Genomic DNA, 113,870 nt, shown 5'->3' with positions numbered 1-113,870 from the left:
GTAATGAGAAGGGGTGTGGTCTAATGACATCAACACCCTATATCAGGTGTGCGTAATTATTAGGCAATGTCCTTTCCTTTGGCAAAATGGGTCAAAAGAAGAACTTGACAGGCTCAGAAAAGTCAAAAATAGTGAGATATCTTGCAGAGGGATGCAGCAGTCTCAAAATTACAAAGCTTCTGAAGCGTGATCATCGAACAATCAAGCGTTTCATTCAAAATAGTCAACAGGTTCGCAAGAAGCATGTGGAAAAACCAAGGCGCAAAATAACTGCCCATGAACTGAGAAAAGTCAAGCGTGCAGCTGCCAAGATGCCACTTGCCACCAGTTTGGCCATATTTCAGAGCTGCAACATCACTGGAGTGCCCAAAAGCACAAGGTGTGCAATACTCAGAGACATGGCCAAGGTAAGAAAGGCTGAAGGACGACCACCACTGAACAAGACACACAAGCTGAAACGTCAAGACTGGGCCAAGAAATATCTCAAGACTGGTTTTTCTAAGGTTTTATGGACTGATGAAATGAGAGTGAGTCTTGATGGGCCAGATGGATGGGCCCGTGGCTGGATTGGTAAAGGGCAGAGAGCTCCAGTCCGACTCAGACGCCAGCAAGGTGGAGGTGGAGTACTGGTTTGGGCTGGTATCATCAAAGATGAGCTTGTGGGGCCTTTTCGGGTTGAGGATGGAGTCAAGCTCAACTCCCAGTCCTACTGCCAGTTTCTGGAAGACACCTTCTTCAAGCAGTGGTACAGGAAGAAGTCTGCATCCTTCAAGAAAAACATGATTTTCATGCAGGACAATGCTCCATCACACGCGTCCAAGTACTCCACAGCGTGGCTGGCAAGAAAGGGTATAAAAGAAGAAAAACTAATGACATGGCCTCCTTGTTCACCTGATCTGAACCCCATTGAGAACCTGTGGTCCATCATCAAATGTGAGATTTACAAGGAGGGAAAACAGTACACCTCTCTGAACAGTGTCTGGGAGGCTGTGGTTGCTGCTGCACGCAATGTTGATGGTGAACAGATCAAGACACTGACAGAATCCATGGATGGCAGGCTTTTGAGTGTCCTTGCAAAGAAAGGTGGCTATATTGGTCGCTGATTTGTTTTTGTTTTGTTTTTGAATGTCAGAAATGTATATTTGTGAATGTGGAGATGTTATATTGGTTTCACTGGTAAAAATAAGTAATTGAAATGGGTATATATTTGTTTTTTGTTAAGTTGCCTAATAATTATGCACAGTAATAGTCACCTGCACACACAGATATCCCCCTAAAATAGCTAAAACTAAAAACAAACTAAAAACTACTTCCAAAAACATTCAGCTTTGATATTAATGAGTTTTTTGGGTTCATTGAAAACATGGTTGTTGTTCAATAATAAAATTATTTCTCAATAATACAACTTGCCTAATAATTCTGCACCCCCTGTAAAAGAACTTACCATCAGTTAAGATAAGACCTTTATGTAATCATGATGATTACTCTCCTTACACCGACTTCATGCAAAGTTACATACTTTGTTTGACAGTCAGGGGAGCAACACCGCATTCCGGCATACAGAAGATTCCTCCATATGCGTGTGACTGATTAGGAACAGAGACCATTAGTGTGACAGACAAAACCCAGATCTTTTCACCTCATAAGTCAAAGCAATCAATCTTTGATGTTTGAATGTAGCGTGTATGCAACTTCACATGCAGCTTTTCACGGAAATGTGCCTGATATCCAAAGAGATTTGCATGTGCAGCATCTGTAGTAACCCATCTGGATTTATGAGGTCTGATGAAGAAATCGAGGAGAATTTCTGAAGTCAGCGCTGACCTTTACGCTCTGTGAGGCAGCTGTGAGGCAGCTGTGATACTTTAAAGTCTTTTCTGAAGCTAGTGCATCCACTGGGAAACATTTGTTGTACTGTTTCTGTTTTTAATCTGTTTCATGGTAAGAGCAGCGCTGCAGGTCAGTTCTGCCTGTAAAACCCAGAATACCAAAAAACTGGAAGGTAAAAATATTACATTGAATAAAAAGAACAGTTTGTCTGTAAATGTAGCTGAAGCAGGTAAATGAAAGCTGCAATCTATTAGTGACAAGGACACTGGGTGATTACAATTTCTAGCTTATATTAGGAATAGTGTAATAAGAATGCAGATCTAGAGAAGACAGTGTTCAGAGTTAAGGAACATTATCAAATGGTTGCTTTGAAGACTAGGACCAGATCTACAAGCTCACATGACTGTTGCTGTCTTTAAAGTGATTTTGGTGCGCCAAGAGTATGACTGCTATCGGTATGTAATTGAATGGGGCCATGCTGGAAATGAGATGCAATCTGTTTGTGATAATATAACAGTTAATTGTGATAAATCAGCAAAAATCACAAATGTGCTGGCATCTGTTACAAATCTGTCACTACTCAGAAATTTACATTAAACTGAAATTTCCTTAGATTCATAATGTATTAAAATCCTGTGCAGTGAGTTATTTTAAAAGAACTCGTATTCCAAAAGCAAAAAGTGTTTCAGTGTTGCAGTCCTGCTCTACATATGTCATTAGGTCTATATGCAACCACAGCCTTTTAATGGGACAACAGTAGCAGGGGGTACTGTGTCAAAGAAGAGGTCCACTTCAGACACTCAGTGAGTGTCTATTCAAGTTAAAGATGAGAGGAGAGAGGATCTGGTCTCCTCTTATTTCAAAGACCTAAAAAGAGAAATATTCTGTACTCCTTACGGTTCATTTTAAAATAACTGCTTTCCTAGGCGATGAGATCATTTCACTTGTTTAAAAAAAGCATTTGAACCAGCTGTTAGAATTGAGTTAGTGTCTTTATGCTTTTATTGTATTTTCTTTGACTGTTCAGATTTTGAAAAGTTTTTATTTCCAACTAGAGACTCTGACTTCAATAAATTACGAGGTATATTTAGTGATACAACAAAGCCCGGGCAACCTGCTAGCAACCAAAGCAATCACTAGGAGGTTTAAAAAACGGTAAAAAAACTGCCATCCTTAATCCTGCCTACAATTTTCTGACACTTTACTGTAGTGAAATATCCTGACAAACATCACTGTCCTTCTGCACCATTACCTCCACCGAAGTCCTTGGTCTCACCAGATAATTTCTAACATTATTTAAGGGAGATAGCGTGGATGCTCATTCTCTCCATCTCGAGCTACTTTTTCACCACAGTCCCCTGTCTGCACCCCACTGCTCGTTTCCTGTGGCTAGAGCTGAGAAACAGTTGTACGCCCTGATAAGCCCACTTGGAGGGAAGCCTGTTCAGGCGGGTAATCAGCATGTTGGATGCTAGCAATCAAGGACAATCATAAACTCTCATCATGTTTATGTTGTGGTGGCACTTAATGTTATTTAAGTAAAGAGCAGTTATGGGCTTCATAGCATCTCGGTAGTGTAGGGTGAATTTATAACCCGGAGGACCAAAGTGAGGTCAGACAGAAACTATAGCATGGGGCCAAAATGGCTTTTCAGATAAGAGCTTGATAAGAAAAAATACTTTGATGTCAATCAGTTCTGGCCTCTTCATAGTAATTAAAGTACAGTACTTCAAAATCTTTACAGACAACTGCAGATGATGATAGCTGCATCGCTCAGTTTGAATGTTTAACAGGTGTGGGCAGGATTTGGTACCATGTGTGCTTATCATGTTACCATGGGAAGCAAAGCAGGCATCAGTCCCAAGAGAGTGCGGACAGACGAGCGAATATACTGAATTTATGCCGATGGACCTAACCACATGTGCAAAATGCGATAGAGGGAAACGGCACTTGGAAAGATGAACAGCAACTTAACCTCTCAAGGCAGTTTTAAAGAGGCACGGCTGTTCAAGAGGGGTCAGCATTTTTAAACCCAGAAGGCTCATAGAAATTTCACTTTCAATGTAAGCACATTGCAGATCAGTTTGATTTTTAGCTTTATCTTGAATGCAAATAAAGATTATTTTTAAATGTGCAAGTTTATCAGTGACCAGAAGAAAGCAGGTGTACTCTATAGTAAGTTTGACTTCATTATTTCCACAAAGTTTTTTCAAGCCATGTGTACTGTTTGCACACACAGTACGCGGTCTATTCGAGGGAGTATGTGTAACAGGCCAGCTGCAGAAAGCCAGCAGAGGGGTGGGGGTTGCTTTGCAGTGCCGTGGGACTTCTTCTGTTTGCTCACATACATAGATAAATCTTTGCTTTGCTTTCTAGTTTCCTCAATTACAAAGATAACACCAGCAGCATCTGATAATAGGCCAGTGCAAGCATTAAATATATGTTAAAACTCTATTAAAGTTTGACATTTCTTCTGGTGCAGAAAACGATGAGAAATGCATTCAAACGGAGCGACGGGTGACATGTCAGGAGCCAGGCTTGTTCTCGTAAAGTCGGTGCTAAGCCACATTCTTCTTTTTGCCTTTTAAATGTCAAGCTAATTGCATGCATAGCAGAGACAGCAGCAAGTGGAGATGCGTCAAAGGGCATTCAATATCACCCCTGTTCTATTCTTCCACGCTGATTATCCTTATATATAAACTGCCCAGCTTGAAAGGAATTGCTGCGATATTATTGTTGGATGAAATACTTTGATAGCTAGAGCTTCCTCTGCAGTACATCCCAATGTACTATGGCCTCCCTACAGTGATGTGGTAATTGCTTTATCTAGCACGGGTTTCTTTAAATGATGCCTAATTACAGGCCTTTGCCGCACCCTTTCCTCATGCATCTCCATGCGGGCAATCAACCTGCCAGACTATCACCACATCTTAATAAAAACTAAAATGATTGGGCCACAACCCAGGACGTCCCATAGAAATAGCAAGAATGGAAGGGGGGGGTGCAAAATGAGAAAACATCCCAGCCCAAACAACATGGGGAGTGGAGGAAAACAGAGAAAAGGACTTGTCACGCAAACAGCACCACAGACTACACAGCTGAGAGGACCTATGATGTAACCAGCAACTTAATTATTAAAACTCAGAATCAATGAAAACATTTACAGTTTGCAGAATTGTTTGGCAGCCGGTGAAAACAGAGGAACGTTACATCAGTTTCCCTTTAATTAATCTTCTAGGACATGTGTTAAATATATACCAAATGTGTCCACATGTGTACTCATCACAGTTTGTGTCACACGCCTTGTGTCAAAGCAGTGAAAGCCAGTCACAGTTTATTCCAAATCTAACAAGCTGTGTTTGAGTTGTACACACTGCTCGATGTGCAAATACTTTGCTTTTTCTTAGAATGTTCTATTTATATGTATGTGTGCGTACAATGATGATTTATGTGTAAGATAGCCAAGAGGCTGTGGTTGTGGGTATAGTAACAGCCAGTTATTCTCAGCCAGTGGGCAACGTTAAAACTGTGGCATTTTTAATGTTGAATACTTGCAATGCTACGGACAGTTTCTCGTGAGGGTTGTTTGCGACTATTTGTCATGGGACTAGTTATTCAAAGAAGCGCATCACGAAAAGTAAGGAAATTTGTGTTTAGTCGATTGTTTCTTTTGTTGTAACGGTGCTTCTTGGCACCAAATCTTAAACTGCTGGACAGTTTTTTTTATTTCCTCCTAAATTTGTAAGGAAAATGCATTTGTGGGCCAAGCAGCAGAGTTGAGTATGGGGGTTGCCCCCATGAAACACTCGGCAAATCTTTTCTTCCACACGACCTATTCTGCTCTTGACTCTTGTTTGGTGTCCTTTATTGAATTGGAGGATTGAAATCTAAAGTAACAAACCACATTAGCAGTTTAATAATTTATTCATTTAACAAGCAGGGGCTTCAGCAGCATGTTGAGGAACCATACACCACCACAACAACCTGGAACCTCATCCTTGTGCCGGTCGCCAGCTTGGTCATACACCTGCTGTGGGATGGCATTCAACCAGTATTGGTTGCAAGTTAGCCAATCTGGTTGCGCTGGTCAGTCTGGCATGAACAGTCCAAGCTGACCTCATTGGGGTAGAGATCATGACTGCAGGCAGCCCGCTCCATCCTCTCCACTCCCAAATGTTCTTAGAAGTCTCTGATTGTTTCCATGTGTTGTCATCTTGGAGTTCGATCACAGAGTGTGGAGATTTTGCATTGTGACTCATTGCAGAATTTCAACTCAATTGCTCTGCATTGAGATTGCTAGTGAGGGAGATACTGCTCGGGGGCTGGGGTGGAGGGAGCCTATCCCAGGTGTTTTGGACCATGGGAGGAATCTGGAGTGCCCAGAGAGAGCATGGAAACACCACATACAACCAGTACCACTGCTGCAGTAAGAGAATAGTGTTTTATGTTTTTCATGTTAAGTAATATAACTAAACTGTGCTTTAAATTGTCATCATATATCTGTAGAGGACAATGAGAATGCTTCACATGCCTGTGGTGAAATACATGCTGTTTTAAAAGCTGTAGCTGGTTGTGAGAGAACAATAAATTTGAAATTTATGATGACACTTGGCAGTAGTTTTTAGTGTAGAGTACTCAGCGGTGAGAGGAGGGCTCTGATTATGCAACTATAGAAATAATTACCTGCTATGAATCTTTCTCCATCTTGTCATTTATATTCCCTATGAGATTTAGACTGTCACAGTAAATACATATATATTTTCTCCTTCAGCACGATACAGCCACAGAATATAATCTGAAACATATGAGGAATTTCTTCTGGCTCGTGATGTTTTTTTATCGACTGCAACACTCAGTCTGTCTTTGCTTCTTTTTCTAGTTTATCGCCAAGCTTCCTCCAGATCATCTTCTGCAATATTGTAATCTGGAACGTAGACGCAACCTGGAATTTTGAAATCTCGTCTGAGATCCTGGAGCTTGTTGAAGTAGTAGTTCCTGAATTAACTTTTTATGTTTAAAAATTAAATAAAATGCAGAATTTAACATAAGTTGAACCAAACTGTGTGTGAGCGGTGTTGATTTTTAGTGTTGTGCGAAGGAGTAAGGACATCGGCAATAATAAGCAACTGTTGCTGCTCATCGATCTGGAAAGGGTTATTAGACCGTTTATGAACAATTTGAAGTCCATCGTTCTGCAGTGAGAAAGAATATTTACAAGTGGAAACACTCGACACAGTTGCCAGTCTTTCCAGGAAGACTTGACCTTTCAAACTCTCACATCACACAACTGCTGTACTAGGAATGCATCTGCTGCTCACTGAAATAATGAACCGTGAGTGATCGACCCCATGCACGAACAAGCCATTCCTGAGCGAAGCTTATGGATTTCGGCAGTGCATCTGTCTGACACCAGCTAATACCAAGCAGATTCCCAGGTTTCTCTGTAAATGTCAGGCCCGGCAAATGTCTGTGTCAGATTATTGTGGCAGCAGAGATAAGCAGATGTAAAGACCTGTGAGGCTTATTTATTATTAAGGCCAAGAGCCGAGTGGGTGGGGGGTACCCAGAGTGCTGCAGTGAGACTGGTGCTCTGGAGAAAATGTTGCTCTCATGCAGTTTTTGTCAGGGTGTTATACTTTATGGATACACACCAGGACAGGTAAATGGTTCTGTCACAGTTCTCAAATATCAGTTGTCTATAATTTCGTGCAGGAATATATTTCAGGAAATGTGTAATGTTATGCAGAAACTAATGTTTGGTGAGGCACAAGTGCCACAGAGAGGGTGTGAGAACCATAAGACAGACAGCCACCCTCTGTTTTGTGAAGTGCTGTGTTGAAATCATGACTTTAGCTTTATAATAATAGCCATATAGTAGCAATATGTGCTACTATTTAGCACCACTCAGCAACCACTACTTAGCACTAGAATAAAATAGTAGAATTTCCCTCACCAAAACTGCAACAAAGACTTCTCATATGTTTTGTTAATAAAAATAACGCCTCAGCAGTCCAAAGTATGACTGGATAACACAAGGCCAAAAGGTGCAGTTACCACAAACACAATGGTTCATTTCAGTCACTTGAATTAGTGGAGGTGAAGCCCAGCAGACCCACGCCTGCATTTCATTTCAAACAGTCCTGCCTGTAATAATACATATCTGCAAGCCTTAACAATTCAAAATGAGTTACAGAAAAATAACACTCGGTATGAAGGAAAAATGTAAGATAAGAAAAGGCATACTTTATTCGGGAAATTCTTGTTAATAAGAGAACAAAACTGTTTTTGCACGAGCATGTGCATTTCCATTCTAAAGTTGGACGTTAAACATTACAGCCTGTGGAGACTGAGCTGCTCTTGGAGGAGTCACACTTGATTGGTACTTCAAATAGCAAAACTACAGGGGTTTTTTTTTCACTTCTAAGCTGAGTAATTTTTCAGACTCTCGCACAAAAATCTGATAACATCATTTAATAAGATTTCTTTGAAGTCCTGCAACACTTCTTGGCATGGTACACTGTGATAAATGAACATATGGCTTTTCAGTGACTTTGAAAGAGAAAATTGATTTTGATCTGACAATTCTGTCTTATGTTTTTTTTATAGTCCACAAATCCCACAAAGACTCTCACACGAGGAATCAGATGATCATACTAAGAAATAAGATGTCTGTGAAGGTTCTCAGTCATCCAGGTCATCGTAGTCAAAGGAGCTTGCAAAGAAAAGCGTCTGGACTTCTTTAAGTTGCTTGAAGACGTTTCATCTCTCATCCGAGAAGCTTCTTCAGTTCTAAGGTCAAATGGTGGAGAGTCCCAGATATAACCTAGTGGGAGTAACCCCCCACAGAGGGACAAAAGGACCCCCTGATGATCCTCTAATCGCCTGAGCCAAGGTGTGAAACTGGGTGTGGGTCCCAATCAGCCAGAGTTTCGGGTGTGTTCATTGTGAAACCTGGCCCCACCTCATCATGCGAATTCCTGAGATCAGATGGCATTAAGGCGTCTTGCCCAAGGACACAACAGCCAGGACAGAGAGCCCAGGGATTGAACCGGCGACCTTCCGGTTACAGATGCGAGTCCCAACCCCCTGAGCCACGGTCGCCCAAGATTATAGATTATAGACACACACACACACACACACACAACATCACCATGTGTTCTCATCATTCTCCTTTTCAGAATCTCAGTCATGCAACACACTTCCTCCCCACCTCCACCTAACCCCAGTCAGTCAGAGCTCCATCCAAGCCTCAGGTTTCATCTTCTCCACCATCAGTGTCTAGACTCCACATTGTACTATATATTTGTATGCATGCGTGTGCATATTGTGTTCTACTACTTCCTGCAAATTCCCCACTCTGCTCTAACCTTTTTTACATAATCAGCACCAGATGAAGGAAATGTTAAGAAAATGAAACAGAAAAACAGAAGATTTAAAAATATTATAAACACACCAAACCCTGAAAAGATGTGCAGGCACATGTGTTGCTCTTAATAATGAATTTAAACTGTTAAAATAATGAACACAAAATGGATATTTTATAATGCCTCAATGAAGGTGCCTCATTGGAGAGCTCTACGTTTTTATTCTACAACTATAAACACATTTTATTTAAAATGCTATGACCACATCATCGATATGTTGTGTATTTTTCTCGCTCTTGATTTTATTTTTGCAGCTTTGCGTGTTTTGCCCTGTATTCTGTTTGGGATACACCCATGTTTAACCCTTTCCTCTGCAGCTTGTTTGGATCTCTTCTCCAAGTGTTTGCTTAATGTACATCTAATGTACTCATTGGCGTGAGTATGGCTATCAGTGAGAACGAACACCACCCGCCTGCTAATTTATCAAATGAACCAGGCCTGTTATATTTAATAGGGTGGAGCTCAGTTTTTGCACTCATCATAAAACAACAGTTTTTGAACCTTTCAGGACAATAAAGGGAAGTTAGTGCAGCACCCACTACTGCATACAGATTAGAAATACAGTGTTTACCATGCTATAGCGCTCCTTCTTTCAAGTATTTATCGATAAAAGTGATCTGTCAGTGATCTGGCATGTGACAGAGGAGAGCTGTTCTCAGAGAGCTTTGCTTCAGATCTCCTCTTGTTTTCTGTGTTGAAAGCTTAAGAGCAAGGTCAGGAGCTTGCCAGCAAGCTTTGTTGTTCCGCATCTAATGGCACTCAGTGAAAGGAAGGAAGTGGCACAATTCGAGTGCTCTGCTTTCATTAGAGGCCTTCCTAACTGTTCGTGTAGCGGGAGCTCACTTCCTACAGGTGATACTTGAGCGTGGTGTGCTGTGCGTTTGAGGCCTTTGCTGAAAAGGTCATGGAGGGAAAATAGTTCTCAACACAAAGCTGCTCTTCAAGTAAGAGATGTGAATATAAGTACATAAAATAGTGATGCTACGTGAATGAAGAGGAGTGACTTGGATTAATGTCTGCACTGAGTTCCTTCAGCCAAGCACCTGACATCACAGCTCAGACAAAGATGCCTGTCCCAGAAGTTCAGTTAATGCATTAACTGCATTTTTAATGCTACTAATACTGCTACAAGTGATGCATAATACTAAAGTACACTTTAAATGTCCAATTCTTGAAATGAAAACTTTTCATTTACTGGAGATGTTTAATTTTCAGCCCAATTTGAGATAAACTCAAGGAACATACTGGGGAAAAAACCTTTTATTTCATATATTTTTGTCTTTTTAAACAACATGAATAACGAACATGAACAATAACCACTTCATGGTTTCGACAGTAATGACAGACACGCAGTAAAGCGTTTAACTTTTGGATGTTACTTTCTCTCTGCATGCACTCAAAGAATATGATCATATTGTGTAAATTTTCCAAGTCACTTTGCTACACAAGTACAGAGAAAAATGTTAAATTTGGTCAAACGTTCAGTTTATAGCAAGCATATTTTCCTCACTGATTAAGTATTGAAATGAATAAACCTTTAATTTGAAATATTTCATTTTCATTTTAATAATATTATTGCTTCATGTCTGTGAGGGAAAAGTATTAATTTTTTGTGTGTGTATTGTTTAATCTTAGTTTTCAAGTAAGTTGGAGGAATGCAATACTAATTTGTTGCACTGAATCTCGAGATCTTTTGTCAGGTTCAGATGCACTCGGTTCTTTTTTAGGCATCCTGTTTCTAATCCAAAGGGACTGTATTTGATGTGGCGAGATAAGGGCTGGACAGTCTCTGGACAGACTGATGTATGTCTTCCTGCCTATTAAAATGTCTCTTCTGTGCTTCCGTCAACTTATTCCCCTCCCATCACTGGTTTATTAAAAGAAATAACAAGGGAAATGTAACCTTTCTTGTTTGCTACACATGCAGCAAAGCTGTCTGTTGGAGCAGATGTAGCAAGCTATTTTAGCTGTGTTAACATAAGCTGTCTGATTTTAACTCAGCCCATGCAAGTTTAGATAAAATGACTATAGAGAATGAATTTATCTTATGCAGCAAAATCCACCATGGCTAATTATAGATATGAATAAACTCAACAACAAACATGCTTTAACAAACATGTAATTATTTCTGTTTTACACAATCTGCATTTCAGGAAGACAAACCGACGCCAAAGCTGTAAACATTTTCTGGCTGTGGGACTAACTGTTGAGACTCGCTGCTGCAGCTGATAAGCCCCACAGGATGGCAAGACAGGGCTTATCGAGTCCGACCAAACCAGAAGACCTCTGCTATCGTTGCACCCGCTGGCAGAGGAAAAACTCATCCCCTTATCACCCCTCTGCTGGGGGAATAGAAACTCCTTGCAGCTCCCCCGTTTGCTCACTTCAGGTAGTTCACTCATCTGTCTTACAGCTTTTGGTTTGAATCCCATATGCTGTGATGTGAGCAGAGAGGACTTTTTGGCTTACGCTCAGTGTTATAAAAGTGCAGTCCAATTGTTTATTTTCAATGAAAGAAGTTTGTTATTGCATGGAAAGGGAACTAATTTCCAAACAATGGCAGTCCGTGCGACAAGGCAGCAATAGGAAATCTAATGTGTAAGTTGGATTGGACTATTTTATGAGCTGGAATAAACACACCCGCCACTTAGTGAAAAGTGGAAACTCAAGGCAAGAAAAAAAGGATCCAGTTGGGATGAATTCCAACCAGACGAGCCTGTAGATCTATCTGTGCTCCTCATTGGTAGACTGCATGAGCCTGCCTCACACAGACACAACCTTATGTGAACCAGGAACCTGCTGTGTAGCTGGGACATGTGGAGTTGACCCCTGAGGAGAAGCACTCTCTCTCAGCCTTGCATGTGGGAAAGTAAGAGCATTTCTTTTTCAAATGAGCAGTTAAAGTAAAAGCATGCAATCTGAAAGAAAATGATGGTATCCAACTGGTCATGGAGGGATAAGTCTGTATTGACAATTTAATCCCGCCTTCTCTGGATGTGATGCTATTTTCAGGGCCAATACAGCGGGGAAGTTGTCATTTAAAACTAAGCTATACCTATATCTTGCTAATGATGAACATGTGTATGCTTTCATAATTCAGAGCCAGATAGACTTCTGTTGCTTTAGACTAGATCAGCCACAACAAACACAGAGACGCATCAGAGCCAAAGTAGCACTTTTTTCAAAATACATTTTAGCTCATTTGCCTGAAGGATGTCATCTGTTGTCCATCCATCCACAATTCACAGGAATCCCCACTTCTCCCAGAGTAGTGGTCAACTTTTATTAAAACTTGCACACAATGATCACCCAAATGGTCTTTAAATAAACTATGCTTGAGGTCAAGGTCATATCTGTTGTTTTGCGCTACTCCTGAATATGCCAGTTTGGATTATTATGTTTAGAAAATGAGTGTTTGTGTGCTCCTTTCTGCCATCTATACGTAAGTTGGATTACAGCATAATTATGTCTTAAGCTAGGTTAGGTCTGGTCAAAAGCTAGTACCATGGCACTGGGTCTTGATTGGCAATGACAGGCCAGAAATCCGGTTCACCAACATGATCAGCATAACATTCTGTATTTATGAGTGAAAAACCTGAAGGATGCTTTTCAACATTCACAATCCTATATCTGCTATTCCCACCCTGTTGATATATTTTTGACGAGTCTCTTCTTTTCAATGATAATTCTAGATGGAAGCTACAAGCCAATAAAATAATGCTCGGTGTCAATCGGATAACATCAAGAAATGCTTTGGTGGCATATCATGAAGGTTTTGGTTCTAAAGATGCTTAGTGGCCGACAGCATCTTTTGTTATGTGCTAAAATGGAAACTTAGAATTGAAAGAAACCCGGCCCGCTCTCACATCATTCTCTCTCTTTAATTCTTACAAAGACTCCAGCCCTACCACCTGCTAGATGGTGATGATTATTATTTTGCTGGTCTTGATCATGGACAAAGTGGTACTTTTGGGATGATATGGATGAGGTCTTCCTTTTGCCATTATGCTAATACCAGTAAGATAATTGACATGGCTGTGGTTAGTACTCAGTCTTTATCCATGCTCCTGAATTTAAACACTTTAATCTGGTGGTGAATGAGACCTTTTTCTGTACTCCTCAAAGAAAAATGTGTGATAGATTGTAAGCTGTATGAGCTATTACATCATTAGCGTACTATTTTATTGATTATATCAGTTGGGCGACCTTTAAAACTTTTAAAGTCATATGTAAATGCACAATACTGTCACAGTCTGTCAGTAATGGAGTTTTAGACCCAAAATGCGAAAAAGGGGAAAAAGGCGAGCTGTAACAAAAAGTGACGAGTTTATTTTGGCTGTTAAAAAAATGTCCAGAGAAAATAACATAAAGGGCAAGGGAGAAATGTGAAACAAAGTTTGAAAGGAAAAAGTAAACTACGTACAAAGTTAAAGGACCACACGAAATCAGGAAACACTGAGTGCATGCAAACAAAAGCTCTGACAAACGACTAATGGGAGGACAGCACTATTTATCTGTACCCACACAGAAGAGCAAGCAGGGAGGTGGAGACAAAAGGGGAAAGCAAGACACAGCTGAACTAAATCATGGCGGATGAGAAAAGGGAAGTAAGACCAAGAGCAAGACTCAAGGGACGACTAACTATCACAATAAAGTGGGACGTGAGAAGAGATAACTAAACAGGGAAACACAGACACATGGATGACCCTAATACAGAAGTACTGGGACAAGAGGAAGGAACAATAACCTCTAATGCAACCAGGAACTCAGAAGAACACTCAAGAATCAAAAAGAATAATTAAAACCACAAAAACAAAACTTGAAAGTCAAAAATACTTGAAAGATCCTGCGACAAATGGCCCATTATTTTGTATTTGATAAATACAAAATAATCTAATTATAATCTAACCACTTAAATCAAGGCACTTAAATATAAAAGAAAAAAATCTAAAATTCTACTTGTGGTGTATATCATAATTAATCACTGCTATCAGATGCGGTCTCAAACTGTGGATGTTTCTTGGCTCAAGTTTGTGTTGGTTTTTTTTTGTATTTCCTCCTAACCTCTGCCAAATCCACCCTGCTCCTCTTCCTCTCTGTGAGTTTACACCTCACGTAAAGTCAAAGGGCATCTGCTCCTGCCGGCAGTGTTTTTCCTCAGAAATAGTGTGCCAAAGTAAATTTCCTTTTTAATCTCTGCTAATTACTGACCCAGTCAAACAGACCATTTATTCACTAACAGCATATGGTGGTTAGATAGGTAAGAAGAACTGGAATTTATGACAGTATGTTTGCACTGAAGCACCGCAGCAATTTCCTAATGTTGTAAACCTGCTCAACATTTGGCAATAAAACCCTTTCTGATTTCTGATTCTGAATGCACATCACAAACGCAGGTTTTTGTTATGCATATCTTTATTGAAGCTGACCAATCAGTACACATTTGGACATGGGGCATTTAGATAATCTGATTGGTGCATTTACAGGAGGCGGGGCACCAAGAGGCAACAGTTGGGTTGTTGCAGCCCCACTGCTGCTTCAGCTGGGGACAGTTACTGTACTTATCAGAGAAGGGACAGGGGTTGGCTGCGAGAGAGAGAAAAGCATAAAGAACATAATAAGCATTAAGTTGGTGAGGAGACAACAGTTTTAGGTTAGCTTTGTTTATCAGCTAAAATAAATTTAGCTATAAGATGATCCATTAAATTTGGTGCTTAGTTCAGATAAAATAATTGTTGTGGATGATTTTAACATCCATTTAGATACCCGAAAATGACAGCTCCAACACTACATTCACTCCAATATTAGACTCAATTTGCTTTTCTCAGAATGTAAAAGATTACTTTAATCACACTCTGGATCTTGTTCTCACATAAAAAGCATAAGAGCTGAACATTTAACACTAATCCCTGAAAACCCTCTTCTGTCTGATCATTTATTGATAACATTGGTTAATACATTTAATTAAAGTGGATGCCATTCTGAAAGTGCTGTAACAAAATTTATGCATATAATCCCCACTGTATTATTGTAGTGTCTTTAACCTACAATATAAAGTGCCTTAAGCTGACTGTTGTTGCGTGCAACTTTATTGTATGTGGTGCACACAGAACCAATGTAACTTCATCTTTACACAATATATTACTTTATCAAAGGCTTACATTGAAATGTCCCTAAAGGTCTGCAAAACAGAAACATGTATATCTCACCTTGTTTACAACTATTATATTCCTATAGGATATTTCTACTTACTGCACAGGTTGTTTTCACAGGCGTTGGGACAGTCACCGCAGGAGGGTCCTTTCTTGTAGGGTTGGGTTAACTGGTAGTTTCCACTGTAATTGTAGGTCAGACCATCAAATATTAAAAATCACAGCAAACACTAACGCTGGATGTCATCCCAAACATGTCACAGTTATCCTATGAGAACTCAAAGCAACTCTGAAATACAATTTAATGACAAATTATATGCAAATTTCTGTGCATTAAATGAATGACAAAATCCACATATTCTTCTTGAAGGAATTGCAATTCAATCACTGCTCCTAGTGATCATTTCATCATTGTATATTAGAATCACTAATGACTTAGCTTATGAGGGTCTAAAATGTACAAATAATACTGATACAGGTTGCAGACAAAAGAGGACGTTCAAAAGATTAAAATATGCCATTTTATACAACACATCATTATGGTAAGATGCTATATACGTACGGTGGGCAGTAATGGCAGACGTAGAAGTACTTGTAAGCAGAGTTGGGACAGTAGGCCATAGCACAGCCGATCTGATTAGACCTGTACCAAACAACCTGCACAGAGAGACAAAATACAAATGTTTTTAAAGCCAGGGTTTGGGCTTAAGAATCACTTTTAGTTAAGTGCATGTATATGTATCACTGTACCTGTGTGTAGTGTCCCACCACTCCTCCATTGATAGATCCCACGCCATAGCTGAAGTCCTTCACCTCGTCATACCAGGACTGGATTGCGTTGCTCCAGGTGTTCTGAAAGCTGGACATGTACAGATTTTCCCCACAGCCGCTGGCTAAGAGGAGGAGTGAGATAGTTTAATCAGGTTGGTGAGACTTTTTAAATCCCAAAACAAATGAATGCTCAGTTCGAGATCACTCATCAAAGAAAATTCATCATCATCATCATCTTGTGAAATCAAAGGACTTGAGAAAAGCATCTTTGCAAAATATTGCCCAATAAATGAAAGATGATGATGGCAGTTCAGAAAAATAACACTTTCTAAAACTTAGAGAAACAAACAGAAAAGAATTACAAAATGTTAACAAACCAAACTGTTAAGATAGTGATTCATAATGTGCTGTTATATGCATCTTTCCCTGTTTTTCCGTATTGCACTGCCGTGCCACTCTCAATCTGACATTTCTTACCTTCGGGACAAAAGCAAACACAAATACAACTGAGTTAATTAAACCGCGCTGCCATAAATATATCTAAAATGTACTTCCACATCACTTTATAAACTTAAAAGTAAAAAAACAAAACAGTTAAACATGTAAAAAACAAACACAAAAGTGCTTTTTTTTCTGTGCTTTTGTGGTGTTTTTTTGTAAGGCGCGAGGAGTAATGAGGAACTTACTGCTGATCACTCTGTCGCTGGCAGGACTATGCTTCATGGAGCAGGTGTTAGCCCATCTCTGAGCAGTGGCTTCAGCCTCATTGTTCCAGTTCTGCAGGGAGCAGAGGACAAGACGGCCCGTTAAATCAGAACATGTAGATAAAAACAAATGTGTACACAAAAAAGTGCTGTGTGCTTTCATTATTAAGCTGAACATGACACAACAGTATAATGTTAGTTGTGCAAAGCATTAACATTATAACTTCTGAGTTTTACCATCTTCAACATGTTGCTCGCAGTAGGCTGAACATTCCCCCTCAGAGTATTGTGCTTGTTCACAATCTCATTCTTCTCAGTCGTAGTGGTCACTAAATGAAAGCATTAAAAGCAAATTAACACCTTGAATGAGAGATTAAATATAGTTCATATCAGTCAAGATTTATGTATGAATAACTGCCACACTCACCCTGCTTCAGATGTGATTTTCAGAGATGAGAGAAAAAATAATGGTAAAAAAATTATTGCTCAAAAACGAAGAAATAACCAAATGAAAACAACTTTAAAGAGGATATATGACTTTACTTACCCCCAAGGTGCCAGGCACCTGAAGGACTGCAGTGAGGCCCAGAGCGCACAGCAGAAGAAAAGTGTAAAACGTCATTGTTTAATCTAAGACTGTCAATGACTGCAAGAGCCCGCAGGTCTCATTTATAGAGCCAGTACCACTCAGACATGTGTGAACCAGTAACACGTCACAACAATGACATTAAGCAATAATAAGGCATTAGTAAATGCTTAATCCATCATTGGTAAAGCATTACTCATCCTTAGTACATAATATGTGGCGAGGGAAATACATGTTTCTTTTTCATTAATGAGCTCATAAATAATGTGTTCATGTTCATTATTTATAAAGAAAGTGATTAGCAAAGTGTTTAAATGCACATTTATTTATATATTTAATCATTAACTCATTGTGAGTGTGTTAGCGGAGGTTTTATAAAAACTTATTTGATATCGTAATTTATGGTTTATTCAGCCAGTTATTATTTTAAACAAGTTTTTTTTTTTAAATATAGAAGGCTAATTAGAAATACTAGTACTGGTCAAACTATGAATTTTTCTTATTGAATTCTTTTTGTGATCACTCTTAAGAAATGCACCCTATTGGGTCTGCTCCTCTTACTCTCTGCAAGTTTAACCCTGCTATAAAGTTAAATGCTAACGGCCCTTGGGCTAACAGCAGTGCTTGTCCTCAGAGTTGACCACCAAAGTAAGTTTCTTCTTTAATCTCTGCTAATTACACATCAAGCAAACAATTTACTCTCCTAGAGCATAAAAATTTTACATTTTTCATATGGCGGTTTAAGGGAACAAAGCTGGGAAGACACAACACGAATGCATGTTTTTAATAAGCATATGTTTGTTGAAGCTGACCAGTCAGCACGTTTGTGGGATTTAGATAATCTGATTGGCGCACTTGCAAGAAGTGGGAAACCACAAAGTCACAGTTGGGTAGTTGGAGCTCCACTGTTGCTTCAGTTTGGGACAGTTACTGTGATAAAGAAGCATAAAACAAAAGCATAAAAATATTTTTTTATCCAAAAAAACAAGGGGTTTAGAGATAAAGTTGGACATGTGCAGGGGAAGGATACAAGGTATACTGGACAAAGGGTTTTGAAGATGGAGCTGCCTGACAGGAGGAAAAGAGGAAGACCTCAGAGAAGGTTCATGGGTGTAGTGAAGAAGGAAGAAGGGTTGGTGTGACAGAAGAGGATGGAATTGATAGGACGAGATGGAGGCAGATGATCTACTGTGGCGACTCCTAAAGGGAGCAGCCCAGAGAAGAAGGTGGAGAAGAACCTGTGTTTAGTGTCCCACCACTCCTCCATTGATAGATCCCACTCCATAGCTGAAGTCCTTCACCTCGTCGTTCTAAGTCTGGATTACGTTGCTCCAGGTGTTCTGAAAGCTGGACCTGTACGATAGTTTAATCAGTGTGGTGACACTTTTTAAATCCCAAAACAAATGAATGCTCAGTTCGAGATCACTCATCAAAGAAAATTCATCTTCATCGTCTTCGTGAAGTCAAGTGTGAGTGCTCACATTAAGAACTCGAAGGAAATTTGCTGTCTTGCCTCGTGAAATCTAGGAAAGTGATGACGACGAAGGGCCCCTTCATAAAACAATAAAGGAAACATGATTACATCGGTACAGAAAAAAGACAAACATAAAATACCAGTTAAACCTAGACCAACAAAACGAGAAATAAGGATTTTTTTTTTCTGTCCAACATGTAAGGATTCATTATGTGCTGCTATTTGCATGCTTCTGTGTTTTTTCCATGCATGGTTGTACTACTGATTCAAAATGACTCATTCCTTGTGGTTACTGGATTAAAGCAGTCAAAGAAACAGGAACTTACTGCTGATCGTTCCGTTACTGGCAGGACTGTGACTCATGGAGCAGGTATTGGCCCATTTCTCAGCATTTGCCTGTTTTACCATCTTCTACATGTTGCAGGAGCTTCCATGTGGTACTGAGGCAGGTTATTGGCCAGTCGTTAGATGGTGAGGGTCTCTTCTGGGGATCCTTAGGGATCTGGACAGTCCAACCTTCAGTTAGCCATTCTGCCATACACTCAAGGAGTGCAGTCAGCTTCTTCAACCAGTAGGCATGAATCATGGCGGGACCTGGTGCTGTCCAACTCTTCATACCGGAGACCTTTCCTGGGATGTTTGTCAATGTGATGGTTACTGGACCCTGTTAGGGAGATTCCTGTGTTCTGCTCTTACATCCACTAGCCACTGAGCATCGCGATTATGGATTGTGTCCTTCTCCTATATGCTATTTCAGTTTTGCTCCATCTCCAACATTGGTGAGGCTGTTCTCATATTGTTCTCCTGCTACTGGGAGTACACCTTAGATGGTTCTGTGGGGTAGAGCTGGTTTGTTCTTCTGGGCTCTATCTCTCTGGTATACCTCTTCAAGCGCCTGGGTGTGAGTCTTTGTTTGGCAGTTTCCAAGGCCTCGGGTACCAAGGCACCTTCTTCATTGCACCTTTCTGCAACTGTGATAGTTGGTTAACTTCCCTCTGTGCTACCTTGATCTTGGCCTCTAGTCTCCTTCTCCATGGAGGGTACTGCTCCTTGTGGCTGTTCATCTTGTAGCCAAGCATCTCACGGATCACTGTTACTGTGGTGTAGATCAGCTGACTAGTTTCTGTGCAGTAGGGTTTGTCCTTAGTGCTGTATTCACATCTTCTAGTAGACCTTCAGAGGGTACTTCACGCAATATTGGTAGCCGGTTGCGGAGGGTCCAGATTGAAACCTTCGCCATGATCCTATCTTTTAGGTTAGTTACTCTCCCACTTAATGTTGTTTCTTCCATCGTACTTGGGCCGTGTTACCCAATGTTGGGTGGGGGTGATCATATCTGCCCATGACCTGTCGTCCTGACTCCCCCTTGCGGTAACATTTGTGTGGTACCTCATTGATCTCAAGCTATGAAAACAGTTACTTCTACCAAATGTTGGAACACTGAGCTACTAGTTGTTTTGCCATCCATCTGGATGATGGGTATCGAAGATCATATTAAACTCCTCATTAAGTGCATACTTACTGCTTCCACTAGAAGTAAGAGGATAATTAGCTAGGTGCTGCTAATCAAATACAGTCTAAGTCAACTTTAACAAACGTGACCAACCATATAAAAGCAGAGGTTTTGTCAGTTTATATTTTTTCTCTATTGTTTTTCTCCAATCAGGAACTGTCACGGCTGGGCAACCGCTGAGTTTAAGGTACGGACCCAAAAAGCAGACACGGGAGAACTGAACTGAAGTTAAACAAGAAGCGAACCTTTATTTGGGCTGTGACAAGAATCAAAACCAAAATCAAGAGGAGGACTACACAAACATGAACCTCATGAATAAAGAAAAACTAAACCCGACAAGTAAGACAAGACTATAACTTTGACTATGACTTTGACTATGACTAACATGGGGAAATATAGGCAGACAACCTGACAATGAACAGTAAGAGACAAAAGACTTAAATACACACATGAGGTGATCAGGGGAAGTGGAGACATATGAGGAAACAGCTGACTAGAATGAACATTATGACGCCACAGGGGAAGTGAGCCAAAACACAATGAACATGGAAGCAAGACTTTCAAAATAAACAGTAAACATGACGAGATGCAGACATGACAACATAAAGGGCAAGGGAGACCAAAACACAAGGGTGAAGACACAAGGGGAATCTACTAAACAACGAACAATAACAGCAACCTAGGCATAATAAATATTAACTAAATAAGCTAAAATGAAACTAGAACATGAATGAATAATAAAATACAGTGAAACTCAAAACACTGTGTCCCATGACCCAGGACCATGACAAGGAACATCATTCTCACCACTCTCAATGCAGTTCTCGAAACAGTAAAGGCTGTTCTCATAACGCAAACTCACCTGTGCAAAAGATGCTCAGATCACCGTTTTCAAAATATGCCAAATCAGTCAATCACTTCAGCTCTGTGATTCACAAATGGAAACTCTTTCACCTACTTTTTAAGACTTAGACATCAAATTGATTTCTATCAAAACCTTAGTGACTTTGAAAAGAGCTCTGCAAAAATGTTGGTCTAATGTAGAGTAACAGTGGAGAGGCAGGGCAAGCAGGTGAGTAACTGGTGTTTTTTCAGTAGCAGTAGGGCGGCTGGAGGATACAAGTGGAGATGTTAAACCATAGTTCAAATCGTTCCCAAAAGGTTGATTTTGTTCATCTGGACGTGACATTTTCAGTGGGAGAAGTGTTTCGTCACTCATCCAAGTGACTTCTTCAGTCTTAGCTGACTGCAGGTTTCCCCAGCCCTGCAGTTCATTGATCATTATTAATGATCAATGAACTGACCTTCAGGCCCATTATTCATTCAGTGGTGCTAGTTTCAATCATTGTGCAATGTACTGTTTATAAGGTTGGGGATGAGCATAGAGGCTTTTTTTGGCATGCGCTCAAGGTTACAGAAATGTGGTCCAAGTGTTTATTTTCAATAAAACAAGTTTGTTATCGTATGGAAAGGGAACTAATTTTCACACAATGGCAGTCCGTGCGACAATGCGGGCAATAGGAAATCTAATGTTTAAGTTGGAATGGAAAGTTTGATGGGCTGAAACGAAAACACCCGCCACTTAGTGAAAAGTGGAAACTCAAGGCAAGAAAAAAAGGATCCAGTTGGGATGAATTCCAACCATATGAGTCTGTAGCTCTATCTGTGCTCCTCATTGGTAGACTGCATGAGCCTGCCTCACACAGACACAACCTTATGTGAACCAGGAACCCGCTGTGTAGCTGGGACATGTGGGGTTGACCCCTGAGGAGAAGCACTCTCAGCCTCAGATGCAGAAAAGTAGGAGCATAGACCAAAGTAAATTTCCTCTTCAATCTCTGCTAATTACTGAACACATCAAATAGACAATTTACTCTATAAAAGCATAACAAGTTGACTTTTTTGTATGTAGCAATTTTAGGTGACCAAGCTAAGAGACACAACACAAATGCAAGTTTTTAATAAGCATATCTTTATTGAAGCTGACCAATCAGCAGATATTTGGCATTTAGATGATCTGATTGGTGCACTCGCAAGAAGCGGGAAACCACAAAGTCACAGTTGGGTGATTGTAGCGCCACTGTTGCTTCACTTCGCAACAGTCAATGTACTCATCAGACTGATACAGAAGCATTAAACAGTAGCATAAACCATATAATATATTTTGTAACCTTCCTCACCATTTAAGAATATTTATTTTGTCATTGTTTAGCAACTGCTCAAAGTAGAGCTAATCTGTGATCATGAATAAATTGTACAAATTATATTCTGATTGGATGCTACTTACTGCATAGTTTGTTTTTACAGCCGTTGGGGCAGTCACCGCAGGAAGGTCCCTTCTTCTAGGGACCTTGTAGGTCAGACCATCAAATACTAAACATTACAGCAAACACTTGATATCAGCCCAAAGTTGTCACTATTTTCCTCAAGCCGTGTTTGAAGTAGATGCAAGTTGCTCGCATTTCACCCATCACCTTTGCTTCTAATGATAATTTCATTATTGTGTGTATAAGAAAGCACTCAGTAGAGTAGCTGAACAGGTTTCACAATACAAAGATAATAACGAAAGAGAAAATGAATGCATTCAGGGTAAAATAAAGGAAATTATATTTTACTTTTGCTTCCAAATTCATTTTGTATTGCATGATGCTCCAAAGCATTTGGATCCATTTACTGCAAATTACTCTTCAACAATCATTTGAAGTGAATAAAATTTTAAGAAACATCATCACTACAGGAAGCTTTATACTCATGGTGGGCAGCATTGGCAGACATAGAAGTACTTGTATTTGGAGTTGGGACAGCAGGCCATAGCACAGCTGATCTGATTGGACTTGTGCCAAACCACCTGTGGAAGGACACATATATCCAGTGGCATTACCTCAAGTAAGGGTGCCTGAGTTATACTATATATACTATATGTCTCTATATTTATATAAAACAGTACCTGTGGAGGATAGTAGCAAGACTAAAAAAGAAATTTTACAAGTTGGTAGTGAGACCTGATACGATGTATGGTTTAGTGATGGTGGCTTGGACAAAAAGACAGGAGGTGTTAAGATTTTCATTTGGAGTGACCAGGATGGACATGATTAGAAATCAATGCATCAGGGGGATATGTCTGTTTCAGGGTTTTAGAGATAAAGTTAGAGAGGTGAGACTGAGATGACTTGGACATGTGCAGGGGAAGGATGCAGGATATACTTGACAAAGGGTTTTGAAGATGGAGCTGCCTGACAGGAAGAAAAGAGGAAGACCTCAGAGAAAGTTCATGGGTGTAGTGAAGAAGGAAGAAGGGTTGGTGTGACAGAAGAGGATGGAATTGATAGGACGAGATGGAGGCAGATGATCTACTGTGGCGATTCCTAAAGGGAGCAGCCCAAAGAAGAAGGTGGAGAAGAACCTGTGTTTAGTGTCCCATCACTCCTCCATTGATAGATCCCACTCCATAGCTGAAGTCCTTCACCTCGTCGTTCTAAGTCTGGATTACGTTGCTCCAGGTGTTCTGAAAGCTGGACATGTACAGATTTTCCCCACAGCCGCTGGCTAAGAGGAGGAGTGAGATAGTTTAATCAGTGTGGTGACACTTTTTAAATCCCAAAATGAATGAGTGCTCACATTAAGAACCCAAAGGAAATTTGCTGTCTTGCCTTGTGAAATCTAAGAAATTGATGACGACGACACGCCCCTTCAGAAAACGGTCAAATAAATGAAACATGATTACAGTACAGAAAAAAAGACTAAATGAAATAACACTAAAACTTAGGCCAACAAAATGTCACAAGAAACAAGGTTAATTTTTTTTTTTATTTGTCCAACTATAAGGATTTTATAATGTGCTGCTATTTGCATGCTTCTGTGATTTTCTGTATGTGCCCTTCGACTACTTAAAAAAATGACTGATTCCTAGTTACTACATTAAAACAGTCAAAGAAACAGGAACTTACTGGCTGGCCTGTGACTAATGGATCAAGTATCGTCCTATTTCTCAGCACTGGCCCCAGCCTTGTTCCATCTCTTTGGAGAGCAGAGCAGAAGAATGGCCATTTAATCTTTAATGTTTAAATAACACATTGTTGTCTGCAAAACTCTTTTGTTTATGCTTATTGCAAGCTCTGTTAAAGCTGTAATAAGCAGGTTTTTCAGAGGAAACGTTATTAACTCATGTCAATCGCATATTTGAAATTATTACACGAATACTCCAGAGCGCACAGCAGGGTAGAGCTGTACATCATCGCGGTTACCTGTCACCCTCCAAGACCCCCACATGTGTGATTTATACAGGCAGGACCACTTAGACATGAGTGAAACAAACAGACAAATTCAAGGACTAATGAGAGAATAACCACACCTGCTTCGATTCGCACATGGGACAAGTCCTTGGTCATGTGGGGCGATCGTGGCGCAAGAGTTGGCAGTTTGTCTTGTAATCAGAAAGTTGCTGGTTCAAGCCCCGGCTCCGACAGTCTCGGTTGTTGTGTCCTTGGGCAAGACACTTCACCTGGTTGCCTACTGGTGGTGGTCAGAGGGCCCGGTAGCGCCAGTGTCCGGCAGCCTCGCCTCTGTCAGGGTGGCTGTGGCTACAATGTGGCTGCCATCACCAGTGTGTGAATGGGTGGATGACTGAATGTCGTGTAAAGCTCTTTGGGGTCCTTAGGGACTAAGTAAAGCGCTATACAAATACAGGCCATTTACCATGTCTGTGGATCGCATGTGTGTGTTTTCACTGCACCCCTGTGTTTATTTTCTTTTTCTATGCATAGTTTCCTTTTGCTGTAATTTTGAATATCAAACAGAAGATTGCATTAAAGTCCTCTTTAAGTGCATCCTTACTGCTTCCACGGGAAATAAAAGGATAATTAGCCAGGTGCTGCTAATCAAATGAATTCTAACTGAACTTTAACAAATGTGACCATCCATGTAAAAGCAGAGGTTTTGGCAGTTTGTCTAGTCTGAAACATGCAGCTCTGTGTTAGAATTTTTCTCCATATGTTTCGATGCTTTGAAAAAGACTTTTTTCATAGCGCAATCTCATCCGCGCAAAAGACACTCATATCACCTTTTTCAAAACAGTCAATCACTTCACGTCTGTGAGTCACAAATAAAAACCCTTTCACCATAATTTTAAACCTTAGACGCCAAATTGTTTGACTTTTATCGAAACCTTACTGACTTTGGAAAGAGCTCTGAAAAAATTGGGGACATGTGACAGGACAGTGATCTCAATCACAGCAGCAAATCTACAACAGAACAGCTGGACAAGAAAACAATCAATGTGATGTGATGGTTTAGTCAAAGTCCAAATGCTGTGGTGGGACCTAAAGAGAGCTATGCATAAATCAATGTCTCCAAATGTCAATGAAGCAAATCATAATTATCAACATTATCAAAGGCCAAAATTCCTCTGCAATGATGTAACTGATAAAGTCATACAGGAAACTATTGCTCCAATTTACTGCTGTAAAATACTGAATCATGATATCTATTTAGTTTTCCACAGAACTGCATGAAATCCCGTGAAGACCTTTTTAACATGACTATAAATGGTATTACAAAATTCAAATGCGATTAAGAGCATTGATAATATTTCTCCTCTCTATATCCTTGTCAGCTTATGGAGAACTGGTCAGATCCGCAAACTTCTCCTTTGAAGCAAAAACACACAATTCATACAATAAAATATGAAGAAATTGTAATAACAATACTGCAAGCTAATGATATATCAAACACAGGGTGTTGGTCAAAGTATGGCAAATTACATCTGTGGTATATCCAGTCATCATGATTCAATTCACAACCATTTAGGGGGAGTCTTTCTCTTTTATTTCCTCTACTTTCTGCATTTCTTTCCACAAAAGTAATCTTATCTTACTTGAGAAAACAGGTTTATTTCTGTTGAGGAAAAATAAATCTACTCCCTTGCAGTGTAAACACTTGTTTCATAACATTTCAGTGGAGCACAAAATGTGTTCCTGTATTCAGACTTATGAATAAAAACTAGCTGTAAAGACCATTCACTACAAAACATGCTCTACATGGTCAGATTTTCTACTGTTTAAATGGTTTCTGTGTCATTTATTTGCATCTCCCTGTTTTGTTTGTGTATTGTTTTTTTTTAATTACAAAATCTCCAAACATTACATTTAAATGAAGTTAAAGTATTTCTTTCTCACAGAGGTAACAAGAAAGAAAACTTCCCAAAGCAGAAATGGTTTAGCAGTCACTTTACTCCATTTCCCTGCTGACAGATTGCTGACCATTCCTAGCACCAGGTCAACCGGATAGCATGGCAAAGTGTGTAATAAACATGCAGGTCCACTGTGTCCATTTCACGGTTTGCCTCTACAGTGCACTTGTTGTCACTTTCATTCACATCCACGCAGGTGAAACAAATTCACATTGTTTTATATTTCCTTACTAGACTGAGTGATTTCCTGAAGTTTAACTGACTTGATGTTCACGTTTTCAGATCAGGCGAGGAGTGTATTTAAGTTACTTAGTCTAAGGAGTTTTGAAAGAAAAGCGTCTGGACTTCTTTAAGTTGCTTGAAGATGTTTCACCTCTCATCCGAGAAGCTTCTTCAGTTTTAAAGGTCAAATGGTGGAGAGTCCCAGATTTAAACCCAGTGGGAGTATCCCCCCAAAGAGGGACAAAGGACCCCTTGATGATCCTCTACCTAATCACATTAGGTAGAGGATCAGACAGGCAGACAGATACAAACACACCCTATCGTGTGATAGGGTGTGTTTGTATCTGTCTGCCATCTATAATCCAGTTTTGAGATCCCTTCCCAGACGCCTTAACGCCCACTCACACCCTGGGCCATCTGACCTCAGGAAATCACACGATAGGGTGGGTCCAGGTTTCACAATGAGCTCTGTGAGAACCTTCACAGACATTTAAGTTACTTGCGTTTAACTTAATGTTGCTATAACAAATTAACGTCTCACCTGTCAACTCATTTAACATCAGTTTTATATTAAGTAGACCAGACCAGTGAAAACAGCAAAAATCAGTGTAGACTCCACATTTAATCCTTCAGATATTTTAATATAAAAAGGTAATGCAGTCTCAACCGTATTTTCTACATGACAAAGACATGCTGCTGTAGTAAATGAAAATCATCTTCCAGCACAACTTTTGGAGCTTTCATTGTAAGATACTGTATACAATTACAAAAAAAGTTGTAATAGCTTATTGCCCAGCCTGTCCTGTAGCTAATTAAAAAACGGAAGTTTTTGTTAATTGGCAGAAAATCTCGTGCTTTTATTTCAATAAGGTCCCGTTCCCCCCCCCCAAAATAAAAAAAACAACAAAAACAAAACAAAACAAACTAAACAAAAAAGCAATTTCTATAGTAGACGGTGTTTATCTCTCACTTAATTACTGCAGGGGGAGTTCCTGAAAGCTATAATACAGTTAGAAGTCCCTCCATCACATTTTCTCAAACTGTCCAGTGGGCTGCACAGGAGTCTTTGCCGGGTCCCCGGACCTGATGTTTGACACGCTTTGGATTGAAACAGTAAAGTTATGCAGTTTAAAGCCAAATCAAGGAACTGAAAGAGACTAAAAAACTGAGAGTTGAATGATAATCACCTTTATTATCGAACTTATAATGAGCCCGGTTAGTATTTTTGTGCAGTGTGTGTCATAATTAACAGAACACATGTGTACAGTGTGTTGATTTGCTCCCCTTCTGCGATAAACGCTTGTAGGTACAACCTCCACTGAGCATGCGCAGAAGTGTCGGTCCTCTACATTTGCTCGCAGACATCATCACAGGTTGAAGTGAGCATCCTCATCCACAAAGAGGGAGCCGGGCTGTTTTGTCTTTCCTCTCGGCTCTGTCGTTTATCCCCCGTCGCTGTCGCCTCTGCTGCAGTGTGTCCAACGTCAGCACGCGGGGAGCAGAAGCCATAAGATGAAGAAACGTTATGTGGACGCGAACAGGCTACGGAAGATGAAAAAGCTGAAAATCACGGAGAAGCTGTCTGAAAGGTAGCGAGCCGCGGCGCCCGGCGGCTGCTTTTGTTGTGGTGGCCGTCTTTGTGTAGATTTCAGCCGTCGTCATCCCGCTCACCTGTCTGACTCGCATCCCATCACCTCCATCCGCCCCTCACATCCTAAATGAGCCAGCGTGGCGCTTTGATTAGCCTCAGTGCGGCGGAATTAAGGCGCAAATGTTGCACCGGGTTACTTCAGCCCGCCTTGTTTACAGAATAAAAACAGAAGCTGTGCAAGTTGACGTCGGCCTACTTTCGTCTCATCTGCGTTCTCACTGCCTGCTCTATCCCCCACTCTTAATCGCGCGTGAAATTAACACGGCCACATTGCGTTTTGTTTATTTATTTCCATTCGTCCTTTGGAAAAATAGAAACAAACGCGCATTCCTCTTTGGCTTATTTGGCACACAAAATCTGGAAGCGTCTAGACTGAGTCCAGACAAGAAAAGACACGCAAATAAGAACGGAACACCACTTTTTCTGTTCATTGTGCACCTTTCTTTCTTTCTTTCTTTCTTTCTTTCTTTCTTTCTTTCTTTCTTTCTTTCTTTCTTTCTTTCCACAAAAAACAACACATGCAAGAGATTGTGTTTATTTTTGAGATTTAGACGTCCTATTTTATTTTGTGTGCCAGTCACATATTATATTTCTTGCTCTTTGTGTGCAGTGATTTCACACAAACACAAACACATATAATTGAATTACACTACTGGAAATACTACAAAGCAGATAAGAACTTGATTGGAGAATTAAAGACGCTGTGGTGATTCCTTTACACTTCACTAGCTTGTTTGGTAATTATATTTAGTGATAGTGCTAAATACAATAAAGGGCGCTATTTCAATAACATCATATAGAGAACTAAAGTTACATCAGCTCTGCTTGGGAGTTTTATTAGGCCAATTAAGCATGCTACTCAAGGAGAATAAGATAATAAAAAAGACTATATTGGGCTTCTAGGATGGATTTAATATGCTGTTTAAAAGCCCTCTCCCAGCTGATTCTAATTTATTTTTTAATTTTTTGTAGAACAACCTGCACAGTTAGCAGTTAGTTATAATATAAATACAAGTGAGATTAATTGAAATGCATTCTTTATAAGTAAAATTAAAAGGCTGTTGTCGACTTGCAGAAGGATGCTGTGGTGCTCCCTCTCTCCTCCAGATGAAATATTGCCATGGTTACCAAACAAAGAAGGGGTGATGTGATAGCAGCCTATGGATGAGCAGAACAAAGGAGGAAAACCACAGCTCCTGTTTGGCTTGCGGCTGCCTAATAAAATGAGGGAACAGTCATTGTTCTTGTTATAGTGGCCCTGCTTAAAAGGAAGGACTGTATTTTTAAGACACAGCTGGCTCAATTAGAGGTTAATGCCGTTTTTGCAGTTTGGTCTCATACTGGGCTGTGTGTGAGTATCTGGTGCTTTATCTGACAGCCTTTATTTACTGGATTCAGAGGAAGAGGCACGTTTGTTTGCCATGAGCTCAAAGTGAAATAATAATAATGAAGGAGGATTGATTTTTTCCTTCTTCTTTTTAATAATGTCTGCATGTCTTTATAGCGCGTACACCTTCCTGAAGTTTATGGTGATGTGGACACTGGTGCTGCTGGCAGACTTCATCCTTGAATTCAGACTGGAGTACCTGTGGCCGTGCTGGCTCTTCTTTGGGAGCGTGTACACCACTTTCCACTGCCATGGGCTGGTGAGGACTCCTGCTGTGTGTGATTTCATATTCTGTGCACTGGCCCTGATGATGATAAGCCAGCCAGTGATGCGTAGTAGGCTTCACGCAGTGAACAAGAACATGGCTTTTCTTCTATTTTCAGTGAATTACTCACATTTTACTTTCCTGTTGTTGTTGTTTTTCTTTCTTTCCCTTTTTGTTTGCAGGTTATTTGTGTTGTTTTTGTTTGCGCTGCCTTCACTCTGGACATCTTTTGTTTAATTTTTGTTCCTTTGCACTGGCTGTTCTTTGTGGCGAGCACCTATGTGTTATTCAATTACATATGGCACACAGGTGAGTATGACAATTATCATCCACTTGGCAAAATCTGCCCAACTTTCTTCATCTCATAAAATAAAAAATATTCTCTTATTTAAATTTATTAGTAATTTTCTTCTCATCTGATTATTTTTCCTCAGAGAAGGGCATCTGTATATCAACTGTGTCTCTGTGGATCCTGCTCGTGTACACAGAGGCTTCACTTCGACTCAAAGACCTTAAAACCTCACATGCCAACCTGTCCCATCTTTTTGCCGCTCACTGGTATGTTTATTTGATACAAAATGTATAAAGTTTAGATTTAGTATTTAATATTTCATCACTGAAATATTATATACTGACTACTTTCTAATATTTATAATTTATTCCGGCACAGTTAATGTGGAGCACCCACAATTTCCTTGTACATGTACAATGACAATAAAGGGCTGTTCTATTCTATTCTAACTGCCTTGTATTCACTTTCAGTATTGGATATCCTGTAGTTTATCTGGGGTTTGATGCCACCTGCTACTTCACCAACATCTTTAAGCTGCGCATACAGAAAGCAGTGCAGAGTGAGAATGACTTCCACATGCACCTCCTTCAGCACTCGCTCCCCCCAGGCCTGCAGGTTTATCCCAAGACAGGCACAGATGGCAGCAGCAGTGAGTCTGTGCACCTGCACCATCTACCTACCATTCTTACTATCTGGAGGGTTTTTCACTCTTCTTTTGGTTTCGGTCGTTCTTGTTTTCAAGCTGACAGTTTATTACAATCTCCACTTATGGAGCCACTCAGTCAGGTGATTACAACATACATTTGTGAGTCAGTTCGCTGAGAAGACGGAGACAGTAAAAGTCCCAAGCTGAAACTGTATTTAATAACCTCCTAGAACATGATGTGTTGCTGCTGGCACAACAAAGTAAGCAATCTTCTTGTTACTGCAACTGTTTGACGCTTTGTGCTATCAAAATATTTCAGAGTGCTTCTGAAAATAGATAAGTGCTGCATACCGATGTATAAATGTATCGTTTAATATGGTAATTACATGATAGGGGGAGAAACTAACATGGACAGAGATGAAGGGAAAGGAATAAGAAGCAAAGGTGCAAAAATTGACATTTTTAAAACAATTTTGACAAAAAAAATTTTCAATACGTGCATTATAAAAAATACATTTGACATTTTAAGTTGTAGATTTTGTTTGCTTTTTTTTTTTTTTTAAACAGTCATGTCTCCCCATGTTTTCATTTTCTGGCTATTTGACTAATTACAAACTCGGCACACATTACTAGTCAGTACTGGTGAGATTTGGACTGTATATAAAAGATGCAAGTCGAAACCACTGTGGTTCAAAATCCTGTGGTGGCCAAAGTAAGTCTAAATAAGAATCTTAATTTATAACCCCACACTTTACAGAGCAAATTATTTCTTTCGTGTCTTACTGAAAACAACATAATGCTAATATGAAAAAATGTGGTCCCCGTCATAAATCCACCCATTTTCTCAACCAGCTTATGCTGGACTTTTAAAAAGTTTTACAGCTTTCCCTATGGATAAAGACCTCCCCCACTGGCATTCATTAGAATGATTTCTGTAATTTCACACATGTTTTTCTTACAATTTAAGCTCAAAGAGTTGTCAAGTGACTTTTTTTCACTATAGCAACATTTCTTTATCATATAGAAGAACTGAGATTTTCTTAATATAAGAAAAACACAGTTTTTCTTATATTAAGGTATCTGAGGGATTAAATGTGTATTTAAACTTCTTTACACTGACAGAAAGGGGTGTTTCGGGTGCACTTAAGATCAAAGTGGGCTGTGTGTGCCCCATGATGTAAAATGGATTTGACACATCCCTGGTGTAAACTGTGCAAAGCAGTGGAGAACCTATTTATCACTCCATAGGATCAGTGAAAGGACTGCAGGCAAATATTTTGGTTGGGTTAAGTCAGTGAGAATTCATTGTGATTAATAAGTAATTCTAGTGACTGATGCTGGCCCTGTTTAAAGTTTTAAATGTTAGTTCATACCAAAGTGAGGATAGCCATAAATGTTTACTCATCCTAGATGTTTCTGGGCTCCATAGTAGACTCCTAAAACTGACCTGTTTTGATTTTACAGCCTCCAAATGGAAAGTCAAGCCTGAGTCGAGTCAGTATCAGTGTCAGAACGGTGCTGTGCTGGCCCAAGATGAGGCACACACTGTGGACTGCCTCCAGATCCGCAGTGAGGAGAGAGCAACAGAGAAAGGGTCACAGGAGGTGAGGTCAGCCGAACCAAACCGCCGGCCACCATCGTCATCGTCGTCATCATCCAAACCCAGTGTGGGTGAGTCCAAAGATCTGCTGCACAGCAGCACAGGAGGACCGGAATCATCAACAACTCCAGAAAATCTACCTCAAGAGGAGCACGGCAGCAAAGCAACGCGAGCAGCTAAGAACTCCTCACCAAAAGTCAGAAGAAGCAGCTCAAATACTCCTTCACCTCCTGCGGGAAGGACTGAGAAGAAACACAGGTCTAGCTCCAAAACAGTCAGCCCCAACAGGGATGCAGCAGAAAAGAGTGCCACAGCAGCTCAGAGTTACCACACTGAACAGACAAGCAAGTAAGTATTTAGCTAAGCTTGACTCGGGTGATGCTTACAGCAGTGCTAAAATGTTGTTTTTTATCTTGAAGGCTGGAGCAGGAGCTGAGGAGGCTGAAGAGTGAGCTGCAGTCGAGCAGGCAGACCGAACAGGAGCTTCGAAGTCACATCTGCAACCTGACCAACAGCGAGAGGAGCCTTAGACCAGAGGTTTCCCTGCTCAGACAGTCCAACATGCTTCTCCAGAGCAAGTGAGTGTCCAGTTGTTATCACACAAAACCGGATTTTATAGTACTTAAAATACTGTAGCTACTGTCAGTAAATATGAAAAAATGTTTATCCCATCTTATCCAAACCTAAAGTGACAATGAAATTGTTTCTTCTGTCCATGAAACAAAGCAAAAGATTTGAACTTAACTGTCACTGTAGAATTAAAAACCTGCACAAGAAAAAGAAAAGGTTTGTGTGTAAAGCTACAATATCAGATCAGGTGAATGTGCTGTATGAATGAAGTATAGTATATCACTATATAAAAGAGAATATGATGAGATCACTGACTTTGCTGATCAGCTGCACTGCTGCAGACCTGCTTTGTCACACAAACCATTTTTATTACCTGTACGTTGCCACAGTATCTACTTTTTTATGTTTTTTTATGCAAATTATGTTTCCACTCCTCCTTTTCCTCCAATATGTGACTCAGATTATCACTCTAAGCACATTTAGAGCTAAAAAAAAATGGGGGGAGGGAGGCTCAGTTAGTTATTTTATCCCACTACAGAGGTACTCCTAACACATTTACCACATCAAAGCCATGTCCAGCAGCCAAAGGCTATAAAATCGCATTTGAGAAGAGCATGTTATGCAGTTTTGATCAGCACCACCAGCTTTGATAAGCCATGCTCCAGTTTTTTTAAAGGAAGGTGCTCTCCAGTGACTACAACAACTACAAGGATGATAAGAAACCTGTTTAACATTTATGTCTGTTTTTGAAGTATGCTTGACGCTGATCTCAAACGAGTCCATTTGCATGTGGCAGTAACCCACATATTGCTGCTCTTTTTCTGCAACTTATTTAAAACCACTTTAATGTCATCCCTTCAGGATTCTGTGCCTAACTAAAAACAAGCAGAGGGACAAGCAGACTTGTGTGATGCTGGAGAAGAAGACCAGAGCAGAGGCAGAGGCCAGACTCTCTGCTGAGAAGCAGTTGGCTGAGCTTCAGGCTCAAAAACTGGAGGAGGCGGCGAGCACAGCACGGAGTCTAACAAACAGGTAACCCACACTTTTAAATTCCCTCTTATATTTCCTGAAACATGCTCTGAGTTAAATGTTGCTGTAAGCATGCGGCCAAACATTTGGTTTAAATGATGTTTACTTGCTTTCTTGTTGAGAGTTAGATGAGGAGATTAACATTATTTTGAGTAGCCTTCCTTAGCCAGTTAGCCTTGCGTTGTTCAGAGGTTAAGAAGGCTGCCAGTCATCACTTAGACCTTAAGCCTCAGTCACGCAGGCCCAGAGACCAGCCGGTGGCCCTCTGGCAACCAGCACTTGCTAAGTAAAAATGTGTATTCCTTAACTGCTCAGCATGAAGTTGCTGGGAGTCGGTCAGTGAAATCGGTTGCAAAGAGAGTGCTACAAAGAAAACTACCTTGCAGCTGCTTTGGTTGCTCACAGATTGCCACGGTCATCCTTACAGCAAGAATTATGATTCAGCAGGACGTCTGTGCCATAGGTATGTCGTAACTGCAACCTCCACTGAAATCTTATACTGCAGCCTATGGTGTAACCTCCCTAGAAACATAAATACATGTTGGGTCAACATATGTTGTTACAACATTTTCTTAGAAAGTCACTGAACTCCATTTCTGGGTTATGTCGCAGTTTTTGAAGTTCCACTACAGCACAGTAAATAGTTATCCAGCATTTGCAGGCAAGTCAGCGACTTCCATGTAAACTAGGGGCGACCATGGCAACCTGCTAGTAATCAAAGCAATTGAAAGAGGTTTTCAGTGCAGCATCCTTTGTGAACAGCTTTACAACCACTCACCAACTGGTTGGGAATACATTTACCAGTCTTGAAACCTGTGGGACCAAAACCATGCTAACCGACACTTTACCGTTTAATTTGGCATTCTTTCGCTAAAGGTTAGCCAAGAAATAGTCCAATACAGGGTTGACACGTTTTAAAAAACAAGTGCCACTGACTGGATATTTTCTCTTCTTGATAGTCTCTGTAAACCCTAGAGATGGTTGTGTGGGAAAATTCCAGTAGATCATCACTTTCTGAAATACAGGCACCATTCGCTGTGCTATAAACAAAGTGACTTTGATTGCTTTTATTCTTCATTCTGATCTCTTTGAATGTATCTGCCAGCTTGAATGAACTGAGTTGCTTCCATGTGATTGGCTGATGAGATATTTGCGCTAATGAGCTGTTGAACAGGCGTACTTGAGTGGCCAAAGAGCGTATGCTATCTTCGAACAAAGCCGAGCTAGCTGCTTTTCCCGCGTTCCTGTCTTAGCTCTAAGCTAACCAAGAGTGACATTGATCTTTTCCTCTAATTCTCTGCAAGAAAACAGATGATTCTTTAATTTACCATAAGCAGTTACTTCTTTTAAAGAAATCTCTCGTGTGTGTGTTCAAAATAATTGAAAGAGAAAACAGCAGTGTTTATAATGCAAATCAAATGTTCTGTTTCTTTCTGTGGAAACTGGTCTTCAGTTCCCGCCAAAGCCTCTCTGTCACTGCTCAAACGCTCTCATTTTCTCCGTTTCCCACACCAGGCAGGAACACTGTGAAACCCAAATGTTAAGGAAAAAGGTTAAAGAGCTAGAGACAGAGTACAAACAACTACAACTGGAGTATCAAGTGAAAGACAGTCGTGTGGTAGATCTAGAGAGTGATGTTGAGGTATCTTTTTACTCTATTTGGGAATGAACTTGTGCATTTAAGTGTCTGTGAGTCTCAAGTGATCCAGTGCTCGGTTGTCCTCAGTTTGGTCATGAAGTCCTTCTTTTGCCGTTTGATTTGCTGTTTCTGATTTTTGTGTGTTTAACTCCCTAAGAAAACAGAATGGTTTTCAATGAGGAACTTGAGCATTTTTTTTGTAATCCATTTTATTTTGGCCTGCAGTCACCATAATGCACTCTGTCATCACATCAGTATGCAGCATTACTGTATGGGTGTTTTTGTGTGACATTAGGTGTGTAAATTGTGGTTCTGTGTGGTATTTGATGTCATTTTAGTGGCATACTTTCCATGGAGCATGCTGTACTAGAAGCCAGGTCTTTCATAAAAACATTACACTTTTTTTATCACCTTTCACAAAAGGCAAATTGTTAACCTAGAAAGAGTCATCTTTCAAAATATCTTAATGATAATGTGCTGCAGATTTTATGTTTTTTGAATGGCTGGCTGGCCGTCATCACTGTTTGGAAGTAATTATGTGTGCGGTGCATTGGTTTTCTGAGCGTAAACTGTGCCTGTCTGAAATACAAAAAAAAGAAAAAGATACTCAGGAAACCAAAGCACCAACTCCCACAGGTGGTCGCTGCAGGAATTACTACTGGCATTTTGATGTTTTGCACTTATTCTTACCGCTAATGTGTTCTCTGGACTCAGGCTTTGGGAAAGTACCGCTGTGTGGAAAAAGAGACAGATATGCTGCTGTCCACTTTGTCAGCCATGCAGGAAAAGGCTCAACATCTGGAGTACAACCTGAGCGCTGAGACTCGCATCAAACTGGACCTCTTCTCTGCGCTGGGAGATGCCCGCAGACAGCTAGAAATCGCCCAAGGTTGATATACTTATTTCTGATATTAATTTAGATCAGGGGTGTCAAACCCACCTGACAGCTTTGGAAAATGTGAAGGATACTATGACATAAATTTGGGACTTTTATTGTATTTTCAGAGGTTTTACAGGTTTTTCATATAGATAAAGACCTCCCCCACTGGCATTCATACGACACCAAAGTACTTAAGTGATAGATAAACTATTAAATGACAGAAAGGGGTCCACATTAATGTAAAACCAAAAGAAAATATATTTTCTGTGACTTAGCAAAACCTATTTTATAATTACAGGACAGTCTGGACAGTGACTAACCAGAATTTCTTCTGTAATTTTATACATTTATTTCTTACAGTTTATGCTCAAAGAGTCGTCAGATGACTTTCAGCAATTTCTTTATCATGTAGAAGATCTACCGTTTTTCTTATATTAAGATCTCTGAGGGATTCGGTGTCTAGTTAAAATTATTCACACTTAATCCGTTAAATCCTGAACCATGACATAAATGCCAGAAAATTCAATTTGTTTGAAAATGAAGTGTTTAGTCAACCCTCTGGGGAAAAATGTTATATATTAATTAGTTAAAAATCATACTGATGATGTAAAAGTCTCAAAAACGCATGTATCAAATATGATATGCTTTAAACGGACTGTAAAATCAGTTTGACATCCCTGATTTACATCACTGTGTTTTTTCCCCTTCTTCAGTTTGATCTGCAAACTGCCATTAGATTAGAAATTACTGTCAAGGAAAAGTAAACTATGATATGTGGGGCAAATTGTGAGTCGGATTGAACAGCACCACCGTGTGACTGCTGGGATTTTTAAAAATTGTTTATTTAATGTTTTTCTTTTAGCATTGTCGTGGTTCCCTCAAAAAAAAAAAAAAAGAAGCCAAATTGATTACTTTTGGGTTATCACTAAATACAGAAAAACATATTTGGAAACAAATTCTTCACAAATTGATGCCAGTTATGATAAATTACATAGACAATAGTATTGGGCCACACCTCATAATCTTTGAGTTCAGTTTTTGTTCAGTGACATTGCCTTTACAAGCAATTGTAAAAGAAAGAATGAGCTGTTCTAAAGAGCTTAGTGATAGTGGGAGCTTCATGGCATGGGTTTCCATTGCTGAGCAGTTCCTGTAGGTGTAGTGTGTAGTTGCTCCAGTACTTTTGTTTATATGTTGTATTTTGGAAGCTTGAATCCAATTGGCAGTAGTAAAAAGCTAATGTTAAGTAATATACAAACTACTAGACCATGCTTACATGGCTTCATCAGTGCCACTGCGTATGATTAGGATAATACGATGAGGCGTATTATCCCCAAGAACTTCTGTAATCTTCCTTTAAGCCACTTGTCAGTAGCATAGAAAGTATAAAAGATGGATGCAGCCATGATGTTACCGATTGGTTAATGAAGTCCCGATTTGAAGCAGTTTTGGCATTTCAGCTTTTTACCCATCAGTCGTAAAAGGCTGATGGGGTATTGTTGTCAGCATAGACGTCCAAGATACAGTAGGTGTTCAAATCCCTGTTACCTTAACCTCAAGGTTGATCTGCCTGAAAAACTGAGGGTACCAGATGGTCAAGCCTCTGAGCGTACCATGGATGATGCTGCTGTCTGACTCTAACATGGACCTTTATTTACAAAGTGAACTTCTTGTTTCATCAGTACGACCTGAAACTATCAGTTGAGACTGCATATACATCAGAAAGTGTGTGCTGAGGTGACAGAGCGAGGCTGCTGAGAGCTGTTCACCGTGCATTCCCCTCCTGGCCATTAGAAAGAAAAAGTTTTGCACTAGCTTAATTTTTTCCTTTGTATTGTCTTTGGCAAATGCTTTTAATGGTTAGTGAGAGACTATGAAAGTGGCTCTGTGGTGTAGTGGTTAACACATTCACTTAACATGTGAAATGTTCCCAGTTTGAGAGCAGGTGGAGACATAACCCTAGCCTCTAGAGGTGACAGGCTACTGTAATCCTACTGCCAGTCTCAGGGCTGGAGAAATGTCAGAGCTGTGCTAAACTGCAGATCTGATTTCAGGCATTCGACCAAAAATCCATTAAATTAAACCCAATGATTTTGTGGTTTAATAGAGGGTGTTTTAACATTTCAGTTGTCAGACCTCACACGACCACTTCTCCTCCTTGTGGGGAATTTCAGCCAAATGTAGATAACACCCTTGATACCACAAATCTTAGCGATGAGTTTAGACTACTTCTGCTCAGATAAAGTCTTCTTTGAATAATCCATCTAGCTTATTACCTCGATTTGAGTTTAAGGTTAAGATTAAGGGGATTTTGCACCGACAGAGAAAATCTTGCTCAGCTTACATTCGAGTGCAGAAATAACAGAAATCCTATGCGTTGCAGCTCATTCAGTATCTATCTCCTTACATCTACACCTTCCTCTGACAGATAAGGTGATGAAGCAGGACAGGGAGATAAGTGAGATGAAGAAGAAGATTGCCGAGGTGATGGCGGTGAGCCCCGGCATGTCCTACATGGCGCCCCGGCCCCACGTGCCACAGAATCTCACCAAGTTGCTCAACTCCGAGCGCTACGTGTTGAATCCACGAGCATTGATGTACCAGTGTTTGAAGAAATAGGGGACGTCCCAGAGCTTTCACACCTCATCAGAACTCGTCAGATCCGGACGAGTTTATCACAGAGCTAAACAACACCGCGAAGTCCTCTACTTCCAGCCATGAGTGGAACCAGGCCAAGCCTCCACGAGTCGAATGCCTTTTGCTGCACTGGTGGTGCTAACTTGATATTATTCTGTATATTTCCTGTTTTCTGCCACATCACAGGTCGAAGAGTTTCACTCCAAAATGAGGTATCTAATATGCAGAGCTGGTCATTTTTTTGAAGGAAAACAAAAAAGGTTTACTTATCCCGATTAAATACAAATACAGGTGTCAGCAGAGATACAAACCAAGTAGATTTATCTGAATGAAGACCTGGTGCCCGATGTGGACATGCCCAGAGGAAGATGGCACTGACAGGTTCTCTGCTGCAGCTGTAAAATATTTAATTAAACCGCTCTTTACAGTTTAACTCCTGGCATGAAAGTAAAACTAACCGAACAACATTATTTAAGTCCGTTCATGTGTTAAACTTACAGATGTGTAAGAATTCAGAGTTTTCTTGATCTGCTGCAATACTGACAAGAAGATTCAAAGTAATATCTTTTTTAAGCCCTATTTGTCAGTATTTATTAGAACAAAATGATCACTGAGGTCCAGCAGTACAGGTACTGATCATAAAATTAAGAAAACAGTGGCTGACTTCTGTTCCGGTGTCTCAGTCAGTCGTGACAGTCAAACCACGTGACTCTGAAACTGGAAATCAGCCATCACGCTTTTTTCATCGTCTCGGCTTTTCTTTGAAAAAGAGGCCATATTTTAGACTTAAATCTTTAACGGATTTTGGGCAAATATTGGAGTTGTGAACATTATTTACATTCATGTCTAAACATGATTATAGAAAGATGAGAAATTCGTATACAGACTTTTGTCAAAGCCTCAGTGGTTATGATAATGAACTTGTTTCTCTAAATGTCTCTATTGGAGAAAAAAATTTTGAATAATAAATTTGGTATATATGCACACATTTATATAACCTGGTCAGCTACATCATTAAAACCACCAGCTGAATAATGTGCACGACCCTCTTGAGCCATGAAAACCTTCACGGATCTGCCCTGCTGCAGGTCCTCGGATTGCTGCATGTTTTCTGTAGGTTTTGAGTTGGGCTCGATTTGGATTGAGAGTTCGGATTGAGACCCTTTAAGAGGAGGGACTACTCTTCTATGGTCTCTTCAGGTGTCTGTTGTCCCAAACTGAGTACCGTTGGTTGTTTTCTGCGCTTCTTCATATGCTTATGAGCACTTTTTGTGGGAGAACGCGGCCATCGGGAAACGCCATTACCATGTAGCGGGTCAGAGCTTCCTGGAATTGCTAGAAGCTCTGACCCGGACCCGAAAACAGATGAGTGGGTGGGTTTCAAAGTAAATTTAAAATCTTCCTGCTGAAAATTATAACAAGATGATCAATGTTGTTCACTTCACCTGTCTGGTTTTAATGTTGTGGCCGATCCTCGTACCATTCTATCAAAGTGTAAATGTGACTATTTAATATACCCCAAATGTTTAAAACAAGTATGCACCAAGATGTTCTTGTGTGTGCCTGTAAATAGAGATTTAGGAGTATCTTAATTGTGCTGAAATTCAGACAAAATATGTGCGTTCAACACAGAGCTTTGGAATGAAACCCTTCAGAGTTGGAATATTCCTGCATAACAGGCGGCATCTTTGTATGAATATTCCTGGTTGCCATCCGGGAGACTCTTGAGAATAGTTAAGTGATGTTTTATTGTCTTACTGACCTGATAATTTTTTTAAAAGAAAGCTCACTTCAGCTGCGACTGAGAACCCGCTATTTTTTTGATGTTTGGCAGCTCGTGGCTCCACAGTGGCATCTGGAAAAGAGAGACCGCGACCTTGTCCGAGAAGTAAAGCAGAGCCGGGAAGGACAAGGGGGACGGTGTTGACGAAACATGGCTCACGGATGAAATTACTGTGCCTATATACTTTCAAACTCGGAAGTAAAACACAAATTTTAATGTGAAAGAGTAATGTGTTTAAATTGAAGTGCTATGTACTGTTTTTGTAGTTTTTGCTTCATTTCTTTCTTAATTTTTTTTTTTTACTCAGTGTACAGAATTGAAAAATTACCCACGCAGCTGAAAAACACTCATGAACTGGATGTCGCCATTTTGGTAGCTTTTTATTTAGAGCGTGTTTCTAGGGTGTTTTATATCAAAAAAATTTTTTAGTCTTGCTGTTCTTCTTATACTGCTGTCATTTTGTACGGCACTGTGTTTGTCAGCATGAAATGTGTTTTATTCAACCGTTATTTGAGCACACATTGTGACTTTATGTACCTGGATGTACTTGTACAAGGGCTACAGTTTCTTAACGTTTTTGGACGAACAATTGTTAATTCAAACGATGATGCTCTGAGGCTGGAGATCACACTCCTGATACACCAGGACCCCGTTTTGTATAAATTATTTGAGTTATCAAATGAGTCTAATTTGTGCAGACATGTGCATGTTCCTTCACTCAGGAGCCATTTATGGTGTCATTTTCTGACTTTGAAGGTAAAACGAGCAAAATTGACTTCTTCTGCAAATGGAAGTGCTTTCTGAAAACTTTAGTGTAATGGCTAATAAAGATCATCTTCATAAACATTTTGGCCTCACAACAGATCAACAAGAGACACTGAGATTATTTAAGATGATCTCCTTTTCTGATCTGTAGATTCATGCTGAACTAAGTTACAGAGTGCCTTTGGGGCATGGGTTTGAAGACATTTTGAACTCGGTTACTTACTCGTTACTTTCAGAGTAACTAGTTACTAGGGAAAGTAACTTTGGTTTTACTCAGAATTCTCTTATTAATGTGTTGCTCGACTAACTGAATACCCAGCAAGGATGCCAGCTTGCTTACATGTTAGCACTATCCTGCCACAAGTGCACTGTGCCACCCAATGGCCTGAACCTAAAATGGCAGTGTAGTAGTGTGAGTGCAAGTTAATGATGAAAGGAATGAAACTAAATTAGAAATGAACAATGTTTGTTTTATGTGTCACTTTTTATCGTTCTCTTTTAATCTATTTCTATTGTTTCAAACGTCTATAAATGCAAACACATCATTTTGGGGTTGATGCAGCAGTACTATCATCGTACGTAGTATCACTAGGAAGCAGCAGTGGATCGCAAAACACGACATACAGTGTGTTGAAACTTTTGAAAGGTATATTTATTTTTGCCATTGAAATGGGTAGAAAGTATACTTTTAGCAGTGCCAACATTAAACTATGCCTCAGACCATTTACGAGCTGTAAGTATCAAAATAGTGCAAAAATGGTTCAACATAAACACAGTTAGTCACACAGTTTGTCCATTCTTTGTAAACTTAACTGAAAACAGCTGAACTGCATCAACTGTGCAAGTTTGCCCGTCAGTTCAGTATTGACGGGCAAACTTAAAAGGATTTTCAGCCTCACAAAGAGAAATAAAATAAATAACAAGTATTTTCAGCCTCACAAATAGTCAATATTTAACCAAAATAATATTTCCTCCAGTCGGGCCATGTAGATAAGTAAAATATGATGGTAGATTAAGTGCTTCAGTGGTCTAAGATTCTAGCCTACGTCATAGCGTCACGTGCGCTTTTTACGTCCAACACGGAAACTGCAGTCGTGGTGCTTTCGATTGTGCTCTGAACTCGGAAATTCTGCCTTCCGACTAGGAAGATGTAGGTAAATCCAGACTGCAGATGAGCTGAATATGTGTTTAGTAGTAATTTGTTTTTGTAGAGGGCTAGAAAAACAACCGTTTTCGAAGGCGTCGCCATATTGAAATCCCGGCTTCTCTGACGAGACTAACCAGAACGCCGTTTACTCGAGTGTGACATCATTCCCAGGTTCGTATTCCGATTTCCGAGGTAAAACGAACGCAACACACGAATAACGACCCTATATCCCAGTAACGATAAACGCGTTATTGATTTTGGCATAATAACTAGTTATCGTGCTCGTTACCACAATAATAACGTAGTTACTGTAGTTACTTAATAACGCGTCTCTACACTGCATGAGACAAACCTGACAAGCAGAGACGCACAAACAAGCAGCAACCGAAGGTGGCTGCAGTAAAGGCCTGGGAAGGACGGGGAAACAGCTTTCGGTGAGGGTTTTTTTTTTTTAATTATTATTATTATTATTATCATTTAAATCATCTCTGTTGTGTACATGCTTAAAGTTGATCACAGAATAAAAATCTTTTTAAAAAGACAAGCAAAAAAAAAACCCTACTGGACTGGAGATTGTGACCCTTGGAGTGGTTGTAAAATTGATTCAGTGGGAGTTTTTAAACAGAGCTGATTTTTAGTTCTCTGGGAATGTAGAAGTAATGAGAGTTCAAAAATGCAGAAAAAAACCAAGGCGATTTATAAAGTATTACATTCCATCCATCTATCATATACTTCAAGGGCCTGTAACTTGGAATAGTGTGATAGGACTTCATGAGATATGCCAAAATTATGCAAATAAACCAGATTTTAAGGAGGTTGGGTAGGAAGCACTGTTGAGTCCCCATGGAAAGACCAAGGCAGATAACTTTAACTCTGGTCTGAGCACAAATAAGAATGATGATTTTTCTATTATTTGCTTATTAGTTGATCTGTTTGTTATTGATAAAAAGAAGATGCCACACAACAATATCATTAAGTGCTGACAGTGTAATTTTTTTTAATTTCAGGAAGTGAAAAAAGAGGGTAATGCAGAGACAGAGCAGTGTCCAGCATACAGTGCACAAGATGTTTACAAGCATGCCAGGCAGCGCCACACTCGTCTCTCACAGTAACAGGCCCTGTCACAGCATGGAGACACCGAGACTGGATCACCGACTGAATTTCAATCTCTAAATCTTAACTTCCGGTTGGTGTACACGAGAAACAAGCCACAGGACATCTCCCAACAGGATACAGAAATGTGCAAACTAGCAGAGAGATCCCCAGACACTTAACAGATAAAGAGCGGTCTGAGCCAATTAGCTGAACTTCTCAAAAGATTTTAGCTCCGGTATCCATGAAGGAAACCTATGTCAGAGCTACTCGAGCTAAAGGTTGATAGGCCTAAGCTGACACAAGTCTCTACATGGTACATTATCAGAGTAAATCTTAAAAAAAACCAAAAAAAAAACCTAAAACTCCAGAAGCAAGTCTACCGCATGCATCGGTTTCCATTTAGGCATGGAAAAGCATACATGCATTCACCAACCTCAATGATGATCATCCATCACATGCTTAAAACACTAGAGGAAGCCCACATGGAGCGAACAAACACCCTGTTTGTAAAATGTCACCTATAGACTTTTCATTAACCTAACCCCGACTCATAAGTGCTGCAATTCCCTACTTATAGTAGCTGGACCGCAGTGAAGCGGTGCCACCTTTTTGTTGTGATAAATAAGTGTGTGATTTTAAAGAAAAAGGGCAAGTAAAAGCATACATTCAAACACCCACCGGCCTTAGTGCTGGAATTGAAGTACAATACACACTGAGAAAAAGATGTAACACAAATAAATAGTTTGATCTTTTGAATATTTTTTTATCTGTAGCTCTTTCGATTGTTTTTCAGCTGCATTTCATGAATATGTTGCACAATTTCAGATCTGTAAAGTAAAACTGATACTCGCTTGATGCGATTCAGCCTTCCAGAAGTGATACAAGATACGATGATTCCTCACTCACTGCTCAGGACACAGTTTAAAGGACCAGACAACCAGATTTAACCCTACATTACCATCTCTCACACACACACACACACACACTCACACACAAGACAAAGTTTTTCCATACAGACAACTATTAAACAGTGTAAAGTGAAAAAATGTTTAAAATACAATTTTAACACTGACTTAAGGAAAATACTTTTACCACCCCCTTTTTTATTTTCTTGCTTACCTCTAACATTTCTTCACTACTTCAGAACTGAAAGAAATAGGCCAAACTGTGAAAACATTTGTATTTTCCATTGCAACTAGGATTTCCTCTTAATAGAGAAGCAGATGGCTGTATTTGGTGGGAAAACAAAGTGATCTAAAGCAACAACCACTTAGTGGCAGCTTTTCCCACTAGAAGATACAAGAACAGGCTGTGGGATCTGCAGTCAGACCAAGGCTTCCTCCTCTGTCCTCGCAAAGGCTTTCCTGCAACTCGGAGGTGAAGCAAAAGCTAGTCCCGCTGTAAATGGATGAGGAAGGCTGAAAGAAGGCCTGGCGACTCCTCGGCTATGAGGAAACAGTCACCGGATTGAGCGAACCATTCCGGCTGTAAAACTTAGAGAAGGCCTCTTCGAGAACAGATGCGAGTCGAGGCTGATCGCCCTGAAATGAAAAGGCAGTGAAGTCAAAGTAATCTTTCTAATTGTTCTCTGATAGCAGTATGTGGTAACTTCACGGATAAAACCTCACCTCACTGATAAACCCCAGCTGAACGAGCTCCACAGCTAGCTCCTGCACGTTCTCATCTGAACAAAAACACAATATTTAAATAGTGATAGGGTTACAAAGCATTTAGATGCCTACTTTGTCCTGTCCTATCGTTTGTAACAGTTGCATCACCTGAGAAATGATCAGTGCCAAAGTCACAGGTTACAGCACTCAAATTAGATATTTAGTTACTTTTTCAAATAAGCATTTCATCGCTTAAGAGGTACCTATGTGCAGCTTAAAATAGTCCACCTGCACTACCTACAAAGCCCACAAGGGGGCCACGGCCCACACTAAGAAGTGAATGCAGAGCAGGCCGAACAGACTGGACAACATAACCAACTTGCGCAAGCTAACTGAAAAGGGGTGTTTATTTTTAGTGGGCAACACTGTAACATATCGGATGACTTTTAATAGTGTGACGTATAAAGTTACTTTTAAAAGCAACATTACCCAGCACTGCTTATGAGTGCAATGTAAGGGTAGCAATGCAACAAATATCAGCAGCAGATCGTAGCAATATTCTTTGAGATAGTGTGTATTTAAGTATTTTTTTGGGGGGAGGGGGTTTCTAAATCGTAGTATCATTAGTATATCTTTAAGTTCTCTGCTTTGAGTTAAACCTCTACAGCAAACCTGTGCTCCCTTGAAAAAGCATTTAAAACCATTTTCTCACTTGTGAAAGGCATGCAAAAATGAAAGCATGGTGAAATATTATTCTCAAAACAAGACACTCACTTGGTAACAAATCACAGCTCAAGTGCCTGTTCAGTTTGTCCTCAAGTTTCAACAGCAAGGTCAGCTGAAAGTAGAATGAAAGCAGTCCATTCAGAGTTCTAACAAAGCACGTTCACATGTAGTACAGATGTCGTTACTTCATCACTCAGCAGGTTGGCAGAGCTGTGACTTACGTGATGTTTCGTGCCCTCGTCAACAGGCTCAATATTACACTGCATCTGAAGGACCTTCAAGGACCAAAAGGAAAACTGTTTAATGCATTGACAGGTTGGGATTAAAATGATTTCAAGTTTTTATTATTATTATTTATAAAGGAAAATGCTGATAAAGACAACAGCCGTGCATTATCATTTTATTTTTATGGTATTAAAATCTATGTAGAGTAGTGCTTTCTGCTCTTACCTTCCTTGTCTCAAGCTCTGCGGGTTCAGGGGTCGGGGTTTTGACCGATGGGGGAACTATGGGTGACTTCACAGCCTCCTGCTGGGGTTGCTGAGGACAGGGGACCCCAAATGCAGTCAGAGGGTAGATTCCATTCCTGTTAAATCAACGTCAAATGTAAGCCACCACAGCTTTAGTTAAAATGTGGCAGTTGCACATTGCTCAATGCATTGATTTCAGTGCAGCGGAAACAACTCTCATTTCACTTTCCTTAGCCGATTTTGCCAACTGATCCAAGCTTTAAAGTGAGAAAATTTATAACCAACTGCAAATGTGTTAAAAACTGCATTTGCATTTCCAGCTGTTCTCTTACCTTACATCTTCCAGAAATTTGTCCAGCTCAAGAGCAGGAAACTGGGAAAGCCTGGAGCAAAAGAAAGACTATTATTTCCACTCCAGTAATTAAACAGTCAGAAAACTTTAGACATAGTAGGACTTAATGAAAGGCAATGATGATAAACTAAAGATGATCAAATCACAGAAATCATCAAATCTCCACAATTTACATTTCCTACATTTACACTCAGACTTACTTCATCTGAATCCCCTCTTTGCCCTCAACGATAACCAGGTTAGGGTCCATGTTCTTTGTCATCTCTTCTAAAGCATTTTCAGGAATCATGTCTGAGGTAAACAGAGAAGATCACTATTAAAGAAAAACACCGATCAATGATAGTTAGTTTTCCAAAATAAGAACAACATTACAGGCAATTTGTGTGACTGTGCTTAAGTCTTCAAGTCTTTGTGCCTGCAGATTGCATAACAAAGTATTTTGGCATACGATGGAAGAGTCATAATGACTGTAACTGCTAACCTGTTCCATCTCACTTATTTATGGTTTTAAAAAATATTGACTATTTGTCCTTTAAAAGCTGCGGACATTATTTCAAACTGCTTATGTTACTGCAATAAAGTCTAAGTATAGATATTTGGTAGGTGTGTTAGTGTTTTATTGGGGCTCTGCTGAGCAGAATGCCCAGTCGATGCTGCCAAAACAGCAAGCTTGAAGAACAGGGAATCAAGTGCATTATTAAAGTGAAAGTATGTGTTTATAAAGGATCAGATTTTCCGTCCGTCCGTCCGTGCGTGCGTGCGTGTGCGCGTGCTTTGACTCACGCTGGTGGCTGACAATGCAGTGTGCAGCCAGCAGCTTCAGTAAGGGCACCTCAAACAAGGCCTGGTGAAACAGCAGCTCCTTGGCTGTGGGTCGCTTACTGGGGTCGACCTCCAGACACTTCTGGATAAACTCCTGAAACACACGCAGGTTATAAATCTCTCTTCCAAACAGCCACGAGAACTTTAGATGCTTGCTTGCTCCTCGCTCACCCGTTGCAGCGGGTCCTCTAAGGACTGAATGGCACTGTTTATGGCTTCTTGGGACACATAGGACGAATCTCCGTTACTTTGGATTTCCAACACAGCCATCTGAGCAAGTGAATGGACAAAGGAGAGATTCATGAAATAAACAGGAGCCTTCAGTCAACAACAGTCGCTGTTATGGTACAAAAGAAGGATTTTTAAGACAGAAATAACAGGTTGAGCATTCACTGCTTTTGGTCTTCAGGCAAACTGCGCTCATATTACCACAGTAACAACAGAGCAGGTGACTAACAGCTAGGAGCAGAAAAAGGCATCGCCTCACCTCTAAGGCGCACATTCCAAAGGAATAGATATCCACAGCTGTGGTAACATTGGCAACAGCTGAAAGCAGACGGAAGCCTAATCAGTATCACAGAAACACAACTGCACACCTCAGCAGCATAAAACGATACACCCGGAGGACCTCACCTCCATATTCTGGAGCAAAAAAGTGAAGGCTCTTCTGCTCTTCTCGGCAGGTTTTCACATGGTTATTGATAGTGTCAGGAGCAACTGAAGAAAAAAAGAAAATAACAGTGAACATCTTCAACACAGAAACCAAACCAAACTGCTTTAAACGATCCGTGGAACCCACCTGAGCCAATTTTGATGAGGCCATTGTGCTGGATGAAGATGGTGTCACAGGTGAGGTTGCCATGAATGATGGGAGGTTCACATGAGTGCAGGTAACTGGAGAATAGCAAACAGTGGTCAAAAATAAAAACCAGGACCTTTGTACCATAGCTAACCTAATAAAGCTGTAATAAATGTATCTCATATTAGTGTAGCAGTGAATCATGTCAGTGCCACACCACACAAATACTGTGACAGAGAACACCAACCTGAGAGCAGAGAGGATCTGTGTGCACCAGCGCTTCCAGGCCTGTCAGATAAGAACAACAAACAGAGAAGTTAATATCTTTAAACATGATTTTTAATTAACTGTGTTTGATCTCTCAAATGTATCAACATTTCAAAATCCACCCACCTTTTCATTCATTGTCTTGTGGTTCTTTTTTGTCTTCTTCAAAAACTGTTTGAGGCTTCCTGAGGACATGTATTCAGTGATGAAAATAACCTGCAGACAAAAGACAATGTTGAATTCAAATAAGAATCCAGGCCATTGTGCCTGTGTTTATATCATTTGATGAAATGATCAAAGAATAAAACGATGAAACAAACTCCTACCCTCGCTCTGTTTTCTTTGACATCTGCCCAGTACTTATGGAACTTCACAATGTTCAAATGCTCCAGCTGGATCAAATTGTCAAACACGGCTTTGACTTTTTCCTTTGGTAAAAACAAGAAAAAAAATGAAACACTTTACTCATAAATGAAAAATCCCATATGTTCTTGTTTTACTGCAGACAAGTTAAAGAGTCAAACAGAGTCTAAACAATATTAAGATCCAAATCTTCTTAGCATGTTTGGACAGTATGCCTATTAACCAAAAGGTTAATATGCAAATTCCACAGTGTTAATTATCTTGGACTAAATCCACCCCTGGAGACAAAATTAGAATGAGAGAATCTAAAAATCTTGTTCCTCAAGGTATTTTAAAAAAACATAAACAAACGCTTTGAATCAGATGGATCATTGCGACAAATATTGCAGAGGCGAGATTGTCTGCTAAAATGTGATTTCAAATATGTTGAACTGCATTTTATGAAGGAGTTAGATATAAAATAAAGAAATGACATGTTTGGTGAGTATCCTAACGTGCTGTACCTACATTATAATCAATCTACTCCTTTTTTGGCCCTTAAAATATCTTTATAGAACTTTGATGTTATATTTGTTACAATTTCCACTGCCCTCTCGGCCAAATGTCTCTTGAAAAAGACATTTATATAACAGTCACTTTGCCAAAAAAAACCAAAAACGATTGCAGCATCTACCTTGTAATAGCAATGCTCTTTGTGGCTCAAAATGACTTAATATCACTCATGAGAGGTATGTTTGAGATAGTTTTGCCACAATCCTTTTTTGGGAATTACCATAAATCACTTTTTGGCACAACAGGAAGGAGAATCCAAAGTAGGCTGGAAGAAGACGGCCTGCACTTCTTCACTTTTCCAGAAAGGTAACCAAATCAATCAATCATAGCTCCTCATATCACGATGGACAAAGTCCGAATTCTTTCTGACTTTTTTAGTTAAACAAGAATTTGATTTGCTGCCCATAATTTTGTGACCTGTAGCATAAAACTGTCATTGCTGTTTCCACCACTGACTCCAGGTGTCGCCAAATCAACCAGCACTGAAATCTTTTTAGACAGCAAGTTTGAATCAGATTGTACTGTTCTGTTCTTGTAGTCCACACACTCCCTCCCTTCCAAATTTCTGATTTGTTTCTGCAACTACACGGGTACAGCGTGAACTCTGCTATGGGTTCTGGTCACAATGAGTCCAACAACTTGCCTAAGGAGCTTAAAACCAAAGAGGAAAAAAGCAGCAGTATTACAGAAAAGAGAGCAACAAATCCCATTAAAAAAAAGCCTTAAAACCATTGTTAGGCTGTTTTGTTGCTTACAAGTATGCTGTTAGTTCCAACAATCATATAACTGACCATAACTGTGGTTTTTCCTGCATATACAAAAGAGGTTTTGGCCATCAATCAAGTTTAAATATCAGTTTTGTTTATGAGATTGCCAAAAAGCAGTACAGAAAGCAGAAAAATGCACAGGCTTCTGTCGAGTAAGGTGACAGAGACCTGCACCATCACTACATATAGGTCAATCGTGGTTACATGCACAGTCACCCTGTGCTTTAGCTGTATTTTACCACACCGGCCTCGCTCTGCACCCACCTCTTGCAGTTTGAAATTCTTTCTTTCCGAGAACATGACCTCATTCCACACCACCTCGACTCCTTCTTCTGTGTCCATGGCCAAGTAAGCATTATCAATCCCAGGCACATTGCGCTGATTCACCTTTAGGGGAGTAAAAATAAATACATAAATAATGCACCAGGTGTTTATCCAAGTTAAGTTTGTGGAGAAAAAAAAAACTGCCCCCCCTCCCTACCTCTTCTCTGCGTTTCTGCCAGCGTCCACAGGGGCTCTCCTCCAAAATCTCTGACTCATCCTCACTCTCCTCTTCCTCATCCTCCGTGGCAGCAGTAGCAGGAGGCTGGGTCACCATGGACACCGGCGGAGACACGGATGACACACCTTGACCTGTGGGTGCAGCGGCCGCGGACTCCGGCTTCACTTCCTGGACAGTGTCCGGGGCCTGCTTGCTCTCCCCCTCAGACATCTTCCCGGTTGTGAGGCCCAGCAGCCCGCTGCAGGACACACAAAATGACCCACCGGAATATAAACGCCACACTACATGTCATTTCTCATCTGCTGGGGCTGTACGACTGTTATTAGAAAGCTAGCAAGGCAACAACATGTAACTACGTGGTGGCTGTAGCCGGCTAATCTAGCTGCAGGTGAAGAGTCACCGTGGAGACTTTGCAAAAGGAAGTTAGCTCCAACGGGAAAGGCCACAATAAGTCACAATTATGAGCACAAACACATGGACATACATGTTATAGATGGGAGATGAGACGATGCCAGCTCCAGTTTAACAGACTCCCGTCGCCGAAGAGCAATCCGGGCCGGAGGTTTAGCTCTGTCAGCTGCGAATCTTCAATGTTTCTCGGCGGAGTTGCAGCTAGCTTTGCGGAGCTACGTTGCGAACTTCAACGACAGCAGACACAGCTAACGAAGAGTCTACGAGACACCCAGAACCTTTACTTTACTAACTCTGACATTAAACGTCTGTCGCTGTTTGTACTTGCTAGACCTCGTCAGTCGGAGCAGTCCTCCGCCCTTACCTCTTCTCAAGACTCTTGCTAATGTGAGCTCTGACAACAGCCGCTGGTAGTGCGAGTAAACGTCACAGCACCACAGTCCTAAGTGTTGATTAAAGCATCACGACCATCACAGGAGCTCAGCACAGGAAGCACGGGCAGGCTAACCGTACCATTATCGTTATATCCTCGAACACAGTGGCTAACTGACTTGAGAGCTAGGTTAACATTTAGCTAGATATGATGGCGACAACTTCCAGATGCACACTGCACTACGAGCTCGGGCACGTCAAAGCCGTTGTGGGTTGCCAGATACAATGCTTTGAATCCCCCTTCTCGGGAGTTCAGATCGTTCCCACGTAACTTACACGGTGTTGCCTTCTTCTTGTACATTTATCCCACTTCACTGTTAAAAAATCAAGCTGATTTTAATAGCAGACAAAATTACACAAAAAAGGGGAAAACATAGTCTTTTAAGTGATGATTTACTAAAGGAAAAACAAAAACGGGACGTGTGAAAAATGAATTTCCCCCTAAACATAATTTTTTTGTGTCACACTTGGTACAGTACAGCTTTTGGGCTGATTAGCAATAAGTCTTTATCATTATCATCAAGTTAAAATTGAGCATCAGAATGGGGAGAAGGGGATTTAAGAGACTGTTTAAGTGAGTGTTTTCAGGATCTGCTGGGATTTTCCAAATCAGCTACCTCTGGGGTTTACAGAGAATGGTCAGAAAATATCCAGCAAGAAGTTAAGTATTTGTATCCAAAAGTCAAAATGATAAATAAGTCAAATTTGCAATATTTGATTTGGTAGGCCATCATTTTACCTGATAATTTTAAGACAGTTAAACATAATCAGTTTGATTTATTCATGTAAAGGGAGCCACAAATGAAGAAGAAGATTTAGAAGGCATGAATGTCATAATGCTTCGTTATTAAAGGACTGGGGGGGGAAAGCGTGTTTCTCTCAGACCTGGCAACCAGTGTTTAACGGCCTTCCTTTTTGTATTTGTTATGGGCATTGACTGACAGACATGTAGGCCAACTGAATAGTGAATGCCGGTGAATGGTTGTCTTTGTCAGCCAAATAAAACCATTCACAAGGAAGTCAGTGTTATTGCGTTTGTTTTACCGCTAGGTGTCTTTTCAGTCTACACGACTAATGTTGAATTAAACTGGGTTTAAATTGAGTCCAAATTCAAGCAGAACACACCACTTAATTTGTTTTTTAATTGAAAATGTTTACCTCCTGACTTTTGACTTTGTGTTGTACATAATTAGGTTTGTGTAAAGGTATTAAATCCAAAATATTGTAGAGTCTGCATTAAATATTTATTTATAGATAGTATAACAGCCTTTTCTGTCGATATGTAGATATTTGTGTAGTATTATGCTGCATTTTTAATATTTTGTGGTTTCAAGGTAAGATAAAGTTACAAAAAATGTGAACTCTAAATTCACAGAAATATTCCAGAATAATTCTTCCTCACTGCCCATTGGCTGGATGTATGTAAATTTAATTACACTCACTGGCCACTTTGTTAGGTACACCTGTGTAACTAACTGATTTACCATGCTGACAATGACCTGCTGAAGTTCAAACTCAGCATCAGAATGGGAAATGATTTAAGTGACTCTGATTGTGGCCTGGTTGTTGGTGTAATCGCTGTCGTTTACAAAGAATGGTCTGGAAAAGAGAAAATATCCAGTGAGCAACGTTTTTTGGGTAAAAATGCCTCATTGATGTCAGAGGTCAGAAAGAGTATTCCCAGAGCGCTTTGAGGTGTCAGATAACCACAAATAACCAGTCACTGCATCCAAGATATAGAGAAGAACATCATTGAAGAACACAAAACATACAACGTTGAAGCAGATCAGATTTGTTCACGTTCACCAAAATTGGACAATAGAAGACTGGAAAAACAATGTAGCACCCACTGAGCATCATTTCAACACCACAGCCTACCTTAGTATTGTTACTGACCACGTCCCCCCCTTTATGATGACAGTGTTCCCATCTACCTGGCTACTTCCGGGAGGATAACTCATCATGTCACAAAGCTCAAATGATCTCAAACTGTTTTCTTGAACATGACAATAAGTTCACTGCACTATAATAGCCTCCACAGTCACCAGATCTCAATGCAATATAGCACCTTTGGGATGTGGTGGAAGAGGAGATTCACATCTCTCCTCACATTGCAACTGTGTGATGTTATCATGTAAATATGGACTAAAGTCTCTGAGGAATGTTTCCAGCACCATGTCTCATCTATGCCATGAAGAATTAATGCAGCTCTGATGGCAAAAGAGGGTCCAACCAGGTACTTGCAAGGCGTACCTAACAAATTGGCCAGTGAGTGTATCTTTGACTGTTGTATGAAAGTAGTAATTATCAAGCTGTACATTATAAAAAGGACTAACCAACAATTCAATTAATATTTTTTAGGAAGTGGCATGAGGACTATAGTAGCAGCTTATTTTCTAGTCTCATCTTGACCCACATTGCAGATTTTCTTGTCAAAAGTTTAAAAAAAATTGATTAAGCTCTTTTAGAATATGGACCACCCTTTTTAACCTCTCACTGTGACTTGGAAATGTTAGGACAGGGTCAGAGTTTCCCTCTGAGAAGCCCCCGCCCCTCTTTTAAAAGGTCTATAATTAGGTTCAATGAGCTCCAGGGACACAACAGTGAGTGCTGGTGTGAGAGCAAGACTGGTGGCTGCCCATGACCCATGACAGCATTTTTTATTAAATAAAGGAACTAAAAGTGAGCACTGGAATCAGGGAGGTTACAAGAACGTTTTTGGGGCTATTTCGAAGCTTCTTGTGCAACAGAGTTCCCGTTTTGCACTTGAGAGAGCCGAGGAAAGGCCAAGGAGTTCACTAACAAGATGGGAGATGAGAAACAAGACGGCAAAGTGCTTCTCGTTGAAGAAACAAAGGTGAAAGTGCTTTATGAAACTGAGACATCTCTCCAGCTGGATACCAAAGCTGAGTACCCAAATGCAGGGTCAAACTCCATCTACTCAGCAATTCTCAGCAGGAATGAAGCTGTCAAAGATGCCAAGCGTCTTAAGACCTTTCTGGAGCTGCGAGACAAATATGTGGAGAAGAATGTTATGTTTGAAGACCCTCTGTTCCCTGCAGATGACTCCTCACTTTTCTACAGTAGGAAACCTTCAATGAAGATTGAATGGAAACGTCCGTCGGTGAGTGCCAGTCTTCAGGGATCGTGTCGTTTGGGCCAAGTTGCACATAATGCGAATGAGTCTCTTACATGTTTACATAGGTGCTTCTCTTAAATCTGTGTACCTTATCACTTCCTCCACACCACATGGCTGGAGTGTCAGGTTCAGACGGTTGCATGGTGGCTCACGCATTGCGCTCGGTTATCACCTTCTACAATCACAGACAGCTGTGACTCTCACGCAGAGGGTCGCACTCAGCTGGTGCTGGGATTCAAACTAGCAACTCAGCATTGACCTCGGGGGTTCATATTTTTATGATGCACACTCCCAAAAGGGTTTGATACTTTTCCAGGGCGTTTGCCTTTGGCGATAAATGAGTCAGATTGGCAGTCGTTAAAGTGGCATTTGGCAAAAGGTATTCAGACATGTTCGCGTTACATGCAAACACACTGAGAAAGACATTAACACCAAGAGGCAGAAGCAGCGATGAGAAAAGTCCTGCCTGTTACACAAAACTTATGAATCAATGCCAGAATGTAAAATGCTCTTTTTGAATTATTCCAAATATTAGCTCACAAATGTAAGCTGACCACCTGGATCTTTACATAGTAAATAAATCAGTGGATTCAACTGGACGCCTTGCTAATCAGCTGTTTTTGCTTTAGCATATTTAATGTTTCCGTCATAATATAAATGCTTTATGAGCTACAGTGTCCATATTTCTTACCCTGCATAGCATGTACAGGCTGGAAATATGCACAAAAAACCACATTGTGGTATGTGTCATGGATTTAAGAGCTTTAAACTGTTACACTTCGTGACACACCTAGTTCTTGTCAATTGTGGGCGGACAGATTTGTGGACAGTTGATGCCTCGCCATGACATCAGCTCATCGATCCTTTGGCTGGATGAGCGAACAAAAAGAAGAAAAAAATTGAAATCTGTAGTGTAATATAGGATATCAGATAAAGGAAGTGGAGTTAAAACCACAACAAAGTGGAAGTATTACATTTTTTTTCCTATTCAACGCTTTTTAGTGTTGTACAAAGGCATTCGATTCCATTACACAAAATTGACGGAAGTATGATAAAAATGAAAAGAAAATCAAAAGTTAGGATAAAAAGTTGTTTAAAAACCCGGGTGCAAGATTATAAAAGGTGTTAAATAGAAATAAATAAATACATATATGTATTGCATCATCACTGACCTGTATGAACAGCATACATATGGCTCTGTCTATTCCTTTCAGCATGATGGTATGATATATTTTTTACATTTTCATTAAATCATAAGAAAATAATTTTCAACCCAACATTATTCGCTAATCTCATTCTTAAATGCCTGCTTTGTAAATTCAGTATAACACTAACACGAAGGCTGATTGCTGCTTCAAGTTTCACCAATGAAGCGTGAGACACTCAGCTGAGATCAGTGATACTTGAATGCCACACAGGGGTCAGCTGTGGAGGGTGCTTTAAATCAGGAACATGAAACTGCATTTTTATATTTTATGATGTAAAATGGGGAAAAATAGTTTGTTTTTCTTCAAAATTACTATGAAATTGCACACTACTAAAAATTGCTTACATTATATTCTGTGTACCAAATCTAAATATTTTGTAATTTCAAATAAAATACATTTTCCATTTTAATTCAGGGGAATTACGGCCTTAGTCACAGGCTGTATTATACAATGGAGATGTATGACCCACAGCATAATTCATACTTAAGTCAAATGCTGAAATCATGTATGTATATGTGTGTGAATATTCATTATAGTAGACAGTCTGGACAACAACGCCTTGTTTTACAAATACATTTGTAATCAGGAGTTATGAGGTGAGGTCTTTTATACCAGAGGGCCTCTAACAGGAGCTTCCATGTAAATATGAAGTGAATGCAGAGGGCGTCTCATGGTTCCAAAACCTGACCTGGCAGAAGGCATTACATCACTTGCTTTCAGTTGTAAATCCAGATTTTAGTTTTCCATCAACAGAAATATAAGCTTTTATATTTTATATATTTTATATTGCAAATAAATTGAGTGTTGGGGAAGCGGTAATCTGAAATCTAACCATGAGAAGTTTGGTAAAAACAGAAAGCAAACCAGGGCAGCATGTCAGGATGGACAAATCCCCTTTATCATTTCACAAGCTTCAAATCTTTGAAACTCCTCAACTAAAGACCTTAATCCGTCCCAAAAGAGGTGAGGAAATGACACGAGGAGAGAAGAGTTGAGGAGACGGATATTTACAAACCCAATTCTGAAAAGGTTCAGCACAGGGACTTTTCTTTTACGAAGCTGTGCTTTTTAATAGACACAATATGTGGTTTACCATTGTGTTTCTGGAATAAGTAAGGCTCTCTCTGAATAGACGTTAGGAGCACATGTCACTCTAAAACCCGTATATACCTTTCAGCACTGATAGTGCCTTTTCAGATGCACAGGCTGAGTTCAGAGACGATCGTAGATTCAGAGATGAACAGTTTTTCAGTTTGTTTCAGTCGTTTTTAAATGAGATTTCTAGATGTGATCATGTTCATACATGGCTTCTTCTTTGCATCACAAAGCATTTGCGGATTGCAGAATGAACTGTGTCCACATTCAAAGATTTTTGGAAGTGATTCCCATGCCAGAATCGTGCAGTGCTGCCTCAGTTCCCAAAGATTATGACCATCCAATACTGATTTTCAGCCTTTCTGATACACAGAGTTCTCCAGAGTTTCTGAACCTTGTGATGATATTATTCACTTTAAATGATGAAATATTCCAAGTTGTCACAATTTTACATTTTGGAGTATTATTCTAAAATTGTGCCACAATTCGTGAATTCAGTTTTCTTTGCAGATTGGTGAAGCTTTGCCCTTTACTCTGGAGAAACTTTGCCTCTAAGAGGTTATTTTTAAACCAGTCATATTACTAACCTGTTGCCAAATAAACTATTTAATTGCAAAATGTTTCCCCAGCTGTTTCTTTTTAGTACCACTTATTTTTCCAAGCTTTTGCCACCCTCTCCCTAAGCTTTTAAATAACAGGTTTGAAAATCATTACAGATTTATACATGTATAAAATATATCGTATATTTAAACATACATAACAAAACTCTGGGATCAAAATAATTTGATGTCAAAAAATAATTTTGTGATACAAATTACTGAATAAACATAAATCTGATGTTTGAAAGCAGATATTAAAGTTGTATGAACACAAACAGCCGTACAGAACCTTTGTCTGGTATCCGTTACATTATAATCAGGAGCTTAATCTGTACAAATAACTTGGAACCAAAGTTTCTGGTTTTATATACAAAGCCAACTTTTTCCATGCAGTTTGATACCAAAGGAAAAGTGGCGCAAAGAAAGAAAGTCCTGGGTTTTCTCTTGGTGCTCAGGTTTCTCACGGGGTAACTGTCTGTCAGGACGCAGGAAGTGTTGCAAAAGAGATTTTTAATCTCAAGAGTTTCACTTCCTGGATGAAGAAAATATAACAATTGAGATTCTATACCGATTCTCCACGGAAAGAACAATTATTCTGCCTTTTAGTCATTTTCGTCATCTGCTGACACATAACAAATGCATTATGTCATGGAGAACATCCTTTGGTTAAATGAAAAAGTACATCATTACTTTCATAATGTGAAACGACTGAGATTTCATAACATATTTTTTTTAAAAATTCCCTTCCTGACGTTTTTTGTCTTCCAGGAAATTTGTGAAAACCCCCAGTTCATCATAGATGGAGCCAACAGAACAGACATCTGTCAGGGAGAATTAGGTAACATCTGAACTGTCTGCGCTTTCAAAAAAGTGATTTTACCCACATTTCACTCTTTTGAAAAGACATTACAGTGGTTTTTTTAAGCCTGTATGTTAAGTTAGCACTGTCGCCTCATAGCAAGAAGCTCCAGCTGGGGCCTTTCTGTGTGGAGTTTGCATGTTTTCCTCATGTTTGTGCGGATTCTTTCCGGGTACTCAGTCCAAAAACATGCATGGTTTTAATTAATAGGTTAATTAGTGATTCTAAATTGGCAGTGCAAATAGTTTACTATCAAAAGCCCTGCCTCTAACTAATTTTTATAAAAGGGATGACATCAAACAAAACAGCTACCAGAGCCTGAAAGCATTAAGTCGAGCAGTGTAAGTGTCAGTTTCATCTGCATCTGATTTTATATTGGTTATGGGGCAAGTGAGCATGCTGAACAATTACTGACCTCGAGCCTGAGTTCGAGTTCGAATTCTGACACTTGCAGCAATTTGGTGTGTGACAACTCTGTTACCCTGTGAGGTAATTTGTTTGGATGAAATCACAGCTCATCAATCTGTTGTCGACAGGTGACTGCTGGCTGCTGGCTGCCATCGCCTGTCTCACGCTGAACGAGAAGCTGCTGTACAGAGTTATTCCCCCGGACCAGAGCTTCACCGAAAACTACGCCGGCATCTTCCACTTCCAGGTTGAAATGTGACATTTTGGGCATCGTGCTGTTAACAGAAAACCATTTTATGTGTGTCAAATTTATAGTAAAAGGAAAACCAAGTAAAACATATGTCAAAGAGTATTTCAGATTTCGATATATTAGTTTTTTACTATGATCGTTTGGTCAGTGGGAGAGTAATTTTTTATAAATACATTTTTATGTTCTTGGATAAAGTGTAAAAATGCGCCTTGGTTTGGTTTTGTTGAGTGTATTTAGTGTTAATAACCTGATTGTGAATATGTTCACTCATAGCTCAGTCTTTAAAATGAATACAATGGGGTAAAACGTTTAATGTTTGCCTCAAAAACATATTTGAATAAACACAGTGTTATAAAGTGTTATAAAATTTTAAAGACGTAACTCAAAATCACATTTGAGTAGATGACAATAAAACCTTTTTTAAAAAGTCCAAATATCTCAACATGGAATTATACTATAGTATCTATTAATGTGAAACATGATATGATGAAGGATATACAGATATTTCTGTCAAATGAAAAATGTTGATGCCTTTTTTCAGACAGAATTTTTGCTTCATGTTTATTCAGTTCAATTCAATTTTATCACAACAACAGTCGCCTCAAGGCGCTTTATATCGTAAGGTAGACCCTATAATAACACATACAGAGAAAAACCCAACAATCATATGACGCCCTATGAGCAAGCACTTTGGCGACAGTGGGAAGGAAAAACTCCCTTTTAACAGGAAGAAACCTCAGTCAGAAACAGGCTCAGGGAGGGGCGGGGCCATCTACCGTGACCAGTTGGGGTGAGAGAAGGAAAACAGGATAAAAGACAAGCTGTGGAAGAGAGACAGAGATTAATCACAAGTATGATTTAATGCAGAGAGGTCTGTTAACACATAGTGAGTGAGAAAGGTGACTGAAAAGAAAAAACTTAATGCATCATGGGAGTCCCCCAGCAGCCTACACCAATTGCAGCATAACTAAGAGAGGATTCAGGGTCACCTGATCCAGCCCTAACTATATGCAATTGTTGGAAAGTCTTAAGCTTAATCTTAAAATAGAGATAGTGTCTGTCTCCCGAATACAAACTGGAAGCTGACTCCATAGAAGAGGGGCCTGAAAACTCTATGAACAACAAGTGCAAAGTGCTCTAATGGGGTGATATGGTGCTAAAAGGTCATCAAGATAAGCTGGGGCCTGTTAATTTAAGACCTTGTATGTGAGGAGCAGGATTTTGAATTCAATTCTGGATTTAAAAGGGAGCCAATGAAGGGAAGCCAATACAGGAGAAATATGCTCTCTTTATAGTCCCTATATGTCAGTTATATGTCAGTACTCAGTCTGGAGCATTTTGGATTAACTGAAAGCTTTTCAGGGAGATTTTTGGACCTCCTGAAAACAATGAATTGCAGTAGTCCAGGGCATAGAACACATTTTGAGCTGATGATAAAAGTTTAAAAGATGTTTTTCACATGTCACATGAAAAGTTATCAGTTGTTTCGCCTTACTTAAAATTGATAAATAAATCAATCATGTTGTGGATGGCGAGCTATTTTCCTTGTATGGTAAAAATACTTTGCCATGTCATCAATGATTTTCTCTGTTGTTTCCACACTCAGTTCTGGCGTTATGGCGAGTGGATTGATGTCGTCGTGGACGACCGCATTCCCACCTGCAACAACCAGCTGGTTTTCACAAAGTCTTTCAGAAAGAACGAGTTCTGGAGCGCTCTTTTGGAAAAAGCTTATGCCAAGTAAGCAGAGCCTATTAATGTCCCATGCAGTCAAGCAGTCATGCACACCGTCATCTGACATGCGTTGCTGTTCAGCGTGGTTCAGATTTCCAGTCCATACACCGAACGACAGTTCTTGTTTCTTCTTATTGAAAAAAAGTCTGCCATTGAACTGTTTCAGGTGTTTTTAACGCAAATTGAGGTTTTTCAATAAAAGTTTTAGTCTGAACAACAAATCTCAGTCTTAAACTGCGATTTAGCAACCAATTATGAACTGTGTTACTGAGCCGTATGTACTTTTGCAGTGTACTCTCACACTGATTTGTGACACACCTCGAGCGTCCTCATATTTCCCGAATTGACAGCCAGCTGTGTGAAAAGTATCAGCCCCGGAGAACACACATGTCAGCACACTGACCAGAATGATCGACCTCTCTCTCAGGTTGCACGGGTCTTATGAGGCACTGAAAGGAGGGAACACTTTGGAAGCCATGGAGGATTTCACAGGTGGAGTTACCGAGTACTTTGAATTGTCTGATGATCCCACAGAGCTCTACAAGATCATGAAGAATGCACTGGAGAGAGGCTCACTGATGGGCTGCTCCATAGATGTATGTGTTTGAGGTTAAAGCATCACTCTTTGTCATGTTTCTTTCACTTCATTTTAAGTGTTAGCAAGTAAAATGCACAGATTTCACACAAAGTTTTCTACATTTTTTTCCCTCCCCTCAGCTCTGTCAAAGAGAGCAGATATCTGTCATATGTAACTCTCAGGCACGCAGCCCCACCCACCTGCTGTTTTGCTGTTATTGGCTTAAAATGGCTTAGAGTTAAAATGACTTATTTCGGACAGGGAATAAACTGAGTGTCCACAACAATACCAAGTATAGGATAAACAAGGATTATTTTGAACTGTGAATCAGTCAAAGCTACTATGGAGTCTAATAATAAAACATATGATGTATGCTTTGTCTGTCAGGTTTCTTCAGAGAGTGAATTGGAGAGTCGGACTGAGCAGGGGCTGGTCAGGGGTCATGCCTATTCCATCATAAGCCTGGAGGAGGTAGAGTGAGACATCCATGTAAATGCACATCGTCTGGTGGACAAGGCATTTTTTTGGTTATTTTTTTTTTCCTGCTTCTTTGCAAGTGTGATGAGGTTTCAAAGGACACAAGAATTCGCCTGATTCGTTTGCGCAATCCCTGGGGTTTTGTGCTCTGGAAAGGACCCTGGAGTGCAAAGTTTGTATATTTTTACTCTTAAATAACGCAGCATATCACCCTTAAGTAAGACATGGTGGTAGTGGAGGTCTCACCACTTGCCAGCATAATTAAAAAAATAGTGTCTCCTATTTGCTTAGTTTGTATTTAGGAAATTTGATCTTTCCACAGTTCAAAGGAGTGGTCGACAATTTCCGCTGCAGACAGAGAAAACCTGAAAAAACAGACCATAGAGGCAAGTGAGTTCTGGTGAGTGAAACACCTTCCCACACACCTTTTTGTCTATAATGACTTAACTTTTTTTTTTTTGAAATCTTTCATCCACAGTTTTGTGAGAAGTTCCTACTACAGTATAATATAGCTACCATCACTGTTAGTGTTCAGCTCAAATCACAGCTTAGCGTCAAACACCTTATGGTGACTTTGAGATATCAGTGTACATAGAATGACTTTTCAACTGCCACCGTGCATGGCCTCTTTGTTGCCCCACTACTGATAAAAACCTATAAATAGCAAAACCCATCCACCAAGCAGTTTTGTTCACTACAAAATGAACCTGCAAAGAGATACAAATTCTAACTTTTTACAGTATAATACTACAGTCAAATTTCAAAAGCCAATAAAACCTAGGTGAATGCTAAATGTATTTAACTGTACTCAAATATCTGTAAAACTCTTTGGAGTTGTTCTGCCACTGTTTACTTAACATTTTCCTACTTGAGAACCATTTGTTTGCATTGCATTGTGAGGGAATGATGAACCTAGTGACTGTATTTACTCAGCAAGCACCTTTTTTATTTTTACTTCTTTTGTGTTTCACTTCAGGATGTCCTTTGCTGATTTCAAGAAGAATTTCAGCAAGCTGGAGATGTGCAACCTGACCCCCGACACGCTGCAGGGGGATGAAAGAAACACCTGGACAGTGTCGGTCCACGAGGGTCGCTGGGTGAGAGGAAGCTCTGCTGGTGGCTGTAGGAACTTCCCAGGTAGGCTTTGTTCTTTTTGGATCAGCTTTCATACTTTTAAAAGACAATATTGTAAAAACTCTCACTTACATAATTCGTGTTTATATGAATCTGTGCTGCATATTTACTTTGTGTATTTTACAGACACGTTTTGGACAAACCCTCAGTATCGTCTGCAGCTGTATGAGGAGGACGATGACCCGGATGACGAGCAGGTGGCCTGCACTGTTGTCGTGGCACTGATGCAGAAAGGTCGAAGGATGCAGCGCCATCAAGGGGCCAAATTTCTCACCATAGGCTTTTCCATCTACGAGGTAGTGATCACACCTCATTTTTTCTTCAGAAAGTACACACGTGTCCAGGATTTGAGAAGTTAACCTGATATTTAACTTCTTTTGTGTCTCTGCAGGTGCCGAAGGAGGTATAATGATCTTGCATCTTTCACTTTATTTGCTTGTATCCCCAAGAGAGGTTTCACTTGTATAAAAAGGGGGGAAAGAAAAGTTACAATACATTATAATATTTCTTATTGCTATCATTAACAAGTCACCATTTCTACAACCCTGTTCACAGATGTGTGGGCAGAATCAACATCTGCAGAAGGACTTCTTCCTCTACACAGCCTCCAAGGCAAAATGCAAGAGTTACATTAACCTGCGGGAGGTAACGGAGCGTTTCTGTCTGCCTCCCGGTGAGTACGTCATCATCCCCACAATCTTTAAACCCCACGAAGAAGGAGAGTTCATCCTCAGGGTCTTCTCTGAGAAGCAGAGCACATCAGAGTAAGGGTTACTATCGTGTTTTTCTTGAGAGCCAAATTGCTTTTAAAATTACAAGATGTAGAAAGGCAGCATTGCTGAGGTATGTTTGCTTTTCTCCACAGGGAGGCAGAGACTACGATTGGATCAGATCAAACACAGGTTTGCAGCGTAATGTTAGAAGCAGTGGGGTTAAAATATGTTCTTGCTTTTATTGCAGTGGACTGTAAACTGAAAGGCTGGTTTATCTTTCCTGTTTAGAAACCTGTGTTTTAATCACACACACTCACCGGTCATTTCATTAGGTATACCTTCATAGTACTAGGTTGTACCCTTTTTGCTCTGCAGATTTGTCAGCTGCACACGTGATAGGACTCTCCCGTTCCACCACATCCCAAAGGTACTCTATTGGATTGAGATCATGGGACCGTGGAGGCTATTTGAGTGCAGTGAACTTATTGTCATGTTCAAGAAACGAGTTTGAGATTATCTGAGTTTAATAATGTAATAAGGCAGCGCCTGGGGAGCAGTGTGTAGGGACGGTACCTTGCTCAGGGGTACCTCGGGGTAACCGTTCAGTGGAGTCGAACCCCCGACCTTCCGATCATGGGGCCACCACTCTACCTACTGAGCTATAACTGCCCCTGTTTTGTGACATGGCATGTTACTGTGCTGGAAACAGCCATCAGAAGATGGATACACTGTGGTCAGAAAGTAATAGACATGGTCACCAACAATACTCAGGTAGGCTCTGGCAGTTAAATGTTTTTGGTACTAAGGAGACCAAAAGGTGCCCGCACCATTATTCCACCACCAGCAGGCTGAATTGTTGATACAAGGCATGATGGATCTGTGCCTACATGTTGGTTACACCAAATTCTGACCCAACCATCCATAATTGAGACTCAGACCACCCAAAATTTTTTCCAATCTCCTGTTGTCCAATTTTGGTGAGCTTATGCAAACTGTAGCCTCGGTTTCCTGTTCTTCTGCTGCTGTTGAAGAAATGTACACGATGACTGGCTGATTTGTGTTAACAAACAGTTGAATGGGTGTACCTAATAAAGTGGCTGGTGAGTGTATTTCAGAAACATCTATTCAATTTTGTTTATTTATTTATACAGTGCCAAATTTGCTAGTTGGGGTTGCATCACATCCTTACTGTAGCACTCAACTCCCTCATCATACTTGCACTCAGTTAATGAAGATACTGGACTTTCTCAGCTGTGACAGTGTATTGACTGTTTGGGGAAGTGTAAACCATACTATATCTTCTTTAATTGTTTCTTTTGTACAAAATGGAAATGGAGATCACCTCTTTTCCTTTTTATGGGAGTTTTAATATAACTGAAGGACTCTGATGAAGGACACAAAGACGGGGTTGTTAATCCATACATACAAATATGCAGGTTCAGTTCCTTACACCAAAGCACTAGAGATGAAAAGTAGAAAAGATAAAGAATATTGGGGGGAAAATCCCGCTTCAAGAAGGATGAAAATACTAAATTCATCTTTCCATGGAGTGCAGCAGACAGTCATTAGATGCCACATTTAACTTTAACACTATGCTCACATACAACTCCGTATTCTTGGACTCAACTTAAGTAGCTTTGCATATATTTGGTTCAAAATAACCCTCATGTATCCTAGGTGCACCCCCTTCAGTTAATCCACTGTATGAAACAAGCTCCCTTCCACTTAACCTCACTCGCTCCTAATTGGCTGCTCCAACAAAAAGTGGCAGGGCCCCGCCCACCCTCTTATTCATACATACATATATCTGGCTGAATATGACACTAATACGACCTGTTTAAAGTCTGCATTAAAAAAAATAAAAAAATTTAAAAAAATAAAGTCTGCATTAAAATGCCTTTCAGATCAGCATGTCCTACAGATCACTGCAATGTCGGTTAGAATTTGATTTCAAAGCCCAGCTTTGTGTCTTACATATTCATTAACTTTACTCTTGAACTTTCCCTAGCTTGTTCTGATGCATATGTTCTGTACTCAGACCAACTAATAGACTTGAACTTCCAAGTGTTTCCTCCTCCATTTCATCTCATTTCATCTTTTTGTCTCTCCTTGTCTTATTGGTCACCAGCAAGAAAAGAAACAGAAAGAAAAGGTAATGAATGTCTGTAGCAGTTGGATTGTTAGGCTGCTTTTTTGCTGAGCTCTTTCTTCACTGCTCCTTTCCAACACGTGTCAGCTATTAGAAGCGTTTGCCGACACAATATTAAATGTAGAGTTTATGACCAGTGGGATTACTGCAAACTGACTCTTTTTTTAAATTCTTTTTGTCTTTTCTACATGTCAGCCTATTGTATTTGTGTCAGATAGAGCACTGGCCAGCAAAGAAATCGAGCACGACACGATTCGGGGGGAGAAGAAGAAGAAACCAAAGGTAAATGTCCTCGGTGTGGCGAGTCTTCTGTCACATGGCAAACAGCTCATGTCTGTCATATTTTCCTGGTGACTGATGACTCCAAAATGCAATCTTTACTGGATCAGATAACATCACTGGGAATAAAACAACTGAGTCTGAAGCCAGTAGAGCTCAAGTAACTCAGCTGCACCTGTTTTCCTGTAGAGACACTCTAATGTTAGCTGTCCGCAGTCTTGTTTTTCCCATATGCTGCTCTCCTCTGGTATCATAGAGAAACACATCCAATCATTTAATGATTAAATAGACTGATAAAAGCCATGAAAACCCCTTTCTAATGTTACACCTTATATATATATACACCTGCTTTCCCTTTATAATGCCTATAAAGACCAGTTAGTATGGTAATTAAATAACTTTGTGACTTGCTCACAAGAACAACAATAACAAAGCAAAACACTCTGTCGATATATTTTAGTGTAACACTACCTTTAAATATGACTTTATTAATTTATATGAAATTTGATTTACACTTTTACAACAATGTCAGCAGCAACTGATTATTATGAGTGCTATACATGCATCCTATGATAGAGAAGATGTATTGGACTACATGATACTGCACAGTAGTACCAAATAGAGACTGACTGAGTGTACAGCGTTCTGTATGAAATTAAAGTGAAATCTTCAAGTGAAAACCTTTTGAAAATGACCCAACTTTGTTGCTTCGAACATCAGGAAAAATCGTTGTCTGGCAGGAAGAAGATTATCCACAATTATTTCCCCACAAAGCCAAACACAGACTCAGTAGTGGAGTCCGGTCTGGGCTCTGGCTGGGCCGTTCCAGTACTTTAATCTTCTGGTGAAACCAGTCTTTGTTGATTTGGACGCATGCATTGGGTCATGAATTGATGAAAGGGGGAATTCCTCAAAGGTGCCACTTTGATCGCTTATATGTCTATATAAACTTAAGTTTTAAAACTTATATCCATAACTCGTGTAAAAAAGTTTTCTTTGCAGTCCTCTCAGAAACGACGTATACTGTTAGTGCTTTTAGGTGCTTGTAATCAAATGCACTTGATTAATTGATCATCAGAAAGTGGGAGCACCTCTTTAAATCAGAGGTTTTGACTGTTTACTGATGAGAAAAATTCTGTTGTGTGTCAATACGATGCAACAATCTTCCCAGGAGTGGATGTATCACCAAGTTCACCCCAAGGTAATGCTCAGAGAAACTGAACTGGAAGAGTTGTCAGGAAGAAGCCTCTATTCTCTAAAACAAACATGGCAGCAGAGCTTTGGCTCAGAAAGTTGAATCTGAATAAACCACAAGACTTCTGGAAGAGTGTCCTTTAGACAGACGAGACCAAAGTGAAGGTGCACGACATCACGTTTAGTGAAAACCAAACACAACATATCAACACAAAAACCTCATACCAACTGCCAAGCATGCTGAGGGAGGGGTGATGATGTGGGCTTGTTTGGCAGCCACAGGACCTGGACACCTTGCTGTCATTGAGTCAACCATAAACTCCTGTGTATACCAAAGTATTCTAGATCCAAATGTGAGGCCATCCGTCAACAGCTGCCGAAAGCTGAAACTGGGTCGTGCAACAACAAATCTACAACAGAATGACTGAAAAAGAAAAGAATCGAGGTCCTGTGCACAAATGTCCCCAATGAACTGACCCAACATTGTAAAGACTCATAAAGTCATACAGAAAATGATTACTTCAGGTTATTGTGCAGTTCTACAAGTGACTGAATCAGCCATGCTTTAGTTTTTCATGGGACTGCACAGATTCCTGTGAAAACTTTCTTCTTCCACAACTACAGGTGTTGGACTCTTTGAGTTAGAAGCATTCGAACTTTGAAACCTTATTTCTAATCTTTAGTTACTGCTGCACAGCAAAGTTCATCAGTGTTTCTTTCCTTCACGTTTCTAAGTCTTCGCAGTTTCTTTTTGTGAACCTGTCTTTGTAAATAATTTCTTTCCTCTCTCCTTCAGCGGAAACTTCTCCAACCTGAGGAAACCGACGAGGAAAAGCAGTTCAGGGCTATTTACCAACAGATTGCTGGTGATGTGAGTATTGCACAGTTAGTTTGAGGACAACACTATAAAGACTCTCATCGGCTAATATGAAACAAATCATCGCTCCCTCAGGACATGCAGATCTGTGCCAATGAACTCAAAACGATCTTAAAAAACGTGCTTTCCAAACGTGAGTACGCAGAAAAGATTGCGATTACAGCTGCCGCCAGCGTGCTCGGCATTCACACTGAGCTGTGCTTTTCCACAGATAATAACATAAAGTCAGAAGGTTTCAGCCTCGAGACGTGTCGGAGTATGATCGCCTTAATGGACGTATCCTTTCAACTGATTTCAATTAGAGGATTGCGTGCACATAACTCTACTGTTTGCCCAGTTTCCCAGTAACAGAACAGAACATTGCACCTTATGTAAATACTTTATTCTGGAAAGTCAAAGTAAAACAGTTGGGTTGAACAGTACGTAGCAGGTGTTTCCATGACTGATGCTTTTGTGCTCAGACTGATGGGACAGGAAAGCTGAATCTGCAGGAGTTCAAACACTTGTGGAAAAAGATCAAGGACTGGCAGGTAGGATAGCTTTAACCACAGCTGATGTCTGCTCATGCTTGATATGTTTTTATCTGATTGTCCGACTTTGGGTCTGCAGCTCATCTTCAAACGTTACGACAAAGATAAAACCTGGTCTATCAGTAGTTTCGAGATGAGGAATGCTGTTAATGATGCAGGTGAGCAGAAAAAACAGATTTTTCATTTGTAGCACAATAATTATTATTTCTTTTTAGAATTAACATATTTTGCCAATGCACTCCTTGCCTGTGCGTTCCAGTTTAATGTGAGAATGATGTAATTTACATATTTAAATATATATTTTTTATCTCCATATCAGGCTTTCAACTCAACAAACAACTGTATGACATCATAGCCATGCGCTATGCAGATGAACGCCTGAACATTGATTTTGATAGTTACATCTGCTGCTTTGTGAGGATAGAAGGCATGTTCAGTAAGTACAGACCACACACATCTGGTGCCAAAAACACTTGCATAGGACTGATTATTAGCCTATTTGACAGATTTAAGACATTGTTATGATGATATAGTGATATTAAATTTACTTTACTGAATCTAATTATCTTACAGAATGAATTAATGTATTTTTAAAGCTCTGAGTGGTTGAAAAGTTACCCAGCTCCATAATCTGTTGTCTCTTATAGGAGCATTCAGTGCCTTTGACAAAGATGGAGATGGAATAATCAAGCTCAACGTGCTGGAGGTAAGACACTCTTATTTTTGCCGTTCTGTGCCTCGTTCCATAACTTAATCTGGTCCTATTTAGGTCATTTGTGACCTTGTAAAGAATAAAACTTAAAGTAGGAATAAAATGAGGGGGGAAAAGCCTGGAACTACAGAAATCGAGAAGTGTACCATGTACAGAGTGAAAACTACATTTCCCTGAAGGGTGTTTCTAATATCTTTTTTGCTGACTTGAGTCACACAGTAAAAACCAAAACACAGAAATGGTATCATCAATGTGGCTTTTGCTGTGCTACAGTAAATGACAATAATTCTTTTATTCTCTTTACAGTGGCTTCAGCTGACGATGTACTCATAGATCATGTCCATGTCAGTTGGCGACTCATCACGTGAGATTGGAATAAACTTCACCACGACGTAGCTCGTCATTGCTCCAATTTCCTCTAGATTCAGATTTAATGGTCAGGTTTATTCCTGTAATCTTTTAAATATTAAAACAGATAAGAAGTAGGTTTTCTGAGCTCTGATAACCAGGTTACACCAGATGTTAATGTGAAATGTAAACAGACACGCACAGATGCAGAATTTCCCTTTGTTGTTAAGTCGTAAAGAATATGTGGCTATCAATGCTTTTATTTTAAAGTGGAAGCAAACACTGTGATTATTTGTTGTAATTTTATTGATGTACACATACAGTAGGTATTAAACAAAATAAAATACATACTGTACTAAAATTAAGGCGTGACTTTTATTATACAAGATTGCTGGAGAGTCTTTGGACAGCCTGGTTTCAAATATGTGATGTAGAACAAAGTTAAACAGGGAAACAGAACATTTCCAAGAGTTACAGTCAGAAATGTGAAAATGACCAAAAGTCAGCTAACAAAATAAAGGAATAATAAGCAGGAGAATTGAGGCTTTACATGAATAAAATCATGGCGGTTCAGCTATGTGTCAAAGAAATACAGTATCTCTGCTTCTGCTGCATCATCTTTGATCTCTCCCGTCTGTCTGGGGAGTCGAGGAGTCTCCTAGAAAACTCATGGGTATCATACGGAATCTCAATTCTGCCACTGGAAAAATATAAATAAATAAGTTTTTAAAAATCGCCAGACAAAGTTGAAACTTTGAGTTGCGCATCTCAAAATTTTGGCTTACTAAATACCCCAAAATTTTAAGGTGCTTCTGAGTAAGTTGAAATTTCAAGATATACAACTTGAAATGTTGATTTATGGAGAGCAAACTTTTTTTTTTTCACGAGCTTCCATAACATCATCAGCTGGTGGAGTTCACCGTACAGTCTACTTCACAGTTATTCTGACACGTTTCTCAATTTGCTGCATGTTTATTAGCTTCACATACAAATGAATGATATTCATGACAACTCGACGTCTTCACAGGAAGAAAAAAAAAAAAAAAGCAGGAAACAATTTTCATTAACAAATAAATCCAAATTACAAAGTATGAAATGATCTAATGGATTAGTGGCACTTCAAGAAAATACCAGTTATAAACGTCCAAGGAAAAGAAGTTCAATTTTGTGGGATTAAAGTGGTAAATATAGGAGAAAAATGCAGAATATTTTAAGAGGAAAAAAGCCGAATATTATTATTAACTCACAAAGCGGTGAGAAAATACAAATCGCCTGAGATTAATTGACACATTTATGAGAGGAAGAAACAAAGCAAGTGGCTTAACTCTGCATAGATATGCTGATCAGGTTCATGCATGAGTTATCGCATTATGCTTTATTTTATAACCATCAGTAGCACACTAGTGATTTTTAGCACTGTGTGTTTACAGGAGAAAGCAACAGAGTGATTTAGATGATTTAGAAGCTCATGTTTTCCAGCTCAAGCTATCACCCGCTGCTCATTCTCACTGAAACACAATCTGTGTCGTGTATTTCTCTCAATTTTCTAACTTTAATCTCAGAGAATTTCTGAATTTTACTTGCAGTTTGATGACTTTGAAATCTCAGAATACCACCAAAATGACAAGCTGGAAACAAAAACGTGAGAGCGTGTGAGACTCCACCCTGGCTTGCTGCATCACTTTACCACCATTCCCATCAGGGCTGCACGTTACTGTCGTTCTCCACGTGAGTCTGCATGTGTTCAGAAAGCTCCTGCGGCAAAATGCAAACAAAGCTGACAAACTGGTCTCTCTGAATGAACCACAAGAAGAAAACACATAGCCTAGCTAATGAGGTACGCTAACAAACTGTTCACTACCTGTCTGACTGAATGCTGCGTGGCAAAAAAAGTGTCGCAGCCTCTCCAGCGACACTTGACCGTCTGCAGATTTTGGTTGCTGTGATCTTTAGTAAGGTGCTGTAGCAAGTGATCCTGCATGCCAAAGATCAGAGAGCAATTCTGCCACTGGAAAGAGAGCAAATACAACAAAAAATCTTCAAGAAAAAGGCACTGTGTGAACGTGGAGGAGTCACTGTTCCAGTTTATAACATCAGGTTCTTACCCAGCAGCGGTAGTTTTTCATCAAGTTGAGCTTTACAGCTTGAACGCTGCCATCGTAACAGCCTGTGTAGATCTGCGTGTGGAGCAATCGACCACAGAGAAACAAGTCAGCAGTGTTTATTCATCCCTTTCCTGTATGAACCGCTGCCAAGCAAGTTTATATTTAAAAAGCAAAAAAAAAAAAAATACAGCTGGACCAGCTTTAATTGCACTTACCACACTTTTATGTACAGCCATGCACATCACCATGTCACTGTGACCGCCATATACCTGCAGCCGGTCATGAGACTAAACACAAAGTAAAACACACACACACACGACAACAGATAACTGTAACTAAAAACAGATTACAAAGGTTTTTATAAAAAATTATTTTTTTTTAAATACCCAAAAAGGTGAAAAAAGAAAAATCAAAGTTCCTCAAATTGTGTAGTTACATGCACAGGGACAAATATGTAGCATCAACCAAAGCCGCACAGCATTTAAAGTCTAAATGGATTTGCAACAGTCATTTACAAAAGAAAAAAAATTGTAACCTAATCATTTGTTGCGTTCTTTTCTGTTCTACTTTGGAAGAAAATAGAGTCATAATACCTGTAGCTCATAAACTCGAACCAGTTTATCCAAACAGGCTGTTACCATCACTTTCCCCAAGATGACAATTGATGTGACAGCATGACCGTGACCCTTGTAGATGCGAACCAACTCGCCCGTCTGCAGACAGGAAAACATGGCAACAAAACTAAACGATAAAAAACACACATCACTTACCAAAAGCACAAGGCTCGCACACATTACTAAAGTTACACTAAAAATACCGGCAGCCAACAGTAATAGCCCTCAGCTTCTTAGTAGAAGCACCTATGTTATAAATCCAAAAATCCTCAGTGATTTTCACAAAAGTTGGCCTCTGACCTTGAGATCAAGGTTATCAGGATTAGAAGTTGTCAGACACTTTTAGTAGTGCCTCTACGGTAGCAGTTCAAAAATCTTCAGTGACATCTTTCTCGATTTATTCTGTTCACGTTTAAAAAAAATATACCTCTGACCTTGATCTTGAGGTCGAGCTCCCTGAGATTCAAATTCTTTTGAGATGTTTAGTAGATGCACCAATTGTGTTAATTTCAAAATCCTTCACCAGCTTGTTCTTGAGTTATTGCATTTTCAAACTTGAGTTTTTACGCGGCTGCCGGACAAAAATGAGCCGTTTATGGTTGACTGCTAACCAGGCTTAAAAAAAAAACAAAAAAAACAACTCATGCTAGCAGAAATGATTTGGTGTCTGCATCTTTCATGTGATAAAACATCAATATTTTATGACTAAAAACACCCAAACTAAAAAACTAAAACAAAACATTAAAACAGAATTCAACTTTTTTTAAATAACACTAATAACTCTGAAAATTCTCGCTAGCATAATTTCATTGATCTTTTTTAAGTAAGTCAAGTCACTTACATGGATGTTGTGGGCATGTACAGATGTGTCACTGGAACCACTGAAAACCAGGTCATTCACTACCTGAAAACAACAACAACCAAAGTCAACAAGATGCAAGAAGTGCTGCCTGCAGGTCATAAACCAAACACCAGCCAACCATTTCCTCCCACACATACAGAAAACAAAACATTTTCACTGCTGTCATTTTATGACTATCAAGTTTTACCACATGCTGAATGTTGACTCTGATGTCAACACAGACTTGATGTTGATTATGAAAACTTTAATAACCGTTTTCAGCAAAACAGACTGTTAAAGGATGTAGAATTTCCCCACCTTCATACAAAGTACAGTCTTGGTGTGACCTTCCAGTGACCGCAGCAGCAAGCCGCTCTTGGCATCGCGCACGCTGATAGTGCTGTCATACGATCCGACCAGAAGCAGCCGGCGAGCGCCCTCCTGAGCTGTGCCCAGGCAGCTCACGCCTCGTGGGCCGTGGCACTCGAACACATCCAGCTGTTTCAGAGTCTAAAAAGATCAAAGTTGTTGGAAAGAAGAGAAGGGATATATATATATATATATATATTTTTTTTTTTAAATGAACACTATGGCATGTACAGTAATTATCCAATTTCACTGACCTTTACATCATAGCTAGCAACTGATCCGCTGGCAGTCCCAGCATACAGAATATTCCAGGCTATGTGCAAATACAGCACTCTGTCAGGAAGGGCAAGCTGCTCCAGACACTTCTTAGACTGCAGAAAACAGTCGATTATAAGACAAAATCAATAAATGCTCAACAAAACACACGTTTACTTCAACAAACACATTCTGACTGAGTTTCACACTAAAATCCAGCCAGTGGGCAACTTTGTGACAGCAGCACTTTATTACTTCCAAAAACACGTCCAACACCAACCACATTAAGTCCTATCAAGACATTATATACCTTTATGCTGTAACAGCGGATAGTTTGATCGCTGGATCCTGTGTAGAGGCGTGTCGGCATATTTGGGATGGATGACACCAGTAGACAGTTGATTTTATTTGTGTGACCGTCAAATATTGTTAAGCACTCCTTGGTCTGGATACATAAGACAAAATATAGATGTTAATAATAGAGGAAAGAGACATACATTTCTTTAAAGACAAAACAGTGACATTCAGTCGCTTTTGTCTGATTAAAATCCCTCTCAAAGAGGGTGCTGTACCAAAAACCTCATTGTGATCGATTTGGTCGCTAGCAGATGGCCCTCAGTTTCCATCCATTTGCATGAAAAATGCTTGTCTGCAAACACTGGCTAACTAACCACAGAGTGGCAGTAAAACTTGTAAAAGTGCAATGCAGATCAGAAACAGAGCACATTTACCTTCCAAAGAAAGGTGTGGCTTGGACCTGAAACCACCACATTAAATGGCACAACTGCAAGTTTACGACCAATTTCTCCAATCAACTGCCAGCAACCTCTTATTCCCATTTACAATCTGCTATGCTGTCCATAGTCAGGGCTAAAGTGGACCAGAAAGGTTTGGAAAGACAGCATTCAGCTAATGAGCAACTAAATCTGGCAGTCAGGCTAGTGCATATTGATATGAGTTCACATGCTGCAGCCCGGCGTTGCTTCTGGTGATGGCCTGGAGATACTTCAGTGATAAGAAAATAACGTCCCACGGCTCATTTACACCTTGAACACACCCTGTCTCACCCCTGTGATGCATTCATGGTGCACACGTAAAGCTGAGGTTGCTGTAGTTAAGCTTATAGCTGCCTACTAAAGAGGAGCATGTCTGCAAGGTTTCTGCACAGTTTCACAGGTGGGAACTGCAAGTGAAATTTTAGCAAATAGGAACTGGAAATTAGCCAAATATCTTACATAATATCTGCTTACATCTTACTGAATTCAGCTGGTACCGTTAGTAATTCTACACCCAGCGTGTATCAATGCCAAATCCCACTTTAACCCCTGCTCGTGGTTAACTGTCAGCTCATTTCATTAAAAACTGCACCAATGCCACAAAGATACTTGAGAAGTCCAGTTCAGAGACTCAAATTGAAAAAAAATGCACTAGAGATAAAACTGGACAAAATTTTGAAGTGCCAAGAACATACCACTAGACTGTAGGCCCGAGCCGTGTTGTCCCCCGAGCACGTGTACAGGACGCCATTGTGGACTTGAAGGCTGTTCACGGGGCCGCTGTGATTTAGAAACTCTCCCAAGGATGGCTCCTCATCATCAACGGATGCTGAAATAACAGCGACTAGGTTTATTTCTTTCTTTTTTTTAAGAATCTAAAAAAATAATAATACATATTTGAAATTTTCATGGTACATTTTAGCTCAAAAAAGGCAGTATGTTTTATCATTGCTGACAAACAGCAGAGATTACTCACCTGCAGGCGTGTTGGCATCTTTCCCTTCCAAAGCTGATGGCTTAATTTCACTGAAGGGATGAGAGAAATGGATCAGTTTTCCTGTAAAGTTCAGGATTGGAACCCTGAAACGATCCAAAGCGTGAACCTCACCTGTTGTCCTGACTTTGTTGAGACGTTTGTGTGCTTGCAGAGCTGAACTCAGCATTCACAGAGTGAAGCGGCTCCTGTGGCTGCGCCGGAACCTTTAAATCTTTTCCAAATGAGTCCTCACAGTCCGATTCATCGACGGCTATGACCTCCATGTTGGAGCGATCGATCATTTCAACAGAATCGTCGCTCTCGTTCCCCTTGTCATCTGCCACAGGTTGCCGTTTTTCTCTTTCGGGATTACCACTGGCTGGCTCTGGTTCTTTGGCCACCATCTTTGTCATTGCACAGTCCTGTAATCCCACTCTTGTTTCTTGCTGCTGCTGCTGCTGCCTGGCAGATGATTCAAGAGAAAGAAGTATATTTGCAGATGTGGAGCACTCTGCGTTGGACTGATTGGCAGAGATGGCAGCAGCAGCAGTTAAGGGAGCTGCTAAGTGTGTTTGTGGGAGCAGCAGGGAGGGAAACAAAGATACGGGTTGGTTCAGAGGGACCTGAGCAGCATCGGTTTTACTGGGCACTGCTGTGGACAAGTGGCTGGCTTGTCCAACTGTGGACCGATGGCACATTTCTTGCTTCACTGTTAAAACGAGCGGAGCTGGAAGAGGTGGGGTGATGGATAATGCTGGAGCTGTGGAAGCCGATTGCTGAGTTGTTGAGGAGCCAGGTAACAGGCTCGAAGGAGGAATGGAGGGAGATCGAACACTGGCAGCTCCCGCCGATGACGATGTTCCTGAGTACCCTTCTGGAAGAGATTAAGAAAGACGAGAGAAAGGCATTTGTTGCCCACGGAACCATTCTGAGTTCAAGTTTTCACTGCCAGTGTACATCTACCGTACCTTGCATTCCCTGCAGGATCTCAATGCGCTTGGCTCTTAGGCTGTTGACCTCAGAAGTGAACTAAAACAGCAGAAAGACCCAAACTTATGAATGGCTCCTTTGAGGTCAAACATTTATTTATTGGACATTTCTTCATTACCTGCTGTCTCAGTAGCAAAAGTCTCTGGACTTCTGCATACGCAGTTTGCAGGGCATTACGGGCCTGGACCAGAGACTTGTCCAAATTCTGCAATGAGTGGCTCAACTCTTCCTCACGCAGTGACACCGCCAACAGCTGGTCCATTTGTTCCTGATCTGCAAGTGGAGGGAAAAAAAAGTGGGAATGACTGACGAATGTTTGACCCCCCCCCCCTCAAAAAACTGCTACATTATCTTAAGCTGCCTCAGAATTTAAGCATAGTTTTAAGGATAAAAGACAGTTTATGAACGTTTGAAAGCAGATTGAGGTAGAAGGTTAACGTGATATTTAGAATCCCCATATATCATTCCCAATATAATGTCAATACAAACCATGGCAGCAAGAAACATCGTTTTAAATATAGCATGATTGTCACTTTGACCTTAAGCTTAATCAATTGGCCTTGACGGAGAGGTCAGAGGTCAAATGTGACAATGTTTGTTCCAGTTTCTTATATTTCATTGCATATAAAAAGGTTTGTTACCTAAAAAAAAATCTTACTAATCATCAGAATCACCTTTGTTTGACTTTGTTTTCTTCTTTTTCCCACTTGGCTCCTTGTCAGAATGACCGTCAACCTGCAAAAACATATCAATTCCACCACTGAAATGCATCTGCAAACTGGATGTTTCGGAAATGCGTCACAGCATGCAGTACTAATCACCGTCACCGTGGTGTGTTTCCTCTTGCTGGCACTAGTGCTGCCCCTTAAATCTGAATTAAAATCCTCAAAGTTTGGCTCCACTTTCATCTGTATTTGTGCAGCTGTCTGGCTGCTGCCAGGATCCTGAGCTGCAGCCGGCTGCCCTGAAGCTTCCTGAACCTGAGAGTCTGACTGTGTCCCTGTGTCACGCTCAGTATCAGCAGTGTCTCGGAATGGAGGGGGTGCAGTCGAGTGTGGCACCGAAACAGAGTCTGGAAACGACTCCCAGTGGAAGCCTTCGGACAGCGGCATGTCAAAGTCCTGCGGACGCACTGAGCTGCCTTGGTGAGTCGGACGATTCGACAACTCAATTCCAAACCTGAAAGTTTAAACAGTGACAACAAATAGCATAAAGAAATATCAACTCCAAACTGGGAAAGCACAAATACAACGAAACACCTTATTGGATGGCGATTTCCTCACCTCTGCGTGCCTTTTGCCTTCCTTTTCACCTCCTCATGCCCCGCTGTCCAGTTCTGATTACTCCTGGCCCCCGAAAAGCTAAGCAACGTGTTTGTAGTTGATTTACATCCAGCCTCCTTCTCCCCATGAGCTTGGCCTGCTTTGTGAGCAATTCGAACCTTAGGTTTGTTTGAGTCCGGCTCAGATGAAGCGGTCTTTTCAGTACATCTTTTAGGTGAAGTCAGGCCGTTGGTGGCCACCTGAGATGCATTATTCCTGTTGTTTGGCAGTCTGTCTGCACCTCCTGAGCTCTTTTCATGGTCCTGAGCTTTTTCAGTCAGAGCGGAGGTGCCTGCTGGCTGCTCTGCCTCAGTTCTGCTTTGTTGTGAGGTCACGGGATCAGCCACCTGGACGCCGGCCTCACTCTTCTGTCTCCGGGCTTCTCGGTCTGCTCTGCATGGCTCCCTCACACCCAGCGCTCTTCTGATTTGCTTCAGCATGGCAGTGACATCAACTTCTCGTATAGGAGCTGCGCTGTTGGCCGGTGCAGGTTGAGCTGAGCGGCGTACACTTTCCTGCCCTGTAGTCGCAGCTTGGCTCCGATCAAAGATGATGGCTCCATTATCAGGGAGCTGGTCGCTGGTGAAGACTGTGTTTGTTGCACCATTATACTTCCTGCTGCGATAGTTGTACTGGCTCACAGAAGGTCCTGCCATCTGGTGCCAGAGGTCGGTGGCACCCCCTTGAGTCTCGACAAATCTTTCCATTTGGGAGGTCACAAGTTTGACTCGGCAGGGCTGATTGTTGACAGAAGCGTTATGCCAGCTTCGACCTTCGGGCTCTCCAGACATAGGAGCCAGTCTCCTGCTTTGACAATGAAGGCTTGATTCTGCATTGTGAGGAGGTCTTTGCTTACTGGATACTTTGTTCTCCTTGTTCTGGACGACACCATTGCTCCTGCCTTTGTGCTCATCATTCTGCCTTTGCTCCAGCTGCACCTGTTTTGACTGTCTATGCTTTTCCACTTTGGATGCACCAGTCTTTGTTTTGGTGGTTCCCTTTGACAAATGAGCACGCCTCTGACCAGCCACCTGCTTCAGTTTCTTTTTCTTTTTTTTTGTTACTTTCTTCCTACGGCGGGAGAAAAAAAAAAAAGGCAGTCGTTTCCATCAACAACATATTATAACATGGAGAGATTCCAATCGTTTTATTAAAAACAGGTGAAAAACTTACTTCTCTCTTTTCAGTGCCTTGTTTCTCTCCTTGATCTGGGTTATAGACTCTGTGCTGAGAGTCTTAAACAGAGACAGGGGCTTCACATTTTTGGACATCAAGCTCTTCAACTTGGCTTTGTGCTGAACGGTCGAGATGTGCTGGGCATACTCATTTAAACCCATGGAGGAAGCTTTGCATGCCTGACAGTCATGAAAGGAATCTCTGTTCAAGAAAGGGTACAACATATACTGTCAGAATTAAAAATACGGTTATATGTCAGTGAAACTTTGTCATTTTCAATATTGTTCAAGGCTACTTGAAAAACTGCAAAAGGTTTTGGCTTCTCCGAGGCAGCGTATAAAGAAAAGAGAGGTGGTTCAAGACTCTTGCACTGCACTGTATGTCTGACTGAATGAAAAGTGTTTGTCATCAGCAGTGATAAACACACATTTCTCAAATTAGACACAGTACTCACTTGCCCAACACTGACTCCAGCTCTCTGTGATGCAGCATGCTGTGCATATGCTCGTGTGCTTCCTGTAGTTAGAGACATATTATCAAGATTACAAATTATCTATAAAGAAACTGCAGGTTATTCATCTCTACTGAGAATCCAGATGCTTCGGTGAATTAAGAGCCACTTACATGCCTCAAATACCAGCTGCGACACAAAATGCAGTAGCTGCTTTTAGACGTCTGGGAGGTTTGTGGAGGATTCTGCTCCACATGGGATTTGACCACCTTCTCGTGTGGCGTTTGGACGTTTGCCATTTCTGATGACGTGAGACTAGAACCCCAAACTGTTCAGTGTCTCAACATGTCATTGCTGATGGCAGCATTTATATTGAACCTGAGCAGTAGAAAAGAAGCACAGCCATTGAAACACATTGAAAATTAGCTCAACGTGGTCTTCAACTCAGAACTAGCCACTCGTTTGAAACGGTTTTAACACTTTTTTGAGCATTAACGACATTACGATTCGCCAAAGCCGCTGGGAAAAGTTAATCGCATCAAAGTGACGCCTATTTGGGTTCCACGCAACAAAATCTTAGCTGCAGATAATATTTACCTCGTAAATTTCACAAGGCAACAAGCATTCACTGCTCTAATGCCGCCATGTTTGCCTGCGTAAATCACGTCACGTCAAAGTCCACCAATCGCGTTCCGGAGACCGGAAGCTTGTGAGAGGAAAGGAGATGTCGTAGATCTACAAAAGGTACGATGGGGCAAGTAGAAGGATTTCGAGCAATGTCCGCCGTTCAGGATGTTTTACAGCTCTGGTTGGGCTACAGAGACCGCCGTCCCGTGCGGAAGAGGCGGTTTTTCTACATATTTGTTAGCTGGGTGTTACTGTATGTGTGGCGTTTTTTCTTCTTTAATAATTATAATTATTTTAATTAGTTAAATTTTTATTTGGTTAAAATGTGCAACGGCTGTGTGCAGAAAGAGTATCCGGACCGGGTAAGTTGATGATACCGAGTGACTAAACTTAAAGTACCCCGTCCAGCTAACGCTACACTTAGCTATGAGTGACGTTTGTCTCACTTCCGTTTGGTAAACAATCCAAAACAAACAGTGATGCTCTGATAAAATACTTAAGAATCACGTTAAGGAGCCAAAATATGTTTGCAATGCTTTATTCCCCGCACAGGGTAACACTTGTCTGGAGAACGGCTCCTACTTGATGAACTACCTGGGCTGTGCCAACTGCCATCACAGGGACTTCGTGATGATCAGCAACAAGGCCACCGAGGACGATGATGGAGAAGAGATCGTCACATATGACCGTTAGTCTCTCCCAACAGTGCTCCAACTAGAAGAGAAAACCTGAAGATAATAGCAGTGCCACCAGATAAAAATGCACTTCAATGGGGCGGTAGTATGTGGCCCACACCCCACCTACTGTTATGTATTCCCAGGCAGTCTGTTAGGTTTGAAGACGGACCTGTATGGCTGCACTGACATCTTATAGAAAACTGTCCTTGCAATTTTTTATTTCCCTTTCCACGTAGTGGGTTCCATGGAAAATCCCATAACCTCTGGACGATACATAAGTGCTCTTGTAGATGGATAAGAGCCAAATTCCAAAAGCTTGTGGAAAGTCTTTAAAGACGACTCCTTACTCTCATGTACAGCTCTGTAACTGTATGCAATCTACTAGAGTAGCTTTGATTTCATTCACATTCATCTTAAGCTGGGCCTGGGTGCGCCCTCATCTACTGCATGAAATGAGTGGATGACACAAAACAGACTCTCCCTTTTTAGGCCAAGCTTCTTCTGATTGGGGATGTCTGAGGTGACCATATTATGGATATCCACTCTCACTGGCAACATACAGATCCAAGATTAGGGAAAGAAAATGCCTGAAATGGAGGGTTTTCAGGCAGTCTGAAGCCTGAATTTTGGGCTAAAAGAGATTACTTGCATTTTTTTCTAAAGAAACGTGCAGTCAGGTGAGACTAAAGAAGTCACTTGGATGAGTGATGAAACGTTTCTCCCACCGAAAACATGACGTCCTTAATTTAGTTTTAATCTTAATTTAGAATTCAAAAGTATGTTAAGTATTTTAATTTAGATGTGTAAAATCAATCACGTAGCCTCGCAGTCTGCCTTTACAAACATTTGTGAGCGAATGGGTCGTTCTAAAGAGCTCACCGAATCAGAGCGTGGCACTGTAATAGGATGCAACAAGTTTCTTTCCTCCTTTCTTTTCCTCCTAGATATAGTGTTGTTATTATTATTAAATCAAAATGGTCATACACAGTAGTTTATAGTAAATCTGTCTTTCTTTTTTTTTTTGCTGTCGTTTTATTTTCCTTCCAGACTGTGGGAAAACCCATCCAGAAGCAAGTTTAAAAATAATGCCGTCATCTGTTTGTCTTTCCAGATGTTTGTAAAAACTGTGACCACGTCATCGCCAGGCACGAATACACATTCTCTGTTGTCGATGAATATCAGGCAAGTAGCGCTGTCGTCACCAAACCGGTCGAGATTCACACTGTGGATTCTGTTACTTTACGGGTCTTTTTCTGTGTTGTCCAGGAGTACACTATGCTCTGCATGCTGTGTGGAAAGGCGGAGGACTCCATCAGCGTTTTACCAGACGACCCCAGACAGTCTGCGCCGCTCTTCTAGACCTCAAAAGAAACCTGTGGTTTTTAGGTTTCGTGTGGTGCTGGCTTCTAATTTAGGGTTCCAACCATTTTTGTCATCCGCTCAAAGTTTTGTCCTTCTATAATTAAGCATGTCATACATTTGGTGCAGTTCCTGGCTGTTTATGAACTACTGTATGCTAATTGGAGGAGAGCAGAATATATGTATGCATAACTTTTAAAGACCTTTCATTATGACATAAAAACTGTCAGCTTACCTTATATTGTAAATAAACATATTTTATACTATAAAGCTTTTTCTTACACTTTCCTGCATGTTGGATGATGCTATGAATCCAGAACACTTATTTTACTTTAAATCTAAAAAATAAAATAAAATAAAAAATTAGCATTTAAATGTTAAGACATTTTCACTAATGGAACTGTTGAAGTTGTACACTGGTGCCAGCAAATTTCCATTTTGGTTCACTTGAATTTATATTGCCACCTTTCATTTACCAAACAAACATGCAATCCACTAAAATATGGAGCCAACAAATACCCTACAATATTTGAGAGAAAATCCCAATAATCACACAATCCCCTAAGAGGAAACACTTGGCAACAGTGGAAAAGAAGAACTCTCTTTTAACAGGAAGAGACCAGAACCAAACTTAGGGAGGGGTGGTTTTCTGCTATAAACAACTGGGGGAGATGAGGGAAAAGGAAAGAAAAGAACATAGAAAGATGACGATAAAACACAAACTGGGGTTGAGTAGACAAACATCACATCATGGCACATCAATGGAATTGTAGTGTTCAGTGCATCACCGGAAGTCCTGTTGCAGCACAACTAAGTAGAGGACTGTGATAGCTGAAGTCTGTCTTCCATTCTACTTTTAGGACAACAAGTAAGCCTCCACTCAAAGAGAAAAGTACTGTATTAAGCTGATAACGTGATCATCACAGTATCATGAACTACTGTATGCAGGTAATCAGGTCTCATCATATCTTAAAGACCACACAGTGTGATGTATAGTTAATCTACCTTTATCTAAATATTAGATGTTGTCTGACCTCACTTTTTCACTTGAGCGTGCTCAGTCGAGGTTCATCTGTGCATTCTTTCCCCCTTATCTGATAACTGGCTGATTCTAACAGAAACTGCATAAATTCTGTTAATTATCAAGAAGCAGAGACGTAAAGGGGTGGAAAACCTTTTGTGGGGGAGCTGTCATTTGTTTACTTACTTATAGTGTAAACTATATTAAAACTGTCTTTAAGATAAGCATGAAGCACAACAACAAGATACAATTTAAAACTCATGAGAAGGAATAGTCCAAGTCATTGCTGGTCTATGTCATGGATGTATTTTGATCAGAAGCAGCTCAATAAAAATGCAGATGCTTCAGCCAATTGTACAAATAAAAAAAACAAAAAAACAACCCAGAAATCATTTGCAATGACACTCATGCACGATTACAATACTAAAGTATGAGTGCACTTAAACATGTACATTCTAATATGCTGATGCCTTCTGCATGTTAAATACTTTATAGCAAAGTAAGAGCACACTATTACACTCTGATATGCCAAAATGAGCAATTCATTGTTACATACTATAATTAATCTAGCAGTTTTACAGGAGTGAGGTCAATATGGGACTGCATGCCCTGCTTCTATACATGAATGCTGATGTCTGTGTGCTGCTTGTGGTGTTGTTTACTACTGTAGTGTTCTAAATGTGAGTACATGGTCTCTATTAGTGTATACCATTTTCCTAATGGTACATATCTACAATTAGCATTACTTTATTTTAGATTTCTTTACATCCCTCAAGTATTAAACATAACCTTTTTGGTCTCATAGTAGGCCTATATGGAGTGTTAAGAGAGTGTAGTGATATGAGAGGTAAAAGTTGGCAATCTCAAGATTTTCTCACTATTTGTGTTTCTGCTGCAGGTATCAAGCCACCAAAGTCAAGTATTCTGAGAGACACATCCAAGGAATGAATGAATAAATAAATAAATACAATTTATCATACACTTTACATTACATACAGTACATTCCCTTGAGTAAATACCATATTTACACATGCTATCTGGGTGACTGGATGTGAGGCAGCCTCTCGCTACAAGTTGCACGATACGGATCAGTCATTTGTGTGGAAACACGGCCACATCAAGTCACTTTGCCGGAGCCTTTACCCTCGTAGATCGAACCCCTTCCTCTGGAGCCGTGGCTCCACTGACCCAGCCCGCCAGACCTGTCCGGAGGGTGAGCGTGCCGAGGAGGGGAGCCAGATAAGCTAGACGGAGAGCGGCTACGGCCCTGCAGTGCCCCGCCGTCGCGGAGCTCCCGGGACGGGGAGGAGCTGAGCGAACGCTGTAGGGAGGAAGATGAGCTGCGAGGGCAAGGAGGCGGGCTGAAGAGCATCCCGCTGCGGTCCTGCATCAGCTGGGTCAGGCTCGCCAGGAAGTCTGCGTCGCTGGTGCTGCTGGCACGCACCCTTAACCGCCGCCGTCTGCAAAAAAAACAAAAAAACAAAACTAATTTTCAGCAGCTATTTGAATTACTGTGTATTAGTATTAGCTGCTATCATTAGGATTATTACATATTTATTTATCGTTCTAATTTATTATAGCAAAGAACCTACTTTTTATTATTCTGTTATTTTAATAGTATGATTGTTTATGTTTGTCTGTATACACAAAGTTCAGCAGTGCTTCCAGTTTCATTGTATGCTTATCCTATTGGCAGTGTCCATCCTTTTGTTGTTGTTTGTTTTCAAACAGACTTAATATGACGGATGGATGCTTTGATTTTTGTGCAGTCAAAGAAAAAAAAGATTATTATTTGCCCTATTTTCACTTTTTTTAAAACTCAATGTTCCCAAACAGAATCATATAGTTGATTTTTTTAATGTAAGGCTGTAGTTTAATTTCTTTTGTCACTTTTGTTGACAACATAAATTTGTTTTGTCTCTGCTGTGTTAGATATACAGTTATGTATTGCCCAGATGTCCCAGTTTTACACTGGGAGTTGACTACTGCGTACATTCATGGATCTGTCCGAAGCCGGCAGCATGAAATTAGTCTCAAATCTCCACGTGCGCATGCATCGTAAAATCGTATGCATTTGTAAATTAATTTTATGTTTGGTCAAATTGCTTCGTACTTGTGTGTGGATTAGAGCGGGCATTCATGAGTCCTCAAAAGTTACACACAAATCACATCAGACATTTGCACATTTTACTGCTTACTGGTTCAGAGTTTAGAGTTAACTGGTTAGCAGCAGCTGAACATTCAGAACAGGAATGAGTGGATTATTATTAGTAGTACATCAATTATAGATCATTTCACTTTCTTGGGCAGGTGAGAAAAAAAACTACTGGGAAACAATGATTGTATCACATTTCCCCAGTTTGGACCACATACCTGTTGTCTACACATGGGCGGATGGGCGGTTTCCCAGGAGGTGGCCGGGGCAGAAACCTGCTAGTGAGTTGCTCCGGCACAAACGTGGCACTCACAGGACGTGGGATTTTACTTTTACTGCATGATGACAAGGACAGCGAGAGAGGGTCTTCTCCTGCACAGTCGGATCTGGAGCCTCGGTCTGAGGAGAGCCTGTCTCTGGGCAGGGCGGAGGGGAGGTTGTCACAGGACAGAGATGGAGAGGGTGAGTGGGTGGGGGAGCCAGGGATGGGACTGCTCCAGCGGTTACGCTTCTCTATGTTCAAGTCCCTGCTCGGAGAGTCCAGGGGGTTGCTGGGATCTCGGACAGGGATTCGACTCAACCTTGGCGATGAGGGAGAGTCCCTTCGTTTGAGCAGAGCAGGAGGCGGCGAGGAGGACACGGTGACTGTGCTCTCCACAGCACCGCCCACGGTATCGGCTTGAGGCTGCTGATTCGGCTCCGATGAGCGATCGGGCAGACCAGAATCGCTCTCTGGGTCTCTGTCGTTGGCCAGATGAGCTGTGGGGCCTTTGGCAAGGCTTGGGACAGGAGCCAAGTCCAACTTCCCTTCCTCAGATTTAGCACATGGTGCCTCTAGAGGTATTGCATCACTCCTCTCCTGTACAGGTGATTGTGGCGCACAGCTGGAGGACTGAAGGGAATTAGATGATTATTAGATGGGAATAACATTTAAGATTAAAGACAATAGCTAACTGATATAATATTAACCTTGCATGTAATAACTGGATATTTCTTTTCTGTTGTACGCTGTTAAATTTTATTCTTAAAATTATCCATCCAACATTCAAATTGCATCTACATTTGCATAGCAACTGTGGAAACTCTTTGTGAAGTCAGCCTTAAGTTGAACCTGTTTAGTCGAATTCATCTCCCCTGTGTTGATCTCAGTTAATGTACAACAAGATTATTGTTATTCCTACCTGCTCCATCTGGGACCTTCCCATAATGACTGAAGGCATTTGTCCCAGCATGCCCGGCAGCCTTCTGTGTCCCAGTAACCACGTGCCAGGCATGGCCATCTGTGACAGCACAGGGCTGCTGGGCACACCGGTGGACTGGCCATCCTGCCGCTCGGACGAGTGGTTCTCCGTGTCAGCAGCAATGTGAGACCCAGGCTTGCCCTCGTGTGATGCTTCTGCTGCTGGCTTGCTTCCTCCAGATCCTTGCTCTAGCTCCAGCATCACCCACTCCTGAGAGTCTCCCTCTTGAGGCACAGGACTAAAGTTTACAGCAACAAAGCCGCTGCTTGCTGCGGCTTCCTCTGGGTCGGGGGTTGCTGTGCCAGAGCGCTCTTCATTGCAGGAAGACATCTGCTGCTCAGGGCCTTTTTCAGGAATTGACTTTTCTCCAACGTGAGAAAGGACAGGCCGCTGTTTGCCCAGGCTGAAATGACACATTGTAAGCATTAAGGTAAGAATGTGTCTGCTTAAAGGCTGAAGCTTTTGTTTAATTGCAATTTTTAATTACTGACTAGGCCTCAAGGAATCGCTCAATGGTGGGCTTGGGTTCTGGTCCGAGCCTCTTTTCAAAAGCCAAGCTCTGGCTGTGTCTCATCCTCCGGAGCAACGGTGCAGCCCGTTCCAAAAACATTGTCTCTGAACGCACCCGTCTAGGTGAGCTCTGCATGGAGCCGGTGTTTGGACTTTGGTTTCCCTGGTTCTGACTGTGTTCATCCTCACTCACAACCTGGGGAAAAAAAGAAAGAGGAAGAAGGAGTTTCAGAAACTGTAGCAAGACACTTTAAAAAGAGGGGAAGGCAGCCCAAGTTGTTTCTTCTTTACCAATTCGTCAGGAAGACAGTGAGCAATTTCAACCAAAGTTTAGCAGAGGAAGATGTAGGAGCAGAGGTCAGAGAGAGCTTTTCTCATTGAAAAATAAATGTATTCTTAAATCATATTTATGGGAAACACTCTGTGATGATGTGTGATGACTGGGGGGCATGAGCAGCCAGCGTAGTGTTGCAAAATGATCCACCCGACAGCACAAAAGAGCAGCATTACTGTATGAGTATTACATCCCGAGCTAAGAGCATCATACTTTACATTAAAGTACATTCCACTGACCTTCCTGATCATTGGCTGAGCGTGTTTATGGTTTTTGTTACGGTCCATCTCTTCCCATACGTCTGCACCAGGGGTGGTCGGCGTGGGTATCGGGGGGCAGTTGTCAGCGTCACTGAGGCGCTCCCCTTGCAGGACATCCTCAGTGTTCTCCCTCTGCAGCTCGCCTGGCAGCACTGAAGCATTGGCCATGCTGTGGAAGAGACCGGAAGGTCACCTTGCAACTCGTTCCCATAACATAATTTAGAGCAGTGATTTCTCAGGGATATCTGACTGTGCAGATTTCGAGTCTAAAAAAAGCTGCAGCTATATAACTGAGCGCATACCCAACCGAGTGTGAAGGAAGTGTGAGTTAAACGATGGACCTACGGCATTTCAAACACGTACCCTAAGTATGCTGGCGTGAGGCGGGTGAGCTGCTGAGCAGTGGTTGCTGCGGCAGTGATGGTCAGCATATCCTCTGAATCACATTTCTCCCAGTCATAGGGGTCATTCTCCAGCACGTTGTGGCTCTTCATGGCATTCTCGAACACAGACATCAGGAGCTGTCACGGAGAATAAAAAGAAAACACATGCATCAGCATTTTACAGTTGCAGAAGAAAAAACAGCACATGCAAAATAAGCCAAACAAGGGAGTGAATGCCAACCTGATAGTCAGGCTTAGTGTAATAGTCCAAGGTCATGATGTGCTCCAAGAAGGTACTAAACTCTGAGGGAAGGTGCTTCAGCATGAGTCGATGATCGTATGTCTCTTTTAGATTTCCTACTTGCTCCTGGGAAGACAGGAGGGAAAAGAGTGAGAGGATGACCTTACAGTGTATTGCTAAAATGTAGTAATGAACTCACTGAGGCACATACTTTGTCCTTAATTTTTCTCCAGGGAAGCTGACCAACCATAAATTCTACCAGCATGTAGAAGAGCGACCACAGGTCATCGTGACGACCCATTTCCTGCAAATTTGGACACAAGAAAAAGGGGCACGGGGGTTAAAGGGTAAAATTGGACCTAATGCCAGCAGGGATTTTGACTTTCCTGCCATGTCTATGACAAACACATATGCTCCCAAAACTAGACGTATATACTCAGGAATAGTGTTTCCTCACTGCCACTGTGATGTCACCATATGATTAGTGAAGTTCTGTTATGAAGCCCCAATTTGAGCAATTTTCACCATATTCACCTACTGGATTCTTAAAACTGGATCTGAGACATGATTTGAGCATATTCCAGACAACCCTCTTTTCTGACTCTTAGACTGACAAACTTCATGTTTTATTCATTATGATCTGAAACCAGCCACTGGGTCATTAACTCGTTAGGGAAGATAAGACGAGGTCACAGAGCGAAGGAGGCAAGGTCTGTTTTCCCATAGACTTCTATACGACCCAAACTATTTTGTAACAACAGGAGTCGCCCCCTGCTGGCCATTAAAGAGAAGCTAAGTTTAAGGCACTTCACTTTTCAGACTCAGGGGCTACATCCAACTTCCATATAATCGATGTGCTCAATACATCTACAGTGCAAGCTCACCTTATTCTTGTGAGCATTGATTGAAGCGTATCGCACAGTTCCTCTGAAGCCTGCCACGGGACGAGGCTGAAAGAAAAGAGATATTTGGCAGAGTGATAGTGATAAACGGGTGTAAATGTAAAGCAAGCACAAAGCTAAAACCACATTTAAAACTCATAAGTAACACACTTTAGCTCTGAGTGTGGAGTCCCAGGCTCACGTCACATGATGACATGCTGAGTTAAAGCAGCAGTTGTGTGTGAACTCTAATGTATACCTCTGACTCTGTAATCCCTGGATTACACCTGGATCACGCTCTGGTGCTCTAGAGCAATATTTTTTTGTTTAACATCAAGTTAGGATTTTAAACTGCACAACATTACACAGGGAGTCTACGTGTGTACATACATACTGGCACTTTTATATACAGAACATGGGTGATGCATTTCTAACTTCTTTTTGATTTATTTTGGGCACTATTTAAAATCAATTTCCAAAAAAATAAAAAATTTAACAGCTGGCAGACTATGCTATAAAACCATTTCTCAGCATATTATTTTATGTATATAAGTACCTTTATGATTAAAAGCCCAACTATGCTCTAGTATAATCGGCACAGAGTACTTACTGGACGGACTTCCTGGCTGGAGTTGGTGAACTGACGGGCCAAACCAAAATCGAGCATGTAGCAGCACCTGCAGGTGCTGGCTAGTCTTCCCATCGCAAAGTTTGACTACAATTTTAACAGAAACAAACAAGTTTAAAAGTTTCTTTTTGTGATATTCAAATAAAACAAGATCTAACCCAACGGTCGACTTACTGGTTTAATGTCACGGTGCAAGAAGCCGACAGAATGGATGCTTTCAATGGCCTCTAAAATCTGCTTGCCAAGTCTTAAAGTTGTGGAGACGGAAAAGGTGCCGCGGGTCATCGTTCTGCGCAAATCTGCAAGGTTCCTTCCCTTCAGAGAGAAAGTCAACACCGTCAAATTCAAGAAGTAGAACAGATTAAATAAACTACTGCTGATTTGCAAGGCTCTTACCTGGAGTTCCATCACCACATAGTTGAAGCGATCATTCCTACCACAGCCCACAAAGCGACACACGTGGTCCTTGCCTGTGAAAGAAAGATTTATACAGTTTGAGCTTTGCCCATCTTCATGTTCAAACCCCTATTTGGTGTTGAAAAACTACCATCAGGATTTACTAATAAGGTTCAGAGTCAGTGCTACTTTTGCTCCAGAAAATTTGGGGGGCAGAGAACAGAGATGGGCAGTAACGCCTTACTGTAATCCGATTACTTTTTTCAAGTAACGAGTAAAGTAAGGGATTACTATTGCAAACACGGTAATTAGATTACTGTTACTTTCCTGTAAGCACGCTGCGTTACTAAAACCGTGATTTTTTTGCGAGAATGTCTCATGACAGTGACGTAGGCGAGTGCGACGTTCGTGACAACAGCTGTGTGCAGATCAACAATGGATAATATATCGAGTGCGGGAGAGAGTATGAGCATGCAGCGTTTAAAGCGTGGAAGTATTGACCTTACTTTGAGTTTGATTCCATAAAAAGTGACAAAAACATTAGCGTCCGTTGTGCGTGGGAAGAAAACTTCTTTTTACAGCAAAAAAAACCCCCCTAAACTTCCGAGCAAGCACCAAGTGCACTACCACGTAATGGGAAACTGACCGCTGCGGCACACCTGCACCAGGGCAAACATCTGCCTACCCCACTCCTGCTTTACAGGTGAAAATAGAGCAACAGGACCGCTAGTGTTTGATTTTATTTATTTTCTGCTGTGTTTTACTTGCATCTATTTGAAAGACTGAGTGTAAGTGTGAGTTTATGTGCTGGAATGTGCAGAAAAAAGGTTTAAATGTTAAACAAATTTCTTCCAGTCAGAGAATGTTGCATATAATTACATTTTTGCTTGATGCATAAAGGTTAAAACTAATAAAACAAGTTTTAAAAAGAGATTTGATTACATTTTGTATGATGGATTATGCAGAAAAAGTAGAATTGGGCTGTAAGATCTATTGCTTTATCACCTATTCAGGTTGTAAATCGTGTTTTTTAAAAAGTAACTAAGTAACTAATTACTTTTGAAAATAATTAATCAGTAAAGTAACAGGATTACTTTTGGGGGGAAGTAATCAGTAATTAGTTACTGATTACTTTTTTTAAGTAACTTGACCAACACTGGCAGAGAGTAATTTAAGCTATTAATGCGATTTATGGCTGGAAAGTTACTGCAAATTGTGCTAAATTTAACACAGAAAAAAGCGTGTTTTATACCATGTCTGTGATTGTGATTGTTGCTTCTGCGAATCTGAATTTATTCGAATGACAGGGAATGTGTTACGAGAACAAGCGCACACCTAGCAAGGGTGGATGACTCAAATCTGTGTGTGCCTTGCAGCTCTTTACCTAGTCTCACGCTGAACATGTTTAGAGCCAAGCCCATCAAAGGATTAGATCCCTATACAAGATATACAGTGCTGTGCAAAAGTCTTGAGCCACCACTCATTTCTTTATTTTTTGCTTCAAATGAGTCAGGCTTTCTTGTATTTTTTAGAGCAATAGTTCTCCAGGATTTTTGAAGTTCTTTCAAAATTCATCTTTGGACATTGGTTGCTTTTCCACTCATTTTCCATCTAGACTTTTTACCAGCCCATTATCAAAGGAATGATTTTTATTTTTGTTTGCATATAAAAAAAAGCACCTAACTCGATGAACCAGAGCTGTCTCCACATAACAGAAAAGTCAGCAAAGAACCAGTTCTTAAAATGCATCTTTAGGCATTTTGATACTAGCAGCCTTTTGCAAAAAACATGACTCATTCCAATGTTTTTAGCTGACTCAAGGAAAAACATCAAAGATGACATAGTTTGATAAACATCAACACGGTGATTCCCAAAGAACTGTTAGCTGATAATTTGGCACATTTGCACGGTGTTAAGCGTGTCCTTAGAAAAATCTAAGGAAACTGGACAAGTGGAGAACAAAAGAAGGCAGGCTAAAAAGAAATACCAGCCCAAATCAACACGTCTGGTAACTGGTCTTATGGAGTGATTAATCCAATTATCATCAATATGTATAGAGAAGAGCAGGAAAGAGGTTTTGATCCATCATCTGGGAAGTATTTGATTGGCAATGACTTTATTTGTTACCACGACAATGATGTCAAACACACTGCCATTGCAGTGAAAGCATACCCATTTCCCTACCAAAATATAAAGGAATTAGAGGTGGCTCATCACTGTACAAGGTTGTGTCGTGTATTGGGTATAACAGACAGCCAACTTACTTTATACAGTCAGCAATGTGTTTACAGTGTTTCGGGTTTTTAATTCATATTTCAACACACAGATGAGTGTGTCTGCATACAGCGCTCTGCTCCATTACAAATCGACTCCAATGTAGTTTTTTATTTTGCTCCCCAGTAACAGATCTACGACACGCAATATTAAAATGTCAGAGAAAATGAAGCAATTAACAGGACGCATCTGAAATGTGTTGGATTCCCGTCTGACTCCTACGCCATGCAATACTGACTGTAGCCTCACGTGGCAGGCAGAAAAAAAACGCAGAGAGCACATTAACAGTAAGAATCAACAGTAAGTTCAATATGTGTATGGGTCAGGATGTGACAGCAAATAAAGTTTTCTGCTCCTCTACATGTCGTACAGGTCAGCTGTTACTGACAGATTTCAGCTTCACACAGAGATCGAGAAAAAGTTCTGCACCACTTGAGCTGTCAGACGTATCCAGAGCACAGCTGTCTCAACCTCTATGATAGATGAGAAGAGTTAGCCATTATATCAGAAACAAGATGATTCTCCTTCAGCTGCCTATCATTGGTCTAAATTTCTATGATATAAAGAAAATGTGTAAAACTGTGTTACACTGTATCATTTTTGTTAGTAGAGTACTCGCTCCCTCATGTATGAGCTGCTAATTTGCAGTGCTGTTGGAAGATTGCTGGTCATTACTTAAATGAGCTGAAAATGAATTTACTGCATTGTTAGTAGACCACCCGAAGAATTTTACACCCTTCCATCATCTGCGCATTTTAATGCCTGCAGCCTGTCTTAGTAAATCTGAACGAAGATATCTATTTTTTATTATTATTTATTAGAATTATACTGTATACGGTATATATTTTTATAAAAGCAAATAAATATATATAGTATATAAAATATATATACACATTTCTTTCAGTAATACATATTTTCCAGCACCGATTATTTGGAATAATAATTGTAATGTACAAAAGCCAATGTACAAAACAAGAATTTGCTCTTCTTCTTTTTGTATAGTTTGCATTTCTGTTACATATTCTATTTTGCACAAGGGGAAAAGAAGAATTATCTCAGCTTTGTATCACACCCTTTATAAAGACTGCAAAAACGACAGGAGACCACAGAAAAAAAGCCAGTGCCATTTCTGAATGTCATGTCATTTACCAATGAACCAACTGCAGTCAACCAGGCAAATATCGATGAAGTGGTACAATCCTAGACATTTCCTTAGAGATAATACACAAGTCATCCATTACTTTCCTGTTTGAACAAGCTACAAAGCATGATTCTGATACACCACATTTTTTGCAGTGTTGTGTGCTCTAGATGACCCACATTTACATGAAATAACTTTAATTGAATTAAAGAAATTCTATTTTTAAGAAGAAATGGTAGAAAAGGCATTTTACATACTATTTTCCCCCAAACAGGGTTTTTCAAACTGAGCCTGTGGGGAGTGACTTTGCACTTAATCTTGAATGGTCTACATTTAGTTAAGACAAAGAGTCTGCGTTACCTGACAACACAAGACTGCATCTCCCTGTCGTTTTTTTGTCATTTCATGAACACAAATGTAGTCTAACCCGGAATAAATTCACCTCCACAAACAAATATGCCTCAAAAATTGCAGTCCTAGTGAATTTCCTTTGTTTCTTTATGTTTTGGTGGAAGCCCAAAAACTCTCTGATGGGTGCCAAATGCATTTAAGCGCAGAAAACACCCTGCCCAAGAATTACTTCAGCTACTCTGCCAGTGATTTGGCACAGTATAACTCACCTTGAAGCTTCTTCAGCACAGCCACTTCCATCTTCAGCACTTGCTTGGGCTGCTGAGCAGACTCAACCTTCAATGCCACTGTGGCCTGGCTCAGCTGATCCAGAACCTCATAGATTTCCCCAAACCCACCTCCACCTATCTTCCTGGCCTGAAAAGGAAGGCAAGTCTCATTGTCGGAACAAGTGTATTATAGTGAAGAAATGAACCAGCGTGATTTTTCTTCCTTCTAAAGTGGGACTTACCACTTTCCATCTGTCTCTGACCACGTCTCCCACCGACAGGATGTCTGTGTGCTCTCCAGCCCCACTCATCCTGAGTGCTCTCAGCTACAGCCTACAGCTAGCATCAGTGTCGCAAGCACTTCACTGCAAAGAGGGGACAGCTTTTAGAGACCAGGTCAGTTTCCTCTTTCAAAACACTGCAAACTTCGTGATGCTGAATCCACAGAACATACAGGTCATCTTACTGTGCTCTGACGGGAGCATGTGGCTCATATGTGAATGTTAGCTCACGTCTCTCAAAGGAGCATTTAAAACCCAAACCTTCTCTAGCTGATTTTTTTTAAAGACAGAACCTACTATAGTGTAGTTAGTTGGAATCACAGCTAAAGCATAACACAGATAGCACAGAATATTCAGTTGACGTTAGATAAGATAAGCCATTTAGAGGGTACCCTCGCCAGCACACAGTGTTCACTGCAGTGGTCCTGTAAACAAGCTAACTAGCACATTTACCAATGGATAACGGTTAGGTAGCAAGCCTCTCTCACCTCGCTCCTGTGCGCTATCGCGATTTCGGCTAGAGTGTAAATTCCAAGCGGTCCCCATGCTCCCGGCGTACTCCGAGCTATGCGAGCGGTTCCAATGAGTTGTTTATTTCAGAAATGAGACAATGGTGGTGGACCATAGCTGACGTTAGCCGCAGTTAGCCTGCTGCTGATGCCCCGAACGCTCTCTCAGCAGCGGTGACGTCAGAGAACTCGAGTCCACTGATTGCTCCACAAAGTCCCGCATCCGCGAGACGCTGACGGAGACCGCTCCAGAGGAAAGGAGTTAGTGCTGAATACAGCGGCTGAGAAACGAAGTGGGAGCCGCAGCTTTGTGCCCTTGAAAAAAAACATACAGATAAGCCTTCACTTCGCGACACACACTGTCTCCAGGGACGATTACGTTTCTTTCTTTACAAAATAAAAATTAAAAGAAATATGGCAACATGAGGTCCCAAAAGCCAATCGGGCCGCGAAAAATGCCAAAGTATTACTTTAAGTGGAATTCAGATATACTTTATCCCAAAGTCCTGACATTCATTTGTTATGAGCAAGATAGTGGTGAGGTATGCGCAGGAGTGGCAGAAGGAAGAGATGGGCGGGCCGATCGAAATATCGATACCATCGATACCATCGATACCAATGCTGATATCACTATCAGATCGATACTAGGTTGATAGGATCGATACTTTGTTTCTAGCCTCAGTTCAGTGTATGTTGCCATGGAAAGTAAAACATCACAGTGTTTTAGTGGTCATTTCATAAGTGATGACACACTGCTCTCCCCTATATTGTCTGCCTTTGGTATATTAAAAGTGTCAGTATCAGTATTGGTATAACCCTGTATTTACTTATTATTGGCTCTATACCAACATTTGCTGTATTGCACAGCACCAGAGGGGTTCAACCTGGGCATGGGATTACATCAGGGATGGTCCTGAGCCTTTCTTCTTTGCTATTGTGATGAAGAGGTTAAAGGACAATGTCAGGCTGGAGTTTCCATGGATTGTGATGATTGCAGACCACATTGTCAACTATGGTGAGATTAGGAAGCAGATGGAGGAGAGTGTAAGGAGGCGGCGGTAGTCTCAACATGCACAGAGCAGGGATGGTGGAATGTTGAAGATGAAGCTAACAGGCAGGAGGAAAAGCGGAAGGCCACTAAGGCGGTTCATGGAAGCAATGAAGGAAGACATGCAGAGATTGCAGCTTAAATCTACTGTTCTGTGCAAATGTTGTGATAATGCATCATTTATTAGCTTATTTATTCTAAGCATTTATGATCTAAATCAACAAAACAATGTCAACCTGAAGTGGAGAACAAAGTCCAGCATTTGTCTCCAAAATACTCCAAAAGGGGTAAAAACACAGACTGTGAGGGACTCAGCTGGTTAGGCATGAGGGTAAAGTAACTACAACACAAAACCAGACTGAAAATATAACTGAGCTATCAGACACAAAAGAAAAGGGAACTTAAATACTGGCTGATCACACCAAAGACGCCCAACGGGGGAACTACAACAAAGAAGTTATCTTATAAGAAGTAAATAAAACAGCAACTAGTTTGTCAGTTAGTTTAACTTATCAATAATCTAATGCAAAAAACAAAAACAACTGAATACCAAACTCAAATGTCACGTAAAATAAACAACCTATTTAAAGTAAACATTTCTTGGCCTCCCCTGCGATGACGTGACACTTGGTACATTCCAGTTCCTGCATTTGAAAGAGGTGCATTTTGAAGGCCCATCTTTTCCTCATTTGGGTAGATCTCAGCAGCCAAGTGACCACATTTGTGTGTCTAATATTAAGCTTGACTATTATTTTATTTTTGTGTTCTCTTCTATGAATTTAGTTGATATTTGTATTATGTTTACGTCTTTGTGATTGCTGACTGTATGTGCATGCGATAATACAGGGCCCCACTAACAATGGGGATACAAAAACAAAGATAAAGAGCTGAACATGCAAAAGTTGACTATACATGTGTGCTACAAACAGAGGCATGTGTGTTTGAAACACATGCAAAATAAACACACATCTGTTTCATGAAATCATGACGTGTTCTCATTTATGTGTTTAAATGCAATGAGTATCAAAAACTAAGATAAATAAAGTGTGTTGCATGAGGTCAACAACTGATTATAAAAGTTGTCATCATTATTTGGAATTTCTAGCAGTGGCAGCCCCTCTAAAAAAAAAAAGAACTCTAAGTATACTTGACTTCTCGGATTTCTGACCTTAGCAAACATTTTATTGATGAGTTCTGTTTTACTTGTGAGTCTAAAGTCACGATGATGTCAATATTTAGAATAATGTTGCTATTAAATATAGAGAAGCAAGAAAACATTTACTGCAAGTCGGCTACTATATGAGCATGCAGTGGCTTTAGATTTTCAATCAGAGCCACCTGTCGCTCCTCAAGTTTGTTTTAACAAAAACAAGCAGGTGAAGAACAAAATGTTTGAGTCAAAGCCCCAGAGCCCCGTTCCACATAAACTATATGGGCAAAAGCACTGGGCCGCTTACACATTGCACCTCCAGAAGCTGCTCAGTTGTGGAAACCACAAAGCTCCTAGTGCACAGCTTTTGTCTTGATGCTAATGCCAGAGGAGGTTTGGGGCTCTGTATTTATATTTAATTTATTTTATTTAACCAACAGAGACACACTCTCAGTTCAGCCCCTGGCTTACCCAGTCTGTATGTCTAAGTATCCTTGGGCAAGAGACTGAACTCTCCCGATGCATCCCTTGTAATATGAGTGAGTCTGTGGGAATGTGAGGAAGAACTTAAGGCTTAAAGGGAAAAAAAAGACCCTGCATAAATGTGCACGCGACTGGGTGAACAATAATATTAAGTACAGTCCATTAAACAACCCATTTAAATAGAGAAGATGAAAACTATCTGTCATTGACTTTTCTTCCACCATTCTGATGCGCTGTTTATTCAGTAGGTCATGTTGACAATGTTTGCATGCCAAAATGTAGCTGAGCAGGTGTACCACCAAAGTGGCTGGTGGGTGTAGGTGGGTCTTCTGCATGTGAAAAATGAGGCACAAAATGGTTTGTGCATGCACCCCAGATAATCAGTGTGGTGCCTGCTCGTAAATAACACTGTGGACAGATGCAGATGACGGGAAATGTATTCGTCTCTGGCAGGAAACAGAGAAGCTGCTTAAAATAGGTTTCTTGTTAAAAACATAAACATGGATGAAATGATAAAAGTGAGTAGCTGGGCTTTAAATAACGCGTAATAAGCCCGCTTTAATGAATAAAACGATGAATAAATTCTAATAGAAGAGCTGGGGTTTGTTGAACCAGATGAATTATCCAAACGTAAACCCGGTTGGAGGCCTGATTTTAACCAACAACAAACTGCGTCCGTGTGACGAGCCTCCGATTTCCGGGGAAGCCGCCACTGAGAAACAAACGCACACGGATGCGGCGATGGGAGTGGCCAAACAATCGGATTGGATAACAGGATGTGACTTGAGCTGTTTTGGGGTGAGGCGGTGCGTTTGGAGGTGCACAACTTTCTGCGTGTTTTGCGCAGTTTCGCAGCCTTTTTTTCTTTTTCCGCGCACCTCGGACAAACCGAAACGGCGGCTTTAAACACTCGGAGCTTTCCTCTCAGCGAAAGCACACTGATCTGAGGAAGTGCCCGAGCGGGCCGCTGCACGTTCAGCGTCTCGCGTGTGGGTTTACTTACGTTGCGTGCAGGAGGGGAGGAGGTGGAGGGGGGGAAAGTTGTGGACATGTTTTCCTGGAAGTGTACGGTTTTGCGGATACAGTGTGCAACATTGTAACTACGGCGTTACTGAGCCTGCCCCGGGCCCTGGCCGGACTTTGGAGCGTATTTCCGCGGGGCTGCTCGCTCGCCTGCTCGCCATATTGCGCGCTGTGAAACTCGAGGGAAAGTTGTCAAGAGTTATGACATTTGCTGCGCACGATCCCTTCATGGAGCTGCGCGCAGTTGATCGAAACCAAAGTAACTCCGTGGAGTTGGACACGGGCGACTCTTTGCACCATTGATAAGGTGATCACACGGTGTGTAAGTAATGCTTTTTAATCTGCTGGATTGCCTAAGAGCTCTTCGCTCCTCAGACGCTTCCTTATTGCTCTTTTTTTCTCCTCTCACACAAACATCACTGGCTATCGCTCGGGTGATTGCACGAGCCCCTTCGTTTCCTGTATTTCTTGTTGTGCCAAATGGCAGCTACACTGTAAGCGCCGCCGTGTTGAGGTCTGTCTGTCCCTTCGAAACTTGCAATGCCCTATCTGCGCGCACTCTTTCTCTCTGCTCAATCTGCGTGCAATCCTGTATATTTTCACTTTACTCTAACGGGGCTATCTGCTGGCGTAGGCCTCAATTTCCTCATTGCCAAAGACGACTGAGAGTCGAGTGAAAACTCTGTGTCTTCTAAGAAAACAAAAGTGTCTGACTTCTTCTTTCTATCGTAAGGTCTTGCACCCCCTAAAGAGGATGGACAGCGAGCCTCAGATTTGATTCTTGAAGGAGGACTGCGTGTTCTCCACCCTGTGCTTTCCTTTGGGATTTATATTTCCTCCCAGATACCTCTGTATACACAGTTAAAGAATTTCTTCACCACAAGCAGTGAAAGCGCACTACAGAGGCACCAACTTGCTTTTGCACGCTCACAGATCGGGACTGAAAGCTCTATTACTATGAGTCTTCCTGCTCAAGTAAATACTGACAAGAGTGGTAAGCACCGTGCTGCAGCCATGAAAGAGGCTGTGCAGCACCCAGGGGAGGTTTATTATGGTATGGGACCGCCAGCTTTAGAGTCAAGCCACAGTGACTCTGCCAGCAGCTCTGGTGTTTATAATCAAGAGAAAGGGCCCCAGAGTTTACCGCACTATCAACAGGGTGCTCCAGTAAAATGGATGCACCAGGACTCCTTACAGGCCCCTGGCTGGTCCCAGGAAGTTCCTGTGTCGACCTGGGGACAGAATTTTGGCCCCTACATGAGCGGAGTGAATGTCAGGAATCAGATGACGTTCCACAAGGGAGTCCACGAAGGTGTAGCTCTGCCGATGGGAGGGGAAAATCAGCTGTCCGGACCTGTGGAGGTTTATAGAGATGCCACACAGGCTCCGGCTCAAGGCAGGGGGATCGAGTGGGAACAGCATGCTGCAGCGGCGGCAATGCACCAGGCTCAGCTGCAAGCCTATCAACATGGCCACAAAGGCGTGGAGCTCCAAGGCCAGTCACATGTGCCACCTCATGGTTTGCAGGGGTCCATGCTGCAGCCCTTCCAGGCAACATTTAGACCCAGCAAGCAACAGTTCTCATCTGGCTATTACTCGGTTTTTCCAGCAAACAAGGCAATTCCGAACCTGCCCTACAGTGAGCAGCCCAAAACTCAGCAGCAGCTTCTACACCAGATGCAGCAGCAGCAGCAGCAACAACAACAGCAACAAATTCATCATCACCATCATCACCAACAACAACAGCAGCAGCAGCAACAACAGTTGCATCAACAGCATCAGATTCAGTTGCAGCAGCAGCAGCAGCAGCAACAACAGCAACATTTGCAGCAACAGCAGCACCAAATCCAGCAACATCAAATCCAACAGCTGCAGCAACAAATGCAGCAACAGTATCAGCAGCAGCTCCAGGAGAGACAGCAACAAATCCAGCAAATGCAACAACAGCAGCAGCTACAGCAGCAAAATGTGTCACAGCAAGACACGACACAGCCACAGGTGCAACCAAAACAGCAGCAGACCCAAAACTTCGTCGCTTATCAGCCTGCCGAGCCGCCTCCATCTGAAACTGGGTCCAAAGAAGATGTTCAGTCGACGGAGCCGCAGCAGGAAGCAGAGGCTCAAAGCTGTGACGCGTCAGCCGTTCCTGATCAATGCCCCGAAAAGGCCGGCGCAAATCCCACAGAGCCCGCAAACGCGGCTGCTCCTCGGCGCTCGCGTCGCCTTTCCAGGGAGGGGCAGTCGCCACTGGATCCCCCTTCCACAAACATTTGGTCTCAAGCCAAAGAGCCTCCACCGCCCCAAAACGGAGTAGCGGGTGCGCAGGTTGCGAAAGCAGGGGAAAGCCAAGTGACAACAGGAGGGGTCATCCGTAGGAGAAGGAGAGCATCCAAGGAGATCAACTTGGAAACCCTGGCACAGAAGGCGTCAGAGATGGAGTCCCTGCCTGCAAAAATTGTAAAGGTAAAAGAGAAATGGCTCATTACACTGCTGCTGTAGGGAATATATCAATCATTTATGAGAGTAATATGATTAAAAAAAAAAAAGAAATAAAATACTCTTAGGCTCAGGTTGCTTGAGAGGGAACGGGGCAGGCAGCTCATTTGTGCAAGTGAGAGCAGATTTTCTCATCTGGCAAAGTTGGCAAGCAGCTGTACAAAGAGGAAGGACTCTGTTTCTATGCAGAACTTCCCTATGGTTTACAAAATCCTTTTCTTGGGCTTGTTTACTCGACTCGTGCAGCTGTTGAGCCTCAGCCATTGCGGGCTGTTTTAACAAGTTGCACATCGATACTGCAGACAACGTATCTGGTGAAACCTGAATGTCTGCCGTTCACTGAAGATTCGCCTTTTTGATCTGCTCTCCTCATTTTACTGCTGTATGAAAGATGATACGCTCTGTCGTTTTATTCAGGATATATAATATTTACTTTAATCGTGGCACACCCACTGGGGCCTGCTTCTTTAAGGTTTCTTTAGCAGTTTTTATTTTGTTGTTGTTTTTTTTACATAAACACAAGTCGCAGAAATGAGTAAAACTCAGTCTGAGTCCATTTTAACGCAAGCAAACGGACAGGTAGTCCTCTTCCCTCAGGGGGTTACGAAGCTTATCGAAGGCTTTCTTGCACCGCGCGCACGTTGGAGCAGCTGCATGTCTGCACACCTCCACATTCCTCAGGCCTTTTCCCAGTCATTCAGCAGAGCTAGGGAGGGGCAGCACTGTCAACCTGTATAGCTACACTCCTTTTCTCCCCACTACACGCCAAACAGGTTTAAGGTGGCGATTCACAACCCAGAGCTGTTTCGTTGTGGTTAGTTAAACTGCACTTTGTTTTCTAGGTCAGGAGACGAGACGAGTGTCTTTACTTTTGTTCTTAACTTTTACTAATTATAAATCACAAAACTGATTCATGCTTTAACCCCCACCACTAGAAGCCAGGATTACTCATTTTGCTAGTTTTTCTTTGAGTTAGAATGAGCAGAAATACCAGGCAGGCATGTGGACGTCTCCGAAAGCCTGCCAAAGTATGTGCTTGTAAAGCCCTATGATGAAATTTTATATATTTCTATTTTTATTTTACAGGTGGAATGCACATGTTTTGAAAGAGACTTTAATTTTTCTGCTCTGTGGTGTTTATTTTAAATTTTCATTTTTAATTGATCTCTTAATTATGGCGTTTCAAGCTGATATGTGGTTTATTGGTTGAGGAATTAATTTTGAGGAAAATAATAAGTTACTACTTTATCATTTAGGTGCTTTTAAATCTTAAAAGTAAACTCATCTGCCACTTTATTGGGTACATGTTCCCCTCTATTCTTTAATCCTCTGTGGCATTGATTAAATGAGTTGTCTCAGAGAAATTTGTCCAGATTGACGTGATAGTATCATGTTTTTGTTGTCATTGCTACTTTTTATTCGAATAATATATTTTTGAACTTTATTTGCATTTTTTTTGTGCTTTCTATGTTCACTGGACACTTTATTAGGTACAACTAGATCTGCTAGTGTATGCATAACTAAAGCAAGGTGCTGGAAACATTCCTCAGAGATTTTGATGCATATTGATGTCATGACATAACACTGCAGATTTATCAGCTGCACGTCCATTGCATGAATCTCCAGTTCTGCCACATCCCAAAAGTGCTCAGCCAGATTGAGATCTGGTGGCTGCGAAGGCCACTGAGCTCACTGGGATGTTCAAGAACAGTTTGAGAGGATGGTGCGCTATCCTGTTGTTTACACTAAATTCTGACCTACCACCTGGATGTCGGTGCAGAAACTGAGACTCAACAGACCGGGTAACATTTTTCATCTGTTGTGCAACTGTTGAGCCTGTTTGAGTTGTTGCCTCCGTTTCCTGTCTTAGCTGCCAGGAGTGGCACCCAGTGTGGTCTTCTGCTGCTGTAGCTCATGTTGTGAGTTAAGAGATGCTCTTCTGCGTACCTTGATTGTTATTATTGAAGATACTGTTGCCTATTTAACAGCTCAAAGTAGTCTGGGCATTCTCCCCTGATCTTTGGCATCAACGAGGCAATTTTCCCAGAGAACTGCTGCTCGCAGGATATTTTCTCTTTTTCTGATCATTCTCTGTAAACCCTAGAGATGCTTGTGTGGGAAAATCCCAGTAGATCAGCAGTTTCTGAAATACTCAGACAAGCTCATCTGGCACCAACAATGCCACATTTAAAGTCACTTAAATCGCATTTCTTCCAAGTGGTTGATTTGCACTTCAGCGGATCATCTTAACTGTGTCTATTTGCACCGGGTTGCTGCCATGTGATTAACTGATTGGATATTTGTACTGATGAGCAGTTAAAGCAGCTGTACCTAATAAAGTGGCTGGTGAATGTAAGAAATGTATGTCTGTTGTATCTTGGGGACTTTTTAGTGATTCAAATGTTACAAAAAACAACGAAAGAATAGATATTTCTGTTCAGAAACAGTAATTCTGATTCTTTCTTTCTTTTTTTTTTTTTCTTTCTTTTTTTTTTTTTAAATTGGAGCCGAATGCAAAAAAAGCTCATGTGACCACTTGGACTTCTTCCTCTTTTTATATCTCAATCCCTTTTCCTTTATTTTCCTGCTACTTCCTCAACTCTCTTCTGCCTTTTCTAATCTTCCTGCCTCTTTCCTTATTGTGCCTCAACAGGAAGACGGTGCTTCAAGCAGGCAAGCCACAATGGTGCCCCTGGTCATCCCAGTATCTGTGCCAGTCCACAGAGGTCAAACAGATCCTCAGGGTGGCTGGGCTCAGGGGCGGCCCGGTCAGGGCGAGCGGCCTGCTGCACCATCCGATCGCAAACCTTCTGTCATTGTGGCTCGCCGGCGATCGCTGAGAAGCACCATGACTGAGAGTTTTGCTCAGGTTAGTTCCCTAAGGACGAGAGATTTGAATTGTTTTCCTTTCAGTCACTTTAAAGGGACATTTTTCTTTTTTTGCATACCACGATGAAACATTTACAGCCGTCGTGTTTGTAGATGTTTATTCAGGCTTAGACCACATTGCATAACTACCTTGATACCCCCCTTTAAAATGCAAGTTTGAGCAGTATTGTTAGCAAAGACAATGTCATCCCACCTAGTTACACAAACAACCTCAAAGTTCAACTTCTCATGGGTCGGCTCAGACCTCGCAGTGGTTAAACATTGAGACTTTGAGTCTTTCAGACATCTGCTGAGGAGTAACAGAGATGTGCAACTGAAACTTGGACCAACCCACAATTTATGGACTGAATTAGATGATGTGACTCATTAATTCCAAAATCCTGAACCACATGAACATCATTACAGACTGTAGGTTCACAGTGAAGTCAGATTCAGGAAGTACACTCATCACTGGGCCAGATGATTAAATCTATTTTATGTGTGTAATGCAAAAAAATCAATGTAGGGAGAAGACAAACTCCGAATTGAGCTTAGATATTTTTATCTGGTCGAGTAGGTTTGGTGAAGAGAGGTCTGCTTATTCTTACTGTAAAGCGACACCATGACCCGTTTAGGGCTAAACGTGCCAAAAATACATTTGCAAAATTCAGCTTCAGTGTCTTTTTCAGAATGACTTTATTCATACATTTTCATAACCACATAACCCAGACAGGTCATGAATCTGTCACAGGGCTTGTACAAAAAAAAATGGGTGATCATTCACACATTCAGTTTAGAATCGCAAATTAAGCTAGCATGCATGTCGTTGCATGTGGTTGTGACAGTGGGGTGAGAAGTAAACATTAATGATAGTATTAGGTAGGAGTATTAGTGCAACAACATAAATGTCATTGTTCATTTTGAGAAAACAGTCAAAATACAGAGATTAAAGTTGGCGTTTCAATTACTCATCTATACCCGGCATTTTGTAGAGAGTATAGCAGCCGTGGGAGTTGTTTGACTTCAAACTACAACTTTAATCTCCAAATTTAAAATGAAATGAACAACAATGTACTTTTCCTTAATGTGGTCCTAGTACTTCTTCAGAGGGGATTTTAGCTTGTGCCAGCTCTGATTCTGTTTCTCCGTTTACTGGAGAAACTGGGCGCTGGGATTTCTGGAGTTGCAGCTGAGTTTTATTTATTTTTTGCAAAGTCATAAAATTAAGGCAAGTCCCAGCTGAATGCACAGGCAATTCCTCCAAAGCTGGGCGTTTGACACCAACAGAGAAATGGCACTACAGGCCTGAGAAAATGTTCAGTTGTTCTGTGTGGGACTGTTCCTTTAATTTCCAACAAGGTCCTCAAATGTTGGACATAGAGGTACAAAACTTTATCACATAAGTCTCAAAACACTAGCATAATTTGAATATCAGAAACGGTTTAGTCCAAAAGGATGTTTTAATACAGTTAATGATCTGGACCTGAGATTTAATAATAAATCGGTGAACTTTAAAAACGCCTTTCTAACCTGACTTGTTGTGTAAAATCCATTTACACCCCAGCTGATGAGGCGTTGTCGTCTGTGTGTGGCTTTTCCCTTCTCACAGAGAAACTTAGATTGCGTCACGATAAACCACGTGAGAACGTTCAGTCAGCTTTATGGCCGGTTGTGTCTGATCCAGGAGCAATAAAGGTTAATACAGGAGGAAGGTGGAGGATAGCAGGGAGAATTTATTCCTTGAATATGATCAGTCAGGCGTGAAACCTGCTCATGATTGTTATAAAAAATATAGGTTTGTGTTAACTCTGCTTCTTCCATCCAGGATGAGGAAAGCGATACAGGACTTGATGAGGACGGAAAAGCTAAACTGAAGCGCAGGCCACGTCCCGAACCTCTCATCATCCCTCCCCCCAAACCATCCACCTTCATCGCACCATCCGTCTACTCCAGCATCACTTCCTTTCAGAGCAACCTCCGTTCTCCGGTGCGCCTGATGGACAACCCTCTTACCTTTCCCCCATACACGCCACCACCCATCCTGTCTCCTGTGCGGGAGGGCTCCGGACTCTACTTCTCCACCTTCCTCACTAACATAGCTGTAACCAACCAAATCCTGCCGCCCCCGCCTACGCCCAAGTCTGCAGCTCGGAGCCTTCTGCGTTCCAGTGAGTCTCGTTTGCTTCAGTTCTTTTGCAGTGATATATGTGAGTTACTTGTTTGAATAAATTACTTAACAAGCAAGAGCTTTTTCATTCGCCTCTTCCAGCGAGTTCAGACGTTACGCCGCCTAGCTTCACCTTGAACGCCGAGGCTACACCTGTGAGCCTCGAACCGTGAGTAGCACTTAATAGTAGGTTGTTTGGATGTTTGTTTCTAACTGACGGCTTCATAACTCAGCCCTCTGTGTTGGCATTCAGACGGATCAACATTGGGCAAAAGTACCAGGCAGAAATTCCTGATTTGCAAGATGAAGCTTCTTCCCAGTCCGCCCAGCACAAAGCGGACTTGGTTTGGGTTCCTATTGATGACGCCGCCTTCAAACATGGTGACAAAGAGACCAGTAAGTGTCCATCATAACATGTGACCTACCGACCTCGCTTTTTATTCATACTTTGAGCTTTTTGTCACCATCGACACTCCTCACGTTCTCTTTGTAGTGGAGGATTTGATGAACATGGCATGTTCGAGCGTTTTGAGAGGAGGAGGAACCAATCAGGAGCTGGCTTTGCACTGTTTTCATGAATGTGGAGGAGATTTCCTTGTGAGTAAAGTGACGTACAGATATTACATTATTTACACTACTACTTGTAAGTGTTTCATAGCTTTCAAATGAGGGACATGCCTTTGCTCACGGTGATGCCAACTTTTAAGGAAACACTGGGACGTTTGATGCATCAGGATCCAATTTTCCCCAAAGGCCATCAATTGATAGGTTATCACTACTCAGGTAACAACAACAACAAAAAGAAGCTTTTTATGCTAATTGCTTCAATCAGCTGTCACGTGCTTTCTCTTTGCCTTTCTCTGCAATTTATGCTCTTGCTCACTCGCCTATTTTTACTGCATTTGTTTTCCCCTCAGGCTCTGACAGCTGGACAGCAGAGGAGAAGCGGTTTTTCAATAAGGGGATCTCTGCCTACAGGAAGGACTTCTTTCTGGTGCAGAAACTGGTATGTTCGTTAATTTGACCCTGCAGCAAGAACAACTGTGAATCAGTGGGGGGGAAGAAAGCAACCAAACAAACAGTTGCATACGATTAAATGCACTCTGTGTAGCGTCAATAAATCCTTTGTGCACTCCTCGAGGCATTCACGTAATTGCTTTAATCAAACAAGACAATAATAGTTAAGACGTTCGGTCTTTGCTGCATGATGCCAGATTTAGATGTAATGGAAAATGAGTAAACAGGAAGAGGACGCTCACCTCTCAACACAAAGACGAGCTGCATCTTTAAAAAGGTTCAAAAAGTCATTCAGACTGAAAAATTCACATCCTCTTTGCGACAGGAAATGACTATTTTTATAGGAAATGTGGGCTTTAAAAAAAAAAGCGGTAAAATAAGCTGAGACAGAGTGACTTCTCAAGGATTATCTTACGTATTCTTATTATTCAATAAAGCTTTACATGTGCACGCTTCTCTGACTGTTTTAAAGGTGCGGACTAAGACCGTGGCTCAGTGTGTGGAGTTCTACTACACATACAAGAAGCAGGTGAAAGTTGGTCGCAATGGGATTTTAATGTTCGGCCCTCCTGATTCACCTGTGGAAAAACACGCAGAGGCAGTCGTGGACGTCAAGGTAAGCGCGGTTAAATCTGACCTTTATTTTAAAGAGTCAATATGCAGTCATGGTAATAAAAAGCACATCCTGAATTCTAAGGTGAAGTAATCTGGTCCTTTAATTTGTTGTTTATCAAACAAAAGTTAAACCAAAATGCAGAAGCACTGTGTGAAAAATTACAGCCTCAAGAGGCTACGTGGCAGCCAGGTGCTGCTAATCAAATGCATTTGATTGATTTTGTTAACCTTTATTGGGATAGGGCAGTGGAGAGGAATCGGGAAAGCTGGGTAAGAGAGCAGGAGGAAGACGTGCAATAAATGACTTCAGTGTGGCTTGAAACCAAGGCCTCTTCAACAGCTTCATGGCCATAATTAATAGCGCCACATCTGCTGAAACTCCTCTCATACAAACACACATTAGAGCACAAGCGCCTGATACCAACTGTCAGGCACGTTGGTGGAGGAGTGAGGATTTGGGCTTGGTTTTGCAGTCAAAGTCAACCATGTGAGGCCACTTGTCCAACAGCTTAAGCTTAGAGTTATAAAACAGGAGAACGACCCCAAACCCAGCAGTAAATCTGCAACATCATTTCTGGGTGTTATAATTGTCCAATTAAAAACCCGACGTCAACCTGACTGAAATGTTTTTGCAGGAGCTTGGAGAGCTGTGCATAAACAAATGCCTGCAAACTTTAGTGAACTGAAGCAACACTGTAAAGAAGGGTGGGACAAAATTCCTCCACAATGATGTGAGAGACTGATTAAGTCACAGAAAACAGTTACTTCACATTAGTGCTTCTAAAGGTGGTTAAATAAGCTCTTGAATTATGGGATGCACTCAGCTTTTCAAACACTGCTTCTTAATTTTTGGCAAAATTGTTGTTAAATAAATAATAACACTTTGTAATATGTTGTATTGTTGCTCACCTGAGGTTGTATTTACCTAGCATTAAGTACACCAGGTGTGCTTTAGATTATGTGCTTGTACATAAAACCTTTGAATTGATTGGTGTACTGTTTACCATGACCGTATATGTCAACATTTTTCAACTAATCAAATGGAACTTGAGTGTTTTTAAGAAGGGGTTTCATTGTGTGTGAATACAGATGTCTGCACATGGAGAAATATGCTTTGTGCCACGTCTTTTTGCTGCTATGTTATTTTAAATACACGGCAGCAAAAAGAAACAGACACCCTTCAGCCAGTGGCTTTCTTCAGCATTTCTGATACATGTATTTGTGTGACCCTAAATAAAGCAACCCCTGGACCTATTCTCTGGTTGACAGCAGTTATTTACAAAAGTACCAAAATAAGGATGTGCTCTGGCCACGCAAAATGTTAAGACCACTGGAATCAAGAACGATGAGTTGGTGGTTGTGAGAAAAGAAGGGTTGCACATTAGCTGGTCTAAAAATGTAGAGTAATAATCATATTTGTATATGATTATTACTCTATATAAAGATGTCTAGATCCAATTTTTAATCTAATCCTATCCTTCCCCGTATATAGAGCCTGTTAGTTTGAAACAAGATACCCACTTTACTTCTGATTGGCTGCCCCTCATCTGGGTTCCTTGAATAGAGTAATACATTTTGTGTATCCACTGTTAATGTGCTTTCTTTTTTTTTTTTAGGAAGGGGGGGGGGGGGGGGGGGTCTGGCAACTAAGAAAGCATTTTGAGGAAATCTTGAGAAAGCTGAGTCAAGTGTACCAGGGAGTGGAGGCTGCAAAACTCTCAACAGCTGCGACTTTATTAAGGAAAACCTCTGTTTTTGTTTGTTTGGGTTTTTTTTGGGGGGGGACAATTAAGAAGAAAGACTAGGGTAAAAAAATAAATAACGGGTCCCCTTTAATGAAGAAACAAGGATCTTATTGTCTTGAAGTAATGTTTAAGATTCTGGGTCATAGTCTGCCTAATTTCCCTGGTGGGATTCCTTACAGAGTTCACAGCAGCCGAAGATGACTCAAGGTGAAGCGGATGAGGATGACAAGAAGAATATGTCTTTAGAGCAAATCAATGAGAGAAAACAGCAGGCGAGGGTCGCTCAGTCACTACAGGTTCATGACTATGTAAGTTTCATTTCATAGTTCTTTGATACACATCCTTATCAGTTAATATATTTAAAATAAGGAAAAAACAATATATTTATTTATTTGAAAAAATCTAAATTTTATGAACCATTGGTCTCAACTGTGCTAAAACGCAACCTTCTGTTTCTGCCTCTTCAGGCAGGAACAGTGCTGGTGCTCAAAGAGCCAGATACTGTTCATAAAGAGGCTCATCAGTCTCCAGCACTTCCCAGATCTCGGGCCGAGCCTGCTGCAAAGAAGCCCCGGGTGCCACTGAAGCCCTCGCAGGAACCTGAGCAGATTTTTCCTTGCAAGAAATGCAACAGGTACGACAAAAGCCATCACAGAGATTGGCGTTAATTCCTGACCTGTTAGCATTGTGTTATGAATGTTTGCTCATTCATTATAAGAGTCCAAATAATGCTGGTGATTTTTGGTTCATCTCAGTGTGCTGATCTCTGTGGGGCACAGTGTGTTTAGAAGTTTCCGTGAATTCCGTGATATATTTATTTATTTATTTATTTTTTCAATAGCGCCGCTTTATTCCAAACAGTTGCTATCAAGCATAACGCTGCACCCTTTTCCTCCCTTACAGAGTGTTTTATAAAGTGAAGAGTCGAAGCGCTCACATGAAGAGTCATGCCGAGCAGGAGAAGAAGGCTGCAGCGCTGCGTCAGAAGGAGGAGGAGGAGCAGGCAGCAGCTCAAGCTCAAGCCAGGAAGGCGGTGGCAGCAGCAGCAGCGGCGGCAGCTGTGTCTGCTGCAGAGACCCAGCGGGGAGGTAATGGGAATGGAGCGTCAGAGCAGGCTGAGGCCAGCAGCCAAGAGGACTCATCAGAGGGGGAGGATGACGACGATGAAGACTGGCAGTGAGACCGATATAAAGACGAACATTAATGGGATGGATTGACGTGTAAATAGAGGGGAGATGGTGAACAAATCAGGGAGGGAGGTGTTTAAAAACATGTGCTCCCCTATGAGGAGCAGAATAAGCACAAGATGCTTTTAAAGTCTTCCTGTTGATCTTTTCACTTGTTTCCTGACCTGAACTGTTTGTCTTTGACTGTAATTCAGATTCACACCGTCAGCGTGTAAGCCACACTCCACATTTTCACATTTGTACCTTTGAAATAATCAGTTTGTTTTTTTTTTGTTGTTTTTTTTTTTTTTTTTGTGTGTAAAATGTCCGTGTGCTATGCTTCTGCTTTTGCTAATAGGGCCTTTTTAAATCTTATTTAATTGAACATATGTTAAGATCTTCAATGGTTGTTTGATGAATCAGGATATCTTTCTAGCAATAAAATGAGATCAAGGCAATCATTACTTTATAGTTGCTTCCCTTTAAAGACAGAAGCCATTCTGTTTCAAATACTTCTTACAGGAAAAAAAACAGCGCTGAATTTAGCAGATTTCTATCAGATTTTTAGGTGGGTTGTACACTTATTTTTAAACTAAGGGACCTTTGAAATGAATATGTACAAAAAATATATATATGAGACTGTCATATATTTATGATACTGCATTTTTTTTTTTTTTTCAGTGATTTTGATAATATAAAAAGTAATCATGTCGGCTGTAATGTGACTGGTGAATTGAGAAATGTATTAAAGAAATATATTCTTCTGAGGAGTGGATGGGGTTTTTTGTTTAACCAGCAGATGGCGGCAGAGGTTCAGTGTGATCTGAGAATTTCCCTTCATGGTTACCTGTAGGTGAATGGAAATATTGCTGTTGTCTGATTGGCCTAAGATAAACGTGGCTTAAATTCTATGTAGACCAAGTCAAGATTTATGTCATTTTATATTCCTAAATCATAACATCCTTATACATCTAGTGGGCAAAGAGAGATTTACTTCTAATGCTGTGCTCATAGGTCTTATATGCCAGACAGGCTCCAAAGGCCTATAATTTTAAGATTAAGGGCTGGAAAGCCAACTTGTCTTGAGACGCTAGGGAGTGGTGAAATTTTGCATTGATCTTTGGTGGCATAATTCAGCCATTTAGGAGTGTGAGCCATAAAGGGAAATGATGCTCTCGGGAGATGAGATGCGAGGGATATTGCGCTGAGATTATTGAAGACAAAGTGGCTCTGTTTCTGTCTCCAGCCCATCAGTGACTGAGTGGCCTTCATTTACTTTCCTCCTGCTGCAAAAATCTAGCAGCAGACATTGCTTTAAACACATAATCTGACTTTGGATGAGTGTAAGAAAAAAAAAAATCCACATTTGTTTCATGTGATCCTTTGATTTAAAGTGGACCTACTATGATTTTCTTTACATGCCAAAAGCTCAGGCTACAGACTGCCTGAAACACTTGGTTTTACACATTTTTTTGCACGCTCTAGAAGTTTTAAATGAGAAGAGCTTTTTTATTTATTTATTTTTGTTTCTTTAACGGGAAAAATATATACTCATAACTATGTCCTGTCTTCTTCCCCTCACCTGGTCGCAACAGACGGCAGCCCTCCCTGAGCCTGGTTCTGCTAAAGGTTTCTTCCTGCTAAAAGGCAGTTTTTTCTTTCCCACTGTCTCCAAAATGCTTGCTCATAGGGATTATCTGATTGTTGTTGTTTGGTTTTGGGTTTTTTTCTGTTTTCCTTCTATGGGTCTTTACATTACAGTACAAAGACAATTAAAGCAACTAACTGTTGGTGTGATTTGGAACTATATAAATAAAACTGAATTTAATTTAAAAATTGAATTGAATTGAATAAATAGAAATTGAGTAGTGTGTCTGGTCAGATAAAAACTAGCCAGCTAAATAATAACAGGAGCTAGTTTTAAGCTAACATTATACCTAATATAAAATGTCCTAAAAAAAAATAAAATCACAGTTTTCCTCTGATTTAATTTTGATCATTTGATTACATGCTCACATCATAAGAGAGTTTATTCGGCAAGTGTCCAAGTTCAACAATGTTGTTCTATTTAAAGA

At 40.8% G+C, this 113,870-nt stretch overlaps 8 protein-coding genes and 1 pseudogene across 13 annotated transcripts; 4 read left to right on the top strand and 5 right to left on the bottom strand.

The window, feature by feature from the left end:
• Positions 1–14,712: 14,712 nt before the first annotated feature.
• Positions 14,713–17,524, bottom strand: LOC308396946 (cysteine-rich venom protein-like; the record flags this gene model as incomplete). Its single annotated transcript, XM_080882593.1, has 7 exons — positions 17,425–17,524; positions 17,119–17,210; positions 16,864–16,954; positions 16,157–16,299; positions 15,969–16,063; positions 15,507–15,589; positions 14,713–14,840 (listed from the first exon to the last, which is right to left on the bottom strand). Exons 1-7 carry the CDS (start codon positions 17,501–17,503, stop codon positions 14,713–14,715), a joined length of 711 nt encoding a protein of 236 aa, XP_080738719.1. The 5' UTR covers positions 17,504–17,524.
• A 5,679-nt stretch (positions 17,525–23,203) lies between these two features.
• Positions 23,204–24,723, bottom strand: LOC308397084 (cysteine-rich venom protein triflin-like; annotated as a pseudogene). Its single transcript has 4 exons — positions 24,655–24,723; positions 23,858–23,929; positions 23,402–23,422; positions 23,204–23,302 (listed from the first exon to the last, which is right to left on the bottom strand). The product of its transcript is annotated as a cysteine-rich venom protein triflin-like (transcript).
• Positions 24,724–28,245: 3,522 nt separating this feature from the next.
• LOC308396928 (macoilin-1) lies at positions 28,246–42,054 on the top strand. The gene is made up of 11 exons (XM_080882571.1): positions 28,246–28,452; positions 30,019–30,160; positions 30,349–30,475; positions 30,601–30,724; positions 30,929–31,107; positions 32,569–33,052; positions 33,124–33,282; positions 34,136–34,306; positions 35,819–35,945; positions 36,657–36,831; positions 39,251–42,054. The coding sequence occupies exons 1-11, from the start codon at positions 28,376–28,378 to the stop codon at positions 39,439–39,441; spliced, it is 1,956 nt and encodes a 651-aa protein (XP_080738697.1). The 5' UTR covers positions 28,246–28,375; the 3' UTR covers positions 39,442–42,054.
• Positions 42,055–44,126: 2,072 nt separating this feature from the next.
• nrbp1 (nuclear receptor binding protein 1) lies at positions 44,127–52,530 on the bottom strand. Its single transcript, XM_080882572.1, has 19 exons — positions 52,255–52,530; positions 51,964–52,150; positions 51,459–51,717; positions 51,242–51,364; positions 49,622–49,723; positions 49,422–49,511; positions 49,276–49,316; positions 49,029–49,123; positions 48,863–48,946; positions 48,717–48,775; positions 48,401–48,499; positions 48,191–48,323; positions 47,608–47,698; positions 47,388–47,438; positions 47,036–47,171; positions 46,807–46,860; positions 46,634–46,697; positions 45,878–45,933; positions 44,127–45,790 (listed from the first exon to the last, which is right to left on the bottom strand). Exons 3-19 carry the CDS (start codon positions 51,687–51,689, stop codon positions 45,695–45,697), a joined length of 1,605 nt encoding a protein of 534 aa, XP_080738698.1. The 5' UTR covers positions 51,690–51,717; positions 51,964–52,150; positions 52,255–52,530; the 3' UTR covers positions 44,127–45,694.
• A 2,408-nt stretch (positions 52,531–54,938) lies between these two features.
• Positions 54,939–70,742, top strand: capn3b (calpain 3b). Of its 2 annotated transcripts, XM_080882570.1 has the most exons (23): positions 54,939–55,446; positions 59,132–59,201; positions 59,759–59,877; positions 61,487–61,620; positions 62,042–62,210; positions 62,579–62,662; positions 62,749–62,840; positions 62,991–63,068; positions 63,645–63,805; positions 63,929–64,098; positions 64,194–64,205; positions 64,358–64,566; positions 64,668–64,704; positions 66,644–66,667; positions 66,860–66,946; positions 68,934–69,008; positions 69,090–69,147; positions 69,226–69,290; positions 69,476–69,544; positions 69,624–69,702; positions 69,864–69,980; positions 70,192–70,250; positions 70,563–70,742. In XM_080882570.1, exons 1-23 carry the CDS (start codon positions 55,129–55,131, stop codon positions 70,587–70,589), a joined length of 2,313 nt encoding a protein of 770 aa, XP_080738696.1. In that variant the 5' UTR covers positions 54,939–55,128; the 3' UTR covers positions 70,590–70,742. The 2 variants fall into 2 exon arrangements, with proteins under 2 accessions (XP_080738696.1, XP_080738695.1); XM_080882569.1 differs by having other exon boundaries at positions 69,090–69,290.
• A 207-nt stretch (positions 70,743–70,949) lies between these two features.
• znf106b (zinc finger protein 106b) lies at positions 70,950–81,167 on the bottom strand. 2 transcript variants are annotated; one of them, XM_080882554.1, is made up of 21 exons: positions 81,077–81,167; positions 80,653–80,857; positions 80,483–80,544; positions 80,026–80,229; positions 78,814–79,923; positions 78,352–78,709; positions 78,205–78,265; positions 77,649–77,803; positions 77,509–77,569; positions 76,673–77,414; positions 76,541–76,590; positions 76,260–76,393; positions 75,099–75,233; positions 74,788–74,904; positions 74,483–74,674; positions 74,165–74,227; positions 73,303–73,422; positions 72,925–72,996; positions 72,710–72,781; positions 72,466–72,612; positions 70,950–72,359 (listed from the first exon to the last, which is right to left on the bottom strand). In XM_080882554.1, exons 2-21 carry the CDS (start codon positions 80,776–80,778, stop codon positions 72,303–72,305), a joined length of 4,038 nt encoding a protein of 1,345 aa, XP_080738680.1. In that variant the 5' UTR covers positions 80,779–80,857; positions 81,077–81,167; the 3' UTR covers positions 70,950–72,302. The 2 variants fall into 2 exon arrangements, with proteins under 2 accessions (XP_080738680.1, XP_080738681.1); XM_080882555.1 differs by lacking the exon at positions 81,077–81,167 and having other exon boundaries at positions 80,653–81,064.
• A 113-nt stretch (positions 81,168–81,280) lies between these two features.
• Positions 81,281–83,412, top strand: churc1 (churchill domain containing 1). Its single transcript, XM_080882592.1, has 4 exons — positions 81,281–81,468; positions 81,659–81,794; positions 82,895–82,965; positions 83,050–83,412. The coding sequence occupies exons 1-4, from the start codon at positions 81,430–81,432 to the stop codon at positions 83,140–83,142; spliced, it is 339 nt and encodes a 112-aa protein (XP_080738718.1). The 5' UTR covers positions 81,281–81,429; the 3' UTR covers positions 83,143–83,412.
• Positions 83,413–84,453: 1,041 nt separating this feature from the next.
• Positions 84,454–96,563, bottom strand: ttbk2b (tau tubulin kinase 2b). The gene is made up of 15 exons (XM_080882567.1): positions 95,997–96,563; positions 95,470–95,592; positions 95,228–95,375; positions 91,193–91,266; positions 90,971–91,111; positions 90,779–90,883; positions 90,172–90,237; positions 89,499–89,591; positions 89,288–89,413; positions 89,027–89,184; positions 88,643–88,832; positions 88,051–88,265; positions 87,500–87,962; positions 86,537–87,210; positions 84,454–85,623 (listed from the first exon to the last, which is right to left on the bottom strand). The coding sequence occupies exons 2-15, from the start codon at positions 95,536–95,538 to the stop codon at positions 85,281–85,283; spliced, it is 2,865 nt and encodes a 954-aa protein (XP_080738693.1). The 5' UTR covers positions 95,539–95,592; positions 95,997–96,563; the 3' UTR covers positions 84,454–85,280.
• A 2,888-nt stretch (positions 96,564–99,451) lies between these two features.
• On the top strand, positions 99,452–112,549 carry mideasa (mitotic deacetylase associated SANT domain protein a). Of its 3 annotated transcripts, none has more exons than XM_080882566.1 (13): positions 99,452–100,028; positions 100,455–102,184; positions 104,871–105,086; positions 106,911–107,253; positions 107,355–107,421; positions 107,506–107,648; positions 107,746–107,849; positions 107,960–108,035; positions 108,170–108,258; positions 108,742–108,885; positions 110,809–110,937; positions 111,097–111,263; positions 111,533–112,549. In XM_080882566.1, the coding sequence occupies exons 2-13, from the start codon at positions 100,679–100,681 to the stop codon at positions 111,807–111,809; spliced, it is 3,261 nt and encodes a 1,086-aa protein (XP_080738692.1). In that variant the 5' UTR covers positions 99,452–100,028; positions 100,455–100,678; the 3' UTR covers positions 111,810–112,549. The 3 variants fall into 3 exon arrangements, with proteins under 3 accessions (XP_080738692.1, XP_080738691.1, XP_080738690.1); XM_080882565.1 differs by having other exon boundaries at positions 99,452–100,039; XM_080882564.1 differs by having other exon boundaries at positions 99,452–100,043.
• The last annotated feature ends 1,321 nt before the right edge of the window (positions 112,550–113,870 follow it).

The sequence above is a fragment of the Rhamphochromis sp. 'chilingali' genome, assembly GCF_963969265.1.
Source record: "Rhamphochromis sp. 'chilingali' genome assembly, chromosome: 5".
Lineage (NCBI taxonomy): Eukaryota > Metazoa > Chordata > Actinopteri > Cichliformes > Cichlidae > Rhamphochromis > Rhamphochromis sp. 'chilingali'.
Note: the sequence above shows the minus strand (reverse complement) of the source record. Positions and strands in the feature narration are given on the sequence as shown.

Bases quoted from the DNA above. Each gene is read 5' to 3' on its own strand.
- LOC308396928 (XM_080882571.1), top strand. From the start codon at position 28,376: ATGAAGAAACGTTATGTGGACGCGAACAGGCTACGGAAGATGAAAAAG. The intron at 30,476-30,600 runs GTGAGTATGACA...ATTTTTCCTCAG, and splicing joins CAATTACATATGGCACACAG to AGAAGGGCATCTGTATATCA. The intron at 35,946-36,656 runs GTATCTTTTTAC...CTCTGGACTCAG, and splicing joins ATCTAGAGAGTGATGTTGAG to GCTTTGGGAAAGTACCGCTG.
- nrbp1 (XM_080882572.1), bottom strand. From the start codon at position 51,689: ATGTCTGAGGGGGAGAGCAAGCAGGCCCCGGACACTGTCCAGGAAGTG. The intron at 49,512-49,621 runs GTAGGAGTTTGT...TTTTGTCTGCAG, and splicing joins TCAAAGAAAACAGAGCGAGG to GTTATTTTCATCACTGAATA. The intron at 47,439-47,607 runs GTAAGTCTGAGT...CTTTTGCTCCAG, and splicing joins AAAGAGGGGATTCAGATGAA to GCTTTCCCAGTTTCCTGCTC.
- capn3b (XM_080882569.1), top strand. From the start codon at position 55,129: ATGGGAGATGAGAAACAAGACGGCAAAGTGCTTCTCGTTGAAGAAACA. The intron at 69,291-69,475 runs GTATCCTTTCAA...TTTTGTGCTCAG, and splicing joins GTATGATCGCCTTAATGGAC to ACTGATGGGACAGGAAAGCT. The intron at 69,981-70,191 runs GTAAGTACAGAC...TGTCTCTTATAG, and splicing joins GAGGATAGAAGGCATGTTCA to GAGCATTCAGTGCCTTTGAC.
- znf106b (XM_080882554.1), bottom strand. From the start codon at position 80,778: ATGGCAAACGTCCAAACGCCACACGAGAAGGTGGTCAAATCCCATGTG. The intron at 77,415-77,508 runs GTACGGTAGATG...AATCTCTTCCAG, and splicing joins GATCCTGCAGGGAATGCAAG to AAGGGTACTCAGGAACATCG. The intron at 76,591-76,672 runs GTGAGGTTCACG...TCATCCCTTCAG, and splicing joins CAACAAAGTCAGGACAACAG to TGAAATTAAGCCATCAGCTT.
- churc1 (XM_080882592.1), top strand. From the start codon at position 81,430: ATGTGCAACGGCTGTGTGCAGAAAGAGTATCCGGACCGG. The intron at 81,469-81,658 runs GTAAGTTGATGA...TTCCCCGCACAG, and splicing joins AGAAAGAGTATCCGGACCGG to GGTAACACTTGTCTGGAGAA. The intron at 81,795-82,894 runs GTTAGTCTCTCC...TTGTCTTTCCAG, and splicing joins AGAGATCGTCACATATGACC to ATGTTTGTAAAAACTGTGAC.
- ttbk2b (XM_080882567.1), bottom strand. From the start codon at position 95,538: ATGAGTGGGGCTGGAGAGCACACAGACATCCTGTCGGTGGGAGACGTG. The intron at 91,267-95,227 runs GTGAGTTATACT...TTTCTTTCACAG, and splicing joins TGTGCTGAAGAAGCTTCAAG to GCAAGGACCACGTGTGTCGC. The intron at 90,238-90,778 runs GTAAGTACTCTG...CTTTTCTTTCAG, and splicing joins CCAGCCAGGAAGTCCGTCCA to CCTCGTCCCGTGGCAGGCTT.
- mideasa (XM_080882566.1), top strand. From the start codon at position 100,679: ATGAGTCTTCCTGCTCAAGTAAATACTGACAAGAGTGGTAAGCACCGT. The intron at 102,185-104,870 runs GTAAAAGAGAAA...GTGCCTCAACAG, and splicing joins TGCCTGCAAAAATTGTAAAG to GAAGACGGTGCTTCAAGCAG. The intron at 107,254-107,354 runs GTGAGTCTCGTT...CGCCTCTTCCAG, and splicing joins TCGGAGCCTTCTGCGTTCCA to CGAGTTCAGACGTTACGCCG.